This window comes from Pipistrellus kuhlii, unplaced genomic scaffold (assembly GCF_014108245.1).
Source record: "Pipistrellus kuhlii isolate mPipKuh1 unplaced genomic scaffold, mPipKuh1.p scaffold_m20_p_57, whole genome shotgun sequence".
NCBI lineage: Eukaryota > Metazoa > Chordata > Mammalia > Chiroptera > Vespertilionidae > Pipistrellus > Pipistrellus kuhlii.
Genome location: NW_023425559.1, coordinates 1454052 through 1569016, shown reverse-complemented (window position 1 = coordinate 1569016; position 114965 = coordinate 1454052). Strand labels below are relative to the sequence as shown.

General features: G+C 65.4%; 4 protein-coding genes across 13 annotated transcripts; all 4 read left to right on the top strand.

Annotated features, from left to right (window-relative positions):
- Positions 1-2384: 2384 nt before the first annotated feature.
- On the top strand, positions 2385-6390 carry TMEM250 (transmembrane protein 250). Of its 4 annotated transcripts, none has more exons than XM_045573931.1 (3): positions 2385-2486; positions 3520-3673; positions 4260-6390. In XM_045573931.1, exon 3 carries the CDS (start codon positions 4302-4304, stop codon positions 4776-4778), a length of 477 nt encoding a protein of 158 aa, XP_045429887.1. In that variant the 5' UTR covers positions 2385-2486; positions 3520-3673; positions 4260-4301; the 3' UTR covers positions 4779-6390. The 4 variants fall into 4 exon arrangements, with proteins under 4 accessions (XP_045429887.1, XP_036272857.1, XP_036272856.1 ...); XM_036416963.2 differs by lacking the exon at positions 2385-2486 and adding an exon at positions 2567-2793; XM_036416964.2 differs by lacking the exons at positions 2385-2486; positions 3520-3673 and adding an exon at positions 2552-2793.
- Positions 6391-15818: 9428 nt separating this feature from the next.
- On the top strand, positions 15819-53327 carry NACC2 (NACC family member 2). 3 transcript variants are annotated; one of them, XM_045573894.1, is made up of 7 exons: positions 31390-31792; positions 32845-33276; positions 33640-33796; positions 45599-45763; positions 47452-47557; positions 48187-48284; positions 49674-53327. In XM_045573894.1, exons 2-7 carry the CDS (start codon positions 32911-32913, stop codon positions 50150-50152), a joined length of 1371 nt encoding a protein of 456 aa, XP_045429850.1. In that variant the 5' UTR covers positions 31390-31792; positions 32845-32910; the 3' UTR covers positions 50153-53327. The 3 variants fall into 3 exon arrangements, with proteins under 3 accessions (XP_045429849.1, XP_036272766.1, XP_045429850.1); XM_045573893.1 differs by lacking the exon at positions 31390-31792 and adding an exon at positions 15819-15926 and having other exon boundaries at positions 32845-33796; XM_036416873.2 differs by having other exon boundaries at positions 31377-31792; positions 32845-33796.
- A 17379-nt stretch (positions 53328-70706) lies between these two features.
- UBAC1 (UBA domain containing 1) lies at positions 70707-84891 on the top strand. 3 transcript variants are annotated; one of them, XM_036416925.2, is made up of 10 exons: positions 70715-70997; positions 74006-74126; positions 75154-75227; positions 77830-77937; positions 78830-78932; positions 79188-79296; positions 79839-80058; positions 81238-81324; positions 81621-81759; positions 84331-84891. In XM_036416925.2, exons 1-10 carry the CDS (start codon positions 70860-70862, stop codon positions 84444-84446), a joined length of 1215 nt encoding a protein of 404 aa, XP_036272818.1. In that variant the 5' UTR covers positions 70715-70859; the 3' UTR covers positions 84447-84891. The 3 variants fall into 3 exon arrangements, with proteins under 3 accessions (XP_045429861.1, XP_036272819.1, XP_036272818.1); XM_045573905.1 differs by lacking the exon at positions 81238-81324 and having other exon boundaries at positions 70707-70997; XM_036416926.2 differs by lacking the exons at positions 74006-74126; positions 75154-75227 and having other exon boundaries at positions 70710-70997.
- A 4959-nt stretch (positions 84892-89850) lies between these two features.
- On the top strand, positions 89851-113080 carry CAMSAP1 (calmodulin regulated spectrin associated protein 1). 3 transcript variants are annotated; one of them, XM_036416784.2, is made up of 18 exons: positions 89852-90210; positions 95925-96187; positions 97537-97698; positions 98893-98973; positions 99773-99805; positions 102108-102249; positions 103630-103769; positions 103847-103943; positions 104664-104841; positions 105201-105292; positions 105674-105758; positions 106216-108538; positions 108920-109056; positions 109169-109377; positions 109567-109669; positions 110473-110588; positions 110921-111039; positions 111618-113080. In XM_036416784.2, the coding sequence occupies exons 1-18, from the start codon at positions 90051-90053 to the stop codon at positions 111918-111920; spliced, it is 4743 nt and encodes a 1580-aa protein (XP_036272677.1). In that variant the 5' UTR covers positions 89852-90050; the 3' UTR covers positions 111921-113080. The 3 variants fall into 3 exon arrangements, with proteins under 3 accessions (XP_036272679.1, XP_036272677.1, XP_036272678.1); XM_036416785.2 differs by lacking the exon at positions 99773-99805 and having other exon boundaries at positions 89853-90210; XM_036416786.2 differs by lacking the exons at positions 97537-97698; positions 98893-98973; positions 99773-99805 and having other exon boundaries at positions 89851-90210.
- The last annotated feature ends 1885 nt before the right edge of the window (positions 113081-114965 follow it).

Below are 114965 nucleotides of genomic sequence, written 5' to 3'. Positions count from 1 at the left end.
AGGTACACCTCTTAGACCGGGAATTGAACCCACAACCCTCAGGGTGTGGGCTGGGGTCTCCTTCACTCACAGGCCCGATGCTGGCACCAAACACCTAAAGGCTGGCTTCAGCCAGGCCAAGCACTGGAGCCTCTTCATGCCCCCCCCTACCCCAGCACAGCAGCTGGGTGCTGAGGGAAGTGGATGCTGTACAGCTGCCTGTGACCCCACCCCAGGAAATCATGGGGTCCCTGGAGCCTCAGGATCTGGCCAGTAAGGCAGCCCAGAGCCAAGGGAGAAATCTCCGATTCTCAAGGTGTCTGCAGGGCCGTTACAGAGGCGCTGGGCACAGCAAGGATAAACGTCCTTTAGAGCTAGTCAATACATGTCCCTGAGCTGAAACCGGTTTGGCTCAGTGGATAGAGCTTTGGCTTGCGGACTGAAAGGTCCTGGGTTCGATTCCAGTCAAGGGCATATACCTTGGTTGCGGGCACATCTCCAGTAGGGGGTGTGCAAGAAGCAGCTGATCGATGATTCCCTCTCATTGATGTTTCTAACTCTCTGTCCCTCTCTCTTCCTCTCTGTGAAAAATCAATAAAATATATTAAAAATAAAAATAAAAAAAATAAATAAATACATGTCCCTGAAAGACCAGGACCAGGTTTGCGGACCTGCAGACCGTTGGGTCTCTGTATCAGGGAGACTCAGTTCGGCCGCGGGCGGCGGACAGCTGGGGCGCCCTCCTGACCCCCAGACTCTGAGCCCCACTCTAACTCAGCCGCACTGCTCATGTTGTCCCAGCAGGTGGCGCCAGGCCCCTGCCAGAGGGAGGCCTGGGCAGGCCTGGTGCTGACCTGGGGCAGGGGACCTCCAAACCAGGGCAAGCCTACAACCAAACACAGCACGTCCCCTGTCCCTGAGCCTGTTCAAGGACACAGTCCTGCCCAGAGTCCTCCTGAGGGGCGGTGGGCAGGCTGCAGGCAGCCATCCTGGCTTCTCAGCGTGTGGTCAGAGCATTGTTTGTGGGGCTCCCAGAGTTGTTTGAACACGTGCACGTGTGGGCTGGATGGTGTGGCAGAAACACACCTTACTGTGGTGAGAGGGCAGCTGGTGGGAGAGTGGGATTCTTTGCAGCTTTGGGGTGGAGAAAGTCGGGCTGAGTAAGAATCCTGCCTGCCAGGGGTAGTGGGGGCCAGAAGGGGTGGCAGGGGGTGGGAGGTGGCTTCCCAGGAAGGGTTATTTGATTCAGGTTTTGACGGTTGAATAGGAGCTCTGCAGGTGGAGCGGGTGATTGCAATAAAGGCAAGTGTGCAGGGGCAGCTCAGGGACCAGAACAAGAGGGCTGAGGAGGGGCTGCCTGGGGCGTCTCAAGAGGAGAGGGCTGGGCCGGGGCTGAGGGCAGGAAATCACCACGGGCAAGTGGGGGAGCAGAGCAGGTGAGCCCCACCTGCAGAGAGTGCGCTTTAAGAAACCCTGCCGGAGGCTCCTTCTTTCTCAGCCTCTCCTGTGGCTGCTGCACAGCTGCTTTGGGCTTCAGTCTTCTCGATCCTCCCTCCTTCTCTCCCTCTCCTCCGACCCTGCCAGACCCTTCAACACCGGGTCCTTCTGACACGATGGGCTGGGCGTGAGGACTCAGCCAGGTGACAGGCAGGCACTTAGCTCCCAAGGGTGTGGGTCTTGCACCGTCTTTGAACTTGATGGAATTCAGGCGAATGTCACTTGCTGACTCCATCCAAGGAGAAGTGTCTCCCTCTCCTGACACCTCTGAGGGGTTAATACATTTTTAAAAATGTCTGCGGAGCCTAGCCTGTGTGGCTCAGTGGTTGAGCGTCCACCTATGAACCAGGGAGGTCACGATTTGATTCCATGTCGGGGCACTTGCCCTGGTTGTGGGCGCGATCCCCAGGAGCCGGCGTGCAGGAGGCAGCCGATCCATGATTCTCATCCTCGGTTTCTCCCTCTTCCTTCCTCTATAAAATCAATAAAAATGTATATTTAAAAAAAATCTGCAGCCGAAACCGGTTTGGCTCAATGGATAGAGCGTCGGCTTGGGGACTGAAAGGTCCCGGGTTCGATTCCAGTCAAGGGCATGTACCTTGGTTGCGGGCATATCCCCTGTAGGGGGTGTGCAAGAGGCAGATGATCGATGACTCTCTCTCATCGATGTTTCTAACTCTCTATCTCTCTCCCTTCCTCTCTGTACAAAATCAATAAAATATATTTTTTAAAAATCTGCATAAAAATCCTTTCTCCTAGGAGAGGGGAAACCCCAGAGCGTGTGGGTGTTCCCCACCAGCCTCGGGTTCCCCGGTGCTAGGGACGCAGACCGCGGGCCAGCGTCGGCCCCGCCCCTTCAAGCAGCGCGGCTCCCAGCCCCGCCCACTGGGGCCGGCGCCTGCGCACAGCTGGTGCGTCGGTCGCAGCAGCGCGTGCGCAGAGGAGCGGCGCGGGGACAGCGAGCCGGAGGGAGCTGCGCCAGCGGCTGACGCGAGGCGGCGACGTCGCTGGTAACGTCATGGAGCGCGCCCCGCGCCGCGGACGTCCGCCCCGAGCTGGGGGCCAGAGGCGCGCGCGGTGTGGAGGGGGCGGAGGGCGCGAGGGCAGCGCTACGGCGGCCGCGAGGGGCAGCTACGGCTCCCGCGCGGTGCCAATCGCCGCCGGGCGCGGGAGCCCGGACCCTCCGGGGCGGGAGGGGACGCGTGAGCCGCCGGGCCCGCAGCCACGGTGCGGGGCACCATGCGGCGGCCCTGCGCCGGGAGCCCCGAGGGACCGCGGGGCCCGCAGGCCGGGACGCCGGCGCGGAGAGGGCGCCCGGTGAGCGGCATGGCGGGCGGCCCGGCGTCTCCAGGGCAACGGGCGGGCGCGGGTGGCTCCCGGGGGCCCCGGCGCGTCGGTCCTGCCCTCGCAGTCGCCGGTGCCCCCCGGCGGCCCGAGGGCAGAGCCGCTCACGTCCGGCAGGCGTTGATCCGGGAGTCGGGTCACCGGCGCGGCTGAGCGCCCGGAAGAGGGGGCCCAGGGCGGTCGGCGGGATGGAGCGGTTGCGCGGCGGCTCCGCGCGCGGCCTCGGTCGCCTCCCCGACCTCCAGGCCCGAGGCGTGGGCTCTCCGGGCCCCCGGAGCTGCTTTGCCCGCGGGCCCAGTGGAGACGGGAGGTGGGCCGGTCCCCTAGGGGCGGCTGTGCGTGACCCTCCGGACCGGGGCACCGGCTCTGATCGCCGGGCCTGGGGGGCGGCCGAGGCCGAGGGGTAGCTGGATGGAGCCGCCGGGAGCGGGGCAGCTGCTGTTAGACCGGGTCCGGGACAAACCCTGCGGGGAGGGCTGGGCCTGTGGGGCCGGCGGGGGCGGGATGCAGGCCTTCCCACTCCTCCGCCTCCGGCCAGACAGCTCGGCGGCCATTTGCTGGGACTGCTGGCCGGAGAGGGCACTTGGGGAGGTCCCCCACAGGCTGCAGATTCCGCCCCCCTGATGGCAGACAGCCGCCCCTGGTGCTTCCCGGCAACCTGTGCACATTCTGCCCTTCCAGCTCTGTTTCCATCCACAGATGTAGGCAGCCTCAAATGGCAGTCACATCCACAGATGTAGGCAGGGACCGCGTAACCTGGAGCCACTGCTGCTTCTCTGTCCTCGAGGCTGGTCTGCACGCCCTGCATCCTGCAGACACACCAGCAGGCGGTTGCCGTCACCTGCCAGGCATGGTGGGTCCTTAGTGCTCCCGCTTCCCACCGCACCTCCTAGACTTTGCAGAGCTGTCTAGCTCCCAGCACCTGGGTGTCAGGGTGCTGAAGTGAACTGCTCCGTGTGTGCCTGGGGCACCCCTCCCTCCTCCTGGTCCTGTGGGGTGCCCCTCCCTCCTCCTGGTCCTGTGGGGTGCCACTGAGGGACTTCATTCCCCCTGCATGAAAGGGGCTCAAGTCCAGGCCGTGCTCGGCCCCCAGATGAAAGCGAGAGGGTGAGTCTAGGGAACGGATCGGCAGAACCTGTGGAAGGGGGGCTTCGCCAGGGCTCCTGTTGTCCCTCCACAGGTTCAGGGCTGACGGCCTCCAGGCGTCCCAACTGTCACCCTGCCCCCCCCCCCCCACTCCCCAGTCACTGGTCAAATCAGCACTTTGGTTTCCACGTGCTTGTGGGTCCCTTTGGAGTGTCCTCATTGGCGTTTGTGGCAGGTCCGGCCCCCTGAGCTTGGCTTCCCTGCGCCCAAGACTGGCAGATGCCCTGCAGGAACGGCCCCCTCGCTGGCTGCTCCAGGGCTCACTCGGCTCCTCTGCGTGTCGCTCCCTGCAGGCTCACGGCTCCCCCGCTGCAGGCTCGCAGGCCTAGCTGCCCATGACGCTGACCACCGCCTGGACGCTGCGTCTGCCGCCAGCTAGCGCCGAGGCCCCGATGCCGGTCATGCCCATCCCGCGGCGGGTGCGCTCCTTCCACGGCCCGCACACCACCTGCCTGCACGCGGCCTCCGGGCCCCTCCGCACCTCCCGCCTGGCGCGCACCAAGTACAACAACTTCGACGTGTACGTGCGCGCGCGCTGGCTCTACGGCTTCATCCGCTTCCTGCTCTACTTCAGCTGCAGCCTCTTCACGGCCGCGCTGTGGGGCGCGCTGGCCGCGCTCTTCTGCCTGCAGTACCTGGGCGTGCGCGTCCTGCTGCGCTTCCAGCTCAAGCTGTCGGTGCTGCTGCTGCTGCTGGGCCGCCGGCGCGTGGACTTCCGCCTGCTCAACGAGCTTCTGGTCTACGGCATCCACGTGACCCTGCTGCTGGTGGGCGGCCTGGGCTGGTGCTTCATGGTCTTCGTGGACATGTGAGCGCGCGGCCTGGGCCGGCTGGGTCACTGTGACCAGCAGGGCCGATGCTTGCGCCGGCGCTGTTTGACGGGGTAGGTCGGGGCCTTGTCTTTCACGCTGCGTCCAGTAGCCGGGTCTCTGCCCCAGAGAGGAATGGGCTGTGATTTCTGTGCACGGACGCTGCCCCCTCTAATCCACTGACCCTCCTGTGTGTGTGTTCCGGGGCACTGACCCGTGGCCACCCCCGTGGATCCAGCCCACACTTTTCCAGGCAGTGCTTGGGGGCAGGTACCATCAGTCTGTGCTTGGAGAGCCTCTGGCCCCTGCCCCCACCCCCCACCCCGGGACACTGGTGTCCCGGTGGTGTAGGGGTGTGCTGCCCAGGAGCCAGTCTGGGGGGGTCTTCCTGGCCCAGCCCCAGCCCTGGCCTTGGCCTTGGGAAGCATCAGACTCCGTCCACCACACTGCCACAGGGCCGCCCCTAGGCTCCCTGAGAGGTGGCCATGTTCAGTGGCCACCGTGGGCCTGAGCCCCGGCCAGCCCTCAGGGTCCCCTTGTTGTGCAGGCGCCGTCCAGCAGGGAGTCAGGCCCTGGCAGCTGCGAGATGGTCTGGCCCGGGGCAGATCCGTCTTCTGGGCAGGTCGGGGAGTGCCAGCCCCTTCACACGTGGGTTTCTGAGGAGACTCCTCAGTCTCTCTGGCTCTGGGGCTGCTTTTGGTCAGAACACAGAATTGGGACGTGCGTCTGGAGCAGATGTTGGAGGTCTTGGGCGGTGAGTGTTTGAGGCTCCACCTGGAGTCAGGTGGCCCAGGGCTGGATCTCTGGGTGAGGGCGAGGCAGCCCTCTGCTCCTGCCGGCAGTTCAAGCAGCTGGGAGCAGAGAGCAAACGAATGTCGGCAGGGACTGTGGCCGGGAACCAGGGCCGGCGGTCCTGGGCGACTTGTTTCGGTCACAGAGAACGCACTCCAGAGCCAGCTCCTGGCACCCTTCCTCTGGCCTTCCGCAGCGAGGGGGCAGGCCGGCCATGTCGCTCAGTGGCCAACGCGGGCCTCCTTGGCCAGTGGGCGGGCACTCAATAATTCTGCTGGGACAACAGGCAGAGAAGGGACAGGACATGGGGCCGATGCTGCTTCACCCCAAGTTGCCCCCTTATCTTCCTGGCAGTGGCCCCTTTGACCCTGCCTGGCCAGGGAGGCCAGTGGCCCCAGGGGGACTGTCAGGACAGTTAAGTGCCACTGGAAGGAACCCCAAATCAGGTGGAGAAAGCAAAAAGCACTTGGCTGTGACCATTCCCCTCAGTTTTTGGCCTCAGGGGGCCAGCCTGAGGCCAGTGGGGGGCTCCCGGAGGAAGGAGCCGAGGAGCTGACCCTCGGGGACCCCTCAGCCCTGTGGAGCATCTTTTGCACTAAGTCATGCTGTTTCCTACAAGCTTTGTTTTGTGTTTTAAGTCACGCTGCTCAGTCCCTTCGAAGTCCCCTGACTGAGGCAGGTGTGTGCACACCATCGGGATGGCGGGTGTCTGCGCGGCAGTGCTAGGAGTTGACACGCCCAACAAGTAGTTGCCTGGGGTCTCGAGTGCCTGTGAATTCTTTATGAAACGAGCCACCTGCATTAAACTTATTTTTTTAACGTGTTGATGGAGTGATTGCTTGAGGCTTATTCCTTTTTTTAAGGGTATTAACAACAACAAACAAGTAAAATTTGTCACGTTTTGGAACAGTCATCTGTGGTGCTGGGAAGGGGTGCAGGGGGGGGGCGTTGGAGGGGGGGTGCCTTGACCTGAGGCCACGGGTCCACAGAGGGAGCCTGCCCCGCAGACATGGCGGATGGCAGTGAGAACTTGTCAGCGGCCTGAGGGGGCCTGCCTGGGCTCCGGAGGACTGAATCCCACCAGCAGATGAGTGTGGGGCCCTTAAATAGATGGGGGACACCCTCAGACCGGGGAGGGGGAGTCTGGTGGTCACGCTAAGGACAGGTGTGTGCAGGAAAGGAGCAGAAAGTCACCGTTTCTTGAGTGTCTTTGTTGGGGTGACACGGTTATACAATCAGGTAGGTTCAGGGGTGCACTTCTTCGTACATCACCTGTACATGTGTTGTGCTCAGCGTCCCCAGTCACTCCCTTCCATCACCGCTGATGAGCCCTGCACCCCTTCCGCCTCTCACCTCTTCCCTCGCTCACCACACGCTGCTGCTGGTGTCGAGGGTATTTTCCCAGTTAGTCTCGTTCGACCAGAAGACAGTTTGGAATGAGCGACACAGGATTCCTCAGAAAGTGTCTTGTGGAGGTTCCCTGGCTCCTGTGCAAGGACAAGGGGGATGTCCTTCAGAGCAGCCCAGTGACCTTGAGCGGGACAGGCTGTTGCCAGAGGCCTGTCTGCTGTCTCTGGACGTCTGAGGAACTGAACGTTTTAGAAGAAAACCCGACTCGTTTTGTGTCCAGCTTTTGGTGGTGGAGTTGGCGAAATCCTCAGAAGCCTCAGCCCGGAGCCACAGGTGAACTTCCTGTGAGAAGCCTAGTGAGCTCGGGTGCTGCTGCCTGGGCTGGGAGCCCAGATCTGGGCGCAGGAGTGCACCCGAGAGCCCTCCACGGTGCTCGCCTCCCTGGGGTGGTGCTGGGCGGCCGGCGCCATCCCCGGTTGGTCTTGTCACACCGGCCTTCCCACCCGCCCTGCCTCATTTTGGGGGGTTGCACTGGCTTCCCCGGGGTCTTCTGGGCCAGTGCTGTCCAGTGTGGGAGCACCAGACCCTGAGCCCTGAGTTGCTGTGGCCGAGCAGCTCGAGGCTGAACCAACGGCCCCACTGGCTCAGGTCACCTCCCTCGTGATAGCGTCGTGTGTGGTGTGCACAAGCCCCTCCTATCCTCTGGGCTGAATCCGCCCCGGCCCCTGCACCAAAGGCGCCACACCGAGCCTGGTCTCTAAGCTGCTCTCGCTGCCGGCTAGGGCTCTGCCAGAGGAGGGAGGAGCCCTCAGGCATGGGGCAGGGTAGCTCTGCTAGGGGGGAGACTCAGAGCCTGCAGGCCTTGGAGCAGCAAATGACCTGTGTGGTCAGAGCTTCCAGAAGCTTTCTGATCCTAGAATTAGGCACCAGCACCTGCAGGGCTGGGGCAGGACATCCTGGCAGAGCCTCCAGGCCTCAGCTGCTGCTCCTCCTCACCCCCAAAGGGCCCACTGCACTGAGGCAGAGAAGTGGTCAGGAGATCCGGGACCTGGGAGGGTGAGGAGGACCACCTGCCCAGTGCACAGCAGGACAGGCAGGCGGGTGACGATGGGCACTCCAAGGCCCGGGAGTGCCCAGGCAACCGGAGTTGGCATTGCCACCTGGTGGAGGCAGCACCTGCAGGCGGGTGGCTGGAGACCACGGGCTGTTGATTTGGGGTCGTGGGGAGCTGTGCACTGAAGCCCTGTCTTCAACCTGGAGGGCGGAGGGTGGGCAGCACGGGCCACACCACGGGGCCCCGGGGAGAGCAGTGGCTGTGGCAGGAGAGCGGGTGCCGCGGCCGAGGGGGTCGGGCACAGGAGCCGAGAGGCCCAGAAGGAAGATGCTCACGTTGGGGAGGGCAGTCGCTGGGCAGGAAAACAGGAGGCATCCTGACCTCAAGATGGGAGGGAGGTATGGGCTGGGGGTCGGAGGTCAGGGCTGGGCAGAGAAGGGACAGGGAAGAGAGAGCAGTTGTCCCTTGAACAGAGTCCAAGAGCTGAGGGGGGCTCCCTGGGGCGAGGTACTGGCGGTGTCTGGCGGGAGGAGCTGAGCCAGCCCAGCCGCCGGCCGGTGATGGAAATGAGCAGCCGGGGTGAGGGTCTGGGGGTGGCGCAGAATGGGGTGACGCTTTGGAAGTTTCTAGAAACCACAGGCTTATTTAAGAAAGTCTGGGTGCTGTCCAGGCTCCTATGCCCCCCACCTCCCTGCCCCCCCCCAAATGGTGGCAGCCGCTGGACAGCCTGGGGGAGGGACAGCCCCACCCTCGGGAGGCTGGCGGCCTGGAGTGTGACCGTGTCCCTGCGCAGGATGGGGCGCCCACGGTATTGATGTGCCTGACCTTGAGCGTCCCCGCGTCCAGCCTGTGATTGGAGGAGGGGAGAGGATGGCAGGGCCTGTGCTGACTCGGCACTTTGTGGGAGGGAACGTGCTTCCATCTGCAGAGGCCTGTTCTGCCTCCCTGTTGGTGCCTTTTGAAAGGGCCTCTCCACTAGCCCCTGCCCCGCCCCCCAGGATTGCCCCGCCCCCCCTGCACCAGGCTCCACGCAGGGGCACTGGCTGCAGGAACACCGTCCAGAAACACACACACACACACACACACACACACACACCACAAGCTGGCAGGCCTCCCAGCAGCTCCCCAAAGAGGAGCAGGAGGAGCTCCTTCCTCACCAGCATCCTGCATCCTCCCTGGGAGGGGCAGGGACACACAGGGACAGACCGTGCCGCTGATTCAGCAGCTCCTGGCTGGCCCCTCCCCCGCCCCAGCGGGCAGCATGCCCAGGCCTGCTGGCAACTGTGCCACACGGGCCTCTGGCAGGTTGCTGTGGCTCGGTGTGTGGCCGCACTGCGCCTGGGATGGCGGCTGGTGCTGGGGCGGCTGCTGCGGGCCAGGAGCCAGCGCCCCCACACAGTCTGCAGCAGGAGGGGCCTCACAGGAGGGCGCCTGGGTACTCGCTACTGTGCGTCCTAAGCCGCCAGGTCGGGGGCCGAGTTCCTCCACCCCCGACCCATCCAACGCCGGTCACTTGCCACCCAGCAGGGACGGGGCGCAGCCCATGTGCCTGAACCCCAAGGCCCAGCGTGGGCTGGGTTTGCTCCTAAGTGCGGAAGCCCACGTGGACGCGGTGCAGAAAGGGCCAGCACCCTGTGAGTTGGACACAGGGCCCTTCCCCAGTGTCCCCCCGCAGGCAGGGCTGTGGAGGGGACAGACGCCCTGGAGCCCAGGAAGATGGGGGATGCGGAGGGAGGATAGGAGAGGCCACGGGAACCCCATGGGCAGTGCTGCAGGGTGGGTCTGAAACGTCCACGGCCATATCCCCATCAGCCGCACGCTGGCCGCACCCGCTGTGGGCACGGGCCCCACTCTGCTTTCTGAGAGCATGAACCACCAGCCTGGCTGAGAGGCGTGTGAATGTTTACACAGAAAGCCATCAGCCAGCCCGGCTGCGACCTCCAGGGACGGCAGCAGTGGGCAGCCGAGCGGCCTCAGGAGGCGGCCTGGCCCCAGGGCCCAGTGGCACCTGCTCCACCATTTCCCACGATGCATGGGGCTCCTCCAGGCCCGGCTCCTGCCTGCTGTCAGGGGGCTCTGCCTCCTGCCACCTCTAGCCCCGGAAAACTGGGTGTGAATTCATTATGCACAACAACCCGTGACAGACATGGCGACATAAATTATTTGTATGTTTTCACATTGTCCTGGAATAACCCCTCTGTGCTCCCCGCTGCCTCCGTGAGGCCACACCTGAGCTGATGCAGCCAGAGCAGACCTGGGTCCTCACACCCCTCCCGCCATGAAACGGGGGGGGGGGGAGGGCACACGTGTGTGCGCCCATGTGTGGGTGCCGCGTGTACACACCTGTGTGCGTGCATGTACATGTGTATACATGCCTGGGTATGTGTGCCTGCATATGTCTGTGTGTGCATGCATGTGTGTGCCTGTGCCATGTGTGTTTTCCACTGTCCTCAGGTTCCAGTCCTGGGCTGTGCACCTGAGTTGGGCAGAGCAGGGTGGGTCCTGCCCCCCACCACCTCTGTGCTCGGCGCTCCTCTAGGTGCTGTTGGAAAGAAGGGGTGGGGCCGCGCCCCTGGCCGTATTCCCTGGTGCTGAGAGGCAAGGGCGCCCGCATTCAGGTCAGACGGCCAGTGTCTGGGCTGACCCGTGTGAAGAAGGGCCTTGTTCGGCGCCTCTGCGAGGTGTCTGCTTCCCTCCACACCCACCCCTTCCTGTGAGATAAGGGAGCGGAAGCCAGAGCCTTAGCCCGGAGTGGACGGGGCTCTGAGGAGAGCAGCCCGAGGCCAGCAACCCGGGGGGAGAGCCGCCAGGGCCCCGGCTGCGTGCCTGCTCCGGCCAGAAAGGCCCTCAGGGCCCAAACCCTTCCTCAGTTTTGACCTCAGGTCCCTGGGGGTCAGCTGGAGGAGGACACTGCCCTTCTCCCCAGCACCACACCCACACACAGTTGAATGGGGGGTCACCTGGTCTTCGTTCGTCAGGCTGCTGTGATGGGGGCTCAGGAGCAACAGACATTCACTTCTCAGTCTGGAGGCTGCAAGCCCTGGCCCAGGCCCACGCTGAGCTTCCTGGTCCACAGACCGCCAGCCTCGGACGAGGGCCAGGGGCTCCCGGAGCCCCCAAAGGCCCACCTCCCAACAGCCTCTCCGCCAGGAGCCCAGCCTGACCAGCTCGGGGGTCGGGTTCTGCATGAATTTGGGGGACACACAGCAGACAGTAGCATGGCCCTGTGTCTCTCCCTTTAAGGGCGGCCGCATCCAGGGTCACTTGTGCTCAGAGCTGGGCCTTCCTGGAAGAGAATACGGCCAGGGGCGCGGCCCCACCCCTTCTTTCTTTCCAACAGCACCTAGAGGAGCGCCCAAGCACAGAGGTGGGGGGGGGGGGCAGGACCCACCACCCTGCTCTCACCGAAGGGCCTGGCCCCGGAAGTCCGTCCACCTGTCTCTGGGTTTTTCTAGCTGCTGCACTGAGGTCGCTCCAGCCCCGTCCAGCCCCGTCCCCGGGAGTGTGTGCCCAGCTCTCACGCGTGTCCAGGCCGTGTGCACTGTCTGCACGCCTAGGAGGGGGTGACGGTGGCAGCCCGACCCTCAGCCTCTCCGGAGCAGGAGGCAGCAGCTGCTCAAACAGCTGCTCCAAATGTTGGAGGGAAATTTAGGACAAAACAGGGAGATGCTTGGAGGATCCGGTTTAAACCGAAGAGGCACACACAGGCAACGTGCTGCCCTGATTCTCGCTCAGGGACCAAAATACTCACCCAGTTTCCTTCCATGCGAGTCCAGGCCTCCTGGAAGAGCTCACAGATGCCCCTGGTTCCGGGCACCCTTAGCTGCCAGGGCACGCCCGCTCGCTCAGACCGGGTCAGCCGACCCCAGGCCAGGCGGAGGCCCAGGAGGCAGGGAACACGAGACACCTGTGCAGACACCCCTTCCCAAGCCCTGCATGCCCGTGGCCCAGGACACAGGGCACAAGGCCTTGCCGGGCCTGGGTCAGAGCCTGGGTCGGGATGCCCCAGAGCTGACTGTGCCTCGTGGTCAGCGTGGGCTGCATAGGTGGTTGTGAGCAGAGGCCACCCCCAGACTGGGACCAGGAGGAGCCCAGGACCAGGTGTGCAATCTCCACCTTCAAGGCAGCCTGGAGCCACCTGAGGCTGCAGGAGGAGGGCCTGCCGCAGTGTGGCGGCTGGGGTGGGCCAGGGCCGTGGAGGCCTCCCTGCACCCCGGTGGAGGTGCGGACAGCGGCCCAGCCCCGGCCGGTGCAGGACGAGCTGTCCCTGCCTGGGTGGAAGGCTGCGGCCGACCCAGTGCCCACCTCTGGGGAGTGGAGGACCTCTGCTCTCGGGAGCCCATCGGTACCTGAGGTACAGACCAGGTCGAGGGCCCGAGGAGGAGCTGAACGGGACGCGCTCCCGCCCCGGTCTGCACGGCGAACGAACAAGACCTGGGCAAGCTTTCCCAGGATTTGTAAGTGAGGGGCTGCCTGTTCACCCTTCAGCTGCGAGTAAGCCCTCCCCTGGGCACTGAGGGGCAGTGCTGTGGGTGTTACAGAGGCCCTGCTCCCGTGTCTGCAGCTGCTCACACCCTCAGGAGCAGTGAGCGTCCTGCCCGGGGCACTGGGCTGGCAGTGGGTGTGGGGGGAAGAGGGGCAGGGCAGCTCCCCCATTGGCACAGGGGGCCCTGTGCCCTCAGCACCCCAGGCTCTCCCCGTGGGCTCCTTCTAGCCGGCACTGACCACTCCTCTCCCCTGGGTGCCCCTGTGCAAGGTGCAGAGAGCTCAGTGGCTGTGCTCCTGAGCCGCACTCAGGCCAGATGTGGTGAGCAGTGTGGCCAGCAGTACAGGGCGGGCCCCAGGCAAGACTCAGAGGAGCGGGTTCCTGAGCCTTGTTCCAGCCTGTGGAACTGAAGCCTCTTCCTGAGGATGCCCCTTCCCCCTCTGCTCTCTGCGTGGAGATGGGAGGGCAGCTCTGAGGCACAGTGTGGCTCCGTGGGGTGAGGGGCTCCGCGGGGCCCTGTCCTGTGGGGTGAGGGGCTCCGTGAGGCCCCGTCCTGTGGGGTGAGGGGCTCCGCGGGGTGAGGGGCTCCGCGGGGTGAGGGGCTCCGCGGGGTGAGGGGCTCCGCGGGGTGAGGGGCTCCGCGGGGTGAGGGGCTCCGCGGGGTGAGGGGCTCCGCGGGGTGAGGGGCTCCGTGGGGTGAGGGGCTCCGTGGGGTGAGGGGCTCCGCGGGGCCCTGTCCTGTGGGGTGAGGGGCTCCGCGGGGCCCTGTCCTGTGGGGTGAAGGGTTCTATGGGGCCTTGCCCTATGAGGTGAGGGGCTCCATGGGGCCCTGTCTCATTCCAGGCGGTAGCCAACCACCCAGCAGACGGGCCAGGGCAGCAGCCGAGTTGGACGCCCTCGCCCTCTAGAGGAGCCTGGGACGGAGGAGTGCGTTCTTCCCAGCACAGGCTGCGGCAGTGGGCCCAGCCGCTTGCTTTCAGTGTGAGGGCCGTGCACCCGAGTCCACGCCGAGCCCTGGTGGCCGCAGACGGGGCGGGGGGCTCTGAACTACCCGGAGCCCAGGAAGGAGAAGGGAGCGAATCAGGATTGGGGTGGCCCAGTGGGTCTCGGCTCACACAGAACCCCTCACCCCTCAGGCACCAAAGGCTTCGGCCATCCAGCGGAGGAAAGACAGGTGACCAGGCCAAAGCATGGCTCCAGCGCACCCAGCACCCCAACCCTGACACACACACACACACACACACACACACACACACACCCGTGGCTCAGCCATGTGCAGATTTATCTCTTGTGATGTCCCCCCCCCTCCCCAGCCAGGTGCTCTGAATAAAAGGGGATCAAGCCTCAGGCCAGAAAAGCTCAGGCCCCGATGCCCTGACCTTGTGGGCACTCAGAGGGGCTCAGAGCTAATCAGACCCCTCGGGGCCACACCTGCCTATCAGCCAGCAGCAGGCTCACTGGTCACAGTCCTGTGTAATCAAGCCCTAATATGCAAATCAACCAAGCCGAGGAACAACTGGCACAACAGCCGGTCGCTATGACGTGCACTGACCACCAGGGGGCAGCTCCTGAGAAGCAGGGTTCACAGCTGGTGAGTGCAGCAGGGTGGTGGAAGCCTTTCCTACCGCTACGACAGGTGGGCGGGCGGGGAGCAAGGGGTCCCAGACTGCGAGAGCCCCATTGCCAGAGGGATGTGTGACTGCTGGCTTAGGCCGATCCCCGGGGCCTATGCTGGCAGGCGGACATCCCCGAGGGGTCCTAGACTGGGAGAAGGCACTCGGGCTGGGGGACCCCCCCCCTCCCAGTATCTGAATAATCAATCACAGACAGGATGAAGGGCAGAGCTTCTCAGCCCCATCCCTCGGGGGTTCAGATTCTCTCCACCCAGTGCGGCAGCCGGGACCCTGTGCGAGTGAGCCCATCCAAGCTGCACTTCAGTAAGACAGGAGGAAAGAGAGATCATTGTGAAAACTGCAGTGGACACACACACACACACACACACACACACACACACACACGGAATGCAGCAGAGGCTCCAATTCGAGCAGGTGGAGCTGTAGGCCGATGACAACCCGAGTGCCAAGCTGGGCTGCTCCCAGGTGCCAGGCTCCCCAGCGGCCCCCTCGCCCCGCTCTGTCCCCACCTGCTGCTGATGAGGCCGTCACCCTCCAGGTCCTGTGTGGGTCCCCTCCTCAGTGACACACACACACACACACCGGCTATGGGAGGGCCCGAGGGAGTGGATGGCTCATGGCTGGAAGCAGGTAGCATCTGTCTCTGCTCACACCGGTCACATGTAGAAGCCACCTTCCCAGGACCCCCGGGGGTCTGCGTGTCCGGCGTCACCACGGCACCAGGGAGCCCCGGGAATCCTGGGCTCGGAGCTGCGGGACCTGGGCGTGGTTCCCCCCCCCCCCCCCGGGCCCCGGGCTCCGCTGGCCCCTGGGGTGGGCAGTTCACCTGCTTCTCTCCCCTGCACCTCCCAGACCAGGAGCACAAGCCACACACCAGCTGTCTCAGGAAGAGACAGTGAGGCCCGGGGTCATGTCTAATGGGGTTCCGGGGGCTGCCCAGAGTCTTCGAGGGTTCAAGCTGGGCCTGGGGTCAGTCTGCCACCAAGGTCACGTACCTAGCAGGAGCCTGGGCACCGGGGACATGTGGACAAAGGGTCTGACATTTGTCCTAGGAATGACCTTGACTAACTGTCCTGCGGGGCTTTAGCCTCTGACCCTCGCGAGTCCCAGAATGTAGTCTGGGAGGTGGGGGGGCCCTTGCTCTTCACTGACCACGTGAGGGGGACCACGTCCTGGTGCCACCCCCCTTTTCCTGCAAGGCCCCTGGTGGGGGGAGGGAGCCAGGGGACCATGGCAGCGTCCTGACCCCAGGCTCCAGGGCAGGTGCAGACAACTTGGGGGCGGCTTTTGTGGGTGCCCCCAGGTGTGCGGTGGCTTTAGAGCAGAACCCCATTTCACTGGTGAGCCCCGCTCACCCGCCTGGAGCAGACCCGTCTGGCCCGCAACGCCCATGGGCGCGCGCCCGGCAGCTTCCTTTCCTGGGCTCAGCGTCCGCCCCCCGAGGCGCGCCCCTCGGCCCGGAGCCCCAGGGGCGCCCCCCGCCCCCCCGCAGGCTGCTCCGTGGGCACGCGGCCGCCGCGGGAGGGCGCTCCGGGGGAGGCAGGGGCCTGGGGCCTCCGGTCCCAGCAGGTGGGCACCGCCTTCCCAGCCCGCCCCCCGCCCGCCGCCCGGCCCACCTGGTGGAGCGCGGCCGGCGCTGCCCCTTTAACCGCGCGCCCCGCCCCGGAGCGGCCGGTGCCGGGCGAGGCGGGGAAAGTCCATGTGAGCCGCGGACAGACTTCCTGCCGCCGCGGCCGCCCCGCCGCAGGCCGCCCGGCCGGCCCGGTTCCCGCCGCAGGTGCCCCGGCCCCGGTGCCCGGCTGCAGGTGCCACGCCGCAGGTGCCCCCGGCCCCAGGTACGCCCCGGCGCGGGGACCCCGACTTCCCAACTCCGCGCCGCCCGCCCGCTGCCGCAGTGCCGCCGCCGGCCCGCACCCAAGTTCGCGAAGCCGGGTCTGGGGCGCCCCTCCCGGCGGCTCCCCGCCCCGAGCCGCACCCCCTCCCGGCGGCTCCCCCCGCGGCCTCCCGGACCCCGGCCCCTCCCGCCGCCGCCCCCCCCCCCCCCCCCCCCCCGGACGGCCGGTGAGCGCATCCCGCGGGCGCGGCGGGCGCGGAAGCCGGCGCGGTGGCCCCGGGGCCAGGCCGGGCGGCCGCACCCTCCACCCTGGCTGGGGTCCGAGGCGGGTCCCATCACCTCTCCTGCCGGCCCCGGTGGGACCCCTGCTCCGTCCTCGCGCGAACCCCAGTCTGGGGAGGGAGGATGGGGTACCCCTCCCCCGCCCACCCGGGAGTCTGGGCGGCCGCACTGCCCGGAGGGGACCCCTGCCGCCGCGGTCCGTGTCCGTGTCCGGGGCGCGCGCGGGCCCCCAGGGACGCCCAGGTGTGACCCGCGCGGGCTGCGCACAGCTCCGGCCCGGCCGCGGGTGCGCGGGTCACGAGGTCAGAGGTCACCCCCGGCCCCCGCTGGGCTCTGGAAGCCTGTCCGGCTGGTGAGTGCCGCCCTCCCCCTCGGCCTCCGGGCACCCCCTTCCCAGGGGCATTTCCTGGGCCCCATCCTGCCCCACCATTGGGACCCAGCCGGGCCTCCGGGGGCTGCTCCTGGTCCCTGAGCCTGTGGGGGTGGAGTGGTGGAAAGTTGGGGTGGGTGAGCCTGGAGGTGGGGGTAGCTGGTAGCTGCTTCCTGCCCCCTCCCCCCAGCTCAGAGCTCACCATCCGGTGAAGGGGGTCCCTCCCGCCTCCCCCGCAGCGGCCCCTCCCGCTCCCTGAGGCTGGGGCTGGTCTGCGGAGGTTTCCCTCCAGGGCTCCCCTCCCCCTCTCCCCTCCCGGGAGGCTGTTACTCAGACTCACAGGACGGGGAGGCGGCCTCCCTCCTTTGTTGGCCCATTTTACGGATGAGGAAGGGAGGCTTGGCAGGAAAGAGGAGAAGGGTCAGGCGGTGCGCTCCTCCCAGCTCCCAGCACGCCCTCCCCCCCCAGGCCTGCGGGCATTTCCCCGGGCTGTTCCCCTGTTGGGTGGCACCTGAGCGGGAGCCGGGCCAGGGACACGGAAGATGAGACCTGGGGGTTCACCCGATGTCCCAGAGCCGCCGGAGGCATGCAGACGCAGAGCGAGGTATCGCCTGTCCTGGCTCAGGGGCCAGAGATCCGCTGTCAGTGGTCACACCCAGGCCGGCCGGCCGGCGCTGGACAGCGGTCCGACACTCAGCTGGTGACGCCGTCCACCCCCTCCACGCCATGTCCAGCGGGGCGGGAACGCCAGGCTGCCGCCCTGGGTTCTGGTCACAGACGTGGGGAGGGGGGCTCATGGCGACCGTGCAGAACCCTGCAGACCGCTCCTGTCTTCCACCAAACGTGAGCGTGCGGTTCCAGGAAGAGAGACGATGGCCATGGCCCTCACAGCCCGGTCCCCGAGGACCTTCACCGCTGGGGTCCTGCTCGCCAGGCCTGTGACGTGGGCTGGGGTGGCCCAGGGCCCCTGAGGGGACAGAAAGTAAGCAGTGGGCATTGACCCTTTTGGGGGTTCCCTCTGCACTCTGCACCTCGCCCCCTGAGGCCCGTGCTCCCCAAATGCACGGGACCCAGACCTCAGACACCTGGGGCCGGCTCCCTGGCTCCCTGCCGCCACCCACCTGCCCGCTGCTCGCTGAGCTCTCTCACCTGTGCTCTGGTTGGCCTTCTCTCGGCTGGTGTGGTCCCCTGGGGCTGTGGGGGTGAGAGGAGCACCTTGGCGGGTGTGGGGCTAGGGGTGGGTTGTGAGAGTCTGCCCAGGGAGCACTGATCAGGCCCTCTCTCCAGACTCCGGCACGTTCCTCTGGAGAACCAGGCCCTTTGTTCATCCCCTGGAACCTGGGGCTGGCTCCCAGGCCTGGTCTCGGGAGTGAACCCTATGGGTGGTGCCCCTGGGGGTTCCTGGCAGGTGTTCTAGCCCCTTAGACCCCAGCTGCTGCCGCTGAGCGGAGGCTGCCCAGAGCCTGTGCACTGCAGGGGCTGAGGGTCTGCTGGGCCGGGGTCTGACGGCTGGTGAGGGGCCGGCAGGGCCTGGGTGGGACCGGCTCCCTTGGGCCTCTCACACCCCAGCCGGCCACTTGTCTCCTGGGTCAGTGAGCTGGGACCCTCGGGGGCCCTGGAGCGCCTCCTTCCTGAAGGGCACCCTCTCTTCCCTGAGGCGAGCAGTCCGGCCCCTCCACCCCTGGGTGAGCCTGTGGGTTGGAGCAGAGCAGGGGGTGGGCTCCACCACTCCACCCAGGAGGCCTGAGTCTCTCCCAGCCCCACCCCTCCAGGTCCCCCGTCACCCCTTCACTGTGTGCCGAGAGGTCATGCCCTTCCGGCTCTCCAGCCTTGGACCCCAGCTGGACCCCAGCCGGCTGGGACGGCCTCGCGGCCTGAGGCAGGCTCACCTCGGGGGCAGGCCTGGCCTCCACGGGTTTCTCTGTGAGCCAATTCCTGCTCTCACCAGGCGGCCGGATGAGGTCATCAGCGAGATATGCTGGGGGCGCGGCTGCTCTGCACCTGCAGCTGCGACACCACAGGGTGGGCCTGGGCTTCCTCTCCCACCGGGCTGGCCTCTGTCTTCCACAATCAGGCCTGGGAGGCAGGTGCCCCGGGAGGGGCTCCCCAGGGGGACGGGGCAGACACGGGCGTCTGGAAGGGTCAGGACAGGAGCTTAGAGCAGGGCTCCTGGTGCCTGTGGCTGGCATCCTGGGGGAGGGCACCATGCCCCATGGATGTCTGGGCTGGGGTCACGGGGATCAGAAGGACTGGGGGGGGCATCTGGGCTCTCGGCCCCGCCCGCCCGCCCCCACCGCTGGCCAGGCCTGTGTCCGGGCAGGCAGAGGGCACCAGCGCTCAGCCTCCCAGGTCACGTGTGCCCCGAGGCTGTGTGTGTGGGGGTTAGCTCACCCTCTCTGAGCTCTCCCTGTGCCTCACACGGTAGCTTCCGTATTAGGTGCTGGGCGGCTGGGTGAGCACCTGGCCTGGGGCCTCTGGGCAGCACGGGCTTGGCCTGGGGGGCCTTCCTCCACCACCCCCCTCCAGAAGTGGGCTGGAGCCAGTGAGGGCCTGCTCCTTTAAGGGAGGCTGCTCCCCAGTCCCCGGGGAGGATGGAAGTGTTCTTTGCTCCGAGGCTCGGCCTCAGGGAGCGGGGAGCGGAGCTGGCGCTGGCTGTCCGAAGGAATCCTGCCCCTCCCCCGCGCCGGCCCTGGCATCCAGGAGGGCACATGGCCATGGATGGGCCGAGCTCCTGGGCCCGCCCCGAGTCTGCCCCGAGCCTGGGAAGCAGGCAGTGCCGGGGCGGGGATGAAGGGGCTGAAAGTGCCCATATATAGTCACCGGGGTGAGCAGCTGTGTCCCAGGCCCAGCCTCGGTCCCCGAGGGCCGCCTGGGCCTGGGGGTGTGGTCCTGGGGGAGCCAGACTGGGGGCGAAAGGTCAAGCACAAGCTCGGTGCTCTAGGAGCGTTTATTGATTGAAAATAAAAATCTGGCCCTGACTGGTGTGGCTCAGTGGATAGAGCATCAGCCTGCAGACCAAAGGGTCCAGGGTTCAATTCCACTCAAGGGCACTTGTGCCTGGGGTGTGGGCTCAATCCCCAGTAGGGGGCGTGCAAGAGGCAGCCGATCCATGATTCTCATCATTGATGTTTCTATCTCTCTCCCACTCCCTTCCTCTGAAATCAATGCAAATATATTAAGAATAAATATTAGTAAATAAAAGCCCGGGCGGGCCCTGAGTGGTCAGGGTAGGTTGTATTTCCAGAGAAAGCACCTTTGGAAACTGGAGGTAGTGGTGCCGCCCAGGCCCTCGGGGCCTCCTCCTGGGCCTGGGGGGCGGGTGCCCGCTTGTGTTCCGCCCAGCTCTTGCCCTAGCAGATGCCCCTCCTGATGGAGCCCCCTCCCCATCCTGTCCTGTGATATGGGGGGCTCCCGCCCCAGGCTGGTGTGTTCTGAAGACTGGCATTTCCTGGCAGCCTGCCGGGGGTACAGAGGGCGGTGCTGGGCCCTCCCCCGGCCGCCCCGGCCCCCTCCTCGCCCGCCCCGCCCGGAACGGGGCAGGGACAGCCCTGGCTGCATTCTGAGCCGTTAGGAAACAGAATGTTAACATAGTTGTGCTCATTTGATTTGGTTTCCGTGGCACTGCTAAGCGCCTTTGTTAAGTTTCGTATGTTGATACTTTTCGTTGTTGTCAGCAGTTTTTTCTTCCTATTTCTCCTTTTGGATGTAAAACCATTAGGGTGAGAGGAGATTAAAAAGATACATTACAATTAAAATGTTAATGAAATCTGCATCATACAACTTCGGAAACCCTTCCGGCATTAATCTTGCCTGTGTCATGTCCATTAACTCGGGCTATTCTTATTCCACACTGACCCCTGCTGAGAGATTTGTGCTATAATTGGATTTTTTTTAATAAAAAAGAAAAAAAAAGCTTTTAAGAAAATAGAGGTTGAGGGTGGCCTGTCTCCAAACAGTAGGGAGGAAAGGGGAGCCCCTGGCTTCTGCTGCCCCTCCAGCCCACCCCGCCTCTCCCCTCCCCTGAGCTCCACTCCCACAGTCGCCCCAGGGGACACTGGGGTGTGGAGGCTGCCAGGCCCGGGCACCTGCCAGCAATGTCTCCCGGCTCTCGGCGGTGCCACAGCCACAGTTGGGTGTGGATGAGCGAGTGTGAGAGTGAGCTCACTGTCCTGGGGAGAGGGCACGGGCACGGGGGCGCTGGGAGCCCCAGCCAGGCCCTCAGGGCTTCGTGGTGGCTCCGGTGGCGCCCGAGCCCCAGGACTCGGTGGCTTCCTGGGCCCTGGGGTGTCCAGCGTGACGCTGGGCGGGGTGGGGTGCGGGGTGCAGGTGGCCCTTCTGCCCCCTCAGGGCGTTCGGGACCCCATGACCTGCTCTGCACAGACGTGCCCTCACTGGCCAGAGCTGGCGGTGGTTCGGGTGGGCGGCGCCCACGGCGAGGCGGCAGGAGGTGGTGTCAGGCATGGCGGGTGCCGGTTGGCTTGTGGGGAACCCGGTCCGGTGGTTGGCGGTGGGGCTGCAACCGCCGGGTTTCGTGTCTGTGTTTGCAACACCTTCCTGTGAGGGAACGGCTTCGGAGGGACGGCTCTCAGCACCGCAGCCTCGGCTCCTCCGCCAGAGCACCCTCGGGCCGCACTGCCCGCCAGCAGCCCTCCGGGACGGGCTGGGGGGTGGGGAGGGCACTGCTGTCCCCAGGACAGTGCCTCCCCCCACAGCCTCGTGCCTGGTCCGTGGCGGAAGGGGGCGGGATGGATCTCTCTCTAGAAATCCATGTTTTAGTAAATAAATAAAATGTATGCTCTCCCTGTTCTGAGGTCTGAAGTCCCAAAATCAGAGGACTTCCTCCCCGGCTCTAGGGTCTGTCCCTCGCTCTCCCGGTCCCACGCGGGGGCTTGGTCCTGGGTGTGGCCACGGCTCAGGATGGCCCCGCCGCCAGGTCCTCACGCCTGCAGCCAACCCACCCCTGCTCGCTGGGGGCCTGTGCTCGCTGCAGGGCCTGTGGTCACAGCCGGCTCTGTGCTGAGCTGCCCAGAGCCACCGGAGGGTCAGCCAGGATCCAGGGGCGCTGGAGGGCGTCTGACACCTCTTGCCCCACCGGAGGAGCCGTCCCGGGGTGGGCCGCACGGCTGAGGCCTTCTGGGTTCCAGGTGCCGCCCTGGAGGGGCTGGGGCGGGATGGGGACGGCAGCTGCCGCTGCCCCTCGCCGCCCTCAGCTGCTCCGCCCCCTCACCTGGCCAGGCCAGGGGAGACGCCCGCCCTGCGGAAGGTCCGCGCTCCTGGTCCAGCGTGGGGAGGGCGGCAGGGGGTGCCCTCCCAGGCCCTGGGCATCCCTCAGGGTTTCGGTTCCTCCTCCGCGTCCTCACCGGCTTGGGTAATAATTATAACTGAAGGAGGCGCGGAGTGGCCTGTCGGCCGCAGCTGTGATTACGTTACCGCCGCTGATTTCCACGAAGCCTGGCGGGGAGCTCCTGGGAGCCGCGCGCGGGAGTCCCAGGCGCCGATCGCCCCCGCAGGGAGGGCATGCAGGGCAGGTCGTAGGTTAACGAGGTCAGGCCCCCACCCTGACCCCGCCCCCCTCTGCTCAGAGCCGGGCGCTGGGGGCCGTGCTCACTCCTCGGCTTCCTCTCCGGTCCCCGGGGGCTGCTGGGACCCCGGGGCCTGTCTCGTGCGAGTGTGGTGCCTGCTTCCGTGGGAGTTCCGGAATCGGGAGCTCGGGCGACAGATGGTTTCTGTCCCGAGATCATGTCAGATCCTGGCCTGGGGCTGTGGTGTCCTGCTCCCGCTCCTGCCGCCTCCGTGCGTCCAGCGGCCCCGACCAGGCAGCGGTCCCCAAGCCGCCGAGGCACGGGGAGAGTGTGTCCAGGCCCGCCCGCCTGCCCCCAGCTTGCCCATCGCCCTCACCGGCTCCTGCCTCCTGGCTCTGTGGGGCAGGTAGAGGCCCCTCAGGCCGCGGGCCCAGGCCCTGCCTCCCGGCTGCACCTGGACGCGGTCACGGCTGGAGGAAGGGACCGGAGTGGCCTGGCCCAGCCCGGAGTCCCGCCCGCGCTGTGGGAACGGCACCCACCCAGAGGAAAGCCGGAGGGCGTTTCCTGCCAGGCTTGGCCTCGGGGGTCCGGGGTGCGGGGCTCATGTTTGGGGAGCCTGCAGCGGCCTCCCCTCCCCGCACCCCGGGTGGTTCCCTCCCTCGCCCTCCCCACCCGTGTGCTCGGTCCCCTCTGCCCTGGACGGGCGCTCCGACACGCAGTGGTGTGTCCGTGCTGAGCCGTCACTGACGCAGCAGCACCTGGTTTCACAGCCGTGATTGAGCTCAGATTAACATATTTACCCTCAGTGCTCCCGCGGGAGCCGCCGGGAGCCGAGGTGCCAGCTGACTGCGGCATGCTCTCTGGGCTGCAGGGCGGGTGACCCTCAGGGTGCCGCCTCCCCAGCTCCCAGGGGTCCCTCTGGCTCCTCAGGCACCAGAGGAGGCGGAGACTGCCCAGGGCCGGGCTGCCGTCCGGGCCCTGGGCTGTGGGACCAGGACTGCCCGTCACCCACCTGCCAGCCCAGCCAATGTGGCTCAGTGATTGGCCATCAGCCTATGGGCCAGGAAGGAGGTCACAGTTTGATTCCCAGTCAGGACACGTGCCTGGGTTGTGTGCCTGACCCCCAGTAGGGGGCGTGCAGGAGGCAGCCGATCAATGATTCTCTCTCATTGTGGATGTTTGTCTCTCCCTTTCCCTTCCCCTTGAAATCAATAAAAATAAGTAAAAATTGCCTTATGAATAAACTCATCAAAACCAAGTAAATTAGCCAGTGGTATGGCCCAAACCACAGGTTACGGATGTGGCTGAGAACCAGAACCGGCCACGGTCCTGGGGCAAATAAACAATAAAAAGGGTAAGAGGGCCAAGACCGGTTTGGCTCAATGGATAGAGTGTCGGCTTGAGGACTGAAGGGTCCCGGGTTCGATTCCGGTCAAGGGCATGTACCTTGGTTTTGGGCATATCCCCAGTAGGGGGTGTGCAAGAGGCAGCTGATCGATGATGACTCTCTCTCATTGATGTTTCTAACTCCCTTCCTCTCTGTACAAAATCATTAAAAAATATATATATTTTTAAATAGATAAATAAAAAGGGTGAGAGGGTCAGCGAAGGCCGAGGTCTGCGCCTCCGGGTTCACGGCTGCCCACCACCGGCTGCGTCGCGGTGCCCTCTGCCCGGAGCGCCCGGCTGCCCGGCCCCTGTCCGGACTCGCCTCCGAGGCGGGTGGGCCGGTGGCCTGGGCCTGACCCTCAGGACCCCCTCCCCTCAGGTGCCCGGTGTGTCCCGGTTCTCTCGGAGTGAGCAAAGGGCCCCTGGTCCCGGCTCATCGCCGCCGGCCCCTCCCCGGGCTCCGGTGTGCCGTCGGTGTCTGCAGCCCCCTCTGCGGGCTCGGGCTCCGGCTCGGGGAGCCACGGGAGCCAGCCGGGCGAGGCCGGGGGGTTCCGGGCACAGGAACCAGCTGGGTGAGGCAATGGGGCTCGGGGGAGCCACGGGAACCAGCCGGGCGAGGCTGGGGGGCTCGGGGAGCCACGGGAGCCAGCCGGGCGAGGCTGGGGGGCTCGGGGAGCCACGGGAGCCAGCCGGGAGAGGCCAGGGGACTCCGGGCACAGGAACCAGCGGGGGAGGCCAGGCACTGAGGCGGGTGGTGCCCGGCGCTGGTGAGGAAGGATCCCCATGGCGGCCTGGCACCCTCACCTCCTCCTGTACCTGTACGGGAGCCGCCTCGCCCAGGAGAGAGGCCCCCCAGGCTGGACCCGCCTTCTACGCGCTGCCCGCCGTGTGTGGGTACCTGGGCCGTAAAGTCAGGTGGCGTCTCTGTCTTTATTTTTCATACCAGCGGTTACCTTTACGGCCTCCGGTACCGGCGAGCACAGCCCCCCATTCACCTCCCCCCCCAACACGGCGCAGGGCGGCGGGGGACCGGCTGCGGTTACGTTCTCACGCTGCGGCAGGAGGACCGTTACCCGGAGCTTTTATTCGGCCCCAGGGTCCCGACTGCATTATCCGTATTTCCTTTAATTTGTGGGATTTCTAGTAAATGGGCTTAAAAATAGGCCCGGGCAGGATGCCAGGCAGAGGCGGGCAGCGGCGGCATCTCTCTCCAAAGGCAGATGGCGACCCTCCTGTCCCCGGGCCCGTGCCTCCGGGGGTCCCTGAGGTGCCCCCCCCCAGGGCCCAGCTCCCAGACGGAGGCCGGAGGTCAGCAGCCCTGGCGCTGGGGCCGGGACCCGCTGTGGGTGCCCCTCCCGGCTCCGGATGGCGCTTTGTCTCAGGTGCCCTGGTTTCCGGCCACCGCTGCCCACGGGGCCTGGATCTGTGTCTGCGCCACCGTGCGGGCCCGGGATGCCCTCCTACAGGAAGACTGAGCCAGGGGCGCCCAGCCTGGGTGTCTCCGGTGGAAGGAGCCCCTGGGGAGAAGGTGGGGCAGGCTGGCAGGCCCCAGGGGAGGGGTGGCGGTCCTTGAGGTTCTATGGGCGTCTCCCCCGCCCCCCACGTGTCCTGTCTCTTTACTGAGGGCAACACGGCGTGGCCTGGCCGCCAGCTCTGGGCCAGGTGGGCTCCGCCGGCAGCCGCCGCCTTGTGAGCCCGGAGTGGGGCTGGGGGGGTGCATCTGAGGGGGTGTAACCGCCCCCCCCCCCCACGGTGGCTGATTTAGTGTTTGTGTGTCTGGCTGATTTACATCAGATTTTTAAGCATAATTAGAAAAGCGGGAGCTGGTGTCTTACCTCGACTATTTATGGCAGGATATGCAGATGAGGAGAGCGATGAATATTAACGAGGGAGCGTGTGGGGGCGGCTTCTTAATGAGCTGAGTGACCCCACCGGCTGGCACACCCCCACCGCTCCTCCGCCCAGGGCTGGGAGGGCTCCCGGACCCCTGCCCAGCGTCTGGGGGACCCCCCCGTCAGACCCCCAAGGCTCACTATGGAGGGAGGGGAAGGGGTGCCTCGTGGGCCGGGTGGGGGGAGCCCAGCCCCCCCACGCAGGGGTTAGGGGCAACCCTGTCTGGGTGATGGGAGAGGAGGAGGTGCAGCCCAGGAGCGTGCTGGCTTTTTAAGTTATTAAACTGCGCCCCAGGGAGACACTCTTCAAGCTCACGTTATTTAAATTACAAATACGGGGAGCTTGTCAGCTCTGCTCACAACACCGCTTAATTCCCAGGAAGCCTCCGGAACCCTTTCCTGGCGCCTCCGTGGGGCTCGGGGCTGGAGGTGGAGCCCGTGGGGGCCCCGGGGCGGGGCGGGCGCTTTGCTGAGTGACCCTGCTGGTGTTGCTCGATTCACCCGTTTGCTTAGACCCCCCCCCCACACACACACACACACACGCTTCAGTGCTGGGGCGGGAGTTGTGTGAGATGAGCCACAGCTGCCTCCCCCGGACGCGCTCAGCCCAGCCCCAAAGACCCTCCCCTGACCCTCGGCAAAGCCCTGCACAGGTCGCGTGCTGCGGGACGCAGGCCCTGTCCACCTAACGGTGTCCACCTAGCTCGCACCCAACCCGGGTGGCTGGGGTCTGATGGGGCCTGGTGGGGGGAAGGGGTGCCCTGGGCCTCGGGGCTGGATTGGGTTGCCCTGGCTGGTGCTGGGGCTGGGGTGGGGGTGCCCTGGCTGGTGCTGGGGTCTGGGGTGGGGGTGCCCTGGCCCTCGGGGCTGGATTGGGTTGCCGTGGCTGGTGCTGGGTCTGGGGTGGGGGTGCCCTGGCCCTCGGGGCTGGGGTGGGGGTGCCCTGGCTGGTGCTGGGTGGGGTGCCCTGGCTGGTGCTGGGGCTGGGATGGGGGTGCCCTGGCCCTCGGGGCTGGGGTGGGGGGTGCCCTGGCTGGTGCTGGGTCTGGGGTGGGGGTGCCCTGGCTGGTGCTGGGGCTGGGATGGGGGTGCCTTGGCCGGGGCTGGGGTGGGGGTGCCCTGGCTGGTGCTGGGTGGGGTGCCCTGGCTGATGCTGGGGTCTGGGGTGGGGGCTCCCTGGGCCTCGGGGCCGGGGTGGGGGTGCCCTGGCTGGTGCTGGGTCTGGGGACAGGCTGGTCCTGCCTCTCCTGGGCGCCGCTCTGGGTTTGCAGAGCCTGGCATGCTGCCCTCCGTGTTTGGGAAGAAGAGCTTCCAGGCAGACGTTTGTTATGCAGTTAAAACCGGCTTCTGTGCTTCCACCGGCCCAGGCTGTGGTCTGGGCAGAGGCTGCCCAGGTGCCTGGCCGGCTGCCCGAGGCCTCTCACCTCTGCCTCTCAGGCCGGGACTCGGAGCCGGGCGGGGCCTGGGAGGGGGGTCCGGGGGGGCCCTCCGTTCTGGGGTCTCCCGAGCAGAGCAGCCCCGTGCGGAGGCCGGGGTGGGACCCCTGTCTCTCAGCAGAGCCCCAACAGCTGGGCAGGCTCCGTCCTCCGGCTCTGTCCTGGCTGTGGGGGCACAGAGGAGGCAGGGAGCGTGGGGATGGGGTGCCCTGGCCCTCTCAGCGCCTCAGTTTCCTTCTCTGCGCCCACCTGGAGGGGGTGGGCTGGGGCCCGGGGGAGGGGCTCCTGGCAGCCGAGACCCCGCCCTGGAGCCCTGCTCCTGCTTCTCGGGGCTCACGGGCAGCTGGCCCCCATGAGGGGAGGCCTAGGAGGAACGGCCCTGCTGATGGTGCATTAACTGTAATGGAAACCGAAGCCTGGAGCAGGCGGGGCTCTGCTTAGCTCCCGGGGCCTGGCATGCCGAGCTGGGCAGCCTCAAGCCAACCGGCACCTCGGCCCCCAGAGGGCCCACCCCACCCTCCGCCTGCTCTGCACCAGGAGGTCCGGGCGCTTCCCTCCTGCAGGCAGCGCCGTGGCCTGAGCCGTGATGGAAAAGCAAGGCAGCGGCTCTGCAGGCCGCTGTCCAAAGTGAAGCCCCCCCCACCCCCATCAGCCTCCACAGAGCAGCGGGGCGTGTTTCTGAGGCGTGTGCTCCGTGTGTGCACACAGCAGCTGGGCCTGTTCCTGAAGCGTGTGCTCCGTGTGTGCACACAGCAGCTGGACCTGTTCCTGAAGTGTGTGCTTCGTGTGTTCCCTGTGTGCACGCAGCAGTGGGGCATGTTTCTGAGGCGTATGCTCCCTGTGTACATGCAGCAGTGGGGCATGTTTCTGAGGCGTGTGCTCCGTGTGCTCCCTGTGTGCACGCAACAGTGGGGCATGTTTCTGAGGCATGTGCTCCGTGTGTGCACACGGCAGCTGGGCCTGTTCCTGAAGTGTGTGCTCCGTGTGCTCCCTGTGTACACGCAGCAGTGGGGCATGTTTCTGAGGCGTGTGCTCCGTATGTGCACACAGCTGGGCATGTTCCTGAGGCGTATGCTCCGTGTGCACACACAGCAGTGGGGCATGTTTCTGAGGCGTGTGCTCCGTGTGTGCACACAGCAGCTGGGCCTGTTCCTGAGGCGTGTGCTCCCGTGTGTGTGCATGCTGACTCACAGAGGAACCTGCTGCCTCCCTGCAAGACACCATCTTGGGGGTGTGGCCACGGGTCCTTCCCCCAAACTCTTCGGGGGGGTGTCCCTGCCACCAGCAGCTTCTGCTGAGACAGGAGGCTGGGGGCCTGGGGGCCGGGGCTGCCAGGGAGGGGCCGGGGCGGGGGGGGGGGGCGCTCTGTTCTCTCCGGCCCCGCCCCTCCCCCTTCCGTGGTGTGTTTGATGACTGCGCGTTAGCTGAGGTCCAGACCTCTTTAGATTGGCAAAATTAAATCCTGCAAAATCATCTTATTTTATTTAATTTATCTCACCTCCCGTTCCTGTGGTGGTGATCCCACAGAAATCAAACCCGCGCCCTGCGCCTGGCTGTGCCCTCGCCGTGGGGACGGTTAGACTGGGAGGGATGGGGGGCAGGGGCGGGGCCGCTGGGCTTCTGTGGACTCAGCCCAGCTGGTCCCTGGGCCCATGAGTGCATGCACGTGTGTGTGCATGAGTATGTACACATGTACATATACGAGTGCATGTGTGCACACACACGTGTGCACGAGGGTGTGTGCGTGTATGGGAGTGTGTGTGTTGGCGCACACGGGTGCCTGCACTCCCGGAGCCTGTGCCTGCCCCTTCTTGCAGGGGCTGCAGTGTCTGGGGGGCCGACACCTCAGGGCCTGGGACCCCGTGTCCAGAGGGAGGGTCCAGAGAAGAGACCGCTGGTCACCCACGTCTTCTCATCCCGCGGAGGTCCTGGGTCTACATGGGTGCCCCCAGGCTGGACTCTGGCTTCGTGGTGTCAGCAGGGGGGTGCCAAAAGGGGGTTCCATTCTGAAGGGCGTTCTGGGGAGGGGGTTCCGTGGTGCAGTCGCTTTGAGGATGGGCACAGGAACTGAGGGATCTCTCCTGACCTCCTGGAAGCAAACAGTGGGGGTGGGGGTGGAGGGGGCGCTCCTGTGGAGGGAGACGGAAGAGGGGGCATCGCTGGGGAAGCAGTCGGGGGGCAGGTGGACAGAGGGACGAGGTGCCAGGCAGGCCCGCTGGCAGGGAAGGTGAGGGGGGCCCCCCTCCTGGCAGGTGGCTGCTCTGGCCCGGGCCCCCCCCCCGCTGGCTGCCGCACAGGGTAAACCAAGCCTTTATTTCATTCTTTTCTCCTAAAGTTCAGCTTTGTTCCCGCCCCAGCCGAGGCTTCTAAGAAAGCAACCTAAAACCAGCTGCCGGGCTCCCCTGGGCCGGCCCCGGGCGCCAGCCTCGCCCGCAAGGTGGCAGGAGGACACGGCGGCCAGCCAGTCCCCCTCGGCCCCGGGGCCGCGAGCCCGCACCTTCCCGGGAAGAATGGCCCTTCTCTGGCCGGCGGCCCGGTCCCAGCCCCGGGCGCGGCCCCTGAGCCGCAGGGCCCGGGGAGGGGGCGGCGTGGCTGCGCCGCCCCCTGGACTGCCGCCTCCCGCCGGGTCACGGCAGGTAACAGCTCACCTGGCGGAGCGAGTGCCGCCGGCCGAGGGCTTTACTGACCGCCCGAGAGCCCTGACCTGCTGCCCGTGAGGTCCCGGGCTCTGCCGTCCGCGGAGGCCACGGACGTGGGCGTGGGCGTGGGCGTGGGCGTGGGCGTGGTGTGGCAGGGCCTGGGCCTGGGCCTGGCACAGGGGGTGGTGCCTGTGAGGTCCTGGGCTCTGTCGTTCACTGGAGGCCACAGGACATGGATGTGGACATGGATGTGGATCTGGACGTGGACGTGGCAGGGCGGGGCTAGGGCCTGGCACAGGGAGTGGTGCCCGTGGGACCTGGGACCGGCTGTTGGAGGGACAGGTGCCCAGGCTTCGTGCTGTCACCCAGGCTGCCTTCAGGATGCCCCTGGCCTGCCCAGCCCCGGGCCTTTGGGACACTGCACGCCTCTGCTGGCCTCCACTCGCCCGGCCAGGCACCCCCCGTCTGGCTCAGGTGACCCCGTGGTGCTCTGGTGGGGCTCCCCACGGTGAGGGCTGAGGGCATGGGGGCCTGTGGGGGGCCCTCCACGCTGGGCTGTGAGCTGGCAGCATCGCCCCCTCCTGTGCCTGACCACGCCCGGCGTCAGCAAATGCTCCGAAGGCACTGGGCGGGCCCCGTGCTCCCCGCTCCTGAGGCGCCCGGTGAGCTTCCTGGAGGCGGCGGCAGTGGGGAGGGCCTGAAGGCAGTGGAGTCTCCGTATGAGGCTGCCGTAGCTGCGGGAGCAGAGGCCGGCTGAGTCCTGGGGCCCCGGCCAGGGTGCGCCCCTCCCTCCCCGTCCCAGTGTCTGGGTCCCTCTCTCTCCCTGTGCGGCCTCTGGGCTCACACACTCAGGCCCCCGGGACTCAGGCAAGGACAGGCTGGGGTTCGGCCCGCCGGCCCCGCCATGGGGTCCGAAGTGTGTGGAGCTGCCGGTCAGTGTGGGGGGGGTCCGAGTCCATCCCCTCGCTGGTGTACCCTGGCCACTCCTGCCAGTGCCCCAATCCCAGTCCCTGTGTGGAACCCCCCCCCCCGTTAGTTCCTCTCACCTGGGGCTCCTCATATGGGGGTGGGGGAGATGGGGAGCTCCATGGCTTCCTCTCCTGCTTCCTGCAGGCTGGGGGGGGGGGGGGTCACGGGATGGACCTGCCTGCCCAGCCTCCTCCCTGCTGCCTCCCCACTCTGGCCACAGGGCTGACCGTCAGGTGAGGACAGGGATGTGTCGCTGCAGGGACCAGACCTGGGCCACCTTCATGGCGACCTCATCCCTCCTGTGGCTGCCGTGGTCGTGCTCCGGCCACAGTTGGCAGGTGGGGACACGGAGGCTGTTTGGCCCCGGGGCCCACTGGGCAGCCCAGCCGAGGAGGGGCCGTGCTCTGGGGCAGGACGGGCCCAGGGGAGGTTGGCACTGTGGCCCACAGGGCAGTCCAGGCTGCTCTGCTGCCCTGTCTGCTGGGGCAGGTCCGTAGCGGGCCGGCCGGTCCTTAGCCCCCCTGGCTGCCCAGTGCTTACATTCTGATCCAAGGGAGGGCTGGGGACGTGACTCCCCCGGGCGGTGGGGTGGGGGTGTTGGGCGGGACCTGCTGAGCCTGCTGCTCTGGTCCCCAAGGAGACTCGGGGAGCGGGGCACCCCCCCCCCCCCCGCACTGGAGGGAACGGGCACCGCCTCTGCCTCCCCACAGGGTCTGGGGGCTCCAGGCTCATCCTCATCTGCCCCTGCCCCTCCCTCTGCCCCCTCCCTCGCCCGGCTCCTGCCCCTCACCCCCGCCCCACGGCGGGCGGGCGCGGCCTGCCGCGCTGCGGACTGTTTGGAATAGTTCAGATGCTTTGACACCCCGGCTGCAGGGCCGGCGCCTGCACAAAGCGGCACATAAATTCCCAGGCCGCCCCGTTCCCGCGGCTCCCGCGTCCCGGCGTACAGTACAGTATTTCTGCCATCTTTGTTTGCATTGCAGTGAGTCATCAAAAGTCTGTCTTGTACCAACACCCGGAGCCTGCATTCCTCTGGCACACCATGCCGCTGTTTTCAAAGCCGGCCCGGGCGCTGGCAGGGGCCCCGGCTCGCCCGTCAAAGGCGGCTATTCATCCCCGTGCTGCCTGGATGTCCGTCCGCATCCGGCCCCTTCATTTAGATGCTGCGCGCTGCCTGGAGGGAGAGCCGGGCTGGGTGCAGCTGAGCCGGGCTGCCCGCGCGCTGCCCCCCCGCCCCTCCCCCCGGCTCCGCACCTCCCCGCCCCACGGCTCCCGCGCCGTTTGCTGCATTCCCCGAGCAGCTGGCGGCTGCGGGCACGGCGGCCGGCGGAGCGGGCAGTGCGGGGCCCCGGGCGGCGGCGGCCAGAGGTAGGTCCCCCTCCGGCCTGGCCGGCAACTTCCCCGCAGCGGGGGCACCGCGGGGGCGGGGGCGGGGGCGGGCCGCCCACCTGCCCAACTCCGTCCGGTCCGGGCGCCCCGCCCTCGCGCTGCCCCCCGCGGCCGCCCAGCCTCTGCGGCTCCGGCACTTTCCTCGGACAGAGCCGCCCTTTGTGTGGCTCCGCGGCGGAGTTGATCGGCGCCCTCTGCGGCCGCCCGCCCGCCCCGTCCCCTCCGAACCCCGCGGGATCCCCCGCCGGCCGGCCGGGGCGCCCAGCCAGCGGCATCCCAGCGCCGGTCCCCGTGACCCCGCAGTCACCTGGGCTGGGGACACAGCCATGAGGACTGGCCGGGTTAGGGCCGGGGCGGGCGGGGCAGGTGGGCCGGGCAGGCTCCCTGGTCTGCAGCCGGGCAGCGCGGGCGGGAGCCCCTCCGCCCGGAGTCTCCTCTGCAGGACGGGAGGGGCAGAGCCGGCCGGAGTTCTCCCAGCTCCCCCTCCCGTCCCGGGCGCCCCCAGCCGTCCCCTGCGCTGCCGCCACTGCCGCCGCTGCTCCTCCGGGGAAAACAAACCGGAGACCCAGAGCCTGGGGTGCCGGGGGGCTGTGCCCCTCGCTCCCGGTCCCGGCCCCTCCCTGGGGAAAGGCGGGTGAGGGGCTGCTTGGCTGCCAACTTTTTCCTGGGAAAGAGTTGTGCGAGCGGCTATCAGCCCGCCCCCTCCCGCTTGCCGGGCTGATAGCCCCCTCCCTCCCAGCTCCCTCCGCGGTGCAGGCCTCCTCATCTCTGCTCTGTGGGTGTCCCCCAGGGCTCGCCCTCTCCCCAAGGGTGGGGGGGACAGAGCGGGCTCTGGGCTTCCAGCCTCTGTGCAGCTCTGAGCGAGGGCCCAGCCAGGGTCCCCCCAAGACCTTTGGACAGTTCTGGCTGCAGGGGGTCCGGGAGCCATGGGCTGGGTGTGTGCATTTCGGGGAGCTGGGTGGGGGTTCCTGCTGGGTGGGGGGCCCTGGGCGTCCAGGAAGCTGACCCGGGGCCCCCGCTCTCGCCCACAGATGTGCCCGCTGGGGCCGCTCCCGCGCTGAGAGTCGGAGGCCTCCCGCGCCCGCCCGCCGCCCGCCATGTCTCAGATGCTGCACATTGAGATCCCCAACTTCGGGAACACGGTGCTGGGCTGCCTGAACGAGCAGCGCCTGCTGGGCCTCTACTGCGATGTGTCCATCGTGGTCAAGGGCCAGGCCTTCAAGGCCCACCGGGCGGTGCTGGCCGCCAGCAGCCTGTACTTCCGCGACCTGTTCAGCGGCAACAGCAAGAGCGCCTTCGAGCTGCCGGGCTCGGTGCCGCCCGCCTGCTTCCAGCAGATCCTGTCCTTCTGCTACACGGGCCGGCTGACCATGGCGGCCAGCGAGCAGCTCGTGGTCATGTACACGGCCGGCTTCCTGCAGATCCAGCACATCGTGGAGCGCGGCACCGACCTGCTCTTCAAGGTGAGCTCGCCCCACTGCGACTCGCAGACCGCCGCCATGGAGGACACCGGCTCCGAGCCCCAGAGCCCCTGCCACCAGCTGCCGCCCGCCGCGCCGGCGCCCCCCTACGCCGTGTCCCCCGCCGTGCCCATCCCGCTGCTGACCCGCGTGAAGCACGAAGCCTCGGAGCTGCCCCCGGCTGCCGCCGCCCCGGGCCTGGCCGCCAAGCGCCCGCTGGAGCCCGGGCCCCGGGACGGCGCGGCGGGCACCGCGGTGGCAGTGGCGGCCGGCCCGGCCCCGCTCAAGCTGCCCCGCGTCTCCTATTACGGGGTGCCCGGCCTGGCCACCCTCATCCCCGGCATCCAGCAGGTGCCCTACCCCCAGGGGGAGCGGACCAGCCCCGGCGCCAGCAGCCTGCCCACCACCGACAGCCCCACCTCGTACCACAACGAGGATGACGAGGAGGAGGACGAGGCCTACGACACGATGGCGGAGGAGCAGTACGGCCAGATGTACATCAAAGCGTCCGGCGGCTACGCAGGTAACGCTCGCGCCCGCCCGCCGGCGAGGCCGGCTCCGGCCCAGCTTCCGCCCCACGCGGGCACAGGCAGGTGGTCGGGGACAGCTGGCGGCCACAGTGCTGGAGGTGTGCGGGGGGTGGGAGGAACGGGGCCCCAAAACCCAGACGGCAGAGCCAGCAGGAGCCAAGACCTGAGCGGGGCAGGTCCTGGGCCGGGCTCCAGGGCCTCCTCCGAGGGCTTTAAACTTGATCCTCGGTGAGACGAGGGGCCGCAGGAGGGCAGAGCAGAGCGGAGCAGAGCCCGCTGGCAGCTAGCAAAGCCTGTCAGAGGCCCTGCCTCCCATCGGACAGATGAAGAGACGGAGGGCCCCAGTGGACCAGGGCCCTGCCAGCAGGCTCACAAGACACTGTGTGACCCAAGCTGGTCCCTCACCTGCTGCAGCCGCAGAGGCCCCGTCTGCCCCGCAGTGAAGGCAGAGCTTCCCGGCCCCAGCCCGCCGGCCGCCCCCGGGCAGGGCCCTCTGGGACCCACAAACCCGAGATGCCCTCTTTAGACCACGTCACGGTCCCTGGAGAGGGTGCAGTCTGTCGGGCTGAGGGTCCTGTTGTTGGGGCCCCAGATCAGGTGTCCCCCTGCCTCCTGTGTTCCCCGAAATCTGGCCATGTGCCTGGACCTGCTGCCTGTCCTGGTTTGCAGGCGGGCCCGTGTCCAGGGCACTGGATCCGGACACACGGGCCCGCGGGAAGCAGCGCCCAGCACTGGGCCCCGGGCAGTGGGGACTCTCCCCGCGCCCCCCGGTCCTCATGCCCCGAGGGCTCCTCCCTCCATCCTGGGGGCAGGGCACCGAGCTGGGCCCTAGGGCGGCTGGGCCATCGAGAACTGGGGGCCGGGTCTCCAGGCCAGCCAGCGGGGTCCCTCCCACAGGCGGGTGGGGGGCTAAACGCGTGTGGTCGTATTGGCGCGAGGCCCGTGGGCACTGACCAGGAAACCTGCAGGCAGTGGCCGGGCCTTCCTGAGGCCAGGTGGGCCTCAGGCCCTGCAGGGACCACCAGGCACCCGCCAGTGTGTGCGGACAGCCACCAGGGAGGCCGGGGGGGGGGGCACGGGGAGCCCCACACTGGGCAGCCGCCACAGCTTCCCCTCCCTGGGAGACAGCCCTGGCCCAGGGCAGACCCCGCGCCCCCGAGTGCCCCTGTTCTCAGCTGCAGCTGAGTGGGGCCCCAGGGGGGGAGTAGGTAAGGGGGGGTCAGGGCAGGATCTGCTGCTGGGGCCGTGATGGTGCACATTGGGGACTGCCCTCCCGGCAACCCGCAGCCGCGTGGCGTGTCGAGGGGAAGCGGAAACGTCGGGCCGGGATTGCTGGCTGCTGGCCACCTGCCCCTCTGGAAGAGCCTGGTCAGGGCTGGCCGCCCATATCCATGGGCTCCAAGGAGCCAACAGAAGTGGCCATGGAGGGGCGGGGGGAGGGGGGAGCTGTCTCATGGCCCCGAAGTGCCTGAGCCTCTCCCAGCCCCACCCAGGACCCAGACAGGGTGCCGGTCCCGGGAGGCCAGGGCCTGGACCACCCCAAGCTGTGCACCTGCAGAGGCTCGCCCCTGGGTGGGGGCAGGTGGGAGTCCCGAGCCCCCGCCCTGCCCCCCTCCCTGGGTGTTGGGGAGCTGGGGACCGGGGGCAGGAGGACTGGTGCAGCCTGACGCTGGCCAGGGCGCCCAGCCCGGCCCTCGCCTCCGGAGCCATAAGTGGGGCAGGAGGGGGTGTGATTTCTTGGTTAAAATCTAGGTTATTGGCAGTGACGTCGCTGGCATCGTTGGGCGCTGGGCATGCTGGGAAGAGGGTAGTGGGGGAGGGGCCGTGGGGGTGAGCGGGCGCGTGGCTGCCCCGGGGTGCTGGGCTGCTACCCCAGCTCCTTCCGGGCCTTGGCCTGGCCGGGTCCGGGAGCCCCTGTCAGCCCCTCTGAGGCCGGGCGGCATGGGTCCCAGCTGAGCCCCGCTGAGGGTCGGCTGTGCTCGCTTTAGGCTGGCCGAGTCTGGGATGGTCTCAGGACTCCCGGACCCCCTTCTCCTTCTGGCCCAGCTTCCCCTGCCGATGGGAGGGAGGGGGATCTGAGGAGCACCCACCACAGAAGGGGGACACGGGTGACCCCCCCCCCGGCACCCCCGCCCCCGCACTCCTGGGGAACAGGCGGCAGGGCCCGTGCGGCCAGCCCCTCGCTTTGGAAACCACAAGTAAACATGCGGAGAGCCAGTGGCGTTGGAGCTGCGGCCCCTGCGTGTTCCCAGCATGCCCCGGGCCCGGTGATGCCAGTGACGCCGTGGGCCAGGCCCCATCGAAGGACGGGCCCTGCTGGGGGTGCCGAGGGGCTGAGGGGGCCCCGCCCCTCTCACAAGGCCCCCTCCTCGCCAGGCGTAGCTGGGTGCTGGCCCCAGGGGCTCAGGTCAGTCCTGCTCCATCCAGCCCTGGGGCGCGAGAGCAGGGCGCCTGCAGGCCCAGGCAGAGGGGCCTGGGTCCGCGCTGGTTTCGGGAGGGCGGGCACCGGGGCGGGCACCGAGGGCGGGGAGGGTCTGCCTGTGGGCCCCTGGCTCCCTGGGCAGGTCTGCGCTCACGCTGTGAGCAGTGGTGACTGAGATGGGGTGCCCCGCCCTCACACTGGGAGAAGGCAGCAGGAGGACCGGAACAAGGACCACGTTGGGTCATGGTTGGGTGGCAGTGAGGCAGGGCCGGCCGCCTGGCCCCGGGGGAGGTAGGTGGGGAAGAGAACCGACAGGGCCTGGGGGGTGGGGTGGCCCCGCCGGGCCCCTGCCCTGTCCCCTGAGCAGAGGGGCCCCCGCCTGTGCCTGACCCCCTGCCTCGGCCCAGCGTCCCGCCCAGCTCGGCCCCAGCAGATGCTGGAAGCAGAGGCAGCTGCTGCCCAGGAGGTCTGAGAACAGGCCGCCTCCTCTTTAAAAGCCCGGGGGACCCTGGGGGCTGAGCTGCGCCAGGCTGCTCCAGCGCCCTCCCCGTGCTCCCGTGTGCCAGCCCCACCCGGCCGGCCCCACTCTGGGCACCCTACAAGGCCACGCTGCCCTCTGACCTTCCACGTGCAGCCACGTGGGGGGCGTCGGGGAGAGCGGCCCACAGCTGTGGTCCCTGCAGCCTCTGAGAGCTCAGCCGCCTCGGGGCCCGGAGCAGGCGTGTGCATGGCCCTGGCCTGGCCTTGGCCTCCGGGGGATGTAACTTCCCCTTTGAAACAACCGCTGGCAGCGGCCTGGGTGAAGGAGGTGCCGGTCCTGTTGTGTCTGTCCTTCCAAGCACCCAGGAGGGCGCCGGCACCCCAGGTGCCATGCGAGGGGGGGGGTGGGCTAGTCCCTGAGAGCCTCCGGGGCGGCCTCCGGGTGCCTGGGCCTCGGCCTCAGCCTCCGCTGCCAGGATGCGGGGCCTCCCAGCTTCCGAGCAGCAGTGCGTCTCACCCTCTGCCCCTGGCGCCCTGAGTCCTTGGCCCAATCAGCTGGGGGGCGACTGACTCACTTCCTGGGGTCAGTGAACAGAGAACCTGTGAGCCTCAGGGGGAGGCCCCGTTGGCACATGAGAGGGAGGTGATTCTGTGGCCCCGAGACACTCCCCGCTCCCCCCGCGCGGGTCTTCTGGCTGTTCCAGAACGTCCCCTCAGCAGTGTCTGGCTTCTCTCACGGCCGACCCGGAGCCGCCGGGCCCGCCTGCCTTTCCTCTCCCTTGTTTGTGGATGTGTTCACATCAGTAACCGTGCCATTCAGTGCCGGGGCCACTGCTGGGAGTGCCGTCAGCCGGCATCCCAGCCGGTCAGGCACAGAACTGAGCTCCCCCGAGAGTTTCCTGGTCCCCCCCCCACCACCACGGGGTTCCCAGTGGCCAGGTCTGTGAGGGGCGTACGCAGCAGGAACCACATTTTACTGCAGCTTGAGATGCGCCCTGTGGTCTAAGCTGGGTCCTCGGTGCTCTCGGCGCTCGGTCTCCCCGTGCGGGCTGTGCCGCCGGCGGCAGACGTGGGAGCTTCCGGGGGCTGCTGGGACCGCCGTGGGCAGGCGACGTGCTGGGCCACCGGGAGGCTCCCAGCTCTCCTCCCTCTAATCGGTGTTTTCTGTCGTCTGTGGAGATGGGGACCTGGGTTCGTGCCGTGCTTTGCTGAGGGGGGTGTTGCATCAGCCAGTTTTCAACGGCGGACCATCCTTGCATTCCTGGGCAAACCCCGCTGGGTCACTGCATCAAGACACTGTGTGTGCGTGTGTGTGTGTGTGTGTGTGTGTGTGTGTGTGAGTGTGTCTGTGCGTGTGTGTCTGTGTCTGTGTCTGAGTGTGTGTGTCTGTGTGAGTGTGTCTCTGTGTGTCTATGTGTGTGTCTGTGTGTGAGTGTGTCTGTGTGTGTGTGTGTCTGTGTGTGTCTGTGTCTGTGTGTGAGTGTGTCTGTGCGTGTGTGTCTGTGTCTGTGTGTGTGTCTCTGTGTGTCTGTGTGTGTGTCTGTGTGTGTGAGTGTGTGTGTGTCTGTGAGTGTGTCTGTGTGTGTGTCTGTGTGAGTATGTCTGTGTGTGTGTGTCTGTGTCTGTGTGAGTGTGTGTGTGTGTATGTCTCTGTGTGAGTGTGTCTCTGTGTGTCTGTGTGTGTGTCTGTGTGTGAGTGTGTCTGTGTGTGAGTGTGTCTGTGTGATTGTGTGTGTGTGTGTCTCTGTGTGTGTGTCTGTGTATGTGAGTGTGTGTGTCTGTGTGTGTCTGTGTCTCTGTGTGAGTGTGTGTGTGTGTGTCTGTGTGAGTGTCTGTGTGTGTGTGTCTCTATGTGTCTATGTGTGTGTCTGTGTGTGTGTCTGTGTGTGTGTGTCTGTGTGAGTGTCTGTGTGTCCATCTGTGTGTGTGTGTCTGTGTGTGTGTGAGTGTGTGTGTCTGTGTGTGTGAGTGTGTCTGTGTGTCTGTGTGTCCGTCTGTGTGTGTGTGTGTCTGTGTGCGTGTGAGTGTGAGTGTGTGTGTCTGTGTGTGTGTGAGTGTGTGTGAGTGTGTCTGTGTGAGTGTCTGTGTGTCCGTCTGTGTGTGAGTGTGTCTATGTGTGTGTGTCTGTGTGAGTGTCTGTGTGTGTGTGTATGTCTCTGTGTGAGTGTGTCTCTGTGTGTCTGTGTGTCTGTGTGTGAGTGTGTCTGTGTGTGTGTGTCTGTGTTTGAGTGTGTCTGTGTGTGTGTGTGTCTGTGTCTGTGTGTGTCTGTGTGTGTGTCTTTGGTGGCATTGGCCCATCTCTGGCCTATTCGGTGTGAATGCAGCCGGTCCGGCTCCCGTGCACCTGCGGCCTCGTGGCCTGGCGCCTCCATCTCTTCACCGTGACCGCCTGTGACCCTCTCTGTGTCCCACGGACGGTTCCTGTGGGTGTTCGCCCGGCGGCTCTGCCTCCCGCTCCCGGCCCGGTGCCTCTGACGGTTTCCTTGGGCTCAGGTCTGCGATGTGGCTGCTGGCTCCTGTCTGCTCTGGTCTCTCTTTAGCAGCACAAGGTGGGGTGTCGTTCTCTTTAGCAGCACATGTTGGGGTGACATCTCTTTAGCAGCACGAGTTGGGGTGACGTTCTCTTAGCCTTCCTCCAGCCCCATTCCCCCCACCCCACCCCGAGTCAGCTCACCCAGGCACCTCCTAATCCCGTCACAGCCTGTTACCAAGCGAGGCAGCTGGTTGACGTTGCCCTTTCACATCAGTGTTTCTCTCTCCCTCTCCCTGGACTCTAACAACCAATTTAAAAAAATCTTTAAAAACAAACAAAACCTTCCCCAAATGAACAACAAAACCGCCCGGTGCCGCTGTCACACGTTCTGCTTCCTCGTGGGCGATGGCCTCGTCGTGTTATTTTTACTTGAAACAGCCAGTCAGCCTCTCACCTCTTAAACTTAAACCCAGACGGTCCTCTGGGTCTGACCATGCCGTCGTCACGTGATCCCCTCCACCCCGACACAAAACAGCGGCCGGGCCCTCGCCGCCTCCTCTTCCGCCTCCGCTGACGCCGGCGCCGGATCTGGTTTCTGTCCCTGAAATGGAGGCGGACAGACAGCGTCCCTTTGAGCCAGAATGTGCCGGAGACCCATCGGTGCTGCTGTGTGGATTCCCAGTGGATTCCCTGCTGCTGCTGAGCCCCGTCCTTGTTGGGCCGTGCCCGTTTGTGTGTCCGCCCGCTAAAGGGTGTGTAGGCGGCTGAGCGTTGCGGAGTTGCGAATAAAGCTGGGCGGCACCTGTGCCAGGGGTTGCACACAGGTCAGTGTTCTGTTCCTGTAAATGAGCCGAGGAGCCAGCCTGCGGGTCCTCCGGGGAGCGTGTGCTCAGCTGTGTCCGACCAGCCGCGCCCGCCGGGCCTGCCGGCTGCCCCTGCTCCTGCCGACACTTGGCTTTGTCTTGCGATCCCGAAGCCGCAGTGGGGTGGCAGTTTGTGGTGCTTCTGTCTTTCTGTCTGGTCTGACGGTGAACGTCTTCCACGCCTGTCAAGGGCCTGCCTCGGTGAGTCTTTCCCTTTCCTATTGTTGAGTATTGTGTGCTCTTTACATATTACAGACCAAAGTCCTCGGTTGGATATGTGACTTATAAACATTTCTTCCAGACCACAGCTGTCTTTCTATTCTCTTCACAATGTCTTTTATAGTGTGTGTTGTGTGTGTGTGTGTGTTTTTAATTGAACTTAAATGATCAGCTGTTTATCTTACAAATTATGCGTTGGTGTTGACTTTAGTTCTTTCAATAGGGTTGCAGAATTTTTTTTCCTGTGTTTGCTTCTAGATATTTTATGGCTTCAGTTCCATTTAATCTATGTTTCATTTTGAGTTAATTTTTGTATAAGATGTAAAGTACAGGCCAATGTTCTATTTTTTTTTTCATTGAAAAAAAATTTTTTTCTTTGTTAGGGAGGAAGGGAAAGGGAGAGAGAGAGAAAAAAACATTGGTGAGAGAGAATATGGATCGGCTGGCTCCTGCAAGCCCCTCACTGCAGACGGAGCCTGAAACCCAGGCACGTGCCCTGACTGGGGCTGAACTAGCAACCTCCTGGTTCATAGGTTGACGCTCACCACTGAGCCACACTGGCCTGCCAGATTCCGTGGTGTTTATGCGATGCCCTGTTTTCTGTGGGAGACGTTTAAAAATGTCTTTAAAAGCCTTTTCTGTTTGCCCACACGCTCACCCTGTTCCGCCTATTCTGTGTAGATTAACGCTCCCATCTGGCATCCCTCTCCTTCTGCTCAGCATCTCACGTGCCTAACCATCCCAGTGACGACTCGTGGTGGATTCTGGGAAAAGCGTTAAAACGTCATGATGCCACCTTTTAAAATAATCTCCTGATGGAAGCATAATATTAATGTAAAACCGGTTCACGTGCATCCAGCCGCCCTCGCCCTCGCCCTCGCCCTTGAAGGCTGTTTTGCCGGAATGGATTCCTGGGTGACCGTCCTTCTCTCTCATCTTCTGGCAGCAATGTCTCTCAGGGGTGTTGGGGTCCCCCGTCTCTGTTCCCAGGAGTGTCTTCTTTTCAAGCAGCTGCCACCCTGGGGGTGATGTGACTCCGTGCCGTTTCACATGGGTGCCTGCTGCTTGGGGTTTGTGTGGCCCAGTGGTCAGCGAACTCACACATCCACAGAGCCCAATATCAACAGCACAACGATGGACATTTCTTTGGAGAGCCACATTTTTTAAACTTAAACTTCTTCTAATGTCACTTTTTCAACATAGACTCTCCCAGGCCGTGGTGTTTTGTGGAAGAGCCATACTCAAGGGCCAAAGAGCCGCATGTGGCTCAAGAGCCACGGTTTGCTGACCTTGGGCTTAGTCTCTTGGACACAGTGTCTTTGCCCTGGGCCGCCACAGCCGGCACTGCCTCATGTGCAGTCTCTCAGCTGCCTCCTGCACACCTTGCACTGGGGATGTGCCCGCAACCACGGTACATGCCCTGGATGGAATCGAACCCGGACCCTTCAGTCCGCAGGCCGACGCTCTGTCCGCTGAGCCACACCGGTTAGGGCTGTTGATATTTTTTAAAAATTCTCTTTGCCATGTCTCCATCTGTTTCTGACCAGCTTTCCTCCTCAGCTGATGGATGTTTCTCTCTCTCCTCTCTTCCTCTCCCCGCCTCGCCCTTCCACTCTCTCTAAAGTCAGTAAAAACACATTTAAATGGCTCCCCGGACGCTCTGTCTCCGTGGTGTTGCTGGGGACGCACCGCCAGGTTCAACCCTCCAGCTGCCTCCCCTTCGCCCTCGGCAGAGTGAGCCCGGACCAGCGCTGACCGGAGTCAGACATGGCACCGGGCCATCGTCTGTGTCGCTTTATCTGGGGTCACCTCCGCCTCCGTCTGCGACACGGTCCTCCCGGCCCAGCGCCCGGCCGTTCTGCAGAGGGTCCGCCGTGCGAGCGCGATGCTGCCTCCGGTCGTTCCGAGCGTGCGTGACCTCGCCGCCCTTCGGAGGAGCGCTGAGCTTCCCGCCCGCGCCAGCCTCGGCGGGCCCTTCGGCGTTCACGGCTGGCCGCCGTGGAGCAGCACGGCCCCCACCCCGTTTCTTCAAAAATAATAATAATAAATAAATATATACATATATATATTTGTTAGTCCTCACCCAAGGGTATTTTCCCTTTGATTGTTAGAGTGGAAGAGAGGGGGAGAGACAGAGAGAAACACCCGTGTGAGAGTCACACATCGATGGGCCACGGCCCAGGCCTGGGAGGAACCTGCCGCTGAGGCACGTGCCTTGAGCAGAATCAAACCCGGGACCCTATGGCCAACAGGCCGACGCTCTATCCACTGAGCCACACCGGCCAGGGCCCCCTACTCTTTCTTTTTTACTCCTTTATTTATTCTGTTAAGTACTTGGTGTTAATGTAGAGGTTTCTATTCTAACGTGTGTCTCAAATTCGATGGAGTAGTCCCAGCCCGGACCTCCCCAGGGGGGCTGGGCTTGGAGTCAGGGTTCTGTGCGGGTCTGCTCCCTGCTGCTGGGGTGCCTGGTCCGTGCTCAGAGCTGAGCATTTGAACGTTCCATGACCAGGGGCTGAGCGTCCACCTAGGAACCAGGGGCTCAGGGTTCGATTCCTAGCCAGGGCACAGGGTTGTGGGCTTGATCCCCAGTGGGGGCGTGCAGGAGGCGGCCGGTCCATGATTCTCGCTCTCATCATTGATGTTTCTGTCTCTCTCTCCCTTCCTCTCTGAAATCAATAAAAATATATGTATATATTTTTAACAAAATGAAAGCGGACAAGGATGTGTGTGCGACAGAGCCGGTGTGGCCGAGCGCCAGCCGTGGCCTCGATGGGGACCGGGTGCCGTGACGGTGCGGTTTGCGTCTCCCGCTTTTCTTCACGGAGGCTCACCAGGGACCCGCCATCCTGCCTGAGTCCGGCCTCCGGGCCGTCTTTCTCTCTCGCATACGCCTCCACGCATTGCCGCTCACTTCGCTTCTCTCTTTGAGGCCAGTGTGCTCTGTCCTGGGGTGTCGAGGTCCCGTAGCTCCATGTTTGTGGGGGGTGCCCACCTCCCGGCGCGGCACGGCGACTCTGCAGCACGCCCGGGTCTGACGGCTGCCCGCCCGCCTCGTCCCAGCAGCTGCGCCTGGACCTCCTGAGCAGGGCCCTGGGCACCCCCATGGCCCGTCTGTCTCACCTGGGGGGGGAGGGGGAGGGAGTGGTGTTTGCACTCGGGTGTCTGGGTTCTGCTCCCACCTCTGAGGTCCTCCCTCCCTCTGCCCACTCCCAAGGGGTTCCCTCCATCCCGGACAGGAGTCCTTCCTTGGGATTGACCGTGCCAGTCGTCGTTGTCTGGGGTGGCTTGTAGCCGTGGCCACGCTGTCCGCGAACCCCAGACCTCAGAGACCGCCTCCCGTTTCCTCCGGGAAAGTGTCATCCTTCCGTGTCTAAGGTTCAGGTCCGAGGTCCCGCTCTGCTGTCGCCAGGCGAGGGGTGAGGCTGAGGCCGGGCTCTGTGTGTGATGCCCGGTGACCAGGCGTGTCCTGCGTGGTGTGGCGTGTGCCCTCTGTCACAGACCGCCGAGCGTGTTCGTGTGCACAGCCCTGGTTCTGGGCCACGAGCTGCCTCCGTCCGGTGTGAGTCAGCACCTGTGCCCGCTGTTCGGAGCCCCCTGTCTGTGCCCGCTGTTCGGAGCCCCCGCCCTGTCTGTGCCCGCTGTTCGGAGCCCCCGCCCTGTCTGTGCCCGCTGTTCGGAGCCCCCTGTCTGTGCCCGCTGTTCGGAGCCCCCTGTCTGTGCCCGCTGTTCGGAGCCCCCTGTCTGTGCCCGCTGTTCAGAGCCCCCTGTCTGTGTCCGCTGTTCGGAGCCCCCGCCCTGTCTGTGCCCGCTGTTCAGAACCCCGTCTGTGCCCGCTGTTCGGAACCCCCTGTCTGTGCCCGCTGTTCGGAGCCCCCTGTCTGTGCCCGCTGTTCGGAGCCCCCTGTCTGTGCCCGCTGTTCGGAGCCACTGCCCGGAGGCCACGTGGCTGCTGGTTGAAGTGAGGCCATGGGTGGTGAAGGCTGCATTCCCGCTCGGGAGCCGCCCTGGGGTGGCTGCTCCGGGACCTCAGTGTCCTGGGCGGAGTCTCTGCAGCGGCCACACCCCCGCCCACCAGGGGCTGCCCGCCTGCCAGGCTGAGTGACCCACCCAGAAGCCACATCGTGGAGACACATCGGGCACAGCTCCCCGGTTCCAGAGCCGCTGACGGAGGAACCGGGGCACCTCTCCAGGTGCCCCTGGGGCTGGTATTTTTAGCCGGCGTGGCCCTGGCTTGTGCCCAGCAGGGATAGCGAGCTCTCGCCTGCTCTGGATCTGACTCTGGCTCCTGGGGCTGGGCTGGGGGCGCGGGGCGCGCGGCGTGCTGTTTAGAGAAAGCGCAGGACGGGCGGCGGCCTCCGCTCTGTAAACACACGGGCGCCAGGCTGCCTGTCTGCCCGCCGGGCCCACAGTGGCAGGGACGGGGGGCACGCTGTAAGACGCCAGGGGGTCCCTGCACCCCCAGTGCCGGGATGGGGGGGTTCTGGGTGTGGAAGATTCTCTATTGCTGTCGGCTGATCCCCCCCCCAACCGGCTGTGTCCCCCCACATGCCTCCTGGGGAATGGCCCCCGACTCCGCCCTCCTCTGTGCGGCTGAGGCCTGCTAACTGGGGGGCCGGGGGGTCCCTCTCTCCTGGGATCGGGCCGCAGCTGGACTGACGTCACGGACTGGCCGGTGCCCCCCTACGAAGGGTCCGAGCCAAGGGCAGAGGGGGGCAGTGGCCTGGGCCCCTGGGGGGACCCGGGCAGCACCGGGCCTGGGGGCTGGGCCCACTGTAGTCTGTGTTGGTACCACCCTGCCTGCCCTGCCCCTCGTCTCCTGGCCCTTGGGCAGCAGTGGGCATGGTGGGTGCCCAGCACGCGCCCCGTAGACCTGCCTCCTGAGCCCCCACCCGGCCCCCGGCCCCGTGTAGCTGCGGGCCTGCTGGCTCAGGGTCCCTGACTGCACCCCTCTCCCTCCTGGGGGGTCTGTCAGGAACGCTCACAGCTGCCGCCTGTCATTGTGGCTGGCGAGTGCTTAGCAGACACGATCATTGAGCAGCCTCTCGCCAGGCAGGGATGGTGCAGCCTCCGGGGGGCGCCCTCACGGAGGGGCTGTGCCCCCTCCTGTGGGCCTCAACCGACCCCCCCAGGAGCCCCGGGGCCTCGGCGACTTGTTCTGGGCACACGGCCGGGCGGGCGGGCACGCCTCCCCTGCCCTCCTCGCCCACTTGTTCGTTCTGGTCCTCCCTGCAGACGGCAGGGGACCCGGGCTGGGCGGGCAGGGAGGGTGCAGAGCCGGCACGGCCGCTCCGCCAGGCGTGCTCCGGGGCCCCTGACCGCGGTTCTGTGCCCACAGTGCCCGAGAAGCCGGAGCCAGTGCCACTGGAGAGCCGCTCCTGCGTCCTCATCCGCCGGGACCTGGTGGCCCTGCCCGCCAGCCTCATCAGCCAGATCGGGTACCGCTGCCACCCCAAGCTGTACTCGGAGGGCGACCCGGGCGAGAAGCTGGAGCTGGTGGCAGGTGAGGCCCTGGCCGTGGGGCCGAGCCCGGTGGCTTTCCCCTGAGCCAGGAGCCACGTCCTTGCGCCGCTCTGTCCCTCCGGCGTCCCCTCAGAATGTGCACTGGGGTCGCTCAGGGGCGCTGACCCAGCATTCCACTCCCATCTCTGGGCGGGGCCGGCTCGGAGGGCGGGCGGCAGCCTCGCTGTGTCGCCCTTTAGGTCAAAGATAGAACCAGGAATGCGGTTTGGAATCCCCCCATCCAGACCCTGAGCCCGAGTGCCCCCCGACCCCCATGGTGCTTCCCGACCCCCATGGTGCCCCCCGGCCCCCATGGTGCCCCCCCGGCCCCCATGGTGCCCCCCCGACCCCCGTGGTGCCCCCCCGACCCCCATGGTGCCCCCCCGACCCCCGTGGTGCCCCCCGACCCCCATGGTGCCCCCCGGCCCCCATGGTGCCCCCCGGCCCCCGTGGTGCCCCCCGACCCCCGTGGTGCCCCCCGACCCCCGTGGTGACCCCCGACCCCCGTGGTGCCCCCCGACCCCTGTGGTGGCCCCCCGACCCCCGTGGTGCCCCCCGACACCCATGGTGCCCCCCGACCCCCATGGTGCCCCCCCCGGCCCCCATGATGCCCCCCGCCGGCCCCCATGGTGCCTCCGACCCCTATGATGCCCTCCCCGGCCCCCATGGTGCCCCCACCGGCCCCCATGATGCCCCCGACCCCCATGGTGCCCCCCCCGGCCCCCATGATGCCCCCCGCCCCCCATGGTGCCCCCCGGCCCCCATGGTGCCCCCCCGGCCCCCATGATGCCCCTCGCCGTGTCTGCAGGGCCGTGTGTTGTGAGCAGGTCAGAAGCCCATCAGGGCCATGTCTTTGTCAGAAAATTTATCTTTTCTTTTTTAAATTGATTTCAGAGAGGAAAGGAGAGGGAGAGAGAGAAACATCCGCGATGAGAGAGAATCATGGACCAGCTGCCTCCTGCACGCCCCCCACTGGGGACCGAGCCCACACCCCGGGCCTGTGCCCTGGCGGGAATCGAACCGGAACCTCCTTGTTCCTAGGTCAATGCTCAGCCCCTGAGCCAGGCTCTCAGGCTGTCGGGCTATAAGGGGAGACGATGCTGAGGGCATGGCACCCTCACGGGTGACAGCAGCCCTGCCGGCCTCCGCCCCCACCCACCTCGGTGTCTGCATCTCACAGGCCCAGCAGGGAGCTCCCCGAGGGGCAGCCCCAGGGGACAGGGCCCCGGGCCTGGCAGGTCCCACTCACAGAGCTGCAGAGGTCCGCTGTGCCCCCTGCTGTGCCCGGCACGGCTCCCCGGGTGTCTCTGCTGCCCCCCCCCGCCCCCACTGTCCCCCTTCTCCCCCCTGCTGTGCCCGGCGCGGCTCACCAGGTTGTCCCCGCTGCGCCCCCTGCTGTGCCCGGCGCGGCTCCCTGGGTGTCTCTGCTGCCCCCCCTGCTGTGCCCAGCCTGGCTCACCGGGTGTCTCCGCTGCCCCCCCGCCCCCACTGTCCCCCTTCTCCCCCCTGCTGTGCCCGGCGCGGCTCCCCGGGTGTCTCCGCTGCCCCCCCATCCCCACTGTCTCCCTTCTCCTCCCTGCTGTGCCCGGCGCGGCTCCCCGGGTGTCTCTGCTGCCCCCCCCCCAGCCCCCACTGTCCCCCTTCTCCCCCCCATGCTGTGCCCGGCGCGCTCACCGTGTGCCTCCACAGGCTCCGGCGTCTGCATCACGCGGGGCCAGCTCATGAACTGCCACCTGTGCGCGGGCGTCAAGCACAAGGTGCTGCTGCGCCGGCTGCTCGCCACCTTCTTCGACAGGTGGGTCCGCCCGGAAGCTGGTCCCCGAGCCCCAGCCCCTCTCCCGCCCCCTCTGACCTCACCCAGCACCCAGCACGCGGGGGAGGTCCCCCAAAGTGAGGAACCACCGCCTCCCCCGGGTGCCCCGAGCAGCCCTCCCCAAGGGCTTTCTTTCCTCCCGCCCACCGGGCCTGGTCCCCCCCCCCCCCGTCCCCTCCCCCCAGTGAGCGCAGTCCGGGGGTCCCCCCCCCCCCCCGTGAGCGCAGTCCGGGGGCCGGACCCCCGTGTCCCCCCCCCGGGTGAGCGCAGTCCGGGGTCCCCCCCCCCGGGTGAGCGCAGTCCGGGGGTCCCCCCCCCCCGGGTGAGCACAGTCTGGGGGCCGGACCCCCAGACCCTCCCCCCCGGGGTGAGCGCAGTCCGGGGCCGGACCCCTGTCCCCCCCCCCCCCCGGGTGAGCGCAGTCCGGGGTCCCCCCCCCCGGGTGAGCGCAGTCCGGGGTCCCCCCCCCCCGGGTGAGCGCAGTCCGGGGGCCGGACCCCTGTCCCCTCCCCCCCGTGAGCGCAGTCCGGGGGCCGGACTTCTGAGCGCCCGGTGTGAGGCGAAGGCCAGCGTGTCCCGGCCTCACCGCCCCCTCCCTCCTCCTCCTCCAGGAACACGCTGGCCAACAGCTGTGGCACCGGCATCCGCTCGTCCACCAGTGACCCCAGCCGCAAACCGCTGGACAGCCGGGTCCTCAACGCCGTGAAACGTGAGGCCCGGGCCTGGGGCGGGGGGGCTGGAGGGGGCCGGTGCACTGGGGGGCCGGGGCTGGGGGGGTGGGGGGATGGGGAAACGAGGGGATGGGGGGCCGGGTGCTGGGGTGAGGGCGGCCGGGGGGCCGGGGGGATGGGGGCTTAGGGGGGTGGGAGGCCCGGGGGGGGGGAAACGGGGATGGGGGACCAAGGGGGATGGGGGGCCTGGGGAGTGGCCATCCGGGTCGGCTGAGGAGGAGGAAGGATGGCTCTCGGGGCTCGGGGCTCGGCTCCCGGGAGCCGGTGCCAGATGTGAGGAGTGGGGCCGTGGGACGATTCAGCCGTGAAATGGATCTGGCATTCCGTTTTAAACAAAACGCGTTCCTGACACGGCATCTATTCTGAGCCTCTGCCATCTGCTCGGCGGCTCTGCCTCCGCTCCGGGGCGTGGGGTGGGGCGTGGGGTGGGGCGTGGGGTGGGGCTGGCTGCCGTGGTGGCAGAGGCCGCCCCCCCCCCACCTGGGGAGAAGCCAGCGGTGCCGGGCGGCCACGGCCAGCGTGCGGCCTCCTGTGGCCGCGGGTGCAGACAGCCAGTTTCCCGCTTAAACGACATCTGTTGTCTTAGGGCCGTGGTCGGCAAACGGTTGCTCTCGAGCCACATGCGGCTCTTTGGCCTCTTGAGTGTGGCTCTTCCAGAAAACACCACGTGCTGTGCGCACGGACGGTGTGACGGAAACTGGTGGCCCATGGGCAGAAGTCGGTGTTCGGCTCTCCAAAGGAATCTCAATCGTGGTGCTGTGGGTATTTGGCTGTTGACAAACGAGCTTGCCGACCACCGTTTTAGAGCATAAAGGGGGCTGTGCCGTCGGCTCAGTTGGGTGCGGTGGCCCCCGCGCAGCGGCAGGGGCAGCGGCAGGCGGGCAGGCGGGCGGCTCGGAGTCTGAGCCCCCGTCCCTCCAGTGAGGGCAGACGGGGTGTCCCTGCCCCGACCACCGTGGTTGGGGGCGGGTCCTCTGCACAGGCCACGCCGGGGCAGGCGGCCCCCGGACGGCAGCCAGAGTGGTGCTGAGGCGAGGCCTTTGGGCCGGCCTGCAGCTGGGGGCCTGCTTGGTGAGGCAGGAGCCGGGCTGGGGCGGGGCGGGGCCGTGCTGTGCTCTGACCGTGGGGGAGCCCCACGCCGAGGCTGCGGGGGCCGGGGGGACGGTGAGCACAGGCCGAGCGCGGCAGGTGGCAGGGCGCCCGGGCAGCAGGCGGGGGTCAGAGGGCACGGGGAGGGCGGCGAGGCGGGACCCCGGAGCGGGGTGCTGGAGGCTGCGGTGTTCCCTCTGCAGTTCGGCTGCTGGTTTGGGGGAGGAATGGGGCTCCCGGCAGCCCCTCACGCCCCCCATTCCGTCCCGTCCCCCCAGTGTACTGCCAGAACTTCGCGCCCAGCTTCAAGGAGAGCGAGATGAACGTGATCGCGGCCGACATGTGCACCAACGCCCGGCGCGTCCGCAAGCGCTGGCTGCCCAAGATCAAGTCCATGCTGCCCGAGGGCGTGGAGATGTACCGCTCCGTCATGGGCGCCTCGGCTGCCGGCGTGGCCCTGGATCCCGAGTTCCCGGCCGCCGCCCAGGTGTTCGAGCAGCGGCTGTACGCGGAGCGGCGGGGCGACGCGGCCGCCCTCGTGGCCCTGAGGACTGACGCCGCCCCCGCCGACCCGCCCTTCGAGGCCGGGGAGGAGGCCGAGGGGGCCGGCCCCGTCATCCAGGAGGTGGCCGCGCCCGAGCCGCTGCCCGCCGACGGGCAGAGCCCCCCGCGGCCCTTCGAGCAGGGCGGCCCGGGCTCCCGGCCCCCCACGCCCGCGGCCCGCCGGCCGGACGCCGCCTACGCGGGGACCCTGTAGGGCCGGCCGGCCTGCTAGCTGCTTGCATGCGTTACTAATACAACCAATGTGATCGAGCCACTCACCCACGAACGGCGCTGCCTGAAAACAATGTGATTCCTATCCCGCTTGTATTTAAGGTCCATGAAGGAGACGGCACCCGGACTGTGAGCCAGGAGCCCCGGGTGCTCCAGCTCGGTCTCCACGTGTAGCTTCTCCCCCTTCTGGACGGATCGGGCGCGCGGGCCGGGTGCCCGGCCGAGCCCCACCCCTCCCTGCCCCCCTGCCAGGGCGAAGCCAGGGACCCGCCCGCCGCCCCCCTGTGGCCGAACCCCTGCTGTCTCCTTCCTCCTGCACCGGGCCAGGCGGCCGGTCCCTGTGCGGGTGCGTGTGCGTGTGCGTGTGGGAGGGTGACCAGCCGTGATGGGCCTTGCTGTCCCGGGACAGGAGAAAGGGCTCCTGGCTGGACCTGGGCTCCGCCCCACGGCCCCTCTCCCCCTCGCACCGGGGCCCCCTCCCCGGCTCCAGCCAGGTGCCGGCTGACCTGTGGGGCGTGGCCGCCTCCCGGGGGCCGGTGCTCCGCCGTGACAGGATTCTGTGTGTGCCTTTGGGTCTGAACTCGGCTCCTCCGTGCACGACCTGGGACCTTTCAGACCCAAAGAGCGGACGGCGAGGGAGGACGGGGTGTCCCTGCCCCGACCACCGTGGTTGGGGGCGGGTCCTCTGCACAGGCCACGCCGGGGCAGGCGGCCCCCGGACGGCAGCCAGAGTGGTGCTGAGGCGAGGCCTTTGGGCCGGCCTGCAGCTGGGGGCCTGCTTGGTGAGGCAGGAGCCGGGCTGGGGCGGGGCGGGGCCGTGCTGTGCTCTGACCTGACCGTGGGGGAGCCCCACGCCGAGGCTGCGGGGGCCGGGGGGGCGGTGAGCACGGGCCGAGCGCGGCAGGTGGCAGGGCGCCCGGGCAGCAGGCGGGGGTCAGAGGGCACAGGGAGGGCGGCGAGGACCGGCCCCCGGAGCGGGGTGCTGGAGGAATGGGGCTCCACCTCCCCAGCCCCCCACCCCCTGTGACTCAGGACCCACAAAGCCGAGCCACATGGGGCCCCAAGGTGGGGCAGCCTGGGGCGGGGTGGGGGGCTTCTTCCCAGGCTGCGCGGAGCCTCCTGCCCCCCATCCCCACCCCCCACCTGTGCCTGGCCTCCGGAGAGATCTGGCAGCTTCCGGAAGGGGTGGAGGCTGGAGGGGGGGCAGGACCCAGGGTGGGAGGGAGCCGGAGCTGAGCTCAGTCCTTCCACCGCTGTCCCTGCCGGGGTCCTGTGCCCAAAGGGGCTGCGTCTCTGGGGCTTCAGACCAGCCACCTGGCCTCGCGCCCTTCCCCCCCCCCCCCCCCCGCCCCGGCCCAAGAGGGACCAGACGTGGGTCCTCCTGGGAGTGAGAGGAGGCGTGCCCTCAGCACCCTCAGGTGGACTCGGGGCCCTGCAGGTGGTGGAGGGTGAGGCTGACCCACCATCTCCCCGCGGAGTTTCCTTGATTTGCTCCCCCACCCAAATTTGCACTTTAATTTGACCCCCCTGGGGACCTCGGGCCTCCGTCCTGGCTGCGGACGGACGGAGGGCTCCCTGTCTCCCTCTCTCTCCTCCACCCCAGAGCGGGCACGGGCCCGCCGGGGCCAGGAAGCCAGGGCGCTCGGCCGGCCAGCGTGGCCGCACAGAGAAGGCCGGGCCGAGGCTCAGGCCAGCACAATGTCCGTGGCCTCCGCCCCGATGGCTGACCATCGCCGTCCGCCCTGTGGCTCCGGGGGGCGGGGAGGGGGAAAGGCCGAGCGCAGGTGAAACTTGAATCGTTCAATGTGAATGGGCCTGAGCTCCCGGCCCGAGGGCCAGGCCGGCGTTTTGCACTAAGTGCCCCGTGTGGGCGTGGGCGTGGGCGTGGGCCCGGCGCCTGGCGGGCGGCGTGGCTGATGATTGTATGTGCTGGCGCCCGGCCGGGCGTCCCTGGGGGCCGCGGGGCCTGGCCCGCAGGCCTTCCAGAGTGCCTTAGCACCTTCCCTCTCCCCTCACCCGCCCCTTCCTCTGTTTACACGACTCCTTCCCGTCCCGCGGCCACCCTCGCCCCACGCCCTCGCCCCACGCCCCGTGGACGAGAGACAAGCCACTCAGCGTCTGTGAGAAGCTGCACCTTCTCCCAAGCTTGACTGTTAGCGACACGCACCCACACGCACCTGTCACGAGCGAGGCTCCTGGGGAGGGGCGGGCACCCACGGTGTGGCTGACGTGGCAGCCACGGGCCCGGGGTCCGGCCACGCCCCGCCCTCCTGCAGGGAGCGGCTGGGGTGGCGGAGGGCGAGGGTCCCGGGGCCCCCCGGGGGGGACCAGCCGTGGGACGGATACTGTGAGCACGGCGGGGCCCCAGCCATGGCGGCCTCGGTACTTGAATTCTGTCTTGTTTTCTGCACTGTGTCTGGCCTTGGCCAGAGTTCTCTGTGGTCACTAACTGTGCATTGGATCCTGTTGTCTTACTGCCCTGACCGGACGCGAGGCCGGGAGAGCCCTCAGGGTGGACCCACAGCCCTGCAATGGGGGGCCGGGCAGGGCTCCTGAGCCGCGGGGTGTTTGTGTTGAGAGCTGGAAGGAAGGCGGGAGGGGGGACTGGGGTCCCCGGGTGAGGGACTCGAGGATGCGGCCCTGACCTGTCCCCCTCGGCAGCAGCACTGGCCCAGGGCCAGCCTCCCCGGCAGTGGCTGCTCCGATTCCCCTCCGACGGGCGATCTTTATGGCAATACTTTGCCGTAGGAAAAGGCCGATGGCCCCAAACCACCTGGAAACTCGGAGAAAGCCTTTGCCTCAGCCGCAGCAACCCCGCAGAATGGGGCACTCAGGTGCCCTGAGCTTTAGCTGCTGCTGCCGGGCCCGGCACTGGCGGCCCCACCCAGCACCCCCACCCGGCATCCGGGACCGAGACCCTGAGGGCCAGTGCGAGCTGTTTCTGTCGTGGCGAAGGTTTGGGGTTGTTGTTTGTTTGTTTGTTTGTTGTGGTTCTTTGGGGGGAAAAAACCTGGAAAGGAAAATTACGCAGGATCTAAAAGGTTCGGCTTGGACCACCTGCTCGCATTCCGGTCGGTCGCTTCCCTGTTCGCGTTTTGCACATGACTGTAATTTCTACGTCCACAGAAGCCAAAACTCGCAATACTGTTCTCACCAGAGAAGAGAGCTGAGTGTAGAGTCGGACGGATGTTGTTGACTTGAACCTTCGGACGATCCCGGGAGCAAACGGACCCTCCTCCGGGCCTCCCCCGGAGCCGTGGCCGCAGCCCGGTGTGGGCGTGGGCCACCGCCGCCTCGACTGTTACAACCATAAACCAAACACGCACGCCTGAGCCGAGGGGCCGGCTCCACGCATGCCCACGGCGGCCGCGGCCTCAGACCCTCGCCTTTTTTTTTTTTGCTTTTTTCTTTCTTTGAAGAAGGAGGAAACCCGGGTGTTTGTCGCTGGGCCCGGCTCAGCTGTCGCTTCCTCGCCACGGCTGACGCTGTTCCAGTGACCCAGCCCCCGAGACGCCCGCCGGGCCACACCGTGCTCCCGGCCCCCGGCTCCCGGCTCCCGGCGTGCTCAGAGCCACTCCGTGTGTGGGTGTCCGTCACGAACAGACGGAGGACACGCCCGGTCGTTGTAAAGCGCTTTGTAAAGTTCACATTTACAGAATAATAAAGTCAGTTCAAACCCGGTGGCCTGGGCCATGCTTGCACAGGAGGGTTGGGGGGGCACTGAGAAGCCAGGGAGGGGGCTGGGCTGTTCGGGCAGAGGGACTGCTGTGCTGGGCTGCCCTCAGGCCCGGGGGAAAAGCTCGCTGCCCACTGCCCACCCCTGGCCCCTCTCTCCCTCCCCCCACAGTGTCTCCTGAGGGAGGGGCTGCTGGGCAGGATGGCCTGGGGTCACGGGCCTGGCTGAGGGCCTCCTTGTCTTCCTTGTTCTAAACCCTCCGCCGAGGGCATTTCCCGTAAACTGTTAGGGGGAGTGGAAGTGAGAGGGGAAGATGGAGAGAAACACCGATGGGAGAGCGACACATCGATGGGTTGCCTCCTACAAGCGCCCCCACCAGGGCCCAGGCCGGGGAGGAGCCTGCCTCTGAGGTGCGTTCCCTTGACCACCCTTCGGTCTGCAGGCCACTGCTCTATCCACTGAGCAACCCTGGCCAGGGCTCATTTCCTTCTTGTGTGCAACCTGGGAGAGCCACCTCAGCCGGCTCCCCTGCCTGCCTCCCATGCCCCCTCCTGGGCCCCGCCTGCCCCCGGTGGACTGAGGAGGAACTGCAGGTGGGCGAGGAGGCTCCACCTCCCAGCTGCCTGGGGAGTGTCCCTCCCCCCTGCAGGCGGGTGGGGTTCTGGGGTTCAGGCCTGGCCCCTCTTCTCTGCTGGAGCCATGGGGCCTGCCTGGGCTCTCTGGGTGTGGTCGCTGGCCCAGTGTTTGCCTCCCGCCACGGGCATCTGCGGGGGTGGGGGGGCCTCACTCCCTGTCCCGGGAGGGTCTGGTCCAGAGTGGCCACCCCACCGGGTCCCCCCCTTTCTCAGGCCTCGCACCCCCAGTCTGCGAGCTGGGGCTCACTGCTTGTTTCTGGGGCGCTGCCTTGTGGGGGTCTCCCCAGTGGAGAGGGCCCCAGGGCGCATGAACAGGCGCAGGAGGGAAGGGGTGGACACAGCCAGAAGGGCCCTCGCTGGGGACTCGCATCAGCGGGTGCTGGTCTGGGCGTCCTGAGCCAGCTCTCCCTCCCCCAGGGCGCCCAGGAGGCCTGTCTCCCCGCTCCCCGCCCCCACATCCACTCCGCCCTGCAGGCCCCTCCCCCAGGCCTTGAGGCTGGTGGGCAGGTGGGTTCGGGCCACCCACCTGGGCCGGTGGAGACACCAGCCTGTGGCCGTGGACAGTCAGGAGGGCCCCAAACCCCACAAGCCCCCCCAGGCCAGCTTGGCTCCCCAGGCCAGGCCAGCTGAGGCCCCGGTGTGTGTGTGTGTGTGTGAGGGCAGGTATATGAGGGCATCGGGTGGAACCCAGGCCCTGCCCCGTGCTCGAAGCCCTCGGCCCCAGCCTCAGCAGCCTTCCCGCTCTGCAGCCTCCGAGGACACTGGCTGCAGCATCAGAACCGCCCTGGTCCTCGTCCTCGTCCTCAAGCCATAGTCCCCCCTCCTCCCTACCCTTCGCCCTCCCCAGCCTCCCCTTCCCCAGCCTCCCTCCCCAGCCTCCCCTCCCCAGCCTCCCCTCCCCAGCCTCCTTCTCCAGTCCCCCCCAGCCTCCCCTCCTCAGCCTCCCCTCCCCAGCCTCCCCTCCCCAGCCTCCCTTCTCCAGTCCCCCCTCCCCAGCCTCCCCTCCCCAGCCTTTCCTCCCCAGCCTCCCCTCCCCAGCCTCCCCTCCCCAGCCTCCTTCTCCAGTCCCCCCCAGCCTCCCCTCCTCAGCCTCCCCTCCCCATCCTCCCCTCCCCAGCCTCCCTTCTCCAGTCCCCCCTCCCCAGCCTTTCCTCCCCAGCCTCCCCTCTCCAGCCTCCCCTCCCCAGCCTCCCCTCCCCAGCCTCCCCTCTCCAGTCCCCCCCTCCAGCCTCCCCTCCCCAGCCTCCCCTCTCCAGTCCCCCCTCCAGCCTCCCCTCTCCAGTCCCCCCTCTCCAGTCCCCCCTCCCCAGCCTCCCCACCTCAGCCTCCCCTCCCCAGCCTCCCCTTCCCGGCCTCCCTCCCCGGCCTCCCCTCCAGCCCTCTGTGCTGCCTGGGAGGAGTTGCCGAGCCAGCAGGACCCAGAGCCTCTGTCCTCCCTCCGAGCCTTGGTGTGGCCCCCCCTTCGCCCGCCTCATGGGGTGAAGACGAAGGCCCGCTCCCCACCGGAGGGCTGTGGGCCAGGGCGGGATGGGGAGGCCGGATGGGGACCCCAATCCGGAGGCACTGGGGGGGCCGGGCTGCAGGGTCCCGGGCGGCAGAGGAGCGGGTGCAGGTGCCGGCCTGTCTCCGTGTCCACCTGCTCTGGGCCCAGGGGACCCCAAGGCGGGACCCCCGATGTCACGGGGGGGGAGGGCCTCTGAGCGGAGCGGGTCAGCTCCAGGCGGCGGGCTGGGCAGAGCCGACCTCAGGGACCTGCTCCCAAACGCAGACGGCCGAGCCAGCACTGAGGCCCGGCTGAGGCCTGGGGGGCCGGACGGACGGATGGGGACCAGAGCCCCCCCCCCCCCCGCTGCCTTCGGGCAGGGAGGCGCCCGAGGGGGACGGACGGACGGACGGATGGGAACGAGCCCCCCCCCCCGCTGCCTTCGGGCAGGGAGGCGCCCGAGGGGGACGGATGGACGGATGGGGACGAAAGCCCCCTCCTGCTGCCTTCGGGCAGGGAGGCGCCCGAGGGGGACGGACAGACGGACAATGGGGACGAGAGGCCCCTCCCGCTGCCTTCGGGCAGGGAGGCGCCCGAGGGGGACGGACGGACGGATGGGGATGAGAGCCCCCTCCCGCTGCCTTCGGGCAGGGAGGCGCCCGAGGGGGACAGACGGACGGATGGGGACGAGAGCCCCCCCCCCCCCCGCTGCCTTCGGGCAGGGAGGCGCCCGAGGGGGACGGACGGACGGACGATGGGGACGAGAGCCCCCCCCCTCCCCCCGCTGCCTTCAGGCAGGGAGGCCCACACGGCCGGCCCGGCTCGCAGGGTCTTCCCGGAACGGGGCCTGGCCGGGAAACCAATCTGATCAGAGAGCCGCACGGCCCTGAGCACCGGGCGGTGCTGGCAGAAGCCGGCTCCTCCGAACAAACCCGGGAAGCTTTCTGAGGGGACGGCTGCGGGGAGGGGCTCCCGGGCGCGGGGCCCAGGAGGGAGAGGCCAGCCCCCCAGCCCCCCCGCGGGTGGTGCGGGGCGGGGGGGTGGGGGGGGGAGGCAGACTCTGCCATTCTTCCCTGCCCGGCCTTGGCGCCTGCTGAGCTCCTCGGCCTCAGTTTTCTCCTCCACAGAATGGGGTCATGGGGGGCTGCCCCCTGGGATTTGGGGTGCGCAGCTGGCGCCTGTGGGCGGCTGACACCCATCAGGTGGCTCTGCACCGAGAGAGAATCCGGGAAAGCTGGGGCCGCAGCCGCAGCCCATGAGCCGAGTTGAGGAGGTGGGCGGAGACTGGCCCTGTGGAGGGGAGACCCTGGGAGCAGGAATGGGGTGAGTGGACCCGCACGCACAGGCTGGCTCTGCTCTCTGCTGCCTCCTCCCTGGTCCCTCTGGCAGAGCCTGGGCCGGGCAGGGGCGGGGAGGGCTCCTGGGTGGGCCTGGCACCTGCAGGAGAAGCGTCCGGGGCCCAGGGTGGGGTGGGGCCCACAGGCCCCATGATGATGCGTGGGGCGCCCTGGCCATGTCGAGGGCGGGAAGAGCTCGGGGCTGAGGTCAGGGGTCAGGGGAAGGGTCCTGCAGGGCCCTGGTGGGCACTGAGCGCGTCTGGGCAGGGACCGGCGCGGAGCCAGCACCGCTCTGCACGGCTGGAGCGGCCCTCTCCCTCGGCTCCTCCGGCTCTGGGGGCCCAGCGCCCAGGACAGCTGTGGGCGTCACCCGGCCCGTCTCCTGCAGAGTCACGTGCCCCACACGTTTGTTCTGAGAGGGAGCAGATGGTGGAACAGTAACACTTCCCTGAGGATTCCACACGCACATTAAATTTGGATTTAATAAGACAGCTCCTGCATGGAGATCAGGGCCCCACCCAGGGCTCCTCACGGGGAGGTCCGATCCCCCCGAGGTCCGCCAGCTCAGCTCCGCCCCAGGCTGCCCGCCGCGGGGGATGGGGGAAAGGATCTCGGTGTCCGGGGCCCTCAGCGCAGGGCGCACAGCAGCTCTGGGGGGTGGAGAGGGCCCCACACGGGCCATCCTGGCTGACGCACAGCTTCCCTCAGAGCCGCCGCCAGCCCAGCTGGTGGGCCAGGACTCCATGCTCTTTCTCTCCCTCCACGGCCCCTCCACCCCCCACACACACTGTGCACCCCCCCAGCCCCTCGGGGCCTCCGCTCTCCCGGAGGCGCCCTGGCTGTGCTCCCACTGGCACGGGGTGGGGCGGGGCCGAGCTTGCACACACACTGCGCTCACTCAGGGAGACGGGCCCCGGCCCCTCTGTGGGGGGGCGGCAGCGAGCACCTCCACAGGAGTGAGGGGGCGTCCACGGAGCAGTGCCAGGCAGACACGGGCCAGGACACGTCTGCCCACACGTCTTCGCAGGCCAGGGTGCCCGGGGCAGCCCAGCCCGGCAGCCAAAACCCCTCAGAGGGTCCGGGGTGACCCTGAGCTGCCCAGGGCCCCTGCACCGCCCGGGAGGGGGCGGGAGGGAGGGGAGACGCCCCAGCCAGGGCGGGAGGGGAGCTCGGCCGCTGCTCTCTCCGCGCCGACTGCTGACGGGGAAGCTGTCGCCCACAGTCGGCAAACACCCTTCCCGCTCCGCCGCCGCCGCCTGCCAAGTGCCTCCACCAGCTTGGCTCCGGGGCCTCCACAAGCTGCCGCGCTGGCAAAGCTCCTGAGGGCCCCCCCGCCCCGCCCCGCCCCGCCCCCACGAGTGGCTGCAGGGCTGTCCCCACCCCCCGCCTGCCCAGCCTCTCACCCCAGGACTCTGCAGCCCCCAGGGCCGGGCATCCAGGAGGGGGGGGACCCCTGGCACCCCTCGGCGCTGGCGGGAAGCTTGGGAGGAACCACGGACCCGGAGCGCTGGGGAGCATTGGGGAGCACTGGGGGGCCCTGAGGGGCCCTAAGAGGGAGCACTGAGGAGCTGGAACACTGGGGGGGGCACTGAGAGGCCCCAGGAGGGAGCAATGAGGAGCTGGAGCACTGGGGAGCACTGGGGAGCACTGAGGGGCCTCAGGAGGGAGCAATGAGGAGCTGGAGCACTGGGGAGCATTGGGGAGCACTGAGGGGCACTGAGGGGCCCCAGGAGGGAGCATTGAGGAGCTGGAGCACTGGGGAGGGGCACTGAGGGGCCCCAGGAGGGAGCAATGAGGAGCTGGAGCACTGGGGAGCATTGGGGAGCACTGAGGGGCACTGAGGGGCCCCAGGAGGGAGCATTGAGGAGCTGGAGCACTGGGGGGGCACTGAGGGGCCCCAGGAGGGAGCAATGAGGAGCTGGAGCACTGGGGAGCATTGGGGAGCACTGAGGGGCACTGAGGGGCCCCAGGAGGGAGCATTGAGGAGCTGGAGCACTGGGGAGCATTGGGGAGCACTGAGGGGCACTGAGGGGCCCCAGGAGGGAGCAGTGTCTCAGCCTGGGGGCCAGGCCACCTCACGAGGCCAGCACAGAGCTCTGCCCGAATGCCATACCCCGGTCGGCCCTGGGTCCTGGCCCCTGGTGGCTGTTGGGGTCACAAATCCCTTCAGGAAGGGCGTCAGCACCACGGGTTGGCCCCTTGGGCATGAAGTTCTGACTCGGTCTGGCCCGGTCAGGCCCTGGTGCCTGGAACCCCCACCTCTAGGCTGCTCCCCGGCCTGGCCCTCAGGGCTGCACAATTTAAAAAGGACAATTATGCCTTCTTGACTTGTGGCCTCATATTAAGTGTCTCTTCCCAATTATTGTCAGAGTGATTTGTTCTTTGGCAAAAAAGCTCAACCTGCTTCAGGCGGGGGCCTGAGGGGGGCCCGAGGGGGGCCACGAGAGGGGGGACTCCCTGCTGGGCCCGCGCGACCCCTGCCTGGCCTCCTTTGCAGACTCCCGAGGGCTGGGAGGTGCCCCCGATCTTTCTGGGTTGTGGGGGCTGCCAGGCAGGTGGGGGCAGCCTGGGCCCTGGGCTGGCCTCAGGCTCAGGCCTCGGTGACACAATGTGGATGGTTCCTGGGTGCTGTGCCCCACACATGTGCACACACACGCACACACAAAAACACATGCACACACATGCACACGCACATCAGACCCCCTGGCTGCCACAGGGGGTGCAGCAAGCGCCCCCCTGTCCTCTGTGGCCTTCAGCGAGCTCCCCTGAGCGCCTCACACCTATAACTTTAGATTAAAAAGCCACGTGTGTTTATGCACCCCCCGCCCCCGCATAAAGCGCTCAGCCCATAAAGATGATATTATGGTACAAGCCATTATGCGCAGAGCTGACTATATATACATTTCTAAATGGCTCGGCAAACAGCAGCCTACTTACGGGCAGGGCCGGGAGCTGGTTCATTTGGGGTAACAAATGGCCCTTGATTTGATTTTAAATGCAATGACAGCCGGATTTATTTCTTATTTAATCAGTTCCCCGCGCGGCTGCGAGCGGCGGCATGATCGGCGCAGCCGCTCGGCATGGCGCGAGGCGGGCGAGGAGATTATGTTTATGGGTCGGCGAGCGCGCCCGGCAGAGTGCGGACCGAATGGCGCTTTTGTCATTTGTACGGCCGCTTATATCACGGCCTCTCCCTGCGCCCGGCGCCCGCAATAAACGCACGGCGGTGCTTCTCTCTGCATCACAGACCAGCCACCTGGTTCTGTGTTAAATATTGTTATTGGTCCCAGGCGTCCGCGGCCCTCGGGGGACGTAGAGGCCGCACAGGGCTCCGTCCAGGGGCTCCGTCCAGGGGCTCCGTCCAGGGGCTCCGTCCACCGGGCTCCGTCCACCAGGCTCCGTCCAGGGGCTCCGTCCAGGGGCTCCGTCCACCGGGCTCTGTCCACCGGGCTCCGTCCACCGGGCTCTGTCCACCGGGCTCCGTCCAGGGGCTCCGTCCAGGGGGTCCGTCCAGGGGCTCCGTCCAGGGGCTCCGTCCACCGGGCTCCGTCCAGAGGCTCCATCCAGGGGCTCCGTCCAGGGGGTCCGTCCAGGGGCTCCGTCCAGGGGGTCCATCCAGGGGCTCCGTCCAGGGGCTCCGTCCAGGGGCTCCGTCCACCGGGCTCCGTCCAGAGGCTCCATCCAGGGGCTCCGTCCAGGGGGTCCGTCCAGGGGCTCCGTCCAGGGGCTCCGTCCAGGGGGTCCATCCACCGGGCTCCGTCCAGGGGGTCCATCCAGGGGCTCCGTCCAGGGGCTCCATCCAGGGGGTCCATCCAGGGGGCTCTGTCCAGGGGCTCCATCCAGGGGGTCCGTCCAGGGGCTCCGTCCAGGGGCTCCGTCCAGGGGGTCCGTCCAGGGGGCTCCGTCCAGGGGGTCCATCCAGGGGCTCCGTCCAGGGGCTCCGTCCAGGGGGTCCATCCAGGGGGTCCATCCAGGGGCTCCGTCCAGGGGGTCCATCCAGGGGGTCCATCCAGGGGCTCCGTCCAGGGGGTCCGTCCAGGGGGTCCATCCAGGGGGCTCTGTCCAGGGCCTCCGTCCAGGGGCTCCGTCCGCGGGGCTGCCAGGTTCCTCCCAGGTCCCTCCCGAGGACACAGTGGTGGGGCCATCCTGGTGGCCCTGGGGGTGCAGACAGCAGCCCCGGCTCTCCGGCTGCCTGTGGGGCGGGTGGCTGGTCTGGGAGTTCCCCAGGTGGCCAGTCAGTGGCAGTGGTGGGAGGGGCGGGAGGTCATGCCTGATTCCCGGAACCACGGTTCATATTCTTCGTGACCGGGACAGCATCCGCCGTTCCCCGTGCCCAGGCCCCTTCCTGTCCAGGCCACCACCCCTCCCCCCAGCCTGCCCTGGGGATGACAAGGCCCTCCCCCCGAGAGCCACTCAGGCAGGGACTCCCCAACCACCCCCCCGACCCTCCCTGCAGAGGGGGACCCACTATCCTGCATCCAGGGCCCCTGCAAGCCCTGGTTCAGAGCCCACCCTGCTAGGCGAGGCCGTGGCCATGTCTCACGCCACCTTCAAGCCTGGCTCCGACCCCAGGCCCTGAGGGGCCATCTGAGGGGCCCTCCTGGAGGGGGCGGCCGGGAAGGCCCGTGTCCGTGTGAGGAGGCGGGAAGGGGCAGCCTGGGTGTGCAGGGGTGGGAGCTCGGGGGAGGGCAGGTGGAAGGGGCAGGTGCAGGCTCAGAGCCGGCGTGGCCAGCTGGGAGGGTGCCACCCAGCTCCCTGTGCTGGCGAGCGGCCTCGGGGCAGGCCAGGGGATGGCCACACACGGAGCTCGGCCCTGAGGCCAGGGCCGGGCTGGACGGCGGGTGGCGGGGCGACCCCGGCCCGGTCCCGCCTGGCAGGCCAGCCGGGCTCCTGGCACCCAGCCTCAGGGTGGGCGGGGCCCGACCTCCTTGCTTCCTTTGCCTCCTGCCGGCTGGGGTCGAGGGCCGAGCTGGGACAGTGTCTGGGGGGGCAGTGCCGCGGCCAGCTGCTGCCCATGCGAGTGCCCTGGGAGGAGGGGGCGGGGGCCGGCTGGCGGGGCACCAGGGAACGCCGAGTTCCCACCACCTCCTTGACAGGGGCCCGATCTGAACTTGGGGCTGGTGCCAGGTCCAGGCCGTCCGGCGACGCCAGGCCGGGGGAGGGGCGGCTGTGAGCTCCCAGCAGCCCCCACCTGAGTCCAGGCCGGTGAGGTCCCTCCAGGGCAGAATCAGCGGGAGGTGGGGGCCCCTCAGGATCCCCCCCCCCCAGCGTTCTGGTCTTATGGTGGCTGGCGGAACGGGAAGCCAGCTAATTCCTAGAAGCCGCCTGCCAGGCCGTCTCCCCGTCTCTGTGCCTCTGTCAGTGGGTCCCGTCCCCCCAGGGAGAGGGGTGACACGTGAGAGATGGCAGGGCACAGCCCAGTGGTGCCTGCACTCTGCCCCCCAGGGCCCTCCCCACCTGGCCAGGTGGCCCAGAGACTGGACGCCCGGGGGCAGGAGGGGCGAGTGGCCTGGACACACATCCTGCCTCCATCCCCGATGGCCATGGCGGTGGGACCGGGGGGTTGGGGGCCCTCCGTCTTCCCCAAAAACGGGACGAAGGCCTGGCTCCGGGTGACGGGCTCCCGCACGCTCAGCCCGAGGAGAGGGGAAGATGGGCTGAAGCTCATGCTCCCCTGGGGCGCGGGGGGCTCCAGGCAGCCAGGGTGCCCGAAGTCTGCCAGGTCCCAGTCCGGAGGGTCCGGCAGGGGCTTGAGGCCCTGGAGAGGGGCGTGGCCGGAAGAGCAGGGCCTGTGCTGAGCTGGCGGCAGCCACATGTGGACAAAGGTCAGCCAGGGAGGATCAGGGTCCAGGCCAGCCCTCCTATGATGCCTGGGGGTGCTCACCTCCTTGAAGGGGGAGCTCCCTTTGGGGACTGACCGGGTGAGGGGGTCAGTGAACACCGGGGTGGCTCAGGGGCTGAGCGTCGACCTAGGAACCAGGAGGTCAAGGTTGGATTCCGGGTCAGGGCACAGGCCTGGGCCGTGGGCTCCATCCTCAGTGTGGGGCGTGTAGGAGGCGGCCGATCCCTGATTCTCTCATCACTAGTGTTTCTCTCTCCCCTCTCCCCTCCTCGCTCTGAAACCAACAGCCACCTATTAAGCAGTATCCTCACAGTTACATGCTCTGCTGGGGTGTCGGGTGGGACATGGAAACCATGGCCTCCTGGCTGGACGCTGAGCCTGTGTGGGTCCCCCAGTCCCCAGGCCCCTGTCCCGCCTCCTGTGTCCGGGCCCCTGGAGGAGGGGCCTGGTCTCAGACACGAGGGTCCCGCAGGCCCGGGCAGGAGAACGGTGAGGACGGAGGGGCGTGGGGCCTGGTGCTCGGGGCCTGGTGCTCGGAGCTGGGCCTCCGGAGGGAGGTTGGCCGGAATAACCGCATTTTAACCCGTCGTCATGTGGAGAGTTTTGTTATGAAAAACACCAGAAAGCCATTAATGTAAATCATGAAATATTCAGCAAGGAAGTCGCTGAAACGTCTCGTGTTCCCAGAAACGGTGCCGCGGCTTCCTGCGTCAGGCGCCCGGGCACCGGCTCGCAGGGCCGTCTCAGGGCCATTAGCGCGGAGCCGGGCATGAGGTCATCGCCGCGGACGCAGCCTCGCGGGGCGGGCGACGGGCTGGGTGGCCGCCGCCTCCACCGTGGCTGCCGCCTCCCGCCCACGGAGCCACATCGACTCCCACCGGCAGCCCCCACCTCCTGCCCCCACAGCCGCCCGGCTCCCGGGCCCCCTGGGCTGTCTCCAGGGGGCGGTGGGGAGAGGGGGGGCCACTGCTCGCTCAGGGGGCCTCACCCGCCGCCTATGTGAGCGACCTCCCCGGGCCAGGCCGCCTCCATTCGCCACCTTCCGTGGCCGCCGCAGAGCCCGGCCTCGTGGTCTCAGGGGCCCTCCTGACATCCTCTGTCTCTTCGTCCTGACTGTCCACGGTCGTGTGGCCGGCGAGCGTCCAGGGGCGGACTCGGGCCCCCACCTGCCCACCCTGAACACGCACAGAATGTGACATCACCGGGTGCAAACGAAGATGGGGCCGCAGCCGGTGTGGCTCAGTGGCTAGAGCGCCGGCCTGTGGCCAGCAGGGTCCCGGGTTCGATTCCGGGCAGGGGCACACACCTCGGCGGCAGATTCCTCCCCAGCCCAGGCCCTGGTTGGGTGCATGCAGGAGGCAACCCATGGGTGTGTTTCTCTCACACATATGTTTCTCTCAGATGGTCTCTCCCTCTCTCATCCACTCTCTCTAAAAATCAATGGAAAAATACCCTCGGGTGAGGATTAACAGCAAAGAAGAAGATGGGGACACCCCCCTGGGACACCCCCTGGGACACTACCATCACACCCACGGAAAACCACACCTGCCAGGGAGGATTGGGAAACGGGGCCCTCGGGCACGGTGGGGGGCGGGAAACCGGCAGCCGCCGTGGAGAGCAATGTGGTGGTCCCTGAAACACTGAACACAGAATGGGCATGGGGCCGCAGCTGGCGTGGCTCAGTGGACAGAGCGTCGGCCTGCGGACTGAAAGGTCCTGGGTTCGATTCCGGTCAAAGGCATGTACCTTGGTTGCAGGCACATCTCCGGTAGGGGGTGTGCAAGAGACAGCTGGTTGATGATTTTCTCATCGATGTTTCTAACTCTCTATCCTTCTCTCTTTCTCTCTGTAAAAAATCAATAAAATATATTTTTATAAAAACAGCTGAATGGGCATGGGACCCAGCACCCCTTCTCTGAGTACACCCCCTACACCCCCCCGCAGAACTGAAAGTGGGTCTGGAGACATTGCACACCACGCCCACAGCCCCAACACACAAACACCAGTGTCCGCCGACAGGAACAGGTGAGCAACACGTGGTCCCTGTACGCAAGGGAGTGCCCCCAGCCCTGGAAGGAAGGACAGCGGACAGACCACATGTGTGACACACAGACATCGCATGAGCAGAAGAAGCCACCGCACAGGGCCATCCCGTGGGACCCCACTCATGAGAGGTCCATGGAGGAGTCAGACCACAGGCAGGAAGGAGGTGGAGGCGGGGCTGGGGGAGGTGGGAGGGCTGCTTGATGGGCAGAGCCAGTGGGGGGCGGCACAGAGTCCTGGAGAGGGGAGGGAGGAGAAGGGAGGGAGGAGAGGGGAGGGTGGAGAGGGGAGGGCGGAGAGGGGAGGGCGAAGAGGAGACAGAGGAGAGGGGAGGGGGGACAGAGGAGAGGGGAGGGGGGACAGAGGAGAGGGGAGGGCGGAGAGGGGAGGGAGGAGAGGGGACGGTGGAGAGGGGAGGGGGCACAGAGGAGAGGGGACTGTGGCCGAGCAGCAGTGTGGGCGTCTGTGATGCACTGAGCCCTGCAGAGACGTGGTCATATTGGTCCATTCTGTGTGACAGTTATTGCACACAATCTCCTTTTGCCATTCCTCACCCGAGGGTACTTTTTCCACGGCTTTTCCCGGAAGAGTGGAATAGAGGGCGGGAGGGGGAGGGAGAGGGAAACATCGCTGTGAGAGAGAGACATCACTGGGCTGCCTCCTGCATTCAGCACCACCAGGGGTGAGAGTGGACAGGCAGCCGGTCGCAGCCCTGGCCTGGGAATTGAACCCGAGACTCGTGGTGAGCGGCGGACATGCTAGTCACTGAGCAGCACTGGCCAGGCAAGCGCCACGCGCTTAGACATAAACATAAGAGCAGACAAGACGAGGAGGTGAAGAGTGAGGGCAGAGGAGTGGTGGTGGGAAGGCACCCACGGGCAGCCTGTGGTTGGAGGCAGGAGCCTGGGGTGGCCAGGTGCCCCGAGTTTCAGCACCTCGGAGAGAGGCGGCCGCACCTGCTCTGGGAGGAGCCTCTGGGAAGGCAGCCTGGAACAGATGGGGCTGGGCCGACCTCCGTCTCTCCCTCCCTCCCTCCTTCCCTCCTTCCTCCACCTTTCTCTCTCTCTCTCTCCTCTTCTTCTTTTTTAAAATCTATTTTTATTGATGTCAGAGAGGAAGGGAGAGGGAGGGAGAGAGGGCTGCCTCCTGCACGCCCCACACTGGGGATGGAGCCCACACCCCAGGCCTGTGCCCTGCCTGGGAATCGATCCCTGACCTCCTGTTCATAAATCAATGCCCAGCCACTGAGCCCCGCCGGCCAGCCCTCTGGGCCTCTTTTTAAAACGGAGGGACTGTGTGGGGGTGACCTCGGTAAATAAGGTTATAAGACTCGGGGCTTCGTCACTCCACCCACAGACACTGGTCCCCGGGCCCAGGCCAGGCCACAGGAGCCCCGGGAGGGGGCCGGTGCCCCTCCTGCACCCCGTCTGAGACCCCTTCCACCCCCCGGGGTGGCTGGCCCCGGCTCCCGCGATGGCTCCTAGTTCTCACCATCAGGAAGCACGGGGGTGCTCTGGCACTCGGGGGGGCATGAGTCGGCTCTGCCCACCGAGACCCTCGGAAAGGGCTGGCGCTGCCCGGTGGCGACTCGCTGCAAGCCGCACAGATGCCGCTTCGCAGAGGGCACGCCCTCGGCGTCCAGGCCCCAGGAGGTCCGGCCCGGGGACCGTCCGCTCGGCAGCCCCAGAGGTGAGGGACCCCGTCCCGGAACGCCCCTCTGGTCCTGGGCCACCGGCGGCCACCAGTGCCCCTCTGATGGGCACTGCTTCCCGCGTGTGTGCCGTTCGTGTGGAGAGTGAGGGGAGGCCGCTGAGTGCCCTAAGAGCCCAGCCCCAGAGGGCGGCGACCTGTCAGTCCCATCCCGGCCGCCTGGTGCCACCCTGCGGCCGCCAGCAGAGGGCACTGTGGGCCCCTGGGTGCCAAAGCCCATCGTCACCACGTGAGGAGGGACGGGATTCCCTGGCCACACACCCTCCCAGGTGAACCTGAGTCACATCCCCTCCAGTTTCCTTTCACTCACTCACTCACTCACTCACTCAGGATGATAGGGAACTTGGCCGCTGCCTGCTCTCCCCGCACCTGGGGCTGGGGCGCAGAATGAACCTGTTGTGGACGATGAAGGGGCTCTGACCCTGGTCCCCGTGGCCTGATCTGGGGGCACTAAGAGGACCCTGAACTGAGGGGCAGCGGGGTGGGCTCAGCGGGGGGTGCAGGAGGGGGCTGGTGCTGAGCTGGTGAGACAATGGCCGGCCCACGGAGGGGCTGCCCAGACGCAGGAGCCAGGGCGGACCGGGCAGGGCACACCGGCTGTCCTGTCCATTCAGCAGCATTCCCGGCTTCCCCCGGGCGGGCAGGAAGGCCTGACACCCTCGTGGCCGCGCAGTCGGGGCTGGCTCCCCCGGGAATGGTCTGGCTGACCGGGACCATCCTGTGGTCCCCATCATTTGAGGGCCTGGAAAATTCCTGCTCCTGACAGCCAACGTAAAAGTGAAATAAGGAGTCTGCTCTTTTACAAAGCACATTGTGACGCCGGAATATTCATGAGCCGCGGCTTGGTGGGAAGTGGCAGCAGCCGGAAGAGGACCATTTGGTGCAGTCAGCAGCGGAAGAATGTAGGGAGAGGGACCTGTCACGCCGAGGAAATGGGTGATTAATACCTTCCTGTTTGCGGGGCCTGAGCAGGTGTATTTAATGTAATAATTAATTAACCGCGGGGCCACGTGCACTCCCCGTTTCCGGAGGCCCAGCCCCACACCTGTGGCCGCACCGACCTCCCCCGGAGCTCAGAGGATGCGCTGGGAGCTGGAGGGAGGCTCGCCTGCTGAGGGCACAGGACCACACCCCACACCCCACACCATAAACGCCCGAGACCTCAGTCAGGGGGCGATGGGGTGCCCCAAAACTCAATTGCTCAGGAACTCACAACAACTTTGTGTGGAAATCAGGTCTCTGCAGGGGTGACTGGTCAAGGGTCTCAAGGTGAGGTCACCCTGGATTGGGGTGCCCCTCCATCCAATGGCTGGAAGAACGGAGGACGGGGGGAGATGGGGCAGGCTGAGTGACGCCGAGGGTGCCTGGTGACACCGGGGGCTGGGAGAGGCCATGCACAGACCCTCCCTCCCAGCCGCCCGGGGTCCCAGCCCCAAGGACACCTAGCTCACTCTTGGACCTTTGCATGCAGACCCAGGAGGCAGGGAATTTCGGCTGCTTGATGCCTGTCCCTGGTCTGTGAGGCTGTCCCTGCTGCCCCAGGACCCTCCTCGGTTTGGTGACCCCTGGAAGGGGTCCTGGGCAGAAGAGGAGAGGTGGGGGCCGGGACCTGACAGTGGGCCTGGTGTTGGCTTTTCCTGGGCACAGGGTAAGTGACCAGACGCTGCCCCTCCTCTCTCTGGGTCTGGAGTTCCCTCTGAAGGGGGTGGTGGGGCTGCTCCCTCTTGTTGGAATGTACCCCCAAACCGCCCCACCTCCACCCTCCTGATGGCTAGTGGGCTCCTGGCCATCCTTCACGGCACAGAACCAAGACTCCCTTGGCGTGCTGGCCAAGCTGCCGCGTTGTGTCCTCGGTTTGGCACACACTCGCTACCGGGCCCCAGCCGGGCCCCGGGGAGGGCGAGGGGAGCCCACTGTCTAGTCAGTCATCTTCCCTAGTCCTCGCTGCCACAACAGGACATGGCTCGCCCCTGCCCTCTCGTGGCCACCTTGAGGAACCACCAGCAGCTGCTGGTGGAGAGGATTGGGGTCGGGGCGCCCTCCTGGGGGTGGGACACTGGCCCAGGAGAACCAGGGCGGGTGCCCCTGGGCCAGACTTGGCGTTGCCTTCCTGAAGCCCTCCTGGCTGGTGGGTGCTCGGGGTCTAGGAGTTGAGTCCGTGGGTGGGGAGACCACGGGAAGGGGGTCATCCCCTTGGCAGCTCAGGCTCTGCTCAGAGACGGTAGGTGCTGGGTCGCAGCCAGAGGGGGGAGAGGGGAGGGAGGGCCGGGTGGGCTCGGCCAGCCCTCCTGGACTCAGGCCCGTGTGTTCAGTCCCTCCCAGCAACGTCCACCGGATGCCCCCTGCACCACCCCACCCCTGCATCCCCAGGTAACCACCTGCCGGGCTGGGCTCATGGGGTTCCCCACCTTCCCTGCCTCCTGCAGGGGGTGGCACTGAGGGTGCCCTGCCTCCCGGCGGGGGCGATTCTGGTCACTCTTGGCTTTGTTCTCGTTCGCCCTGCTGGCCTGGGTCCCCTTGTTCTCTGGGACGGCGTTGCAGGGGAGACCCCATGCCCAGGAGCCTGTCCTGGCTTCCAGTTCGATCACCGTTTTACGCGAGCAGCGGGGCTGGCTCGTGGCGGCCATGAGCAAACACTAGACAAACTGAATTCGGACGAGGTCGGAGGATCTCCAGGGGAGACTGAGGACGCGTGTACAAACGGTGTGAAGAGTAAATGCCTGCGGGTGCTGGGTGCTGGGTGCTGGGAGGGCTCCCCATAACCCGCCCGCCCCTGGGAACAGCTCACCTCTGCTGTCAAGGTTCCTGAAGGAGGGAAACGAGTGAGTTGGAGTCAGGCCCAAATGGCAGCACTGACGTTTACCACCCCACAGAGAGGGTGTGCACGGAGTCCCTGGGCAGCTTCCGCTCCCACGGGTGCCCACAGGCCGGCCTGGATGTCGTCAGTGGCTCTGCAGCCGAGCAGAGGCCGGAGAGAGCGAGGGCTGGAGAGGGGAGGTTGAAACAGATGCTGTGTGGCTGACAAGGCCCCAGCTGCCACTGCTGCTGCTGGCCTCGGAACACACTTTGAGAAACTCTGTTCAAGGCCAGGACCTCCCAAGAGAAACACAATAGCAGCCACAGACACAATTTAAAGTTTTCTAGAAACCACCTCTTTAAAAAGCATAAAGAAACAGGTGAAGTCAATTCGATATATTTTACTTAACCCAAGACATCCAAAGTGCTATTTCAAGGTGGAGACCATATAAAAACAATAAAGTATTTAACACTGAAGACCCATAGCAGGGAGGCACGATGGTATCTCGATGTGGGGTTGGGGGACGAGAAGAGATAAACCAAAGCACTCACATACTTACATGCACAGCCCATGGTCACGGGCAATAGGGTGGTGAAGACCTGGGAGAGGGGAGGGGCTGGAGGAGGGCGAAAAAGAGGGGAGAATGTGAGTTATCTGTAATACTATTGACAATAAAAAAAATATTGCACAAAGCATTTCACATTGCTCTTTTCCTCCTAATTCTCGGAGACCCGGTGTGTATTTTACAGCAAACTCAACGGTCCCGCGCGGCTAGTGGTGCTCAGCTGCAAAACGCAGGCAGGCAGTTGAGGGAAGAAGGCAGCCGCAAGAGAACTACATCTCCCGGGATGCTACGGGCGCACACCATGACGTTCTTCCGGCGCATCGGCGGATGCAAGCCGGATGCTGGAGAACCACATCTCCCGGCATGCCCGGGCGCGCCCTGTGACGCACTTCCGGCGCAGCGGCAAACAGCGCGCCCCCGGCGGCTCGGCGGCAGTGCAGGGCGACAGCTCAGGCCGCCGCGAGTGACAGGCGGCCGGCCGACGGGGCCGGGGCGGGGCAGCGGGGCCCGCGAGCGAGCGAGCGCGCGGGAGGCCTGGCCCCGCCCCTGCCCGCCCTGCCCGGTGACCTTCAGGGCCGGGGCGGCGGCGGCGGCGCGGCGCGATGTTCGTGCAGGAGGAGAAGATCTTCACGGGCAAAGTGCTGCGGCTGCACATCTGCGCGTCCGACGGCACCGAGTGGCTGGAGGAGGCGACCGAGGACACCTCGGTGGAGCAGCTCAAGGAGCGCTGCCTCAAGCAGGTGAGGCCGGCGGCCGCGGCCTCCGCCCCGCCCCTCTCCCAGCCCCGGCGGCCGGCTGAGCGCCCTCCGTCCCGCCCCCGTAACTCCTACGGCCGGAGGCAGGGCAGGCCGGACACTGGGGCTTCGGAGGGAGGGCGCCGAGGGGCAGGCCCGGACCCCAGCGTTGTGTTTACCGGTGTGGCAGCTCCGGGGCTGGGCCGCAGCGCCCGAGGGAGACGGGGGGCGGGGGGTCTCCCGGCCTCCCCGCAAGGCCGCCCCCTAGGCGCGGCGTCCGGCGGGCTGGCCGGCCGCGGGGGCTGGACGGGGCGGGGGGGTCTCCTAAGACAGCGCCCGGCTCCCCGTGGCCTTAAACTGGACCGGCGGCGGCGGGTTTGAAGCAGATCCACAGGAGACGCTCCTGTCCGGGCCGCCGTGTCGGAGGCGGTTGTGATGGTTTGTCTCCGTACGCTCTCCACCGGAAGGGGACTGGCCGCCCCTGGAAACGGCTTCCTCCCGGCAGGTCAGGTTGGAGGAGGGCCGGCCGGCGCGGGTCCGGGCGAGGTGCGCGCCTGGACTTGCCACCAGGTGTTTGTGAGAACAGTGCTGTGTCCTCCGGGGTCAACCTCCTGCTGAGGGGCTGCCCGCGGGGGTAGTTTTGAGTTACTCTCCGGGTGGGGCTCTGTGGACTGTCCTGGGGCCACCTGGCTGGGCGGTAGGACAGCGCTGACCCCGACCCCCAGTCTCGTCCAGGAGAAGGGCACTCGTGCTTGCGCTTGAGGGGCAGGGTTTTGGCCATTTTCTTGGTTTTTCTTCGGACCCAGCCGGGGGGTGTGCGTGCGTTTATTATTTTTCTCCTTTCTTTTATTTTTCCCCCCATCACATGTATCCCCCTTACCCTATTCCACCTCCACGCCCTCCCTCCACAATCACCATGCTGTTCGAGGGGAGAGGAGAGAGGGTGGGGGGTGTCCCCCAGCACCAATGCTGTGTCCTCCCCCAGGAAGGAAGGTCCTCGAGGGTGGGTTTGCAGCCACACGTCCAGGGCCAGGCTCTTGATGGGCCCCGAGCACACCCGTGGATTCATGGACTGCATGGCAATAGATCAGCTGCCCAGGGGACAGGGCGTGGGGAGGAGTCTGGGTAAACCCACGTGGCATTTATTTTCGCTCGCTGAGGGTGCAGATTTACGTAACGATGGTAGTGTCGTTTTATAAAGGGGAACGGGAAGTGAGGAGGCAGATTGGTCCACAGCTGCTCCCGCTGAAGTTCGGGAGCTCGGGGGTTAATTAGGCAGTCCGGGTTCAGTACGGTGCTAGTTGTTTTGTTTCTGAGATTTAGTATTCCAGCCAGAGTTGAGACGGATCTTTGGGATCTTGCTTTAGATTGAGCTGTTATTCCAGCCTGCTGGCTCCCGGAGGCGGAGGATCTGACCCAGGGGAGTGTCACACCAAAGGAGGCCCGAGGGCTGAGCTGTCCGTCAGAGGCCTGAGGCAGCGAAGGAATTCTCTAGCTGAGCACTTGAATGTCACCCTGGAAACCCTTGGCGACAGCCTCGCTGCTGCAGCCTGAGGGGCAGTGAGCCAGCCGTGTGCGAGCTCAGGTTCCTCCCCGCCGGTTCCCAGCATCCCTTTTCCTGCTCCCTCCCCTCTCCTGGGCTGTATTTCTTTATTTTTTAAATGTTTTTATTAATTTTAGAGAGAGAGGAATGGAGAGTGGGGGAGAGAAGGAGAAACATCGATCCCTTGCCTCCCATAGGCACCCATACTGGAGACTGAGCCCACCACCTGGGCATGTGCCCTCACCAGGAATGGAACCAGGGACCTTTTGGTCTTCTGGTGCCGGGACACGCTCAGCCAGCGGAGCCGCGGGCCACGCCGGCCAGGGCCGTGTTGCTCTACCCGGAGGGCTATCCCCTCACTCCGGAAGAAGTTACCCATGGTTCCACTCCCCCGGGTTTTACACAGACGGGGATCTCAGCGTGGGCTCCAGCCCCCCTTGCCTGGGACTTCAGGAGGGGACGGGAACTGTCTTGTGCGGGGTCCACACGCGCTTAAGTTAAGAAAATGACCTGTGACGTGCTGGGGTGCCTGTCTGGTCCTCCCGTGGCACTGCAGTCCCTGCCGGGCACCTGCTGATGTGGCTGGGGCATTCCTTAGGTCACGTGGAGGTGTGTCTTCAATGACAAGTTACAGCACGTGCTTGGGGGAGGAGCAGGCTGGGGGTGTCAGCCCCCCTCCCCTCCCCTTGGCCGCAGGCTCTGTGCGGCTGTGCCTTGGTTTGCTCCTCAGGCGTCCCCAGTGCCTTCCACGGGGGCTGGGGCAGGTCTGCAGTGTGTTCGTCCCCCACTGTGTTCTGGAGTTCCAGGCCCTGGTCAGTGAGACCCCTGTCCCCCTGACCTTCCAGGAGAGGCCCCCCAACAGCACCTGCGGCTTGGGGTCTCTGGTGTCCTTGTGAGCCAGGGCAGAGCTGCTGCAGGTGTCTTCTCGGTCGGGTTTGTGAGCAGTTAGTGGTCAGGCCCTGCCGGGCCTCCCTGTGGGCCAGCTTCTCTCCTCGGCCCTTCTTTCTGTCTGTCTCTCTCTCTCTCTCTCTCTCCCCCCCCCCTCCCGCTTCCTCCCTCCCTCCTTCCTTCCCTCCCTCCTTCCCTCCCTCCTTTCCTCCTCCCTCCCTCCTTCCCTCCCTTTCTGTGTGAGAAAGACAAGCAAGCACACGGTCATCTGAGATCTTCAGATCCTCAGGACACGGGCCTGCTGTCTTCATGTTAAAATGCCTCCTCAGTTCTCCCCAGATCAGAGGGAAGCGACTGGCAGTGCCACGTGTTGCCACAGAGTGCTTCCTGTCGGCTCAGCCGTTCAGAACCCTCGGCGGGTGTGGACACAGTGCGCTCGGGGCTGGGGTGGTGGCATTTCGTTGCTTGGCTGGTAAGGAAGCCCGTTCTTGTTGGGTTCCTGTGTGGCTGGTGGTCCAGGCTCTCGATTGCTGACTTTACTATTTACTTGTTTTCTATCTTAAAATACTTGATTTCCCCTCAGTGTGCTCATGGGAGCTTAGAAGACCCTAAGAGTGTCGCCCACCACAAGCTCATCCACGCTGCTTCCGAGAGGGTGCTGAGTGACGCCAAGACCATCGCCGAGGAGAACGTGCAGGACCACGGTGAGCGCCGGGCGAGCCCGGCAGGCGGGCCAGGAGGAGCGGCCGTCGGTGGCCACGTCGGGTGGGTGGGGGGGGACACACGGACCGTTCGCCTTTCCCTTCACTCACACCAGCGTGTGTGGCAGGATGTTCGTGAGAACCGGGGGACTGGACGCGGACAGGCAGCGTCCGTCTCAGAAGGACAGGCGACTCCACTGTGAGTTCTGTTTGGAAGCAGAGCACACCGTGCAGAGCGGCCACAGGTCCCTGCAGGCTGCAGGGACGCCCAGCGGCTGCTCCAGCCCCGGGAGCTGCTTCTCTCCACACACGTCCCCCGGTCGCCCAATATTCTCTGTCCAGAGACATTTGGGGAAGAAACCTTGGTTTTCTTTTTAAAAAACTATTTTTATTGATTTCAAAGAGGAAGGGAGAGAGAGACATCAATGATGAGAGAGAATCATGGGTCGGCTGCCTCCTGCACACCCCACACTGGGGATCGAGCCCACAACCCGCGTGTGCCCTGACTGGGAATTGAACTGGGACCTCCTGGTTCATAGGTCGACGCTCAACCACTGAGCCATGCCGGCCGGGGGAAATCTCGGTTCTCTACCTCCTTCAAAGGATGGTCTGGGTCCTGGGTGCCCTCAAATCCGCTTTGAAAGCACTGGAAGCGTTTGCTGACCTCCATCGAGTATGGAGGTCAAGGCCAGAACCAGGTGGGAGCTGACCCCAAGCTGGTCTGTGGCTGAACTGACCGCTCCCCCAACCTCCCAGACTTCCAGTGGCCCCTTGAAATGAGAGCATTGTGCGCGATTCCCACCAGGGAGGGGCTGAGTGTGCCTCCCGGGCCCCTGGTGAGCTCTGTGACCCACAGCCGCTCTTGCCGAGCAGGGAGCCTGGTGTGAGCCAGGGGCGTGCTTCCTTACCAGCCGAGTGCTGAGGGAAGACGGCTGGAGTGGACGCCTGGGCAGGAGGCCCCGTGTCCGTGGTCAGCGGCTACTTTGTGGACACGAAGCCGTAACCAGCTTGACGGGCTGTTTCTTCCCAGATGTCCTGCTGCTGGTGAAAAGGCGCGCGCCCTCTCCGCTTCCTAAGATGGCCGACGTCTCCGCCGAGGAAAAGGTGAGCAGAGCAGGGGACGGGAGCTTTGTGAGGGAGAGCCCTCCCCCACCCCGAGGCTTCGGGGACACGCGCTCTGGGTGCCAGTCGTTCACAGGCAGGCGGAGAGGGCACAAGGGGTTCTGTCTGGGCTGAGCTGGGTGACCGATGCCTGTCCGGTTGCTGGTCACGTGACCGGCCCTGGACCACCTGGCTCGCTCAGAGTTTAGACTGGAGCAGAGCGGAGCGTCTGGATGTTCTTGTGGTGAGGCCTACGTGCCGAGTCCCCACCAGTTCACTGTGTGCCCCCAGACCTGTGCCGACAGCTCGGGGCATTGCCGACCGACCACAGCCCCACAAAACGGGGCACACATGGGGTGGGGGCACGTTCACCTCACCCCGGAGGGATGGGGTGCATGTCGGCGTCACTGAGTGACTCCTGGAGAGCCCAGGGCCTGTCTGGTCTGCATCTCGGGGCAGATTCAGGTCCCCGGGATTCGCTCTGGGACCTCGGCTCAGCGCTTGTGCACAGCTGCCCGAAGTTGCATGCAGGAGGCTGGTGCACGGGGCCTCTGCCCAGGCCACGTTAACGTCACAGCTTTTCCTTATCTTCAGGCACAGAGTTTCTCCTTTTAAAGTACATTTTTATTGATTTCAAAGAATAAGGGAGAGGGAGTGAGAGAGAAACAATGATGAAAGGGAATCATTGGCTGCCTTCTGCCCAACATGTGCTCTTGACTGGAATCGAACCTGGGACCCTCCGGTCTGCAGGCTGACACTCTGTACACTGTGCCAAAACAGGGAGGGTAGATACAGAGTGTCTTATCCATGATCTGAAGTGCTGGGGAGAGCACTCACTGGGAGGAAGCAGGCATGGCGCTGAGGGCAAGGCGCTGCTGCAGGTTTTCTGGGACAGGTGGGGAGGGAGGGGCCCTCTGGGCGGCCCTGCTTATCTGCCAGCACAGCTGGCCCCCCGCAGGCCGCTCAGCCCATCTCTGGCAGACAGGCCTGGGCCTGCCTCTGCCCGCTGCTCTGCCCGTCAGGAGCTGCCTGAAGCTGCAAGTGGACGGCCACTTGCGGCCCGTCTCTGCGTGGATGTTGTGATGTTGGTGTGTTCTGTGGGTTATTGTTAATTGTCAGAACCATGGGTCTAGGAAGGGTAGCCTGCTCTCCCACCTGCCAGGCATCCCAGAGGCCGTGGACCTCTGATCCCTTCATGCTCCCCAGCTCCACCCCACGCTGGCCACTCAGGGATCGGTGTCACCCTGCTGGCTCCGGAAGATCTGGTCCCCCACCCCCGCCCCTGGGGCCAGATCCCAGTGCTCTGAAGCAGTCAGGCCCATCAGGGCTGTCAGTAAACGCACCCAGGCCCTGTCTGTCATGCAGCCCCCTCTTCTAGTGCCAGCAGCCGCCTCATTGTCTGTCTGGTTCCTCCCGGCACATCACTGATTTCCCACTTCCTCACCAGCACTGATAAACCCCCATGGAAGGGTCCCGGTGCAGGCCCCCGTTCCCACTTCCCGGGGCGCCTCCAGGTCCCCCGCTCCCGCTGTCTCCCAGGCCTGTGTGCAGCCCGGACTTCCCTCCCTATCGGACCTCCTGTGTCAGGGCCCCTGAGCCTCTAGGTCTGCGTCCGCGTCCGGTTGCACCAGTTGCACTGATTACTGCCCAGACTTCCCAGCAAAACCACGCCTCCCAGGCTGCCAGGTCCGCACCTGGTGGCTCACAGTTGGGCTGAGGCGCCGAGTCCTTCCTGGCCGTCAGCCGGGGCTGCTGTCAGCTCTGGATCTGCGTGTGCCTGCCTCGCAGCCCCGTGTCCTCAGAGCCAGCAGCAGAGACTCCGCTGCTGCATCCCTCTGCCCAAGGCCAGCCTGGTTAGGTCGGGCCCACCAACAGGCAACTTCTTTTTTCTTTCTTTTTTAATATATTTGTATTGATTTCAGAGAGGAAGGGAGAGGGAAAGAGAGAGAGACACATCAATGGTGAGAGAGAATCATTTATTAGCTACTTCTTGCATGCTCCCCACTGGGGATCGAGCCTGCAACCCGAGCATGTGCCCTTGACCGGGACCCTTCAGTCTGCAGGCCGACACTTTCCACTGAGCAACACCAGCCAGGGCCAGGCACCTTTTTGTAAATTGGCTGTGCCATGTGGCAGACCGGTCCCCAGAGGGAGCCCATCCTGCTCACAGACTGGGCATTGGGGTGAGCAGGCGGGTGGAGGACTTGTCCTGTCCACCAGCCTGGCGCTGTGCCCCTGCCTGGCCTGGCCTGGCCTGGCCGTGGGGGCTGCTCCCTCTGCGCGTGTGGCCTCACAGTGGTCCGTGCTGTCGCTCGGGTGGTTTCCTGCCCTTTGCTCTCGTCACTTCTGCCGTCTCTCTTCCCTGCGTGGGGGGCAGGCCAGAAGGAGCAGAGGTGAGTGTGAGTTTGGCCTGTGTTCCTCAGAGGGTGGCCGCTCCCCAGCCCAGCGGCCACGCTGCCCGTCCTACCACCGCCAGTTACGGAGCGGGGACTGTGTCCAGCTCCCAGAGGACCGACTGTCCCTGCCAGGCTCTGTCTGTTCCACTTGCACAATCTTGCCACTGTTGCCTGCGCAGTAGTTTCTGACTGATTATGTTTCTGTGTAGAAGAAACAAGAGCAGAAAGCCCCCGACAGAGATGCGATCGCCCGAGCCACGGCTGGCCTGCCCGCCTGCAACATGGACCGGGCTGTGGTGCAGACCAGCCTCCGAGACGTGAGTGTCGCTGGGGGCGGGCGAGCAGGGGTCCTCGTCACCGTGGGGGGGAGGGGGCGCCACTGTGGGCGGCCCAGAAGGCTTTAAAAGTGCTGGGGACGCCGAAACCGGTTTGGTTCAGTGGATAAAGCATCAGCCTGCGGACTGAAAGGTCCCAGGTTCGATTCCAGTCAAGGGCATGTACCTTGGTTGCGGGCACATCTCCAATAGGAGGTGTGCAAGAGGCAGCTGATTGATGTTTCTCTCTCATTGATGTTTTTAACACTCTATCCCTCTCTCTTCCTCTCTATAAAAAAAATAATAATAATAATGAATAAAAAAAATCAATAAAATATATTAAAATATATATATATATTACTTAAAAGAATAAAAATGCTAGGGAGGCTGGGTGACAGGGATACTAGAACTGGTGTACCTTTTGCACCTTTTCTGTAAACCTGAACTTTTCTTGAAGTAAAAAATTTAGAAGACAAGCTAAGGCAGGAGGAAGGAGGATGCTTAAATGTCCAGGTTCTGTCCTGAGCTTGGCAGGAGCCTGGCTGCCTGGCTGTGGTCCTGGAAGTCGTGAGGGAGCAGCGCCTCTTTGGGGTACGCCCAGCCCTCGGGCACCTGTGCCCTAGGATGGTCGCCCCTTCGATCCATCACGTCTAGGCACGGCCACGAGCCCTGCTCCCTACAGCAGCGGCCTCTTTCGGGTTCCTTCCAGGGTTCCATGATGACCAGGCCTGGGACCCTGGCATTGTCTCTCCTGGGGTGTGTCCCCACGTGGTGTCTCATGGTGGCTGAGGCTGGTTGTAGGACAGGGACCAGTGCTCTCTGTCACAGCCCCTCCCCTCCACTCGGAGCCCTGAGACACCCTCTCCCTGCTCACCCTCTTCCCACCCCCGTGCAGTTCCAGACGGAGCTCCGGAAGATCCTGCTGTCCCTCATCGAGGTGGCGCAGAAGCTGCTGGCGCTGAGCCCCGGCGCCGTGGAGTTATTTACGAAGGCCAATGGTACGTGCGAGCCGGGGCCCCACAGCAGCTGCTGCTGCTGCTGCTCAGAAGACATGGGCTGGGGAGCTGCTCACCCCACATTCCTGTTCCTGCGAGTGAGGGCGGACGGGTGTGCGTCAGGTCTCCCGAGGCCCAGCAGATTTCCCACAAACGTTTGGGGCTCAGACAAGGCCCTACAGCTCCAAGGGGTCCCTGGGAAGCGCTCCTGGTGGGCGGCCCTGCCCGGGCCCCTCACCGGCCGCGTGTCGCCCACAGCGATGCTGGACGAGGACGAGGAGGAGCGGGTGGACGAGACGGCCCTGCGGCAGCTCACGGAGATGGGCTTCCCCGAGAGCAGGGCCGTGAAGGCGCTTCGGCTGAGCCAGTACGTGGGGCCGCCCGGGGCTGGTGGAGGGCCTGCCCCCGAGACCTCCCTGTCCCCCACTCCCTGAGTCAGGCCAGGGTGCGTTATTCCAGAGGTGCTTGAAAACAAGCCAGCAGTCACCGGCCTGGGCTCGGCTCCCTCTAGGGGACGGCCTTGCTTTGTGAGCGGGCGGGGGCGAGGGGGGGAATGGGAGGACCCGGGGGCAGGGCGCGGGCACCCAGTGGGCGGCTGTGTGGCTCTAACAGCCCTGCAGTTTCCCGTCTCTGGTTACTTGTCTCCTCGTGGACTTCAGAGCTGAGACGATCCGTCAGCCGGAGTTCGGGCCGTGGCCACGTGCCTTTTCACTGTGGTCCTGGCCCTCGGGTTCCTTTGGCTCACAAAGTGGGTTCTGAGGTCTGGCCGCGGCCCCACTGCCTGAGAGAAGATCCTCACGGCAGCGGTCGGCAGCGCCTGCTCGAGGCCTCCTCCAGTTGCCGGGCTTTTGGGGGAGGGAAAGGGCCCTGTGACGCCTGGGCGTGTTGGAAAGTCTCCTTACCTTTTAGCATGTCCGTTCCTCAAGCCATGGAGTGGCTGATTGAGCACGCAGACGACCCCGCCATCGACACGCCGCTTCCAGGGCACAGCTCGCCGGGCCCCGCGGGCGCCGAAGCTCCGGCCGAGGCTGCCGCCGGCCCCAGCGAGGAGGACGAGGAGGCCAAAGACGAGCTCACAGAAATCTTCAAGAAGATCCGACGGAAAAGGGCATTTCGGGCTGACGGTCGGGTACGTGTCCTGCTGGGAGGCCCGCTGCTGCCCCCTTGGGTGGCATCGCCTGGGCCACGCACTGAGACAGTGGAGCTGTGAGGCCCGGGGCCGAGCTCAGTGCTCACTGGGTCCCGGAGGCGGTTTCCTCTGAGCAGCCGGCGGCACATCTGCCACCTGCTGAGCCCACAGCAGGTCCGTGCTGTGACCAGGGCCTGGGAGCCGTGGACCCCCATGGGTGCTCCTCCTCCTATAGCAGTTGTAAACGAGGGGCGGGTCATAGGGCTGATGCCAGCCTCTCCCCGATCTGTAGTCGGGAGAAGGCCCAGCATGTGTGCCGGGCGCAGACGGGCAGCCCTGGGTGCCAGGACCCTGCCCGGGGCTCCCGTGAGGATAGGGGCGTCCCGTGTCACCGCCGGGACATTGGGCATCTCTTCCCGGCCGAGATGGAGGGCGGTCTATGACGTTAGCGGAAGAGGCCACCCTGTCCTGACTCAGCATGGTTCCCAGGGATTGTACACGACTCTGATGGCTTCTCTTGTCATTCGTGACGGGCCTGGAGCTAAGAGGGGCCAGAGAGCCAGGGAAGAGCTTGGGAGGCAGGGATACTGGCTTATGGCTGTGACTGGCGTGGCTGATGTTTGTGCGTCATCCTGTGCATGGAGAGGTCAGGTTCCGGGTCGGGGGCATGTGCCCAGGTTATGGGCTCAATCCCCAGGAGAGGATCACTGATGTTTGGGTCTCTCTCCCTTCCTCTCTCTAAAATCAAGAAAAACGTAAAGAAAACACTGGCTGTGAGCTCACAGAGCAGGTGGCTCCGCAGGGTCTTTCCTGAGTGCTCCGGGGCCTCGACATGCCGTGAGGCCACCCCCAGGCAGCACGCGGACGGCACGTCAGAATTAGACTGTAACGGGGCGTTCGGAAACAAGGGCGTTAGGGCCTTCCTGGGCAGTGAGACCCAGACAACCACGGCTCCCGGGGGCCCTGAGGCGAGCCTGGCCCCGAGGCAGGGCCTCCCGTCCCTGCGGTCTGTTCCCGGGGCAGGCGCCCTCCGCCGCCCTGCTGGTCCCTCGGTGTCGGAAGCCTGCGGGGAGACAGCTGTGAAGCGGCCGTGGTGCAGGGGAAGCCCTCACTAATTAGCCCGGGGGCGGCCGAGCTTCCCGGTTCCACACATGGCGTTGAGGCTTGGCTTCTCCTCAGGCCGTCATTTCCCTCATGGAGATGGGCTTCGACGAGAAGGAGGTGCTGGACGCCCTGCGAGTGAGCAACAACCAGCAGAGCGCCGCCGTGAGTGCAGGGCGCGGGCCGCGGCGCCCCCTGCGGGAGGCTCCTCGGGTGGCGTGGGCAGGTTCTGATGGCGGGAAGATTTACATGCTGAGGGGTTCTGGGCTCTAATCCACTTGCTTCGTTAGACACATTCTGAGCCGAGTCCCGTTCTGTGAACACCTGGCTGCTGACGGCACTGCCTGGGGGTCTCAGCGGTGGGCTGGCTGGTCCCTTCGGGTGGGAGAGCCGTGGTCACATGAGTAGGGCCTGTTGGATGGTGACGGGTCCCGGCTGACGGCTGCGCCTTTGCCTTGCAGTGCGAGTGGCTGCTGGGGGACCGGAAGCCCTCCCCCGAGGAGCTGGACAAGGGCATTGACCCCAACAGCCCCCTCTTCCAAGCCATCCTGGATAACCCCGTTGTGCAGCTGGGCCTCACCAACCCCAAAACACTACTCGGTACGTGTGCCCCCCCTTCGCTGCCTTGGGGCCCGCCCCGGATACCCAGATGTTCCTGAGTGATAGACGCGCAGCCCAGCCCAGAGCGGTCCCTGCGCACGTGGGCCCCATGTGCTGCTGCCTGCGTCACTGGGGCCAGGACCAGGCTCTGCTTGTGGTGGGCCAGCTCCTGTGCGCTGCCCCCCACACTGTGAACACCAGCACAGCGGTCCTCCGGGCGCAGGGGAGTTCACACCAGCACAGTGGTCCTCCGGGCGCAGGGGAGTTCACACCAGCACGGGGGTCCTCCTGGCGCAGGGGAGTTCACACCAGCACAGCGGGCCTCCAGGCGCAGGGGAGTTCACACCAGCACAGTGGTCCTCTGGGCGCAGGGGAGTTCACACCAGCACAGCGGGCCTCCGGGCGCAGGGGAGTTCACACCAGCACAGTGGTCCTCTGGGCGCAGGGGAGTTCACACCAGCACAGCGGTCCTCCAGGTGTAGGGGAGGGTCATGCCCAGCACAGAGGTCCTCCAGGTCAGGGGAGCTAATAAGCGTGCGCCTTGCCTTGGGCTTGTATTTAAAAAGCCAAGAGCATTCCAGACCCTCAGAGCCTCTGGCCCCTCAGTGCCCTCCCTGCAGAGTGCCCAGGCCCTCAGCTCTGCTGCTCTGGGAGTGTTGTCACATGGCGTTTCCCAGGCAGCCTGGGTGCAGTGCCTGCTGTGGGAGGGGAGTGCGTCTGGGCACACCTGGCAGTGGGCACTCAGTCTCCTGAGGCAGGCCCTTCCCGAAGCCAGGGCACCGCGGCTCTGTTCTGCTCTCGGCCCGGGGTGGGGGCATAGGGGGTGAGGTGGGGGAGGGAGGCGGCTCATGCTGCCCCCGTCAGGGCTGCTCCACTCATTCTCATGCCCGCCCTCCAGTGCACACATGCGAGTCTTTGGGCAGGGACCTAGGGCCAGGCGTGTGCGTGCAGGGCGTGTGCGTGCAGGGCGTGTGCAGCGCTCAGAGCCCCGTGCTCCCCAGCACAGGGGAGGGCAGGTGCTGTGGTGCGTTGCCGTCTCCTTGACTCTCCAGCCGAGCCCTCCTGAAGGCCAGTGCGCCCAGGCCCTTGGCTCCGGAAGGCATCAGCTGGATTCTGGCCTCCCGCTCTGGTGGGCTGTTTTTGTTCACCGGGAGTTTCCGTCTTTCCCAGCCCACCTTCCTCCCGCGGACACAGGTCCTGGGTTCCAGCGCAGCGGGCCGTGTCCGTGACTCATTGACGACACGGAAGCCCTGTGGTCCCAGGTCGGAAAGGTGTGCGTGAGGGGCTTCCTCTGTACACGGTTCTTCCCCTGGCGAGCATCTTGCTGAGTTTGTCTCTGTGCTCTGTGTAGCCTGGGTCCTTCTGCCCTGGAGCACCTCCACTCCCCTCCCCTCCCCTTTCAGGGACACGGCCTGGTCTCCCCCTCCTGGCTTCCCAGCCTCTTCTGAAGGGCCGTCTTGGGGGCTGCGACTGGCCGCCAGTCGTCGGTGATTTTTCAGGATGTCCTTGGTCGGATTGAGGAGGCTCCCTTTCCCCAAGTTGGGGTGCTGAGTTTGGATCCCTGAATGCACCTCAGTTTTGCTGCTGTCCCCTCTGTGGCGACATCACGAGGTTTTACATGTGGGGCTCTGCAGCCCAGCACACCGCTTTCCTCAGGCTCCTGTTAGACTTGTCTGATGCTTTCGTTTATATTTATCATAAAACAATTTCATTTTATTTTTTAAACCCGAGGGCACGTTTATTTATTTGAGGGAGGGAGGGAGGGAGAGAGGGACGGAGGAAGGGAGGGAGGGAGGGAGAGAGGGACGGAGGGAGGGAGGGAAGGAGGAAGGAAGGGAGAGAGAGAGAGAGAGAGAGAGAGAGAGAGAGAGAGAGAGAGAACGCTGATGAACAGGATCTGACCCATCTCCCCATGGCCAGGGCTGCTGTGGCTCAGCTTTTGCTGAAGGCACCTGTGGTTTTTGGGAAAACAATTTTGCAAAACTTTTAAAAATCAGAGTTCTCATGTTCAAGAACTGCTCAGATACATTGTTAGTGTGCTGTTTCTTTAAGTCACGTTCTTAAGATGAACACTTACAGTTCTCCAAGGAGATGTTATGGTCCTTGCAACAATGTCTTTATATGTAAGTCCTTTCCGCATCTGATTGGGACTGGAATTACTGAGTCACGGCCTGACTATTTTTAAGATTCCTGGTAGCTGTTGCCAATTGATTTCCAGACTTGGTGTCCAGTGAACACACAGGCCTGGGCTCCCTGCAGAGCTGGATCGCTGCCCTCTGACCTCAGAGCTGCTGGTGTGACAGCAGGTCAGACAGTGTGGTGGGGCTAGGGGTCTCGGCGGGTGTTCAGCCCATGTCTATACTAGGAAGCTGTGGAAAGTTTCTCCAGCGCAGGCATGCCAGTGTTGTGTGTGCAGTGTGTGTGTGCACTGTACACGTGTTGTGTGCGCACAATGTGCATATGAGTGCACATATTGTGTGTACACATGCGTATGAATGTGTATGCATTACGTGTGTGTGCATGTGTGCACGTGCAGGGCAGAGGCTCATTCCCCTGCCTCTGTCCCCACAGCGTTTGAAGACATGCTCGAGAACCCCCTGAACAGCACCCAGTGGATGAATGACCCGGAGACGGGGCCCGTCATGCTGCAAATCTCCCGGATCTTCCAGACCATGAACCGCACGTAGGCGGCACCTGCACTCCCCAGGCCCCGCAGCCCCGGGCCGGGCCCTTTGATTCTCAGCCAGTTGTGGACAGAGTGGAGACCCTGGCTCCGAGGGCCGAGAGGGTGGGGGCCGGGGCTGGAGGGGGAATTCTGCCCCGCCCCCACCCCAACCCTACCCCCGCGCCAGCCCTGATTGTCCTGCTTTGACCTCGTGCTTAGATGCTCTGTCCCTGGTGTGCCAGGTGCAGCCCAGCCCCCAACAGTGTTTACAGACGTGGCTGTGCGGGAGGCGCGCCCCCAGGGCCCCTCGGGTTCCTGAAACGTTACTTGAACGGCCGGTGGACGCGGCTCATCCGTCACCTGCCGTTGGGAGGCCGAGTGTTCCAGCCCAGTGTTAGCACAGGCACCAGGTCAGGCAGAGGGTTCAGGGCGACTTCCTTCCATGAATAAACCCCTCTGGCCTTCTCCGCAGCGTGGTCATTATTCGTGCCAGCAGGCGGCACGTCTGCCTTTTAGTGCAGTCCGCGTGATCGCACTCACCTGGGCACTGGCTGCCGCCACTTCACGCTGGGTCAGCAGAACCAAGTGTTTTCATCATCCCTGGAGCCGGATGCCTGTCCCAGGCCTACGATGGCAGGGCTGAAGCATCGCCTGGCTGCCTCTGGCCACTGCCTTTTAACCTAATTTATTGGTTTCAGAGTGCGGTAGGGAGAAAGATGTGAGAAAACGTCGGTTGTTCCCCTCCTTAGGCTGACTCCTGTCGTGCCTGACCAGGGATTGAAGTTCAGCTTGGGAGCGTCTGGACGATGCTCCAACCGCCTGGCCTGGCCTGGGCGGCCGCTTTTTAAAAAACTTCCGTAATTTAGAACGAGAAAGCAAGTCCCCCGTTTTGAACTCTGCTCATTGCTTGTTGCTTAAAGGCGTTGGTTGTCAGGTGTGCTCTTTAAGCGTCTCTTTGGAAGCAGCCGCACCTGCCCCTCCTGTGCTCAGGAGCCCTGGCGCCTGCCACCCGCCTCCACTGAGTGAGGATGTTCAGCCTCGGGAAGACGGAAAGGCCTGTCGCTGTGGCGGAGAGAGCTGCACAGGCTGTCTGCTGCTGTGTCTGCGTTTCCTCCTGGCACTGCCCTGCCTGCGGGTGGGTTTGGGGGCGCCCTGCGGCTCTGACCTGCACGGGGGCTCAGTGCTTCTCGGGCTGTGGAGAAGCAGGCCTGGATGCTGCCCAGGGGTGCCGGTTCCCAGCAAGGCAGGCCCAGGGGAGCACAGGTTCCCCATAGGAACTGGGGGGCTGTTTTAAGTAAAATGCACCCCAAAGTAGTGTGGAGCGTCTACCCTACTCAACAGGTACAGTCCCCAGTTCCCGCCCCCCCCCAACCGGGGCACATCGACAGAATTTATCCTTTTCAAGAGCATTTTGCTTCCAAAATTCAGAGGGCCCAACGGGGGGTGGGGAGGGGAGACATAGCAAGCAGTTCTGCCTGAGGCACTTGTATCCCAGCGGGTAGCTGGCCAGAATCGAGTGTATCAGAAAGGGCTGCCCTGACCTCAGGGCTGGAGACCCCGGAGTTGGGTTTGGGTGACGTGGAATTGGCACACATGCTGACATCCACGCCGAGGCATCCCCCACCCCCCATGCTCCCCATCCCGCCATGAGGGCAGAGCCCAGGGCTGGTGTGGGCTCTGGCAGGAAGCAGTGTCCACCCTTGGTGATGCCGGATGGAGAGTCTGCAGAGTGAGGCCAGGCCAGGCAGGAGCCCACCTGTTCTTGTCCCAGGAGCTCAGGGGAACCACAGGGCGGTCCTGGTTCACACCCCCAGGAGGCCCGAGCCGTGGTGGGCAGACTGACCCAGGAGGATGGAGGATCAGAGGGCCCCTCCACCAGGGAGGAGGCAGGACGGCCTCTGCGGTGAGGGGGTGTGGTGCTCAGCTCCAGCACACACCACGGCCTGGGCGCGTGGGGGTGGCCCTGGCGGTGCTCTTGGCTCCCAGATGGGGACACGTAAGCCAGTACCAGGATGATGGGCATGAGCAGGTGGTTTGGGGCCCGAGCCCTGGGGAGGGATGACCCTGCGTGTCCCATGCCATCAGTGCTGAGATGCTCAAGTCCAAAGCCAGGACCTGGGAGTGTGACCGCTGTTGGAGAGGCACGTTACAGTAAGGCCGTCAGATGGGCCTGGCCCGCCCGCGGGAAGGAGGCAGCCCGGGAACATGGAGAAGGTCGTGTGCAGGTGGATGGAGGCGGAGACCAGCGAGGCTCCTCACGCCAGGCCGCCCAGGCGCGGACTCCGCAGTCGGAGGGGCTGGGAGCCGTCTCCCTCAGCCTCAGGGTCCTCCCAACACTTGGTCTGGACTCCTAGTCCCACAGGGAGAGCGCGTCTGCCCTGGGGACTCCCCGTCCTCCCTCCTGGCGTGGAGGCCATCAGGGTCAGGAAAGTGTGTTCACAACTCGGCCCTCCAGGCACCGCCCTGACACGTATGTGACACTCTGACCCTCCCATCCAGTTCCCCTTCCATTGGAGCAGGAGGGTGGCCAGCCTCTGGTGGCCCTTCCTTCCCATAATGCACCCAGAAACGGAAAACAGTGCATTCATACATCCCCAGAGGAGTGTCATGGGCACTTAAAATGGCACAAAAGGAAGTTTGCAGCCTCACTACCCACCCTTTCCTCCCGGTGCAGCCTTAACACAGGTCCCCTGGAGCCTGGGTTCCAGCCCATGTGTGCCAATAACACAGGTCCCCACGGAGCCTGCGTTGACTGTGCACAACCTGGGCCTGGGGCAGCCTCGGGGACCATGCAGCCCAGGGGGCACGGCCATTCCCACCTCGGGGGCAGCAGCTGCCCAGAGCCCTTACGTCCTGCTTTCTCCCAGGAGTCACACTGTTCCCAGGAGGGAAACCCCGTCTCCCTCAGGGAGGGAAGCAAAGGAAAGGGGGAGAATGACGGTGGTTTGAGGTCTCCCCTGTAGTTTAATTAATTCCATTAACTAGGTTTCAGTCAGATTAGCGTTTTTCTCCCTGGGGGAGCAGTAATGAAGGGAAGGTTGGGCGGCTGAGCCCTCCTGCTTCCTGGCCTGGGAATGTCTGGGACCGAGTGTCGGGTGCCGTGGTGCCAGGTGTGAGTTAGGAGGGGCCTGCACTCCGGAGCATTTATCACTGCAAATGCCACAGGTTCCTCCCAGCGGTCGGGTAGCTGTGGGGATCGTTGGGTCCATGGTAATTTCGAGGACGGAGCCCTTGCTGGCCAGGCCTCGGCATGCCAGGTCTGTGCTCAGATCTGCTGCATCTCGGCTCACCCCGCAGTGCCGGTGAGCACCCCACTGCCCACCCAGGGTGAACCCACTGTGTCTGTGGGTTACGAGCGTTAGACAGGGTCGGCAGTGAAGTTCGGACCCACGGGGACCTCAGCCCTTGGTCTTGGAGGGAGGAGCACAGGGAAGAGTGGCCAGAGAACAACAGGGCCAGGCCAGCCCAGGAGAGGACAGGACAGGCCCTGGGGAAGCTGGCGACTGAGAGAGCTGGCTCAGCTGGCCAGGCTCCTTCAGCCTGCGGGCTCCTTTCTAGCAGGAGGAGCTGGTCAAGAAGCTGAAGCTGTGGAGCTGGGCCGCAGGTTTGCTTTGTTCTTTCAATCAGTAAGTTACAGTTTTTATTTTTAAATACGTTGTTACTGATTTTTCAGAGAGGAAGAGAGAAACATCAATGGCTGCCTCTGTCATGCCCCCTACTGGGATCAAGCCAGCAACCACAAGCAGGGCATGTGCCCTGATGGGGAATGGAACCAGCAGCCTCCTATTGCACAGGCTGATGCTCAACCGCTGAGCCACACCCGCCAGGCTATCAGTTACATGTTTAGAGCAGTCTTGGGTTTACAGAAAACGTGGCATCCCCGTACTCCTCCCCAAGTCCCTCCATGGCTTCCAGTCTCACTCAGGGAACAGGTCAAAGTTCTTACAGGGCCAGGTCTGCCCCCTCCCCACTTCCTGTCAGTGCCTCTCCACCCCGGGTTCCTGACTCCGTGGCCTCTCCGCTTCTTGCACACCAGGCACGCCCGTCTGAGGATTCTGTCTGCACTCCCCAGATATGCCCTCCTGGCCTCACTTCCCGCAGGTCCCAGCCCTCCTGTCTCCCTCCCGCCAGGGCTGCCCGCTGCCCCATGCCCTATGCAGCCAGCGCCAGTATCTCAGCTCTGCAGGGCGGGAGGGTGGGGTTCTGGTACATCTGGCACTGGCTGGGTGGCTGGGTCCTGAGCTTCCATCACTTTTTGCTTGGGTCTTTTCTGGCTGGAGGAAGGGAAGGCTGGTGGCACCTTGAAAGCCCCTGGAGGCTGGGAGCCCTGTCCTTCACTCCCACGACTCCTCACTCAGAGGGAAGGGTTTCTCCCTGCTTCCCTCAAGGCTTGGCTCTCTGGTCGGGGGCACGGAAGCAGGAGCCCTGTTTGCTCCTCAGATAAGCACTGCGGACCCACGAGGTTTCACCGTTACCACCACTGGCTGGATGCAGGCCCTCGGCTGCCAATTTACCAGGATGAAGCCAGCCCTTCCAGGGTCCAGGTCTAGCCGGAACCTGTGGCTGCGCGCAGTGTCAGCCCACCCTGCCCTGGACCCTGGCTGGTGACCGCCTGGACGGTACCGGCTCTCTGCGCTGCAGGGGGAGGGAGAGGAGGGGGAAGGAGGGAGGGGAGCGGGATGCCCCTAAGGGGCGTTTCCCGGCTGCCAGTGCTGCAATGGGGAGGGGCCAGGTGCTGGAGGCTGCTCTGGGCGGGGTCCAGGGTTCCCAAGGCTCCCAACGCGACTTGACAGCGGAGGGAGGGCATCCCCGGGGCAGCTCCCAGGGCGGTCCCGGCTCCTAGCCCCGCCGCGGGAGGGCCGCCCGCAGGCTGTCAGCACAGCTGTCTGGGAGGAGGAACCCCGGGAGGGAGGGGGTCGCCGCCCGCGGCGCTGGGGCTGGGCCCGCGCGGTCTTCCAGGGACTCAGGAGCCGTCGAGAGGGGCTCGGCTTCGTCGGGTTGGGCCGGAGCCCCTCGTCCGGACGACCCAGCGCCGAGGAGGAGGAGGAGGATCGGCTCAGACAAAGGGCTGCTGCGGGACCCTGCGGGCCCGGCCGCCCGCGCCGCGCGACCCCGCGCCCGGCACCCGCGGGAATGGGCGGGGCCTCGGGCAGCGCCCACTGCGCCTGCGGAAAGGGGTGGGGCGAGCGCGGGCCGGAGGCGGGGCCTCGGGCAGCTCTCACTGCGCCTGCGGAAATGGGCGGGGCGAGCGCAGGTTGAGGGCGGGGCGACGGTCCGCGTCCCCTGCGCCTGCGCAACGCCCGGGCGGTACGCGCGCTCCCGCCGGTTGGCCGCCTCCTCAGCGGTCTCCGCCGCCGCCGCCCCCCGAGCCCGCGCACGCGCCCCCGCCCGGCTCGCGCCCCGCGCCCGCCGCCCCCCGGCCCTCGCGCCCCGGCTGGGCCGCAGCATGCAGCAGCAGCAGCCCCGGCGGCGGCGGCGGCTCTGAGCGAGGCGGCGCGCCGGGCGGGGGCGGGGCGGCCTGCGGGCCCCGCGCGGGGCGGCCGTGCCCGAGTGTCCAGCGCCGGCCCCACGCGGCCCGCGGCGCCTTTGTTGCCGGGCGCCCGCCGCGGCGCCTGCCAGCGCGCAGATGGTGGACGCGGGCGGCCGCCCGGGCGGGGACGGCTGGCGGAGGATGGAGGCCGCGCCCGACGGCGCCGCGGACGTCGTGCCGCTGGACCGCTACGACCCGGCGCGCGCCAAGATCGCCGCCAACCTGCAGTGGCTGTGCGCCAAGGCCTACGGCCGAGGTGGGCGCGGGGCGCGGGGCCTTTGTGCGGGGCGGGCGGGGGCGCGGCGGACTCCCTCTCCGGAGCCGCGGTTAGGGCGCGGGGTCTCCCCCCCCCCGCAGACCTGACCGCCCGCCGAGGGAGCGGGGCGGTGGCCGGTCGTGCGGAACCGGGCCCTCCCGGGTCAGCCCCCCGGAAGGCCCGGGACCCGGCGTCGGGTCCGCGTCCTCAGGCCTCGGGAGCCCGCGGTTGACCGCCCCGGCCGGGCCCGCGGACCTTGCGGACCAGGTGGTCCCCGGGCCCAGGTTTCCCCATTCATCTCCGGTGCTTTGTGTCCGCCCGGAATCGCGCTCCGGCCTTTTAATTGGAAGCTTTTCCTAAAACGCCTTTGTCCTGGGGAGACACCCTGGGGCGGCCTGAGTGGGGTGCTAGCACCCCTCCCGCCGTGGGGACTCGCTGGCAGCGTGTCCCGGGTTGGAGTGGAGGCGGGGGCTGTCCCCTCCTCCCCCTCGGTCAGGGCTTCGGTCCCTACGCTCCGCGAACCGCATTCAGGGTCCGGGTAAGCCGCGGGGCAGCGCTGCCACACCTGTGATTAGCGAAAAGGTGGAAGGTCTGAGGCTTAAGGCCTGCCGGGTGTCCTGGGCATGGCTGGGGGCACCCAGCCCTGACCTTGACCCCAGCAGCGACCTGCCCTCACACCACTCACGCCGGGTGCTGGCCGTTCTCTGCCTTTCCTGATAATTAATTCATCAGGAACCCGTGTCCTGCGCCTTCCCTGGTGAGTTTTCCTCCTCCTCACGCTGCCGGGTGCTGCTGGGCAGGGCTTCTCGCGAGCCCACCGGCCTTCTCAGGCTCCATCCTGTGTCCGGCTGCCGGGTGAAGCTTTTGCACCCGGAGCCTTAGGCTTGGGGCATGATGCGTGGACCCAGATACCCTGTCGAGGCCCCCGGCGGTCTCCCCAGCTCCCCCCCAGCTGTAGCCAGTGCCTGTGTCCGCCCTGGGCTGGCACACCGCGGCCTGTCAGCTGTCTGGGAGTCACCGGCCTCTCCCCGTGGCCTCTCCCCACAGTCGTCGTGTTGGGTTCGCCCGGTTTTATTTCCCCCGCACCGATGGCTCTGGAGTACCTGTTGACTCACTGGGAAGTAATGCAAAGCTGGTGTTAAAATAGGCTCTGCAGTGCGGACTCCACAGGCGGTATTTATAGAAGGCCGGCCCAGGGCGCTGAGGGAGCCTGGGATGGAGGCTGGAGACGGGGCCCGTCACCCTGGTCTCAGGAGGTCTGCCTCCAATCCCGTCTGCTTTTCCGTCTGTACCTACGTGGGGAAAGGGAGCAGGTGTCCATTTTTTCTCATCGAAAATCTCCCTTTAAATTTACAAATTTGGGAGATCCCCATTCAGATGACCAGGGGCCGCTCACCTCGGCCCAGCTGACGTGGTTCCGCCTGAGTCTCTGGCGTGGGGGCCACGCCCAGCGGGAGGTTTGCCCTCCCTGGTGGGCCCAGTCCTTGAGGGGTGGGGGGCCTTTTGCAGCCAGTAGAGCGTCCCCCACCCTCTTCTGACCCAGGGCCGCCCCTGCTTCCTTTCCCGGATGCCTCCATGGCCTCTGCAGCTTGGTTTTCGGTGAGTCAGCGTGGTTCCGAGAGTGGCTTACACCTGTGCCTTGTTGTGCGCCGGCTGGTGAATTGGCTCATTGGCAGAACAGTCTTTCTGGTTGTGCAGGAATGGGAGGCCGGCCGCACAGGGCAGGTGCTCCGAGGCGGCCTCTCCTCTCCTGCCTTTCCGGACCTCACAGTCCCCGGGCTGCTGTCCCCATTGGCAGCCCAGCTCTCCCTCAGCCAAGCCTGAGGCCGGTGGTTAGACGTTCCCTCCCACCTTCTTCCTCGCAGCACCGCTGCCAGGAACTGGGGGCCGTCTTGAGCTGATATTAGAATCTGTTCCTCCTTTTGGGGGTAACTCCCGAGTCATTGGCAGTGATTTAGTTATTGTCTTATAAGTAGTACACTGGACACGTTGAACCTTACTCATTTGGAAGTATCTGTAAGGAAGCAGACCTGCTTGTTAGCGGGAGTGTTTTAGTCTCTGGGTGAAAGTCATACAAGTTGGTAAGAAGTTTGAAGGGGTGACTCTGAGTACTGTCCGTTTGAGAATGGCGTGTGGACCAGGCTTTTGTGTTCCTGTTGGTTTTTTCTTTTCCTCCACAACCTTAGGAAACTTAAAGATATCTAGATCTTGGTTTGGGGTTTTGAGCAATAGTGTTTGTTATGTCTCAAGGACAATGTTGAAAAGTAACCCAGGGAAAACGCTAGAAGGCACTCAGCTGTTGCCAGCACGTTGCTATGTGCCCATGGCGGTTCGCCCTGAGGAGCCCTGGGGACCAGCGGGCTCTCCCCAGGCTGAGCCACCTGGACAGGGCAGGGCCCCCAAATTCCACCTCCTGTACCGGCAGCAAACAGATGGCGAGGTCCTGGCTGTCCGAGCCGGCTGCTCGGGAGGGTCGGGCTGGTCCTCGCTCTCGTTGGAGCTGTTCGCTGGCCCTGCTGTGGGGGGCAGCCTGTGCGGGCGCCGGGCCTCTGTCCGCTGACCCGTGTCCGTGACCCGTGCTGCTGCTCTCGCGTGGCCACAGGGCAGCGGAGTCTGTGTGTAAACCCTTCCCTGTGGTCCAGCAGGCCTCCACTCTGCTGGGTGGTGGCGTTTGGTTTAACTGAGTCCCAGGCGGAAGCCTGTGAGGCCAGAACGAAATGAGTGCAGCCGCTGCTTGGCCCTGGCTGGGAGCCCCACTGCGGGTTGGGGCCTCCCTGGCAGCATCCTCTCCCTTTTCACTCACTGCTCTCCCTCAGGTCACTGGTTTGTGGGTTTAGGTGTTTTTAAGTAGCCTTGTTCTCAGCAAGGGGTTTGGTGCTTCTGGTGGGAGGTCACAGGGCACCCGAGTGTGTGTGTCGGTGTGGGGGTCGGGTGGCTGGCTGGTCTCCTCCAGTGGCCTTGCTTCTGCTTGGCCCACTGGGACCACTGGGGTCCTGGGGTCACGACTGCCCTCCGGCCTTGTGCGCAGGACAGTCCGCACTCGCCTGCTGGCCAGAGGTGCAGGGACTAGAGGCACCTTGGGCCGGGATCAGTTCCGACCCGGTGGGTGTCTGAAAGATGGACCTGTTTGCCCACCTTCACTTTCCTGTTCTGAGGCCACAGGTTCGGTACTGACCCAAGAACATCCAAGTAGGTCACCTCTACGTTCAGACGGTCCCAGCCCTTCACGTGTGAGTGCCGTCCGGCTCCAGGAGGTTGGTTGTGTGCATTCTCCCAGAAGCCCTGTGTTAAAATGTTTCTGCTCACATTTCCCTTCCTGAGAGCTCAGAGGCTCCTGCTGTTGGTTTTTCCGGGTCCTGTCACATGATACCATGTGTTCTTTTTGGTTCGTAGTTGAGCTGTTGAAAACCTCAGATTGCTGCCATTTTTCATGGAATCTGAAGGTGGCCAAGTTGGAGCCAGTTTCCCATCCAGCCATTCAGCCAGCCATCACAGAGGTGTCAGGAGCATCCTGGGAACGCAAGGGGAGGAGTAATGATGCCGCCTCCTTATGAACTGTGGACCAGAATGAAATAGCTCAAGGACTAAACATCGCTGCCTGGCATTTCGCACACGAGCTTCAGGGCAATGAGTGGGGTCGCAGTGCCTAGGCTCCAGGGCTGTGGTCGCTGTGGGAGGGGCACGTGTGCAGCTTTGGGGGTGATAGGCCTTGAGAGATGGTAAGGTTTGAGGTCCCCCACCCCCCTCGAGAAGAGAGGGTGTCAGGCCAGTTCTGGGCACAAGTGTTCTGGGCCTTGTGATAGGGTTAGTGGACTGAAATGGTAGCAATTCCTCTGGAGATAGTCTTGGCCAGATTGTGTGTGGTGGTGTCCAGGCTGGTGAGTGTGTGCCGGGAAGGTTTCCTGGGGGCGGGGGCAGTGAGGGGGACAGGAGTCTCCTGGCAGGTCGGATGGGGGACCGTGTTATGGAATGTCCGGGGCTGATGCGTGTCTGTTATGAATGGTCTTTGTGTAGACGTGGGTCTTGGAAAGGAGGTGTAATGCCCAGTGGTTAGCCAAAGTGGCTGTGTCACCTTTTATTCCACCAGTGAAGCGTGGGCGCTGCCCTGCCCCCTCGCCCCCTCGCCCCCTCGCCCCCTCGCCACACGGGCCGCCCTCAGCCTGTGTTTCAGCCGCTCCGGTGGCCGTGGGCTCGCTGGCTGTGGTGTTTCCCTGGGGACTAATCACCGTGAGCACTTTTTTAGATGCTTGTTGGATATTTGAATCTTTTTTCCGTGAAATGTCTTTTCAGACCATCGGCCAATCTAGACAGTTCTGTTAAACTTCCGAGATAATCGTACGTTAACATTCACGTGAGGAGTCCCGGCACCGGCCTGCGGTTTCCCGGCCGTAACTTCTCACAAAACCATGGCGGGCATTGACCTGTCCTCTGGCAGACAGTCTTCCAGCCCCCGAGGGCCTCTGCTGGTGCCGCACCTGCTCCCTCCCCGCTTCCTCCTCCCGCCCTGCCTCTTCCCTCCCCCCTCCATCCCCACCCCCCACTCCTGGCGTCTCCTCCTCCTTCCCCAGGTCCTGAGGCGGGAGTGAGGACACCTGGAGACCTCGCTCCTCTCCACATGGGGTGCCCTCCGTGTCCGTGGTGCTGCCTGAGCTGCTGTGTCTCTTCGTTCCATTTTGTTTATTTCCCTTTATTTGCTTTGATGCTTCCTCGCTGACCTGTGAGTTATTTAGAAGTGTGAGTGCCAAGTGGGAGATTGGCCTGCTTTGTGTTTCGCTGTTCCTTTCCGTCCGATTCCATGGTGGTGAGAGGACAGGCTGGGCCTGCCTCACGGCCCAGGCGAGGTGTGCGAGGGCGCCGGTTCCCTGGGCGGTTGGAGGCCGTGTCCTGGCGTTGGCGGAGTGCTCTGTGCGGGCCAGGCAGGCCTGCGGCTGGTGGTGGGGATCAGCTCTCTCTTGCCGCAGGCCTGTCTGCTGACGGGTGTTGAAGCCCCGTCTGCTTCCCTCTTAGCTCTGTCCGTTGTCCTCCTGTCCGGAGGTTTTGTAGTCTTCCTGGGCGTGAGCCTTCACCACCCAGAAAGGCCCAGCTGTCCCCAGGTGGCTGGTGCATTAGTGGGAGGTGGGTAATGCTTTGGGTTCACAGTGGTTTCTGCCTCGCATGACCTTGGACACTGCGTGCTTTTTCTGTGCCTCAGTTTCCCTGTTTGTAACGCGGAGACAGAAGTCTTGATTTAATAGAATTGTGACGCTTAAGTAACAGGCTCACGTGGAGCTTAAGGCCACTAGGTCCGAGATGGAGGCGGGCGGGGTCCCTGTGCTGCTTCGTTGCCATAGCAGCAGGCCCGGTGCCGTCTCCCCTTTGCCATCAGAGGGACATGTATGTGGCTGCTCCCAGGGCTGCTGCTGGGTGCCCCCACAACCGTCCCGCCCGCCACCCTGCCGTGGCCACCCAGAGCGCAGAGCTGGTCTGGCTTTCCTGGCGCCCACTCTCCCCTGGGGGACCCTCGCCTGCTCGCTGCTCCTGAGGCCGTGGCCGTGAGGTCACTAAGTGGGGTGCTGCCCACGCCCCTGGGGTGCGAGGGGCTAGTTTGCAGCAGAGACGATGGGCATGAGGACCCGCTGGTGTCCTTTATGCCGTTATCTAGTTGTCAACGGCCCTCTGTCCTCCGGGGCGTGTTGAATGTGCGCGTCACGCTCTGTCATCTTCCCCCGGCTCAGATAACATCCCCGAGGACCTCAGGGACCCCTTCTACATCGACCAGTACGAGCAGGAGCACATCAAGCCGCCCGTCATCAAGCTCCTGCTGGCGGGCGAGCTGTACTGCCGCGTCTGCAGCCTCATCCTGAAGGGCGACCAGGCGGCCGCCCTGCAGGGGCACCAGTCCGTCATCCAGGCCCTGTCCCGCAAGGGCATCTACGTGATGGAGAGCGACGACACACCTGTGACGGACCCCGACCTCAGCCACGCACCCATTAAGATGGTGAGTGCCTGGCTCGCCCGCACCCCCCTCACCCCACCCAGGGTGCGTGACGGACTCCGACCTCAGCCACGCACCCATAAAGATGGTGAGTGCCTGGCTCGCCCGCACCCCCACCCCACCAGGACGCGTGTGCATGATGGGCGAGTGACGTCACAGCTTCCAGTGCCATGGGCACCGCGGGTGCCCAGCCTGTCCTTCTGCCTCTGCGCTGCACGGACGAGGCACGCTGAAACCTCAGGTGTACCACGGTGCACATGTGTGTGTGGCAGCTGGCCTGGTTCTGAGTGCGTGGCAGGCGCCTATGTCACGTGTGGCTGAGTGGTCTGGACCCGGGGGAGAGCAGCTCCTCTTGGCTGACTCAGGGTGAGCGCTGAACGCCGCCCTCGGACGTGTAGGCGTGTGGAGGTGAGCACGCCCTCGGAGGTGTGGGTGTGGGGAGGTGCACTCTGCAGTGTTGGGGGGGGCGTGTGGAGGTGCGCTCTGCAGCGTTGGGGGGGGCGTGTGGAGGTGCGCTCTGCAGCGTTGGGGGGGGGCGTGTGGAGGTGCGCTCTGCAGCGTTGGGGGGGGGCGTGTGGAGGTGCGCTCTGCAGCGTTGGGGGGGGCGTGTGGAGGTGCGCTCTGCAGCATTGGGGGGGGGGCGTGTGGAGGTGCGCTCTGCAGCGTTGGGGGGGGGGCGTGTGGAGGTGAGCACGCCCCCGGAGGTGTGGGCGTGTGGAGGTGCGCTCTGCAGCGTTGGGAGATGTCTGTGTTGTGCTCATGCTATCCGGTTGTTTCATGTTTACGTTGAGTATTTGGTGCCAAAATAAAGTAGTGGGTGCCTTTGTCTTCTCACCAGCCCCTCCTGTCTTTCTCTGAAAGCCCACCCTGAGGTGCTTCTTCAGACCATCCTGGGGCTGGGGGACGGGGGCTGAGCCACGCCCTTTGAGGGCGTGCTCCCCGGTTGCCTCTGGGTGTTCACTGCATTCCGTTCCGTGGTCTCACTCTCGGTCTGGGTCAGGAGTGTGTGGGTCAGGCGCACCCTCCGGTGTGGGAAGACACGGCTGGAGGCCCCGCGTGGTCTCAGTGCCGGCGCTGCTGATGGTGCCTGGCGCCGTCGGTGGCCGTGCAGGCTCGTCAGGGCTCTCGGCCCTCCGTACCTTTACCGAGGACCCCAGCCCCCAGGGTGTCGGGGAGTGAGGCAGGAGGACGAAGCCCTCCCCGCAGGGCACCGGGCTGGCTGACCCTGAGGCGGGGTAGCGTGCAGATGAGGCCTCGCTGTCTCCTCGTGGGGAGAAAAAAGGAAGGTGTCTGGGGGGGGGGGGGTTGCCTGGTGGGCGAGGCAGGTGGCCACTCTGACTGCCTGCTTGCAGAGCGCCCACATGGCGATGGTGGACGCCCTCATGATGGCCTACACCGTGGAGATGATCAGCATTGAGAAGGTGGTGGCCAGCGTCAAGCGCTTCTCCACGTTCAGCGCCTCGAAGGAGCTCCCGTACGACCTGGAGGACGCCATGGTGTTCTGGGTCAACAAGGTGAGTGCGCCTGGCCGTCTGGGGGGCGATGCTGAGTCCCCGCCCACAGGGCCCGGCTGCGTGTGTGCGGCTGTGTGTGTGTGGCCGTGTGTGTGCGGCTGCATGTGTGCGCCAGCACTGCCTGTGGTGTCGGGCAGGTGACAGGTGTCCCGAGGAGCACGGCCGGCCTGGGGCTGGGGTAGGAAATGCAGGCCTGGTGGGTCCACACATTGCTGCTCCTCCTCCTCCTCCTGCTGTCTCCCCTGTGCGCTCAAGGAGGCGCTGCGTCTGACCCGGTGTTTGGAGAGAAAAGTGTCTGCTTAAATGCGTTTTTCCTTTTCTATTTAGAAGCTTGCAATGTAATCTTTTATGCAACGTATATAAAGAATGGTTATTTTTGTCCCAGCCGGTTTGGCTCAGTGGCTAGAACATTGGCCTGTGGACTGAAGGGTCCCGGGTCCGATTCTGGTCAAGGGCACAGGCCTGGGTTGTGGACTCAACCTCCAAGGGGGTGGGGAGCGTGCAGGAGGTACCTGATTGATGATTCTCTCTCATCGCTGATGTTTCTATCTCTCTCCTGCTCCCTTCTGCTCTGGAATCAATAAAAATATTTTTAAATGGTTATTCTTAGTAGCAGATGTCCGATGTGACAGAGGGTCCATGTGACCACAGGGTCCCCTTACCAAAGCCTTTGGTTTATTAAGTCTTATTGAACACAAACGGTGTTCAGACACTCTGCTGCTAAAGACACGGAAGATGGAGCAGCTCCTGTGCGGTGTGAGCCAGACGTCCTTGCGCCATGTGGTTCCCGGCCGGGCACATGCCTGGTGGTGGGCTCGATCCCGGTGGGGGTTGCAGGAGGCAGCCGATCCATGGCTCTCCCCTTGATGTTCCTCTCCCTCTCCCTCCTCACTGTTCACCACAACGTGGAAGTGCCTGTAGGGCAGTGTGCTCAGTGAAGTAAGTCAGAGAAAGACCAGCGCCCTGTGGCTCGCTGATACTGAATAAACAAACAGAAACGGACCCAGGGGCACAGAGGCCAAGCTGTGGTTGCCGGAGGGGAGAGGGTCAGGGGACGGGTGAAATAAAACTGTGTGTTGGGCTTGTCATTCTTTTTGGGTAAATTGCTTGCTTGTTACCTTCGGCCACTTTTCTTTGGGGAGGTTATTTCCAATTGGATCAGTCACCTTTTAAGTGCATTTCCTTCTCCTTTAGGTAAATCTGAAAATGAGAGAGATAACGGAGAAGGAAGTGAAGCTGAAGCAGCAGTTCCTGGAGAGTCCTGCTCATCAGAAGGTAAAGGCTTCTTCCTCAGTGCAGAGGGCCGCCTGTGCACACCGGCCACGCCTCCCTCACAGCGGGGGGGGGGGGGGGGGGTCTCCTGCATCGCAGGCTGGCTCTGCGGCTCCTCGGGCAGTGGGCACCAGCCTGCACCCTCTCCCTGGCAGGGTGTCCAGTATGTAACCGGGGGTGAAGGGGTGTTGGGAGGTACGGGGCCCGGGAGTCGGCTTCTACGGGTCAGCAAGTGAGGCACATGTTGCTGTCTGCCAGGGCCACCTCCCAGACCTCAGCACTGCCCGTGAGGCCCGGGGGCTGGCGTGGTGCCCGAAAGCCCTCGTGGGGCTGTGGCAGAGCCTGTGGCGCCTGATTGATGTGGCGCAGGTGGCACTGGTGCATCCCTGTCACTCCCGCCTTCCTTCCCCGACGTGGTTTTTCTGGCCAAGCACGTGCAGGTCTGGAACCACGTTCCCTGAATGCATGCACGGCGTGGCCCAGCCGTGGCTGCCCGTGTCCCCTGGCTGTGGGGATGCGTGGGCACCGCATGCGTGACCGCGATTGTTCCTCCCGCTCTCCAACGAGGCAGACGACTCGTGCGCCCCCCTCGGTGCCTGGTCGTCCACCGTGGTGCCAGCCGCACCAAGTTCCCGGAGTGCCCACTGCTCCCAGAGCTCGTGTGGAGGTGCCCGGCCTTCCCCTTGGGGTCCCGGTCCCTCGTGTCCACACTGCACCCACGTGTGTACGCCGTCTGTCCGTCCGCACGTGGGCCTGTCCCGCTGACCCACCTCTCCTGCCTTCTCCCCTGCCTCCCGAGCAGTCTCCCTCCAAGTGGTACTGGAAGCTGGTGCCCGTAAGTGGACTCCGTGCCCGCTGCCATCAGACCATCCCGTGCCGCCACCTGCTTCATTCCCCGCCGCCCGCCCCGCCTGTGTGTCTGGTGTCCTGGTGGTTGCACTCTGTGCCGTGTGGTGCGGCCTGTGTCGGCTGGCGCGTGGCTTCCCGCGGTGGGCAGGAGCTCTGGCCGCGTTCACAGGTGGCGTGCGCTCAGCGTGCCAGACGGCCTGCCTTTCCGCTCCTGGCGCTCTGACGCACCGAAGTGAACGTGCCTGTAAAGCAGGGTCTTCGGAGAAGGACTGGCCACTCCAGGCGGCTCTTTGTTGTTGACCCTCACCCGAGCACATTTTTCCGTTGTTTGTTTGTTTGGTGTTTGGTTTGGGGGTTGGTTCGTTTTTAGAGAGTGGAAGGGAGGGAGTAGGAGGAGAAAGAGAAATATTGGTGTGAGAGAGACATCAGTTGGTTGCCTCCTGCAGGCATCCTGATGGGGCTGGGGATCCAACCTGCAACCTGGGTACATGCCCTTGATCAGGACTCACACCTGGGCCCCTTCAGTCCGCAGGCCGGTCGCCAACCATAGAGCCGCACTGGCCAGGGCCCACACTCTTTGTTTTGACCTTTCTGATGTGACTGGCCCTCATGGTGACCTGCGTGTCTTAGTGCCCACAGCACGGCTTTCTGGGAAAGGTGACCACTGCTGCCGCCCGCGCGGTGGGGAGGCCACCCTCCTTCCTGGCAGGGGTCCTGGTCCCCGCAGTGAGAAGGGCATTTCCCGTGAGAGGAAGCGAAGGGGCGGCTTGGCCTAGCCCTGGCTGCTCCGTGGTGCCACCCTGCAGGCACGGAGGGGGCACGCGAGGGAAGGTCCTGGCACACAGAGCCCTTTGCAGGCAGGCAGCTTAGCCTCCGAACTCTGCCCCCGGGCCATGCCCTGGGCCCGACTGGCAGGTGGGTTCCCTGAGCAGTGGACCGGCTGCATTGTGGCTGATGACCTTGCTCTGATAATAATGGGGAAGAAGCATTTTATGTATATTTCCATGTCTTGTAATTTCTGAATGTTACAAGTGACGAGGTTTAGGAAGGACTGCGGGAAGCCGGCTGTCCTACGGGAAGGCGGGTCAGAGCGAGCTGACCGGGGAGGCCCGCAGCCGGCCTCAGTTCCGTGTCGTGTTGACTCTCGCTTTCGGACCACAGCACCCAGCCAGTGGGTGGCAAGGATTGTGGGGAGAGGTCTGGCAGGTTCTGAAGCTTCAGCTCATCATCCCAGAGCCTAGAGGGTTCACACTGGCCAGCCGGTGGTCAGTTTCACGGTTTCCCTGGTTCTGAGGTCACTCCATCCATCTTCAGCCGAGCAATCATGTGCTTCCCTGCATGCCGTGGTCATCACCGTGTGTGCTGTGTCCATGTGGGAGCTGGCCGGGCGCATGCCATGTCTGCATGCTGGGGCGGGACCGCTGCCAGCTCTGCCTCGGGTGAGAAACAAGTGAACGTCTGCGCGGAGCAGCCCTGGTGACACAGGGCGCCCGCTCCTGATCTCCGAGGGCGCTGCTGCCGTGGCTCTGCCCTGTGCTGCCTGGGAGGCACCTTCGCTTCTTCGTGGCGAGGCCTTTCCTCTGGGCTGGCTCTGTAACCAAGCCTCGCGCCAGGGCAGCTGCCGGCTCCCTCCTGCGCCCGCCGGGCCCCCACGGCTCCCCCCACGTAATGTGGTTTGTGAATGTTAATGCAGAACACGGGGGAACAGGACGGCGCCCCCTCCCAGGCGGCCTGGCCTGCGCTCCTCACCTGCTCGTGGGGACGGGGTTTGGGGCAGCCGACCGGGCACACACCTCCCTGAAGGGGGTCAGAGACCCTGAGAAGCACGGGTTCCGAGTGGGTCCCGCCCACGAGCTCCGTTTCCTGCTCCCACACCACTGACCGTGGACCTGCTCTTGGGCAGTTCCCAACCGCACACTGAGCCGTTTGTATTGTCTTACGCACGGCGAGTGCTGCCAGCACCGAGCAGGACTGCTCGGCTTAGTGGCGGGACGTTGGTTCACACTTGTTTCTCTACGCGCAGCAGCGGCTCTGGGAGTGGAGCCGGTCCCGCCCTCCTGGCCCTTAGAGAGGCGCCGCTGCCTCAGCGGCTGAGGGCTGTCAGCCGGGGTGCCGCCAGCCAGTTCCCAGATCCTGACGTGGGTTCTGGGCAAAGGATGTGATCCCGACATTGGAGCTTTCCCCTACGACTGCCGTTCCCAGACTGTCCAGCGCCCTGCGCTCGCTCGGTCTGCTGGGGCGTGGGGCGGGGCACCTCATGTGTAGAGTCCGCCTTTTGTCGACCGCAGGTGCGCTACCGCCGAGAGCACCTGTCGGCGAGGCAGCCGCCCTACTTCCCGCTGCTGGAGGACCTGATGCGCGACGGCAGCGACGGGGCTGCGCTGCTGGCCGTGGTCCACTTCTACTGCCCCGAGCACATGAAGCTGGACGGTGAGTGCGCACCCGGGTGCCGCCGGGGGCAAAGTGTGCAGGCGCTGGGGTGGGCTTCCACTCGGAGGCCTTATTCTTGCTCCGTAATTAGTGCCAATTGGGGGAGAGGCTGTGAGGCCACCAGCATCCCCGCGAGGTGCGCCGCCTCAGGGACGCGACGGCTGCAGGGTCAGGTCCCTCGCCCCCGGGGCTCTGTTGCTCAGGTCGCCCCAGATTTTGAAGACCAGGAGGGTGGGCCCAGCTGGTATGATTGGCTCAGGAGAAGGCCCACATCTCACAGGCGAGGGGACGGCCCGTGCAGAATGTGGGGAGTGCAGTGAGGCCCCCAGCAGATGGAGCCCCCGCTGTGCAGGAATGACCTACCCTGAAGAGCCAAACTTGAGAACTTTGAAAGAAAACATAGGAAAACCGTTTTATAATGTTGGGGTGGATTATTTGCTTAAATCACAAAGCACAAATAATAGAAAAGATTCTTGTATTTAAATTAAACTATATTAAAATTCTGTGGCACAGGACATTATAAACAAACTTGTGATAAAGAAGTTGTCAAAGGATGGTCACACAGCCCTTTTAAAACCATCTATTAATACATGTATAAAAGGTCGTCCAGGTCACTGTGACGCGCACTGCAGCCGCCGACTGGCCACACAGGAGGTGGGGCCAGCTGGCCAACCTGTCTCAGCCCCTCCCCCCGGCTGCCCAGCCCCGATCTGGGGCAGGACTGGCTGACCAACCTCTTGCATCCCCTCCCCAATTGGCCCCTATTGGGATAGGCTGGCTGGACCCACCTGTGCATGAATTTGTGCACTGGGCCTCTAGTCCTATATAATACTAAACAATAAAAGGGTAATATGCGAATCAACCAAATGGCAGAACAACTGAACAACCAATCAAAGCACAATATGCTAATGATATGCTAAGGCTGCTCAACCACTCACTATAACATGCACTGACCACCAGGGGGCAGATGCTTCAACCAGTAGGTTAACTTGCTGCTGGGGTCCAGCCAATCAGGACTAAGTGAAATGGGCTGGAAACTCCCTGGAGCCCTCCTGCAGTCCCTTCCCGGCCCCATTATGCACCAGTGGGGTCCTTATCCTAGCCTGCACCCTCTTGCAATCTGGGACCCCGTGGGAGATGTCAGCTGGTTTCAGCCTGATCCCATAGGCCACTCTTCCTTGGGAGGGCAGGGCTCATTGCTGGTGAGCGCTGCTACAGCCCTGCGAGCCTCTCCCGATAGGGACTGATCGGGGCGTTAGGTTCCGACCCTCAGATCCTCGGGTCTCTGTGCCGAGTGGCTGCTGTCCAGTCAGTCCCTGTGGCCTGAACTCTCGGCATCGGGCCCTCAACACCCTCGACCTGCGTTTCTGTCTCTGGCAGACGTGTGCTTGAAGGAGGTCACGTCGATGGCTGACAGTCTGTACAACATCCGGCTGCTGCGGGAGTTCTCGAACGAGTACCTCAACAGGTGCTTTTACCTCACCTTGGAAGACATGCTGTACGCTCCCCCGGTGCTGAAGGTAACCGTGACCGCGCGCACACGCTTCCGCCGCCCCGCCGCCCAGCTGCTCACGCGCCTGCTCTGCTTTCCTCGCAGCCGAACGTGATGGTCTTCATTGCCGAGCTCTTCTGGTGGTTCGAGAACGTCAGGCCCGACTTCGTGCAGCCTCGGGACACGCAGGAGCTGAAGGACGGTGAGAGTCTCCGTCCTCGGAGGCGTCGGTCGCTCCCTGCGTTTCTGTGCAGCGATGGTGCGGGTGGGAGCGGCTGCCTTAGGGGTAGAGCCCAGCCTGTCTGAGGGGCCCCGGGACCTGCTGAGCGCCTGGAGGCGGGGCAGCTGGGCTGAGCCTGCTGGCTGCTTCCGCCCCCAGCAAGGCAGGATGCACCCCCTGACCCAGAGTAAGCGCTGCCCCTGGAGACTCGCTTCCGGGAGGGGAGGGGCAGGTGTGTTCCTTCCTGTGGTTCCCCTCGGAGAAGCTACCCCGGGGGAAAGTGGGTCAGGCAGCCCCAATAAAATGAGGCCTTCATTTCACTGAGAGAAGAAAAACACTAAGAAAAAGAATCACTGTCCACACGGCAGAGACTGCAGCTGACAGCAGGTCACCGGCCCCTGGCTCACACTGCGGCATGAGCAAAGGCACGTGGCCGCGGACTCCACATGCCCCTTGCTCACGGAAGGCGCTCACCCCTGTCCCAGCATGCCCCACAGCCGCGCCAGGCCCGAGGGGGCCCCCGTGCCCCTCCTCCCTGTCCCCGCGCAGGCTCAGCACTGAATCACAGCCAGTGTCTGAGAAGCTTGGTTTCAGAAGAAGCGGTGTTATTTCTGGTGCTCATGCAGGGCAGGGTTTTAGGAGCTTCTTGGGGACGTGAGGAGCTGACTCACGGATGTTCCTGTAACGTTTCTATTTCTGCAGCGAAAGTGGTGCCACAGCAGAAGGGCAGCCGGCCGCCCGTCCCCATCTCCAACGCCACCAAGCGCAGCTTCCTGGGCGGCCCCGCGGCAGCGAGCCCGGCCGAGCCGCCGTCCCCGGCTCAGCCGCCGGCCGAGGGCTGCCCCAGGCAGCACCTGCACCCCGAGGAGCCGGACCCCCTGTGAGTGTCTGTGGCTTTCGGAGCCGAGTCCCTGAGCTCTGCCGCTTTTCTGAACTCTCCTTGGGTCTTCCTTCCGGCCAGGAGGGGGCAAGGTGCACTCCCGAGAGCCGCTGTGAAAATTGGGAACTCGGGTTTTTATCATAGACAGCGACCAGAAGCCAGCTGCCCCCGGCTGCAGTTTTCAGTTACTTATTCCGGGTGTGCCGTCCTCCGTCCTCTTCTGGTGTCTGTCTTTTTAATAATTATTCTCAAGAACCAGTGAAATCTCTACACGTGGTGTGTTTGTGATGGTTTCTGTGGTTCCTTTGTATTTGCTTTTGGCCATGAAGGTTGCTAACCCACCGTTTCTCTCCTGATAGGGGGAGAGGGGCCTCTGCCTTCAGCCCATCGCACCCCTTACTGCCCCTGCGGCAGCGGCAGCAGCGGGCGGCGCCCGGGGAGGACCCGCCAGGTAAGCGTGGCTGCCGCCTCCTCACACAGCTTCTGGAACAGCAGGTCTGGGGCGGAGCAGGCGGGTGTTAGTGAGGACTGCAGGGAGAGCTCGGACGGAGCATGTGCCGCAGAGTCTGCTGTCCTCCGTGGGAACGCCGTTAACCCTGTGAGGTGCACAGGTCGCTGTGTGTGCCTGAGCGAGAGCCGAGTGCTCTTGGTGACTCAGAGGTCGGGCCATTTTGTTTCGCCGACACTGGGAAGTTACCTGTGTGACGGTCTGCTCTCGGGGGCAGTTTGGGTGCGTGGTGGTGCGTTTCCCCGGGAAACGGTTACTGTGCTGAGTTTCAAAGGACACAGCCTTGGCTTCCTGCTTAGCACGCCCCTGCCTCTTCGCCTGCAGACGAGCGACACCGGTCCAGCTCCCTGCCCCGCATGGATGGCCCGCCACGGGGAGCAGCGGTCGCGTGGCCAGAAACAAAGCACAGGTGAACCGCGTGGGAGGCTCCTCGGCCCCAGCCCCCGAGCACGGGAGCACGGGGGCGTCCACGGGCAGCGCGAGGGCACCTGGCGGGTGGTGAGTCAGCAGGTGTGAGGCCCCCCAGGCGAGCCAGCACCTGCCGAAGTGAGGCCGCTGCTCTCCACACTAACTCCTGGGTTTTGGGAAATGGAGTCCTTTTGCATGTAATAGGTTTTTTTATTACAACTTTTAATCATTTAGAAGTGTTTCAGCTTTAATTGTAGTATGATAAGCATTGATTAGTAAGGATAAATGTAACAAGTGGAAGCTCAGTCATTTTTAAGGGTATAAAGGGGTCCTGGGAGTGAAGTGTTTGAGAGTCGCTCCCTGAGCCAGCTCTGCCCTCGGCTCCACAGTCGAGGTTCCCAGCCGAGCTGCTGGCTCCCTGGGGAGTCCCTCCGGCTGACCGGCTCCTCCCGCCACAGGCCTGCCTCTCAGCCGGCACCGTTCGCGCTGCACCACACGGCCAGCTGCGACGCGGACCCCGGCTCTGGCGACAGCGCCAGCTTGGCCCGCTCCATCAGCAAGGACAGCCTGGCATCCAACATCCTCCCCCAGACGCCGCAGAACCAGCCACAGCCCCCCGCCCTGAGGGCCAGCGTGAAGAGCCTCCTGAACAATGTGGACATCGAGGACGAGGACGAGGAGCTTGTGGCCATCGTTAGGACCGACGGGGCTCCCCACGGCAGTGACCTGGGCCCCCCGACAGGTGCCAGGCCTCCCCAGAGACCAGCGGGCCCCGTGGAGAGCAAGCCCGACAGTTTCTTCCTGGAGCCGCTGATGCCGGCGGTGCTGCGGCCCGCCAAGGAGAAGCAGGCGGTCAGCAAGGAGGACGAGTGCGGGGAAGGGCGGCTGAGGAGCTGCACAGCCAGGAGGCCCGGCGAGGGCCCGGCTCTGGGGCGCAGGAGGGCGCCCGGCAGCTCCGGCACTCGTGACTTGAACAGGACCTTCACCCCGATTTCCTCCGCGGAGCTGTGTGCCGAGGCGGGGCCGCCGGCCGGGGACGCCCGCCGGGAGCCTCCAGCCAGCGGCAGTTTCGATCCTTCCTCCCAGCGACAGTCCCCCGACGGCTTCTTCCTGCACGTGGCCAGAGCCGACGCGGCCCCGGAGGGCAGGCTGCACAGTGGCCGGGCAAGAAGCCCACTCGCCCCCGACCCGGAGCCGTGGACCGTCCTGAGGCAGGACTCGGACTCGGACGTCGCCGAGCTGGAGGAGGCCGAGCACGACTTCCTGGCGGCGGACCTGCCCGCGCTGCTGGGGCGGTGCGTGGGCGAGGAGGAGTCGGCCAAGCTGCAGGAGGACATGCAGGTGAAGGAGCACGAGGACAAGGACGGCGCCAGCGGCCGCTCCAGCCCCTGCCTGAGCACCATCTCGCAGCTCAGCGGCGCCTCCGTGGCCAGCGGGAGCGCGCGGATGACCAGCTTCGCCGAGAGGAAGCTGCAGAGGCTCAGCAGCTGTGAGACCAAGTCCAGTACGAGCAGCTCCCAGAAGACCACGCCGGACGCCTCGGAGAGCTGCCCGGCCCCGCTGACCACGTGGAAGCAGAAGCGGGAGCAGAGCCCCGGCCGGCAGGGCAGGGACCACGCCAGCCTCCTGGCCTCGGAGCTGGTGCAGCTGCACATGCAGCTGGAGGAGAAGCGGAGGGCCATCGAGGCCCAGAAGAAGAAGATGGAGGCGCTGTCCGCCCGGCAGCGCCTGAAGCTGGGCAAGGCCGCCTTCCTGCACGTGGTCAAGAAGGGCAAGGCCGAGGCCGGCCCCCAGCCCCCGAAGCTGGAGCCCAGCGGGGAGGACCTCAGCGCTGCTCTGTCCAAGACGGAGGACCTCCTGGCCAGGGAGCAGGTCCGGGCAGACGTGGGCGAGGGCCAGGACCTGGACCGAGAGGGCCTGGCACTCCTGCAGCAGCACCGGCAGGACCCAGCCGCACTGCCCGAGCTGGAGAAGGGCAAGGCGCTGTCCGCGGCCCTCCTGGAGATGGCCGGGGACGGGCTGGACGCGGGCGAGGGGGACCTCTCCATCGAGAAGCTCAACGAGACCATCAGCACGCTGCAGCAGGCCATCCTGCGCATCTCCCAGCAGCAGGAGCAGCTGCTCATGAAGGCCCCCGCGCCCCCCGCCCCCGGGGCCCGGAACGGCGCCCCGGACCCCAAGGTCAAGGCCTCCATCCACTTTGTGGAGCCCCTGTCTCCAACGGGGGTGGCGGGGCACCGCCGGCCCCCCCGCCTGGGGCAGGGGCGGAATTCCCGGGCGGGGCGGCCTGCCGAGCTGAAGGTCCCCAAAGACCGGCAGCAGGGCTCCCGGAGCAAGACCCCAACGCCCAGCGTGGAGGCCCTGCCGCACCTGCGGGCCTTCCCGCCGCGGACGCCCCCCGACCCGGGCTGGGGCGGGCCGGCGGACCCCGGGAGCGGCCCCCCCGAGAAGGGCTTCTTGGACACCTACCGGCTCCACGACGCCAGCAACCAGCGGGCACTCCCCGTGCCCGCACCCCAAGACGCCAACATCCTGTCGGAGCAAATGAGCCTCAAAGAAGCGCTGGGCCTGGGCCTGAAGGAGGTGGGGCTCGGGGACCCCGCCGCCTTGGGAAAGGAGGGCGTCCCCGTCGATGGCCCCCCCCGGAGCAAGGCCAGCCTCATCGAGGTGGACCTGTCCGACCTGAAGGCCCCTGACGAGGATGGCCCGGCCGGCCCCGACAGCTCGGCCGACCTCGGCACGGACGGCGACCAGAAGTCGGGTGTCGGCTTCTTCTTCAAGGTGAGCTGAGCTGCCCCTGAGCGGTGAGGCCGCCAGAACCTTCACTCAGGGCCGGGCCGCAGGCGCAGACAGGGTGGGGGGGGCTCCTGTGGTGGACACGGGGGCCGGACGGGGGAATTGACAGCTTCATGAGCCGCCTTTTCCATCCGTTTGTGTTTTGGCCTGAAGCTGGGCTGTTCGTCAGGTAGAAGGAGGAAGAGCAAGTCTGGGCTGTGTTGAGGCTCAGCCTGGGCTGCAGACTGTTGGGTGGGGTTGGGTGCCCCAGGGTGGGGACAGGCGCTCTGGGAATGGGGGTTGGTGTCCCTGGGTCAGCTATGGGTGCCCCGGGGCAAGGATGGGCGCTCTGGGGGTGGGTGCACCACTGCGCCCTATGTCCTGCAGGACGAACAGAAGGCGGAGGACGAGCTCGCCAAGAAGCGGGCGGCCTTCCTCCTGAAGCAGCAGCGCAAGGCCGAGGAGGCCCGCATGCGGAAGCAGCAGCTGGAGGCGGAAGTTGAGCTCAAGAGGGACGAGGCCAGGTAGCCTGGCTGTGGGCGGGGGCGGCCGGGGTGGGCAGGGCAGGGCCCTCGGTCCCGGGCCCCCCTGCGGGAGGCCGTCCCTCTGACCGGGGCTGTTGGGGTGCTCTGTCAGGCGCAAAGCCGAGGAAGACCGGATACGGAAGGAGGAGGAGAAGGCGCGGCGTGAGCTCATCAAGCAGGAGTACCTGCGGCGGAAACAGCAGCAGATCCTGGAGGAGCAGGGGCTGGGCAACCCCAAGTCCAAGCCCAGGAAGCCCCGGCCAAAGTCTGTCCACCGGGAGGAGCCGCGCGGCGACTCGGGAACCAAGTGCTCCTCCACCCGTAAGCAGCTGGCGGGCACCCCAGCCCTCCGGGCGCTGCGCTGGGGGGGACGTGCCAGCGGCCCCTGGGCCGGAGGTGGGGTTCAGAGCTCAGGCGGCACTCGGAGGGCTGGTCCCTTTGCTTTCTGCTGCACAGACCTGGGGGGTCGAACCCGGAGCCCGTCTCACGAGAGCGTTTCTGTCTCGGCAGCGGAGAACCTGAGCCGGGCCCAGTCGGGCTCCAGCCTGTCCTTGGCCTCCGCGGCCACGACCGAGCCCGAGAGCGTCCACTCGGGGGGCACCCCCGCCCCACGGTAAGGACAAAAGGTGCTCTGCCGCCACCCATGCCCCCACGTGAGCCAGGACCGCCAGCCCGCAGCCCCGTGTGCGTGCCGGTGTCTGCCACAGCCCCCCGGCCCTCCTCTTCCCCCCCCCGGACACGACTGCGGTGGTGCTTGCTGAGGGTCCCTCAGCGTGGGTTCAGGTTGGGTGCGAACAGCGTGGGGAGGGTGTGTCCTCAGAGCCAGGACGCTTCGACGAAGGTTGTTTAAGGCGGCTGTTCCCCAGCCTCGAGTCCCCGTGATGGACGAGTGAGCAGGAGGGGGTGCTGGGGCCTGCTCGTCACAGGTCCCCCCATCCCGCCCTCACTGCCCTGTGGCCAGGCCTGTCCCGCCTCTGCCATGTGTGTGGCCTCGTCGCCTGAGCTTCATGGAGGATTCCTCTCGGACTGGGTTCTGGTTGGGTTTTTGTTCCCGGGATGGGTTACCTGAGCTGGATCTCGGCTCCAGCCGCCCGCTGCCTCTGCTCGGCGCAGAGGCCCCGGCTGTGGTCGGTGCAGGCCTGTCGGTGAGGCCGTGCCCTCCTTCCAGGGTCTTGGCCTTGGTGTGGCGGCTGCAGGAGGGCCGGTCTGTGAGGCGGCTCCCTGCAGCCGTCCGCTCTGTCTAGTGTGATAGGGCTGGGTGTCTGCGTCTCTGCAGGGTTATAACTGTGTGTGATCGTGGTGTCCCCTCCCACTGCCAATGGCCCTTCTTGCCCATGTGCAGCGGGTCCCGCCCCGTCTTACCACCTGGGGGTGGGAGGGCGCACGAGCCCACCTATCCCCTCTCCCTTTCCTCAGGGTCGAGTCCCTGGAAGCCTTGCCCATCCTGAGCCGCAACCCCAGCAGGAGCACCGACCGGGACTGGGAGACGGCGTCCGCCGCGTCCTCCCTCGCCTCCGTGGCCGAGTACACAGGTGACGCCCGCCCCTGGGGTCAGGCGCGTCCCCACCCGAGAACCGCTGCTGTCACTCAGCGGCCTGGGGCGGTGACACCGTCAGCCTGGCAGCCCGGCCGGCGTGCCCTGAGCACTTGGGCACCTTGGACTTGGGAAGTTAGTTCCGGCTTCGTCTCGTTCTCACACCCGAGAGACTGGCCTTAGGAAGGGGACAGGCGGTCTTTTCCTTTGTTTACTTAAAAACTCTAACTCGGATTCTTTGGAACAAACCAAGTGGGTCTTCCGCTTCCAAAGTGTCCGGAGCCTCGCTGCGCCCGCCCAGGACGCTCACGCACGTCTCCCTGTCCCCAGGGCCCAAGCTCTTCAAGGAGCCCAGCAGCAAGTCCAACAAGCCCATCATCCACAACGCCGTCTCCCACTGCTGCCTGGCGGGGAAGGTGAACGAGCCGCACAAGAACTCCATCTTGGAGGTGAGCCTCAGCCGGAGACGGCGTGAGCAGCGAGGGGTCCCGGGGAGTGCTGCTCTCACACGCCCCCGCTGCCGTGTGCGTGCGGAGCGCGGGGCCGGGGCCGCGGGAAGCCGAGCTGGACGGAGACGTGGGAGGGGCTGCCCTGCGCAGGCGGGTGCCAGGCCGCGGTGGGAACGGGTGGTGGTGTTGGGAGTGGAGAGCAGAGGAGCCGGCACGGCAGAGGGCGGGGATGGCTCCTGAGCGGGCCCACGTGTCGGGCGGGGGCGGGGCTGCAGGGGCGGGAGGCTGGGGGAGGGGGGCCGGCGGCGGGCTGGCAGTGGCTCCGTTTGGAGCCAGGAGGATGGAGGTTCATGGGGTGCGGGTCCTCGTGGGGTGCTGGTGACTGTTACGGCCAGGGCCACGCCTCTCCCGCCTCGCAGGAGTGCTGTCCCAACAGCCCTCCAGCGAGGGGCCGCCCTCAGCGAGGAGGAAGGCCTGGCGGCAGTTGGACAAGAGGCTGTGGGCGTCACGAGCTTCCGGCCAGCTCTTGTGGGTGCTCTCAGTGGCCCCCTCTGAGGCTCTCCCCGCCCCCGACGCAGGAGCTGGAGAAGTGTGAGGCCAACCACTACATCATCCTGTTCCGGGACGCCGGCTGCCAGTTCCGGGCTCTGTACTGCTACTACCCCGACTCGGAGGAGATCTGCAAGCTCACGGGCACCGGGCCCCGCAGCATCTCCAAGAAGATGATCGACAAGCTCTACAAGTACAGCTCGGACCGCAAGCAGTTCAACCTGATCCCCGCCAAGACCATGTCAGTCAGCGTGGACGCGCTCACCATCCACAACCACCTGTGGCAGCCCAAGCGGCCGGCCGCGCCCAAGAAGACCCAGGCGCGCAAGTGAGGCCGACCGGCCAGCGGTGCCCACGCCGAGCGGTGCCCACGCCCGCCCTCCTCTCGTCTGCGGGTACGGAGTGCAGAGTCGCAGACCTGCAGGAGACAGACAGAGGCAGGGTCCCTCCCCGCCCAGGAGCCGGGAGGAGCGGGGAGGTGCTGGCCGGGTCCGAGCCAGGCTGCTGCGTCGTGCTGTCCCCGAGGCTGCCCGCGGCTGTGCGTGCGGCAGGTTCCTGTTACTTGAAGTCCGTCAGCGTAAACCACAGCCATTTCCTTTGTCTCTGACCGCCCCCTCCCCTCCCGCCTCCCTGCCCACGGCCCAGCCCCTGCGGGCGGCGGCCTTGGGGGGCGGGGGGCACGGTTCTCCCTCGGGCGCTCGGCCGTCTTCTGGGAAGGAGCTCGCCGGGGGTCTTGTTCACTTGGAAACTGATATTTATTGACGTGTCAGCTGCCAACGTGTACGTCCCGTCCTAAGGTTTCTGAAAGGATGCTTGTTCTTGCTGCTCAGAAGTTTACGAGCCGCTCAGCGTGGGCGGTTCGCCGCGGCCATGCGGGGCGCAGGGCGCGGGCCTGGCCGTGGGCAAGGGGCAGCCTCGGGAATAAAGCAGGTTTGGAAAGCACTTTGCCACTCAGCACGACCCTGGAGCGTGCGTCCTCGCCCACGCTGGCCGCGCCGTTTGGCCGCCGGCTTAGAGCACGGTCCTGTGCCGTGTCCTCTGAGCTCTGAGTGCGGGGAGGCTCCGGGCCTGAGCGCAGACGCTCCCCGCCCGCGTGACCCCGCTGCCCTGCGGGAAGACCGGCCGTGCGTGCTGGTTTGCACATGTTTTCTGGGAGTGTTACTTGAATCTGTCTCCGGCTGCAGAACACAGCGGAGGTCGGCAGAGACGACGTCAGATGTGACTGTCCCGTAGTTGTAGGTGGAGACGGGGCAGGGCAACGGTACGAACCCTAAAGCGACGTAGGGACCCTGTCCCCCCTTTTCCCCAGTCTCCCCAGCTCCCAGGGGCCACTCGGCACGTGTGCAGCTCCGCCGAGCGCGGTGGGAGGCCCTGTGAACGCTGGTACACGCTCCGCACGGCGTGCGTCCCTCACTGTCTGTTTGATATTCTATGATATTTATTTTACAAGAGCACTAAACTATAATAAAGTGAACAACTTGCTTTTTATGAAGCACGTGTGAGATGTGAGGTGGTCGTGGCTCATGTTCCTGCTCAGGTCCCAGCACCTTCCCCCATCTGTCCTGACTCCCCTGCCACATTCCTCCTCTCCCTTTCTGGACCCTGGGCAGCCCCGAATCAGGGACCACAGACCAAAAGTAGAGGCAGGCATTTCCTCTGGACCTTCAGCTCCATAATGATCTTGACGTTTCCCTACCTTCTCCCATGCCTCTATTTACCTCTCCTTCCTCAGAAAACCATGGGCAGGTTTTACTCCGAAAAGCTGTTCATACCTCACAGCACAGCTCCAAGCACAGCCCCAAGCATGGACACGAGTACGTTCTCTCCCTGCGATCCCCAGTTTCCGTGTTAGACCTAGCTAGTACTGAACTGCGCTCCTCACTTCCTTGTTGCTTTCTGTGCGTGTTTCCCTGGAGCATCCTTTCACCCAACAACCGCCGTTCCCCGAGCTCAGACCCGCGCTGGGCACCACATGTGCCGCACCAGCACAGCCAAGGGTTCTGCAAGCCTGAGAGAGGGCGGCGAAAGATGTAGAAAAGACAGAGCCCTAGGTGGTATGGCTCAGTGGATAGGGCCCAGGCCTGCAGACTCAAGGGTCCCAGGTTTGGTTCCGGTCGAGGGCCTATACCTTGGTTGCAGACACATCCCCAGTAGTAGTTGTGAAGTAGGCAGCTGATTGCTGTTTCTCTCCCTTTCCCTTCCTCTCTAAAAAAACAATAAAATATATATTTTTAAAGAGAGACAAATATAAAATAATCTGAGACTTGTCCGAGGCTTACCCCTATAGCCACTCCCCGCAGGGGCTGACAGCCTTTCCCAGGGACCTGCTCCACCCCGGGAGCCGGCCTCTTCCAGCCACGTGGGCGGTGGCAGCTCCTATCTGTCCTCTGCCCGTCCGTCCTGGCCTGGCCTGGGGTTCTCTGGGGGACGCCCCCTCTGGGCCTTCCTCGATGTGGTTCGTCCCCCAGGTCGGCCTCTGCAGCCCCAGGGGCTGGGTGGCCACCCCTGAGGCCCTGGACTCGGCCAGGCCTGGGGCTGCCGTCCAGATGGGACCGTGCCCTTCCCGGCTCAGCGCTGGCGGCCAGAGCCCAGGGAAGGCCCTACGGCGCTGAGGCCTCTGGCGGACACTGCAGGGCCTGGTGGACGGGCTCAGCCAGGGCCCTCTGGGTGCTTCTGCCGCCCTTGCTGGGGACGGAGGGGCCTGGCCAGCTCTGGGCTGGGAATGCCAGGAAGCGCCCAGCCCCAGCCCGCGAGGTCCCGGGCAGGTGGACTGACATCCTGGACTTGGAGCCACTCGACCGCCGCCTGGACCTCAGGCCCCAGCTGGTGTCCACCCTGCAAGATGGGCCCGCCCAGCCCTCAGGGCCAGGAGAGCCTGCAGCTCACGGGGTCAGACCTGAGCCACCAAGGAAAGGCACCTTGGAGGCATTCCATGGGGTGCACCAGGGTGGGAGGGGTGCCTGCCTCTGGGCTGTGGGCTCCGGCTCTAGGACCGGCTCCTGCAGCGCAGGCAGCCTCCCTGAGTGTCTTCACCGCCCCCTCCTTGGCCCGCGTGCCACTCCGTGTGAGGGGAACCCAGGTGACTTCCCAGGATGCGTGGGGGTTGGACCCCAGGTGGAGTCCCCTCCCCCACAGGGACCTGGGGCAGGAGTGGGGGGCTCTGCTGCAGGTGATGGCACCAGAGGGGACTCAGGAGCCCTCACCCCCCCCCCCGGGCTGGGCCTCAGGCTACCCGCTGCGCCCGAAGCCTCACGCCACCCATCCTGGCCCCTCCTGAGGCCCCTGACTACTCGGGGGCCTGCAGCCCTCCCTCGGGGTTGGTCCCTCTCCCACCCCCACCTGGAACTAAGTTGGGCTCGTCCCTTGGCAGCTGGGCA

Coding starts and splice junctions, on each gene's coding strand:
- TMEM250 (XM_045573931.1), top strand. CDS start 4,302: ATGACGCTGACCACCGCCTGGACGCTGCGTCTGCCGCCAGCTAGCGCC.
- CAMSAP1 (XM_036416784.2), top strand. CDS start 90,051: ATGGTGGACGCGGGCGGCCGCCCGGGCGGGGACGGCTGGCGGAGGATG. Junction 99,806..102,107: donor GGTACTGGAAGCTGGTGCCC/GTAAGTGGACTC, acceptor TGTCGACCGCAG/GTGCGCTACCGCCGAGAGCA. Junction 105,293..105,673: donor GCCCGGGGAGGACCCGCCAG/GTAAGCGTGGCT, acceptor CTTCGCCTGCAG/ACGAGCGACACCGGTCCAGC.
- NACC2 (XM_045573893.1), top strand. CDS start 32,911: ATGTCTCAGATGCTGCACATTGAGATCCCCAACTTCGGGAACACGGTG. Junction 45,764..47,451: donor GAAGCTGGAGCTGGTGGCAG/GTGAGGCCCTGG, acceptor GTGCCTCCACAG/GCTCCGGCGTCTGCATCACG. Junction 47,558..48,186: donor CTCGCCACCTTCTTCGACAG/GTGGGTCCGCCC, acceptor CTCCTCCTCCAG/GAACACGCTGGCCAACAGCT.
- UBAC1 (XM_036416925.2), top strand. CDS start 70,860: ATGTTCGTGCAGGAGGAGAAGATCTTCACGGGCAAAGTGCTGCGGCTG. Junction 75,228..77,829: donor ACGTCTCCGCCGAGGAAAAG/GTGAGCAGAGCA, acceptor GTTTCTGTGTAG/AAGAAACAAGAGCAGAAAGC. Junction 78,933..79,187: donor GTTATTTACGAAGGCCAATG/GTACGTGCGAGC, acceptor TGTCGCCCACAG/CGATGCTGGACGAGGACGAG.